Source organism: Ascaphus truei, chromosome 4 (genome assembly GCF_040206685.1).
Source record: "Ascaphus truei isolate aAscTru1 chromosome 4, aAscTru1.hap1, whole genome shotgun sequence".
Lineage (NCBI taxonomy): Eukaryota > Metazoa > Chordata > Amphibia > Anura > Ascaphidae > Ascaphus > Ascaphus truei.
In genome coordinates this window covers 319,761,999-319,899,251 of record NC_134486.1, presented here as the reverse complement: position 1 = coordinate 319,899,251, position 137,253 = coordinate 319,761,999, and the positions used below count along the sequence as shown (strand labels likewise).

Here is a 137,253-nt window from a genome sequence, read left to right as displayed (position 1 = left end):
TGGGCGGGGAAGAGAGAGATGGGGCGGGGAAGAGAGAGATGGGGCGGGGAAGAGAGAGAAGGGGCGGGGAAGAGAGAGAAGGGGCGGGGAAGAGAGAGAAGGGGCGGGGAAGAGAGAGAAAGGGCGGGGAAGAGAGAGAAAGGGCGGGGAAGAGAGAGATGGAGGGGGAGAGAGAGAGCAAAGGGGGGCGGGGGAGAGAGAGCAAAGGGGGGGCGGGGGAGAGAGAGCAAAGGGGGGGCGGGGGAGAGAGAGCAAAGGGGGGGCGGGGGAGAGAGAGCAAAGCGTGGGATGGGATTGAGAGAGCAAAGGGTGGATGAGGGTGGGGGGAATAGAGCGCGCAGAGAGAGCAAGGGAATTGTGTCAGGCATCTCCCCGACACACGACTGAAGGATCGCCTAGGGTGCCAAATACCCCTGCACCAGCACTGACTGTTAACAATGACAGTTTGAGAAAGGACACTGACTATGAACAATGACACGGAGTTTGAAGCAGGGGAGTCTGGTTCAATTCCCGGTATCAGCTCCAAGTGACCTTGCACAAGTCACTTTATCTCCCTGTGCCGCAGGCACCAAAAAAAAATGTAATTTAATCTTATCTGGGCAAAGACTGTGTCTGTAAAAAGTCCTATGTGCTGCGTATCGTACGCTATAATGTCATTATGAAGCGCTGAGTCCCATTGGGAGTAATGCGCTATATATATATATATATGAAATAAAGTTATTACTATTTGTAACACTTGTCCAAGACCAATCGCTACTGGAAATTTGATTTATAAATTTATTGAAGCACTTTGCAATATAAAATTTAAATATATAAACAAGAAATCAGAAAACAAATATTACAGTAAAATGACCAAAAAAAAGGAGTCGTTACCAAAAGCTTTTACAAATAAGTGAAAAAGAATTAAAAAAAAAAAAAAGAACATAAAACAATACCGGAAGTAATATCGCAGGAGGAACCAATTGCCATTAAAGTGCAAGACCCTTGTATAAGAGTCACAGACCAACCTTGCTGAAGAAATATCACAACATCCGTCCCATAAAGCGCCTGCCGTGTGTGACGCCGAGCAAGTCCCTTTACCTCTGTGGACTCAATTACAAATAGAGGAACTGTATGTACTGTATCAAAATCCCCAACTGCAGAAGAAGGAAAAACCTTCCCATTCTAGATTGTAGCTCTCATGAGCAGGGCCCTCTCATTACCTCTATGTCTCTTTGCATGTTTGTCCTCACTTGTATGTAACTGTTTATGTTATATACTTGCCTGTGCACCCCATTGTACTGCGCTGCGGAATATGTTGGCGCTTCACAAATAAACTATAATAATAATGATAACCAGTGGAATTTTCTGGCGCCGTTTTCTTGTGTTGGTTTTGCAGCTGCGAGAGTCTGATAAATGACTCCCAGAGATAGTAGTCTTAACAGATACATCATCTAGCATTATATTATGAACAACACAGCATGCACTTGGTTGAAAGCTATTATACAAAATTAGAGTCGCTTCCAACCAGCTCATTAAAATGCATTTATGTTGTGTAAAAAAAAAATGGAAATAATAATAAAGAATATACCTTGACTCTTCTCTCTCGATCTTCCACCTTGCTTTCTATAAGATCAAGTTTCTTGGTCAGCTCTTCCCGCTCAGCAAGATGTCTGTTCTCAGACAGCTGCTTCAGCTTCTTTAATGTGACATTCGCCTTGTACAGCTCGTCCTCTGCGTCCTTCAGTCTCTTCTCTGTGTTTCGCTCCCTCTCCTGGGATTTCCGTAGGTGCTCCCTCAGCGTTCGGATCTCGTTGTTGTGCCGGGAAATGAGCTGGGAGATTTCGTTCTCTGTGTCTTCGAACTTGTTCAGGGCCTTCTCCTGCCTGAATTGCAGCCTCTTCAAGATCTTATTCTCTTTCTGGAACTCGTCCAATTTGATCTGGAGCTCTGTCAGTTCGTTCCTGAGCTCGTTGATTTTCAGTAGCCGAGCAGAGAGGACTCTTTTGGTGACGAGATCTATGTCCTTTGGAGACGACTCCTTGTTAAGACTCTGGGAGCGAAATCCCCAACGCGGTCCCTTTTTACTTGATGGAAACTTGGACCCCACTTTTCTTACTCCTAAAAAATAAAAATAGGAAAATGCTAGTCACAAACTCCTTGTTTTGAACACATACTACCCTATTTTTCAGATTGCCAATGCAATGACCATATATATCTCACTGTATTGATATATCGGGTTCACTGCATCCTTAACGGATGTGCTTGAATAGTTTAATTTTAACACAAAAGGTTGCTCATAGACATGGTAAAATTCAACTGACTCAGACTGCGGTCTAATAAGGCTAAACCTGTGTGTGTCCTCTTTCCCCCTCCCCATTTATCTATTTGGTGACGCACAGCTTCAGCAATGTCAGGCCCAGGGTTACCGTGTTTAAAATCACCAGAATACATTTGATGCTGTTAAAAGTTGATCAATTCTGGTGTCAGCAAGTAGTAGGATCAGAGCCCCACTACAAGAAGTGGATGGAATACTCATTTTCCCTACCACCTTTGTTCTATGCAAGTTTTTGTAGTGGAGACAAGAATTTGCCTTTCTGGTTTGCAGATAAACTGCATGACATACTGTAACTGGAAACCTGTGGGATACTGCAGTGGGGCTGAACAATATACTGCCATGATTGCAACGGGGTAATAATAAAAAACGAAAAATGTCGAATTTATTAATCACATTTTCTGTTGGCCGTGAAACCCCCCCACCCCCACCCCTGCATGTCCCCCTTCATAAGTCCCTCACCTGAGGATTGCTGTAGCACTCCTTTCCTAGAGCATCACTTTACCTTCTATTTGCCCCCTTCCTGTTAATTCATTCCGCGCCACATGTCAGATCTTCATGTAAAGAGGGTAGTAAGGGTGTCTCATTTCTTTATGTTAAAATGTAATTCATTGAAACAATGTCAAATGTGAACAATATCTTCAAGAAATCGTATTTTTAATGTACGATAAAGATTTTTTTTTTTATGAATTGACCCCTTCAGCACTTGAGGGGCCTGCAACATATTGGATAAAGTTAATTATGTCTTCTACAGTTTTTACTATAGAGTGTTTTTTTTATGCCTACTATTTAATAAATGTTAAATCATTACATGCATACTCCATACCCCGGTTTAAGGACACTCACTTTAAGTACACTCGCGAGGAATGACATATCGTCACGTAACGGCAGCTTGCGCATGCACCTGTCAGCATGTCCTGAACAGCAATACCGGCTCCCTACCTGTACCAAAGCTGTGCGCAAGCGGGGAGACTATAGAGCCTGTTACAAATGCGTTATTTACATCAGTTATGCACGTATAGGACGATTGCAGTGCAGTATATGCACTGATAAGTGGAAAAAAAGGTAGCGCTTCACTTTAAGTACATTTTCGCTTTACATACATGCTCTGGGCACATTGCGTACGTTAATGCGGGGTATGCCTGTAATTATAGTTTTTAATTGCCCTAAAGTTCCCCTGCAGCATTTTGAGAATGCAAGGAAGATGTGAGGACCCTTTTAAGGGAGTTACTTAAAAAGACGACGTGGACTCCACCATGTGGTATATAGGCCACAGACACCTCATGTATACCAAATGTTAGTTTTCACCCAAGCGGCTGCCAGACCTATTTCTAAAGAAAATCCAATTCCTTATTTAAAACATAAACCCTGTGTAACTACCAGACCCAAAAGTTCTTCAGGTCTACTCTCCCCTATAGATATTACTAATATCTCAATCGTCTCAGAGGAGCGCCCCTTTCATTGTGAAAGTATGTACGTTCTTCTTATAGAAGAATACAAATGATCATCTCCCACGAAAACAACACGACACTGCCGTTGTATGTTTGTGGACTACATTACAAAACCCGCACACACCTCTGTTTAACCTAATAACGTGATTATTAACAGGTGACAATCAGGGTGAGTATGGAGTATTTTGGGAATTCATAGTTTTTTCCTGTGCATTTTCATTTCATGTTTTCAGATGACATCATGGAGGCCTGTAAATTACCTAGCTAAACCTTAAACAAAAATAATAATCCTTGATGCAATACTTTAGCCCTTGGCTGCTGATGACTCCTACAACACAAAATACTGCACATCTAACAGAGATAACATAGTGCTTTAAGAAATCATGGACATGCGCGTACTATTCCCCAAGTAATTAATACCACATAGGAAAAACAGGTTTGGTTTATAGTGAAAAGTAGAAAATGGTAAAACCCGAATATTAGTGTATCAAAATCTTCCGTGGACTGATGCTCTAAAGATTCTTGAATTGGCTGTGTTTTTGTTATGTATTTAAACAAAAAAAATATTTCCTCGGTCAGGATGAGATCTAGAGATCTTATATTGTGGGTATTGATCTCTTTAATAAGTGTAACTTTGTGTAGTACTCCGGAATATAGGTGAAATTATGGCGGCCTGGGGCTAAAGAACTACCTCAGCAATCTGGAGGTGATCTCCGATGTAATATGTCCCAATATCCCAACCTTCAAATCGACTCCTACTTAGTTTGTTAGAAAGCATGTAACCCATAGTTTACCGTGCTGGGAAGAACTCTGTTGGTGTGCTCAAGCCAAATCGATATGAAATCAACAATACAAGGAGAATGGCGATGCACAGCAGAAACAAGTATTCCGGCCTGGATTGCAGGCGAATATAAAACGTGGTTTTATTGGTACATTGCAAATACAACGTGCAGTGCAATGCGCAAAACGCGTTACAAAAGAGGGTCAAAAACAATATGTGCCATGCACCAATAAAACCAAGTTTTATATCTGCCTGCAATCCATCCTGGAATCCTTTTTTCTGCTGTGCATGCCATTTTCCTTGTATTGTGATCTATAGTGACTAACTTCTGGACTTACACTGCACGCATTCATTCCAAGGTCAAAACATTTAACATGTATGTTTATGTTTTGTGCACAAAACATAAGTATTTTTAAAAAGGAACAGGTTTCCCAATGTATCAAGTACAGAAACGGTCATAATTAGGTGCATTGAAAGCTCTAGAAATCACTGCAACATATTAGGAAATAAATCAAGTGACATATCAACCTCGGTTTTGTACTGGCGTGATGGACCTCATTTTATGGACAGTCTTCTTGGCATGAGGAGATCTAGACTTGGAACTGGGTGTTGGTGAGCGGTCAGACCCATACGTTGTGTTGTCATCATCGTCAGAAAAATACGAGTCACTATTCTTATCGACATCTGAGCTTCTGTCATTGTCAGGATTATGCCTGCTCCTTGTTCTTCCTCTGTCTTCCATAGCCACATCTCGGTCTTCCTTTATCCTGCTGCTTGTGTCCTTCTTGGTAGTATAGGTCTGTGTGCTGGTAGATTCTCGCGGGGATTGAGGACTCCTTCCAGTCTGTTTGTTGCCCTCGTCATACTGAGAATATGGGCTCCTGGTGTTCATCTCAGTGCTCTATGCATTTCTATAGAAAACAAAATGGAGACATAGGCAACAAGAATTATTTCTAATAGAAAATCTACAACGTATGTGTTTGTGTGAGAGCTGAAACAGGTCAAGAAACTGGGCTGAATGGGAGTATACGGCAGTCTTGTAGAATGGTTGAAGCGCTGAGGGAGTACAAGACATTGGTGGAAACACCGGCAGAGGAAGCAGAAAGTGGAACGTGGGGTTCTTATTAAAAGAGTGAGAAGGAATTTAGGGAGCAATTCTATACCCACCGAACTGACTCGTTTGGGTTGTTTTCATACGAATATTATCATTTATCTGACCATGACATACTTGAAAACAAGAGGTAACTCTCAATGTAGTACTTCCTGGTAAAACATTTTATAAATAAATAAATTATTTATTTAAGTCAGAAAATGTCCCAAACAGCTGCTTAGATGTATTCCCACTGTAAGAAATCCAATTCAACGATAATTATATTGTAATGTGTGAATCCAGTTATCAAGACAAAATGTCAAAATATGCAGCATGTGTGTCTGATGGTTCTTTCTATATATTACATATGTTGCATATTCTTAATTGGTATAATATATATTGGGATATATTCAGTCACATTGGAAAGGTTATACGATTGTTTTAAGTTGCCTGAACAGCCTTGTTTAGGTTGACACTGAGTGATTATTGACAACTGTAGGTCCTAGCCGAGAGAAGAGATATATGGCTGTTGAGATATTTGGGGGAAGGACAGCTAGAGACAGACAGTTGCCATTGACAACTGATGATACACTGAGGTAATCATTTCTGACCAGAAGCTTGAGTTCCTTATATGTTCACATCAGTGATATAACAATGTATGTAAATACCATACTAGGACATAATACTTAAAGTTAAGATGGCTGACTGTGTAGTTTTATCTGGATAAATAGATAGCAGTTAAGCTGAGATAGAAGTACATCTTGATACCACCATGATGCAGCAAGAAAGGGACAAGGAGAGAGGCAGGAGGAAGGAGCAGCACATCTTAATATCACCACGATTTAGCAACAGGCGGAGAGGCACAGAATGATCGATTTCACCATGGAGCGAGAGAGAGAAGGGTTAAAAACCAAGATGGAGGAAACAGAAGTTTTATCATGATATTAAGATCCACTCAGAAACAGAAAGAAAGCTAGGCAACCATTTTTAAGAGAACCATCATTTATTTGGAATGTCAACTGCCATTTTGTACTATGTTTAGTTAAGAAATTATCTTCAAAATAAATGTTTGTTTTTGTGATGAACAAGAATTACTGAGTCTGCTATGCCGGTGTAATTATGAAAAAGACGTAAAAGGACATTAAAACACCCATTTAGAGAGTGTTTAGATCAGGAGTGGCCAACGCCTGTCCTCAAGGGCCACCAAACAGGTCAGGTTTTAAGGATATCCCTGCTTCACCACAAGTGGCTAAGTTGCTTATTGAGCCACCTGTGCTGAAGCAGTGATATCCTTAAAACCTGACCTGTTGTTGGCCCTTAAAGCAGCAGTCCAAGCTGCAGTTTTTTTACCCCTTTAAGATGTGCATCAATACAATCCACACTATGATAAGTAATTAGCTAAGTTGCCAATCAATCCGTTCCTGTGATCGATCAGTGAAGATTTGGCTTGGGGGTTCACTAAATGACTGCAGAGGAGCATTCTGCAGTCAGTGTGACTTTGTAAATGGTTGCTATAGAAACAAAAAAGGCTTCTTACATTAAAAATGTAATACAGAGTTGTTTAAAAATAAATGCTACAAGTATTTTCTCACAGTACAGAACTGATTTATATATAAAAAAAAAAATACACATGTAGGATATTGCTTGAACTGCAGCTTTATGTAACTGTATTTGTAACCATGTACTATTTGTCTTAACTCTGTGCCCAGGACATACTTGAAAACGAGAGGTAACTCTCAATGTATTACTTCCTGGTAAAATATTTTATAAATAAATAAATGTAAATGACTGGAGTTGGCCACCACTGGTTTAGATGAATGACAGCAGGTGACAAAGCATTTAGGGGGACAGTGCTAAGATTTATTTTATGTTTGGGGGGTGAGGAGGGAGAGAAGACAGCTATCTTAAGAAAAAAAGGCATTTGTCTCCCAATTACTGTATGTCTCACTTACAGTACTCAGTCCTTTTCACGCTAGAGTACATCACTCATTATAGCATTAATATCATTAATCAAGATGGGTTAAACACAACAATGCATAATATAATGTAGGTTTTAGCGCTCCTTTGAACAGCTTGGGCTCTAACTTCTCCGTTTGGTTCTAAATAAAGGTGCATTTGACCTCTACTTTTGTTATTTATTTCTTCACGAAACCACACAGTAAGGGGTCTTGTCCCAGCTATAGTTTTTATGCACTGCTTACTGATATTTAATTGGGGTTTATTCCTACAAAATGAGGCAAAAACTGAAATAGCATCTTCCAATTTGTTATTTCACTAGGAAATGCTCAGCATTCATATTTCTATGTCTCTTTCAAGTCTGCATTGCAAGCAGCTCTGTGCGGCCCGTAGGCCTTTTTTAAACAAACTGCTTTGGGGGGGGATACCAATAAAGATGCTAATCTGCTTTAAGCAGCATCCCATTGAACACACTTTCAAGACAGGTCATATTATGGGGAAGTGCTCATTTTATTCCTAAAAAGCTGACACTATGTATGGGTGAACTAGAGATTTTTCTAACAAAGAACCCACCAAAATCAGACAGCTAAAGAAAATGGCTTATTTGCGTATACAGCACACAAGCAGCACACATCTAGGAGCAAGAGGATTACTGTAATATAGGAGACTTTCATTAGCTAAGTGTGATGCCAAACACTAAGCAAAAAGTGGGATATTCCCAGCTTGTGTACACAACATGCGTCAATCCCACCACATTCACAAGCACTTGTGGTTTTCTCATACAAAAACATGCCAATTTGTGTGAATGAAATTAACACACAGAAATGAGTACAGCGGCTATAACCTTATACCCAAATTATTTTAGTCACCTTAACCCTGGTGAAGCTCTACTGACAATCTTTGCGGATAAAAGAAAACTAACTCCAGTAGCCCCTCTTTATTAGGGATATATATGGTTTAGGTCGTTCAAGAGGAAGTGATCTCAGATTCATATGTACCCTGAACCACTGAATACAGAATTATAACTCCCTTTCTTCACCGAGGATAACAAGACCTTTATTTTTTTCCTGATCCCCCAAATCTCCATCACTTCGACTACATTAAAACATTAGTGAAAATAAATTACAGCATTGTTGCCCAATATCCAAATATCCTTGGGTGTAATAGGAAAACTCGAGCTTCAGTGCATAAGGCTCCATTCAAACCCCTGATTTAACTGATGCTGGATTCTGAGGCACCTTCCCTCACAAGAATGACACACACAACTCCATAGGAGTGACACCAACCAGGCGACTGTCACACAAGTGGACCCGCAGATGTCCACGTAGTCCACACACATACCCTCAACCGCCGCTCCACTCTGGAACCTCCCTGGAGTGCTTGTCCTCAGAACCTTAGCCGAGTTCTAGAATCCCCTCGCAGTGCAGTGTTTGTCTTCAGAACCATAGCCAGGTTCTAGAACCCCCCGCAGTTTTTCCTCAGAACCTGGGCCAGGTTCTAGAACCCCCCGGGGATTCCTCGGGCCGCAGGTCCTACTTGACCCCTTTGCGTTGTTACGCTTTGATCTGTTTGTGCCATTGCTTGCTGCCTGCGATCTATTTACAAGCAGCTCCAGGGTAACGGTGCGAGGAGGGGCCTGTCTCTAACACCACCCCAGCACATGACCTGCGCCAGGCAGCACAGTAAGCGCAGGCCGCATTGGAGGGGAGCTGAGGCCGGTGTCATGTGCTCTCGCGTTGTTTCGTTCGCTTGCACGTTGCCTGGTTACACTAAATTATACCCGCACTTTCTCTGCAAATGAAAATGATATTGGTCTGAATGCAACTGGTAGATTTGGTGCAGGGTGGGAGGCTGCACTTTGGGACCCTGCTCTCAGCATCGTGGGCAATGTAAATGCGCAATAATAGAAGGGCGAAAACAATGGTGCAGGCTGTTTATTAAACGTGTAAAGGCATGAATGTAGCACCCACAAATCCATAGGCGTGTAACTGAGTCATAAACAGTGTCCCCACCTCAGGTCTGGTCACCTACCCCACTGCAGTGCCTGCGGAAGGCCCATACCATGTGTTTCACAGACTGCTATACAGCAGTAGAGTTTGGGTGGGAGTGTGAGAGGCAGAGAGCATACCCTCCAGTACCTATTTAGCAGATACTGCACCTATTTTTCATGGCCTGTACCCATTAAACCCTATTGTACCTTCCTATCTCTGTGGCTATGAGAGCTCTGCTGCCTTTCTTCCATTGGTTGAAGCTTGGAGCCTTCAGCTAATTTCAGCTTGATGATTGGGTTGACAAATGATCAGCAGGTTATAGGGATTTTCTCATTGTTATGGAAGACCAGACAATTTAGGCTTAGCTCAAACAGAAGGCGATGCGAGGTGCGCGCGCACATCCGTCGCAAATTTGGGTTGTGCGGTGGGAGTTTTCAAACTGAAAACTCCACCGGCGGCAAAGTGCAGCGTTATCGCTGCGATATTTTGCCGGCACAACCCAAATTGTCATTTGGGGCTACAGTCGCGTGACGCGAGCTGGTTCAGCCAATAGAGGCAAACCAGCTCCGTGACGCGTTTGTTACACGCCCCCCAAACGCCGTAACCTGCCTCCTGCAGTTTGCGCACAGATTGTTGTGCTGCAGGAGCGCGCGGCGGGGGCGTGAACGCTAGCAAGCTGCCGTAGCAGCTTGTCTGAGCAAGCCTTTACACAGGGATGACAGCACAAGGCAGAGTGAGGGGTTAAATAAACAGGGAACATCACAAGCAACAAATCCAGTGTACAACACTTAAAATAGCTAGATTTGGCAGTTACAGGGTTAACTGGGGACTCCTAACTCACTAGGTGCTTGGTGTGACATAAGCCTGGTTGTTTCCCGCAAATCAAGCCTCTGCAGCTATAAAATCCTCTGATCACTTCTGGGAAGCCTGTTAGCAGTGTGTTACAATAATACTGACGGGAGAGGATAAGGACATGCATTAAAGTTTTAGCAGTAGTGTGACAGAGGAAAGAGTGGATCTTGCAATATTACGGAGGAAGAAGCAACAAGTTTTAGACATGCCGTGAATGTGATTGAAGAAGGAAAGGGAAATGTCAAATGTGACTCCTAGATAACATGCTTTGGTGACCAGATAGATGGTTGAACTATTTACAGTGATGGAAAAAGGGGATATTGGACCAGGTTTAGAGGGAGCTCAGTTTTGTCCATATTAAGTTTAAGGTGGCTTAGTGCCCTCCACGAGGATATAGCCAGGAGTCAATCAGATGCAGTAGTGAAGAAAGGCATACAACATGCAGAAAGGAAACAACATGCAGAAACTCTGTTTTTTCCCCAACACCATCTTAAACACTGCAATTTAAAAAAAAAATGTTTTCAGTTGCCTAGTACAATAAACAGAACATTTCAGGATTCCACATGCTCCCCTCCTCACCAGCTTCTCCCTCCTCACCTTCTTTCCCCCACATGCTCCTCTCACCACCTCTCCACATGCTCCCCTCTTCATCAGCTTCTCCCCACATGCTCCCCTCTTTACCTGCTTCTCTCCCACATGCTCCCCTGTTCACCAGCTTCTCCCCAACATGATCCCCTCCTCATCTGCTTCTTTCCCCCACCTCCTTCCTCTTTTACACCGCCCTCTGTTTTTACTTACACACCCCTCCATTTTTAATCTCTTACCCTTCCCCCTGCATTTTTACACATCCCCTCTCAATTCTCAGTTTCTACTTTTATACCCCCCCTCCATTGGGGGAGAGGGGGGGGGGAGCAGGTAAGATGGAACAGTGATGGAGAGGTAGAAAGAGTCTGGATTCACTGAGATAGTCACTAAGTAAGACAAACACATTGAAGTATATAGTGACAAAAAGACACAGACACATAGGTACTTTCACAGAGTATATGCACTATACACCTACTGAGATAATGGTGATAAGGGTAGATAGTGATAATGGCAAAAGAAAATACAGAGAATGAGACATGGACAGAAATACAAATAAAGAGACAGTGTGCCAAAGACCTTGCAAAAGACAGACAGAGAAGTGAAAAATACACAAATTGGGAAGCACTGAGACAAAGAAACTCAGGCTGGAAAGCAGAAGGATACATACAGCATCAGGGATACAGACAGAAGAATGAACACACAGTTTCTACTGTATATGCTATATACATTTGTTTTCATTCCCCTAGTATTTCCCCTGGATTATTTGTCAAAAGACCCAACTCCCGTTTTAGTGAGATGATCTGATTTGCTGTGTGGTCCATTCTGAGCTTTCTAGCCAAAATAGTGTCTGGCTTATTACCTTCTCAAAAAAACCCTGGCCAATCCACCTCAGTGATTTTTCATACCTGTTCTATAAGATTTAATTGTAGTTCTTCCTTCAATTATTTATTTGATCGCTGAGGGGATGAGTAGGGGACTTTTTGTTCTGCTCGAGTAGTTCCAGCTACGATTTAAGGCACTGCACATTTTGGTATTTGAGTTTCTTTCTCCGTGTGGTACTTCTGATGAAGATTCCCCTTATGCATACCTTATGTGTTGCCCATATTGACCTTAATAGTATATCGGGAGATGTGTTAACGCAATCAAAAAGCTCTAATTCGTTGGATACTTGTAGAACAATATCCGGGTTAGTTAAAAGCATATTATTAAGTCTCCATGAGTGCATAAGCAGTGGGCCCTACCACTCTTTTATACAAATTTCAATTGAACCATGGTCCGACCATTTTATGGGATGGATTTTAGCAAAAATAACAAATGGGAAGGTTTGGCATGATTTTAATAGATAGTCAATACAGAGCAGGAACTATGAGTACTAGAGTAGAATGAGTAGTCGTTCAGGCCCAAGTATAGGCATCTCCAAGTATCTACTACTGAATGTTGTTTTGAGTAGGGAGTTAAGGAAATTTGCCGCTGATTACTCTTTGGGGGGCCTAAGAAAGCTAGAGTGTTTTCCTGCTCTGTCTAATAAATAGTTTAGTGCTATGTTTAGATCTTCGCCAATAACTGATGTTCCTTTGTGTAGTTTTTCTAGATCAGAGAAGAATGAGGCAAAGAAGTCCTTGATTGGGCTGTTGAGGGGCATAAAGACTCACCAGCTTTACTGAGGATTTACAAATCGTGCCTACAAGAATTACAAAATGTCAATTTTTGTCAAATTTTTAAGCACTTATTGATGTATTTTAGATGTAGCAGGGCATACCTCCTTGCCTCTGGAGGAGCAGATGTAGTCCCAAGACATTGTTACTGGCTTAGTGTGGCGGCCATCTTATGAATGGCATGTCCTTTAAGACTGAATATATGCTGTGTGACATAGGATGGAGTCAGTGCTGTGAGGACCAGGGATCAAGAAGGTTGTCCTGGAAGCCATATTAGGTCTCCCAGGCGTAGGCCAGTTTTCCCATTAGGTCCCAGATAGGCCCTAAGTCATCTACAGCTTGTGGATTGTAGGGTGGCCTATAGCTAGGGCAACTCACTATGTAGAGATCCGGTCGTGACCCAAGAAGCAGGGATTGGATCAGCGGAGATCGCTTTCGCTCTTCTGGGACCACGTGTTGCTGTGGCCTGGTGTGATGAGTTAGGGGAGTGTGGTCGGAGGCCCTGCATCGCGGGACAAGGAGTCTGTCTTTGACAGAGTCAGACCACCGTTTCCCGAGCTACGTAAAGGTACCCAACAGTATGACAGTACTGATCAAGGAGTAACACTACTCCCAAAGTTTTCAGGAATATTACGGGTGCCTAAGCGGAGGGGATAAGAGTTAGCACGGTTATCTCCAAGGCTGGAGACAGTGGCACGCAGCACTATGTGCCACAATAGTGCTCCTCATGTTATTACTGTTATGTTGTATAAGTTATACCTAAGGATGTGTTCCTGTTGGCAAAATATATGAATATTTACGCTGTTGCTTGCGAGTGCTTATTTACTAACTGTAGTTCCTGTGAGGGATTATCCCTGCCCCTAGCCGGGCCCTTTCAGGTGGAGGCTCTGCCAAACTCATACCCCAATCTTTCACTCAGCGGAGGCTCAGGATCCAAATAGTTTCTGGTGACAGGTGAGCACTAAGAACATCTTTTACCGTTGATATCACAATCAGCGGGATCAGGGTGCTACATAGATATGATTGGATGCTGGAATGGGTTTCTTGAAGTAATTAAATATCTGCCTGCAAGTTCTTGTAATCAGTGAAAGCTACCTTCCTCTTCTTGGGGAAGTTAAACCCTCTCACATCGTGTGAGATAACGGTGATTCCCATGTTAGCCAGATTATATCATAATGGTGAGAGCAAACAGTAAAGTGTGGTAAAGATACAGAAATACCACATGGGCCACAAACAGATGCATATTTACACTTAGAAAGCTGAAATAAAGAGTAACAACGAAGTCTGCTAGCTTTAGGGTTGGGGTGTGAGGGGGGGATATCATTAGGGTTCCTAACTTTGAGGAGAAAATGCTTCGGAGAATTTGACTGGGATGATACGACATCTGAGCCCAGCGGCAAGGAGTCTGAGCAGGGCTGTCGGATGGGCTTGCGCAAGGGGGGAATGCACCATGCAGTGCTACCATTATGAGGGAAGGGCACCATGCCCACAGCGGGCTGGGTACATTGTGGGTTAAGTTAACAGGGTAGGTTCCAGAATCACCATACATATCAAATGGCAAGAAACTACACAACTCTGCCCTGTATTTCAAAAGAAGGGCTTTATATGAAGAGGTGGGCACTTATAGGAGATGCCAAAAGTAATAGCATAGAGGGCCTGTGACAGGGTGAATGAATGTCACCAGCTCTATGCCTGGCAGACGTATGTGTAGGTCTGCAGTGCAGCAGTGAGGAGGTTAACTTTCAGCTGGGAAGCTCCTGACAATTAGTTTGATCCCAGCTGCATAATCAAGGTGTGTTAAAACCCCCCAGGCTGCGCACACATGAGGGCTGGCTGGTCAAGAGATAGGACTGAAACGTGGAAGTAGATTACTGCTATAAGGTCTGTCTTTCAAATGCCTTTTTGATGAACTGTCTGGGTTTTCGTATGCTGAAAAGAAGCTTTTGTTTTGTATGCTGAAAAGAAGCTGTTTTGTTTTTTTGTATGATGAAAAGAAGCTGTTTTGTTTTTGTGTGCTGTATTTTTAAGGCTCAATAAATAAGCCTTATCCAGAAACCCCACGTGTGGTTGCATGTACCCTGCAACATATAGTGTGAGTGGGATTTTGAGAGGCCCCTGCAGTTGAAGGGCCAAACACACAAAAAAACAAACAAAAAAAAAATGGAAGAATTTTTAAAAGCGTTTCTGTGCGAGCAGGCCCAACAACAGGCAGAGAGAGATGAAAGACTATTGCAGCAGCAAATCCAGCAGCAGGAAGCACAGGATGAGCGGATGGCCAGGTTACAGACTCAATCCCAGGGGTCTGCCAGGTCAGAACTTGCGAACAAACCTCCGGTCCTCCTGAGGAAAATGGCTCCGAACGAGGATCCAGAGGCTTTTCTACTGACGTTTGAAAGAGTTGCCGAAGCCCAGGGCTGGTCTGCAGATCGCTGGGCAACCGCTTTGACCCCGCTCCTCATAGGAGAAGCCCAGGCGTCATATCAGGGCCTCCCAGTGGACCAGGCAATGGATTACAAACAAGTAAAAGCCGCCATAGTGGATCGCTTAGGTCTGACTCCAGAGACCTACCGGCAGCAGTTCCGGAGCCTGAAGTACACCGCTAAGATGAGACCCCGGGTCCTCGCTCAGCGGTTATTGAACTTGTGTACTCGCTGGATACAACCCGAGGAGCGCACTAAGGAGGCAATTCTTGAGCAAGTTGTTTTGGAACAATTCCTACAGGTAATACCCCTGTGACAGGGTAAATAAAAGCCACCAGCTATATGCCTGGCAGACATATGTTTAGCCTGCAATGCAGCAGTGACTAGGTTAACTTCAGCTGGGAACCTCAGGACAATTAGTTGGATCCCAGCTGTCTAATCAAGGTGTGTTAAAAACCCCAGGCTGTAGACACATGGGGACTGGCTGTTGAGGATAGAGGAGTAAGCTACTGAAGAGATTACTGATGCAAGATCTGTTAGCAAAGTACATGGTTTATGAACTGTCTGTCTCCTGCATAGAAAAGAGTAGCTGCCTTATTTTTTACACTGTCTGCTAAAGAGAAACTGTTTTGTTTTGTCTGCTGAAGAAAAAGCCATTTTTCTTTTGTTTGCTGATGAAAAGCTATTTTTGTTTTGTGTGCTGTATATCTTTTAAGGCTAAATAAATAAGCCCTGTCAAGAAACCCGCGTGTGTAGTTGCATGTAGCCTGCAACAACCCCCTTCCGCACGCTCTTGGGTAAAACGCCATGCTGCTGAAACCCTAGCTTTGGCGGTCCGACTTGTTGAGAACTTCCTTGGGCCGAGGAGCAGTCGAGTGTCCTGGTCCCGACGGATCCGACTCCACCGGCACTTGCGGATGCCCAAAGAGGGAGGTCCGACCAACGGGGAACCTACAGCCCATCCATACGCAACCGCCAAGTCCCACGGAAGGAGCAGTCATTCCAGCAAGGGAGGGGTTCAAATGCTGGTCCCCGCCGAGACCCTCATCTACTTCCTGATGTCGGCTCGTCGTCAAATGAGAGGAACTTCAGAGGATGTCGCACACAGGACCCATTGGAGGCCTGGTCTCCAGTATCCGGTCCCGGTATCCACGGCACCCTCCGGCAAGGGAACCCTCTCCATGTTCGGCCTGCGGAGAACAAGGCCACCGTCATGTGGACTGTCCACAGATGGAATGCTCCTTCAGCAGGACAGTCGCCTCGGCCTTCCTCAGAGAAAGTGGCAAGCCCTGGCTACTTCCAGTCCAGATTGGTGGTAAAACCGTCCAGGCCCTTATAGATTCAGGCTCTGGAAAAACGCTGGTCTTCCGGGAACTGTTACCGCCTGACATGCTTTCCTTTGACTCACCATAGAGTACAGAGTGTATACACAGCGATGTAAAATGGTATCCGACGGCCAAAATCCTGCTGTAGGTGAAAGGTCAGGAGGCCAGGATCGAAGTAGGAGTCGCTCCTTGGCTCCCTGCCCCCGTTTTGCTCGGCCGTGACTGGCCTTTCTTTTCAAACCTAATGGCTCCAGTCTCTCAGGAGGAGCCTCATTCTCTGACTCAGGAGAAACCTGGTAAACTGTTCCCCTTTTCGGCAGACCTGTTCTCCAGTAGAAACCGGGTTCCAAAGACTCAGAGGCAAAGACGCTGTGACAAACAGGACTGGTTGCAGAAATCTGGGACTCAAGGTGGCCATACAAATAGGCATAAGTCACAAGTCATGACTGGGGATGGCCAGAAAGAGGGAGAGATAGGCCCTGGGGATTTACCAGAGCTATGTCTCCCTGATTTTCGTCAGAGACAGAGGGAAGACCCAGTCCTGGCCAAACAATATGATAAAGTGGTAAAGATTGATGACCAGATATTGAATGCACAAGGGGTAATGGTGTTCCCTCATTTTGAATTGTCGAATGATATCCTGTATAGGGTGAACAAGCAGGCACAAACAGGGGAGGTCACCAGACAAATATTGTTTCCCAAGGCGTTTGTTAAAACTATCTTCACCCTAGCCCATACTGTCCCTTGGGGTGGTCACCTGGGTAGAGATAAAACCTTGGACCGTATTTCGTCCCGCTTCTATTGGCCAGGGATGCATAGTGCCATTGCTAAGTTATGTGCGGCATGTCCTGAGTGCCAGCTAACTAGTCCGAAGGGACAAAAAACAGCCCTCTTGGTTCCTCTACCCTTGGTGTCTGTTCCCTTTGAGAGGATTGGTGTAGACTTGGTAGGACCGCTGGAGCCTTCTGCGAAAGGACAAGTTTATTCTCGTAATAGTCGACTATGCAACAAGATATCCTGAGGCGTTCCCCCTGAGGACAGCAACGGCGAAGCAAGTAGCCAACAAATTGTTGGAGCTGTTCTCACGGGTTGGACTTACCCAGGTTATTTTGACAGACCAAGGTACAAATTTTATGGCTAAACTGATGCAGGATGTTTTAAAATTACTAGAGGTCAAGTCTGTTCGGACATCGGTCTACCATCCACAGACTGACGGATTGGTGGAAAGATTTAACCGAACTCTAAAAGTTATGCTGAGAAAATTTGTAGATTTAGAGAAGAGAGCCTGTAATGAACATCTCCCTTTTCTGCTGTTCGCAGTGCGGGAAGTTCCCCAGTCCTCCACGGGCTTCTCTCCATTTGAATTATTGTATGGCCGCTAGCCCCGGGGAATCCTAGACCTCCTAAAGGAGTCCTGGGAGGAACAGCGGTCCCCTTCAAAGAATACCCTGCAATATGTACTAGACCTTAGGAAGTGCCTAGATATGATCGGCCATTTTGCTAGGGAGAATCTTAGATCAGCCCAGGATAGTCAGGAGAGACATTACAATCACAATGCTCGCACGAGTGTTTCACCTGGGAGACCAGGTGATATTATTACCCAGTTGTGAGAGTAAACTCCTAGCCAAATGTCAGGGCCCATTTGAAGTACTCCGCCACACGGGTGATGTGGATTACGAGATCGCTCATCCAGGGTCCAGGAAGGGTAAACAAATTTACCATGTGAACTTGCTGAAACCCTGGAAGGTGCAGCGGTCTCTATTCATCCACCCGGTGGAGGAGGAAACGGACCTGGGTCCTCAGCCCCCACGGGAGAACATCTTAGGTGACGATAAAATCCCAATGGGTAGACAATTGTCCTCTGAACAAAAAGGGGACTTGTTAGAAATAATCACACAATTCAATTATGTTTTTTCTGATTTACCAGGGCAAACTAATTTAGTTTCCCATGTGATAGAGACAGCACCTGGGGTAAAAGTACGTTCTCGTCCTTACAGGTTGCCTGAAAGCCGTAATGCCCTAGTAGAGAGGGAGGTACAAGAAATTTTACATTTAGGCGTGATTGAGGAATCATGCAGTGAGTGGTGTAATTATGGTCCTTAAACCCGATGGGAAGGTAAGATTTTGTGTGGACCTCCGAAAGGTCAACGCGGTATCCAAGTTTGACGCATATCTGATGCCAAGGGTGGACGAGTTAATTGACGCCCTTGGTAACGTGGAATATATATCCACGCTGGACTTAACAAAGGATACTGGCAAATACCTTTTAGAGGAAAAGTCCAAGTGCAAAACAGCCTTTGCCACTCCCATGGGTTTATACCAGTTTGTGACAATGCCATTTGGACTGCATGGAGCCCCAGCCACATTTCAGAGGCTCATGGATAAAGTAATGAGACCTCATAGGGCTTATGCCGCGGCCTACCTAGATGACATTGTCATTTATAGTAAACACTGGCCGGCCCATCTAAATAGGCTGAAAGCGGTCCTCAAGTTGCTAAGAGCAGCAGGGCTCACAGCCAACCCTAAGAAATGTGCCATAGGTAAGGCGGAAACCAAGTACCTGGGGTATGCAGTGGGTGGTGGAAAAGTAAGGCCACTAGCCAATAAGGTAGATGCCCTGAAAGAAGTTCCGACCCCCCAAACAAAAACGCAGGTACGCTCCCTGTTGGGTTTAGCAGGGTACTATCGGAGGTTCATCCCCAACTACTCGGAAGTTGCAGCCCCACTAACAAACCTCACAAAAAAGTGTGCCCCTACACAAGTGGTATGGTCAAGGGAGTGCCAGAGAGCCTTGGAGGACATAAAAAGGTGTCTATCAGAGTGTCCCTATCCTTTTCCTGAGTAGGAAATTTTTCCCAAGGGAAAAAAACTACTCAGTAATTGAGGAGTGTCTCGCAGTAAAGTGGGCAATCGAGGCCTTGAGGCACTACATGGCGGGAGTCCATTTTACATTGGTAACAGACCATGCTCCATTAAAATGGTTAAATACTATGAAAGACTCGAATGCTAGGTTGACCAGGTGGTATATGGCCCTCCAACTCTTCTCGTTTGAGATTCAACACAGGCCTGGAAAAGAAAATGCCAATGCTGATTTCTTTTCTAGAGAAGGGGTGGATGGTCGGGCTTCAGCCGTGCGTTGCCCCAGCCACACACTAACAGGGGAGGAATGTGACAGGGTGAATGAACGTCACCAGCTCTATGCCTGGCAGACGTATGTGTAGGTATGCAGTGCAGCAGTGAGGAGGTTAACTTTCAGCTGGGAAGCTCCTGACAATTAGTTTGATCCCAGCTGCATAATCAAGGTGTGTTAAAAAAACCCAGGCTGCACACACATGAGAGCTGGCTGGTCAAGAGATAGGACTGAAACGCTGAAGTAGATTACTGCTATAAGGTCTGTCTTCCAAATGCCTTTTTGATGAACTGTCTGGGTTTTTGTATGCTGAAAAGAAGCTTTTGTTTTGTATACTGAAAAGAAGCTGTTTTGTTTTTTTGTATGCTGAAAAGAAGCTGTTTTGTTTTTGTGTGCTGTATTTTTAAGGCTCAATAAATAAGCCTTATCCAGAAACCCCACGTGTGGTTGCATGTACCCTGCAACAGGGCCCTTGGGGTATTTTTTTTTAAACTCTTGGTGTGATAACAAAGCAGGCAATATAACTTACGTGCTTCTTATGGGCCAAAAATCACTGCCAGAAACATATATACCATTGTACAACTATAGCGGTGAAATGGGTCAAACATGCATTCATAATATTATAGCACAACTAGAAGTTAAAAAAAACACATTAAACAACTTAAATTCTAGGCACAAGTTCGCATGGACCCCATGGATAATTCATGTCCATGGTCTGAGGCCTATGCCAGGGGCCCTTGAGTCAGATCCACTATTTCACTGCTCAGATCAGACTTAAGCCTCCTGAGGGACTCTGTTGGCAGAAAGCCTTGGGAAATCCCAGCAGCCTTGGGCACTTCTAGCCTTGTGATGAGTGGGGCTGGTTAAACCATCTAGCCGGCCTGACCCGTGGAACCCAGCAGGTCCAGGTCAGTTGCAGTTTCAAGGAGCCAGGGAAATGGATAAAAAATTCTTGGAGAAAACATTGTTTCCGAAGTGCTCTCCAGACTTGGTTTCCAGATTATTTCAAGGGTGGCTGTTGTTCTCGACCTCCCCCCCTTATCTGGTCCTCTGCATGGTGAGTCCTGGTTTAGGCCTACGTCTCTCACAAGATCCTCCAACTCTGACAGACTCCTGGCTGTTAGAAACTTGACTATCCCCCATCGATATTTTACTTAGTTAGTACGGAGTTGGGAAGTGATACGTTTTAGCTCCCTTCTACAGGTCAGCATGATGGGAGAAAGGTCTGGGTAAATCTCGAGGGACGAACCCTCAAATACAATGAGATCAGACAGCCTAGCCACTTTTAGGAAATCTTTTTTAACCTTGTAGTACACTCTGGAACATAGCTTTATGTTAGTGTAAATGGCATTGTCATGGAACAGGTATACCCCTGTCTACACTTCTGTTTCACCTCCCCTTTTTCCTCGCAGTCCTGCTTGTCAGCCTTTTTGTGCCAGCTGTATGTGTTTGGCTCTGCACACAAATACAGTGCCATTTCCCCTCACCCAGCAGCTTGCTGTATTAAAGATGCAACATTATTGACACATGTTGTAGCTCCCCCAGACACTCCTGTGAGTTGTCATGGCAGCCCCAGCCTTTCTCTCAAATGGGCTAGTCTGCTTTCTCCCCCTCTGCTCTGCCCACAGATGGTCTGTCCCCAGACTATCTTACTACCCAGCAGACATTGCTTTTTCCTTTCCACCATTTTCTCTGGACTCGTGAGTACCTGGCTGTAACCCCTGTAATAGTGCTGCAGGATTATCTTTTCATCTCCCTTTACTACTAAGCACACACAGAGATACCTACACCTCTACACAAGAAACTGTATTTACCTACTTTCTCCAAAATAAAGTAAGAAAAGAAACAGACCTTGTCGTGCTTGGAAAAGAGGGCGAGTTGACACTATCTGAGCTAAGTCATCACCACGTGACCCTCTGGCTTCCAGAATAGGCATTCAAGTGATTCGGAATCCATGTAGCCTGTTTGTATCCATTTTGTTTCCCCAGACTCTATTCAGACTGAACTGATTGTGGGATGTTAGAAAGAAAAACAGATTTAAGGGAAATAATTATTTTGTAGAAAACTTAAAACAAGTGAATTGTTTGTGACACTTAGCAGAACATGAGTTGGTACATAACATCTCATGTATCCAAGATTATAAGATAAGAATATAAGCTGTACGCCCAGTCTTTTGTTTTTGTTCTATTATTTTTGTTATTAAACTCAGCTCTCGGCTTCCTAATCTTATTACTGCTTAATTGTAATAGGTTAATTTAGTAGCTAGGAATTACTATATGAATCATATTTGAGAATTGATGCGTCAGAACAGAAGAGAAAAATATATAGCAAAGCCTGCTCTACATTGCTAGCCCGTCCTTTCCTATACTAACTGAACCTGGCTATTGTAAACTGTCCCAAGAATAAATGATATTTGGAACTACAAAGAAACCTGTGTCGAACCATAATTATTGGAAAAAATAACCTGTATTTTCACAGACTAGATAAATGTTTATTTTCAGTTCGCATAGAGGTCTCAGTGTTCTGCCAATTTGCGTGTAGGGACAGTGCCTGAAAAGGAGGCAGAGTCTGACTCACCCTCATTAAATGGCCACTATGTTCTCGCAGCTCGCAGGTCCCTCCTCTCCCATGGAAGTCGGCAGCCTCTAGAGTAGGCTGGGATTTCTTCGCTTTTGGCATGTCTGAGGCGCCCTTGGAGTTCTTCTTCCTTATGATGTATTTTGTACCAAGATTTTGGGCATCTGGAACCATTTTATTATGTTATGATACCCGTCTGAGTGTGGAGCTCTCTTCCTATGCTTCCTCTCTTGATTGCATCGCGTGTGTGCTCCCCAGTGTCACATATTCCATGTCAGTAGGTCAATAACTAGATTGCAGTAATGGCTCACTAAATAAATATACATATATATATGTATATATATATATATATATATATATATATATTATCATAGCCTTCATGCCTTCCATATTCCTATAGAAGTAAAAAATATATACTTATTTTGGGAAGAGTAAACAAAAGGATGGGAAGCACTGCCTTAGTTTAATCATTAAATTGCTAGTGAAATTGACTATGCTTAGAACAATATTACCAGGGCACAAGTAATTCCTAGTTATGTGTTCATTGCTTTAAATTACTGTCTCAGTTGCATTCTGTAGCTGTTACTATATTAGTGTTTTTGAGTTGTACATTGAGAAAATCAACTTCAGATAATAAAATATTGCACTAGATGGAGATTTTGAACCAATGTCAAGTTTAAAAAAGCAGACGAAGAAAATGTGCTGCAAAATCTCACTGCAAACCACAGAATAAATTTGAAGGCTGTTTGGGGATTTATAGTTGGATATAATACTATGGAATGGACATACAAAATGTCTTCAGAGCTCTGCACATTATAATTGTATTTAAAAAAAAAAAAACTTATGGTGGTCCATTCAGAGGCTTCAAACCTTCGGGAAAAAAATCTACACTTTCTTAGAGTCAATAATATGCTACTATAACTTTAATACAGACAATGTTGGAATTCCCCCATTCAAGTCATTGGGGATTTCCGATTGGCTGCCTCAGGGTATATAAGGCATTTGTTGTAATTCCAAACTCAAGTTGAGTTGTGACTTCATTAAAGGTGCAGTTTCCCCCAAATATGACCTATTTTAAAAGTGAGCTCCATATGTTGCCCTTTAATTTTTTTTAAACGTTTTAGTCAAACAGACCGAAAATCTGCAGTAGTGTTTTATGATGTTTATTATTATTAATAATAATAATAATAAATAATAATAATACTCATTTGATAACTTAATTTCATATAGCGCTTTTCTCCCAAATGGGACTCAAAGTGCTTAACAATTAATATATAGTATACATGTATACAATATAGTGTATACATGTATTTGTCATTATAACACTATGCCCAGGACATACTTGAAAACGAGAGGTAACTCTCAATGTATCGCTTCCTGGTAAAACATTTTTTATAAATAAATAGTGAGCGGTACACAGCACATAGGAATTTTTACTTACATAGTCCCTGCCCAGGTGAGTTTACAATCTATTATTTTGGTGCTTGAGGTACCCATGATTCAAACCGTGTATCATTGTTTACAGTCAGTGTCTTTACTCAATGAGCCACTCCCTCTCATTTACACAGGTGAGAGTAGATTTGCAGCTTTACTAACTTCAGGTTTTTTGTTTGTTTTGTTTTTAAATCCATTAAAAAAATTAGACAGAAAAAACCTAGGTGTGGGAAAACAGACACCCTATTGTACAATAGTGTAATCAAATCTGATTTCTTTTAATTTTCCCCACCCCTTTTTTCAACAGATGGGAAGCAGTGGTTCCCTGGAGCTGAAACTTGCTATTTTCAGCTGGGGGGACCCAATAGTTCCAGAGGTACTTGCCACTGAAGCTATCACTGGTACTGTGCGCCCTCCAGGGGACACAAAGGTTCTCCCACGTTACCCTGGACAATAGACAATGGTCGCGGGTTCCTGCCTGATGCAAGGGATTTAAATACAAGGAAGTACCGGTGGCACTTTTCTTGTTAAGGCCACGGGCATGGTCAGCGCTTAGACGCTGAGCCGCGCTCACGCTTGTCAGTGAGCCCCTGCAGCCGCAATGAGACCGGCTTTAGCAGGCGTGCGGAAGCGTAGCCGGCAATCAAATTTTACATTACGCGAGCAGGGCCGGTCACGTGAGCGGTTTGCCAAATGAGGGCGAACCAGTTCCGTGACGTCACTGGCCCGCCCATAGACACGCCCCCGGATGGCGCGTGTAGTAAGGCCAGGGAAAGCATCCGCTTTCCCTCAGCCTCCGCACGCCTCAGCACGGGCTTAGTGTCTATGAACTCAGCCTAGGTATCTCGGGAACCAGAAGGTCCACCGAACTTAAATTCCCATCCATTAAAAAGGAGGAGAAACTGCTCTTCTAAACCAATATTGCAAAGAATATGATGCATTCGACTCAAACTCTTACACTCAGTGCTACTTCGGTGGCACAAAATTGTTTTCTTTGTAAATAATCCCCCTTTTCTTAGCCTTTTTCCTCAAGGCAATGGAGCAACTCTCACCTCCTGAGAAACACTGATACAAAAATATGTTATTTTCAAAATAGTAATTGGCACTTCTCATTTTTTTTTTAGATTTCTTTACACCCCCACTCCCCCAGCCACTGGCAAAGCCATTAAAAGTAAGCCTATGATTAAGAGAACATTGCTAACACAAAAAGTCCCAATCGTTCCAAGGTTCGATCTGTGCTTGGAATCTTGCAGGTAGGCGTGCTCCGTTACCTAGTTTCCTGATGCAAGCATTTAACATACCAGGATATTAATTTGTTCTTTGCAATTAGCACTTTGACCCTAATTTTGAAAATATTTTCAGCATATCCTAGAACAGATTATGAAACAACTGTCCAGAATAGTAGAGAATGTGCTACATGTTGCATTGTTTTCACTTTATTGCAACTCATTATTGTTGAATGGGGCTGGGGCATTTCATGCAGCTGTTTCCCCTCTACTGCAATTGGTGCAAATTATAAAGATTCTCTTCTGAAACAGAAATGCCAGTCAGTCCCCCTAATTGGTTTGGAGAGGAGCAGATAATGCATTATATTCATGTGAATGGATGTTAATATATTGTTAACCACATGCTACATAGTTTCTCACCATAATAAGTGAGGGCTAGTGCAAGGAAAGTAAACGTCAGCGATATAACACATTTGTTTGTGGACAAACAGAATAATAATTATTTTAAACTTTTTAAAGTGAGTATATTATAAGCACTGTCACCTCGCTATGCGAATATACCATCCTCACACTGATGAGATGCAAAACATATAAACAGCTGTCTGTGATAAGGTTTTCTGACCATACACTTCTTTCCCCCAAGCTGTGCTGAAAAGCTGTGTAATACAGCAGGCATAAGTTTATTGGGATCCATATTAAAATGGAAAGAAAGCAAAAAGTGATGCATTGTGAGTGCTCATTTGCATGTCATTACCCAGAATTCCTGGCTGCAGTGGAAGCACTGTTTGCCAAAATATAATGGGGAAAGACAGGGTTGCAGACCTGTCTGAGAACTTTTTTTTATTTACTGGACACTGTGGTAAAGGGTTTTGGTCACTTTTTTTTTATTTACAACTTTCTTTGTATCTTGTAAATCCACAATTTTAGTGTTTGTCCCTTCATTGTTTTGAAGTGGCGATGTACTCGGCTTAACAATTTAAAGCAGTAACCCCATTCCAACAAATGTAATTTTACACCTAACTTTATCTGAACACGGGTCACCTAAAGCAGCGGTGCGCAAACTGGGGGCGGGAGATTCTTCTGGGAGGGGGCACGGGCGGTTGCAGAGGCCCCCGCGCTCTTCCCCCAGGCATTTAATTTGATGCCGGGGGATCGCATGAGGGCCCCTGCAACACTCCACTTACCTTGTTTCAGCCGGTTGTGTGACGTGTCGCCATGGCAACGCGGCGTCAAATGATGTCATGTGACATCACGTCACATGACCCTACAGCATCATTTGATGCTTCATGAGATGTGATGGGGGGGCGTGACAGAAGAGGGAGCAGGTAGGGGGGGGGGCGCAGGCGCGGGAAGTTTGCACACCGCTGGCCTAAAGCACGACAGCCAAAGTCTTGCCACCGAAGACGACCGTAGCTAAGGAGATAGTAGTTTCCATGTATCCATATTTGCATGGTGAAAATACAGCTTGAGACAATGAATAAGGAAAGTATCGCATTTCACATCACAACATCAGTGTTGCGGCAATATTCCACTCCCAGGTTAGTGGGGCAGTACCTACTCCCCCTAGGTAACAGCAAGTCCCAAACACAGCTCAAATACTGGCAGAAAATGGGTTCAAAAGGGCTCTAGTCTCTTCTTTACAAAATATCTTATAAACCCTGCAATTTAATATTTAAGCATTAAGACTGCATTACAGATTGTCAATGATGCTGCTGCTGCTGCTGCAAGGTTTAATTTCTTCAAAAACAAAAATTAACAAGAAAATGCTATCAACTGCAGTTTTTCCCCCATGTATTTTTACAGACTGGAATTTTAGCACATTTGCAATTCACATGCATTATTTTATGAATGGGTAATACTGTATATAAATAGGCACAGACGCGCGTACACACACAGGCAGATTCGCATTAGTTTTAAATGGGTGTGTGTGACCATGCAATCCTGTACCGTAATAACACGAGTCTCCAGGGGGTGGCGCTGACGCATCACTACACCTTGCAGGGCTGCAAGTGACAACACTGAATCATGCAAGATCTCAATAAAATGTAGCAAACAGACCCTGTGACATAGTCTCAGTTCTCTGCTGCTGAGACCGCCACTAACTAAAGGGGTCACTTTCATTGAAACAATCAGCCCCCGTTGCTGCTCTGTGAAGACTAAACTCCAAGCCCCAGAGTCCTTTGCCCCCAGCTCCTCCTCCCTGGCTGTGTCTGGGCGGTGCTCTGCTGGCTGGGGGAGGCAGGTTGCTGCTTGGACTTTGGGTATCGCTCTGGGTACTGCTGGCAGTCTCTGCATTGTATCCCGGGCAGTAGAGTCACAGGTCTAACCACTGATCTTCTTAGTGACATCCGCACACTCACGCAGAGGCAGAACCGCATCCTGTAATCTGGGGTTGTCCCAGAGGTAAAAGATAAGCAGGATCCCACCAAGCAGCTGTCACACCTGCTGCAGGAGGAGCAGAGAGCAGGATCTCCTGTCTTTGCCTGGCTGGCAGAGAGTGTGAGGATGGTCATCAGGGTCTTTGTAGCATCTTCATCCAGCTCTGTGACAGTAAGTACCGCAATGTATTTCATCATCTGCTTTTAAGTACAGTCACTCAGATGATTGTATTATATATTTGCATTGGGTTATCGCTGCCATTATCCACTTGGAACCGAAATGTGGAACAAATATTAATACTCTCTTTGCAAGAGTTTTTTTGTGGTTTTGTTAGCATAATATTTGTTTTGATAATATTTGTTTGGATTGGGGGACCTTTCCTTAACCTGTTGTGGATGCTTATCCTCATCAGATCTGTGAGATCAGCGTGTTGCTGATTTGCCTGTTTTATATAGATACCATCACCATTTGATCTGTAAGTGCAGGGCTGGGATCATGCCATCTTCACACTTTATTCATATCAAGCTTTGTGGCAGGAGGTGTCAGCCTTTTCCAGTGGTGCAGATGTGTGGACAATCAGTGCTCAGGTTTGTGGTGGTTGTAGCTCTGTGAACACTCCCCACTGTAATGCTTGTTTTAAATGTTTTGAGCACCAAGGCGTTGTCTTATCACTAGAAACACTCTGACAGGTTGAATAAAAGGCCAGTCATGGTGGGCCTATGGGAAACATTACATGCATAATTACTTTTATTTAAATGTATCTGTATGCTTCTATTGTACATGGTTGATACTGTATAGAAATAAATAACTGATGTAGAAAGCTCCAGTTTTTAGAAAACTGTAAACAGCTATTGCCACTACATGGGCATTAAGCAAGATTTTGCATAACAGTTGCCACTTTCTGTTAAAACGCCGCGATCAAACAATTTATTAAAGAAGGTCCAGAAATTATATTGCATTTTTGTTCGTGTTTTAATAAATGCAAAGTTTGCATATCTTGATGCTGATGGCAGCAGACGTCCCAGGGAAAGCCTGATATAATTTCCATATTCTAAGAAGTTGTAAAAACGTACACTTGTCACAACTGACATTTTTTAAATGTCAAATATAGTATCTAAACTCTTGAGTGTTTATTGCCTTTGTGTGGCAATGGGAACACTGTTAAGAAGTCCTAAACGTATGAGACAAATTATGCCTTGTCTGAAGCAATTTTATGTCTGCATTACTGGTTATTACTCATTGGTAATAGGAACACATTTGGCCAAATCTTCAGCCTGCTTGAAAGATCATTGTGTCTTCAGCCTCATTCACCTGTGGCTGATTTGGCACCAGGCTAACACATTTTTAACAGGGTTATCTTTAATTATTGTAGCAGCAAAAATGTTGCTTGCTTGTAGCAGCAAAAATGTTGTGCAGTTTAGAGGTGGTGTTAATTCAAAAGTCAGTCATATTGTGCCTCATGGTGAAGGGATTAATTTGACAGGGCGTGCTCCATGTTGACACATACAAATTATAGGAGGAGGGGATTAGGAAGTATCTACCTGAAATACTCAGATAAGAGCAGGCATTCAGATTAAACATTAATTACATATGCACCAGGCCCAGGGAGTGTCTTGTTTACTTTGGCTAATTAACATTTTTCTTTTAATCTTCTCTGAACACTGTAGGCCCATACAGCAAGGAGACACAAAGTTGTGCAATCGGCAGCTCATCCGATATTTCATAGCCATTCACTCACACTCACATTCACTCAAAAAGGCAACCAGGGTTGTACATCAATCTTCCTACTACAGAACAGGGACACAAAAATAGAAGATTTGTCAACAAAAAAGAATCCTGAATCCTATGCTGTTTTTAAAATTGACAAAGCATATGTAAAAAATAATTAGATAGTTAATCCAAAACGATAACTTTGGGGTTCTCCGCATTTTTCCCCCTTTAGTTTTCACCAGCAATGGATAGGGAGGCACCTTGAATACAGAGCAGAAATATTTGGCAGTGGCGGGGTAAAAGGTAGAGTCCGGTTCCATATTGACAAGCACGGACTCAGCCCTTCCTAGCTATGTATCTACATTCACATGAGACTTTACCCCAGACATACTTCTCCTGGTGTTGCTGAGCTAGACAGGCACCTATAGACACGCCCATGTTTAGTTTGTGCAACAGTGGACCGCAGCAGTGTTTTTTTAAAAAGCAGGATTTAGTCTAAACAGGCCTCCTCGCTGCTCTTGACCACATGCACATTGTTTGTTGCATGATCTCTATGCAAACATTTGGAAGCTGTTGAGTTGCTTTTCCTAGTGGTATGTAAACAAAAGAGATGAGGTCACAGAAGAATGTTTCTAGGCAGAATAATCTGTGTATATGATACAAAAATGACACTGCATTGCTTTTCTTTTCTTACATCTCCAGAAAATCTCAATATTTTCTTTGCAACACCTTGCTTGATGTGGGAGGGATAACCCATCTGTTCCCCATTCTGAAATCTTTTTCTTTTAATCCTTTTAAGGAAACAGCTGTCATCAAATAGGCGAAGTAAAAATATAGCAGTGCAGGCACCGGGGCTTTACAACGAATGGCTTATCCAACGCTATGCAGTACATACATATGTTCATTTTTACGCCAAAACGGCTTATCCAACGCTCTTACAACGCTTTGCAAAGTTGTTTATGTTTATAATATATGTTTATAATATATATATATATATATATATATATATATATATATATATATATATATATATATATATATATATATATATATATATATATATATTCCAATGCACAGCCAGCACACCATATGCAAGTAAATAAGTTTTGGTGCTTATCCCATAAAGCAATAACAGACCATACGATACCGTTTGCAACACGACATCAAGGGACAGCACGCAGGTAAGTAAATCATGAATTTTCTATATTTGATAGAAGACACAAAAACCAACGTTTCGGTCCCCCAGTGGGACCTTTCGCAAGGTGGTGCACAAATATAGAAAATTCATGATTTACTTACCTGCGTGCTGTCCCTTGATGTTGTGTTGCAACCGGTATCGTATGGTCTATATATATATATATATATATATATATATATATATTATATATTAAATATTATTATATTATATATTATATATTATATATTATTATATTTTATATTATTATATTTTATATTATTATATTTTATATTATTATATTTTATATTATTATATTTTATATTATTATATTTTATATTATATATATATATATTACAGTATATTCACTATATAATTTGTGTGTGCTGCGTATCTTATTGCCTGCATAAAATATTTTGTGTATTTTTAGCATTAAAAATGCCTTCAGGAACGGAACCTTTCATTTAAACAGTGTTCCCGTGGGAAAACGTGTTTCGCTTTAAGACGTTTCGCTATCCAACGCCATTTTGAGTAACACATTTTGTCGGATAACCGAGGACTGCCTGTATTGTATTAGTTTTAAGGATCTATTAGGAAATAAAAATCGAATATTTTTAAGGCTTCTTCAATTCCGTGTCTCTCTGCCAGAGGCAAGAAGAGGACAAGTGCAGTTGAATACTAGAAATTGTACAACAGGCATTACAGGCCGGACAGAGAGCGTTGTTAGACAATATCACCTGCTTCACATTGCTGGAAAAAGGAAGTTAGATCCAAAATAATACACATTTTTGCCCTCCATCACAGGCGACGCATGAATAAAAAATAGTTTGAGACCTTGTGAGTTTTAATATATTATTAGAGGCTTGCTGTGTGTCTTGGTAACATGCAAAAAATAACATCTATTTTGGTGAATAACAACAATCTTGAATAAAATAAACCTGGGGCACTAAATGACCCACTTGCTAAAATAATCAATATATTTATCCAGCCGACATTCCATATGTTCTGGTGCCATGAGGGCTGTGTTTACACTTAAACTGCAACGCATTGATTTGTCTCTCAAACACTGAACTTGTTGGCTTTAAGTCCCAATGCCCAGAGCAATATCCAGCACTGTCTCGTATTTGGATCCATAAATGTAATTGTTAATTGCAGTAACTGGTCTTTATTTTGGATGACATCAAAAGAAACATGTCTGAAGGTTATTAGACCAGGGTAAGGCAGTGGTAGGCAACAAGACATTTCCCTAATCCCTCAAATGAGACGCATATTACATATATTGGTGCACAGGGGGTGGGCACCTGTCACTCCAGTCAGCTGCCTAACGCCGGTGTGCTGATTTAAATGCTGTCCCTCTCTTCTTACCCTGGAAACTAGTGATAAGCAGAGGAGAGGAGCGACCCAGTATTCATCAGCGCACTGTCATTAAGCAGCTAAGGGAGTGGGGAGAACCGACGATTCACGGCAGCAACATCTCCACTCCCTCTGCACTGGGGATAAAATGCTGCGGGTGTGGTCAGTGGTTGGTGGGCGCTGTTGAAGCCCCGAGGGTATCATGCAGCTCCCGGGCTATCTATTGCCCACCAATGGCGTAACTGCTTTATGGTTTAGCACTACAGAGATGTCTGCTTGTCACTCTGGGAATTGAACAAAATGACTGCCATTTGTTCCATAAGTAGTAATGTTTTCAGTCAATGTGTATAATACAAATGCTAAGCAGAACATCTTTCAAAAATACTTTGCATTTCTGAACCTCTCTGGGGAAAAAACAACCTTTTGTGGGGATGGTACGGTACCTACAATGTGGTTCTCTTTACTACAGTGCTGCAAAGGAAAGCCCTATTGATGGCATTAGCATTAGCATTTTTAGATCCAATTTATCCATGTAAATAACCACATCCCTAAGCATATTTATTAATATCGCACTCTCTAGTTCCTAGAAAATATAATTTGGTAGCAAGGTGTTCCATGCATTTTCATTCGGACCTATTGGTTTAATGCCTACATCGCTATGATGGTCATCTAACTCACCCATGCCTTTCCTTTTCCAGACAGGAGGATGGGTTTGTAGGTCCTGCTCAACATATTGTGACATCTAACAAAATGCTACAAGAAGTGAAACTCCATCAAAAATAAAAATAACGGTTTTTTTTCCGCTTAGTTTTTTATTTATGGAGGGGCCGCTTTTTTATGACCACCAAGCTCATCATTGACACCTCTACTTTATGGTGCTGGGATAGGCGACGCTTTTAATGTAGCCCCATAAAGAGGAAGTATAATGATGTTGGTCTTATAGAGATTCAGCGGCTTCCATGCTTCACATGAAACATGGATTCTCTGTAAATCTATACCTGCTGTTGCACAGTTTTAATGTATGCAATCAAAATGTGACATTGTAAGAATTACGATGTCTGTTTTGGAGCTGGATCTGTAGAATTCTTCTCGGAAGTACAGATATAGCAAGGTGATAAGATTGTGAGCTCGCAGCTTCCAGCTTGGAGTCCTCTGGAATATATATGCCAGGGATGGTGAATTCCAATCCTCAAAGGCTACTAACAGGTCAGATTTTAAGGATATCCCTGCTTCAGCACAGATGGTTCAGTCGTAGAGTGAGCAACTGATAGAGATATCCCTGCTTCAGCATAGGTGGCTCAAATACCTGGCCTTTTGGGGGGCCCTTGAGGACTGGAGTTGGCCCTCCCTGATGTATGCAATTTATTCGATGTTGGTCATGAATGCACAAAGTCCGGTGACCTTGGACAAATCACATTATCTGCCTTCCCAAGGAAGTGCTGAAAGTGATAATTACAATGAATGTATCTTTCCTGGTACAGATGTATCAAAATCATTACATTATACATCTTACTTTTCCCCCGTGCACATAAAAGTACTCTTGCTATTGAACAATCTCTCTGCCGTCCTTCATGGAGAAACTGATACGGGACTGGAGGAGTTGAAGGTAATGCAGAAGGTCTTGATTAAACATATATAACATTATTTCTGTTCCTCCTTGTAAATCCTAAACCAAATAATGCATAAGTAGCGGCATGTATTTTACTAGATACATATGTTTTTCTCTGGGGAGGGGGGAGGGAGAGGAGGAGAAAAGCTACAGTATGTAGTAAGGACAGTGATCTTAGACTACGTTCCCAGTCACTGCGTAACGCACGCGTTGGAGCGCCTGGTGGTGCGTGCACCAGTGTGAGCTGCGACCTGTGGTGAAGAACAGGAGCTCGCGATGGGGTGGCGGTCATGACATCGCGCGACTGGTTCGCCCTCATTGGCTGAACCATTGCCTTGATGTGGCCAATGCTCGTCCGCCGCGCCAAAAGACAAAACTTTTGCATTGCACCTTGTGCGCCCACGCCTACTGGGGCATGCCCCTTAGAAGGCTGTACCTTGTGTGCGGCGTGCGCGCGGCCACCGGGGACGGAGCCTTAGGCTATGGCCCGAGTCCTCCCTGCTGCACGTGCGCATGGCGGCGCATGCAGAGACTACAGCTGCGATCGGCGGTCTGTAGGGGAGCGCAGGGTGCGGGGCTTAGACGGGGGCGCGGCCATGATGGTGCATATCTGCCCTGCCATTGGCTGTGCACCAACCACGTCGCGGGAAGACAACATTCTTGTCTTCCCTGCCAGCGTACGCGTCACAGCGCTGTCCGTGCTTACACGCAAACAGCTACTGGGCCCTGCCCCATAGAGGGCTGTGTTGTGGTGTGTGGCGCACTCCGCCGTGACCGGAAAATGGTTTCAGCACCACACGACAGTGTCTATTTAATAATGGTAAGGGCTAGCTCATTAAACACATCATCAGTCTGGAACAAATCAGACAGTTCCTTGTTTCCTTGTACATTACATCGGCAGGCAAACCTATCTTTGTAGATATTTTCCGCTGAAGTCCATAAAGATGTTTGTTATTCTCACAAAACCCCAAACAGAATTATATCACAGTGTAATTCTGTATGTTTCAGTGGAAAGGTGAAATCCTGCCTTAAATGTTTTATTTTAGAAAGCTAAACAGTATGACAACATTGGTCAAATTCTTAACATATCTTATCAGGAAACAGAAAAAGCCTCCTTATTTTGCCCAAAATGTAGATATGTACAATGAAATATTAGTATATACAAATCTATATTTGTGCTATAGCGTTAATTCACATCCTCTCTATGTTCAACTCTCATTTTGTCATTCTAAATTCTACCTAGCCATGTCTTTGGAGCCACTTGGTGTAAACTGGTCTGCTGGAGACATAGCAGTTAAGATAATGTATTGTATATTCTTATTTATATAACACCCGACGTGCGCAGCACTTGCAGAGACAATTTACAAAATCCAGTGCGGGAAAGAATAAAACAAACTGGCAGAGATGCAGCATATGTAAAAGTAAACATCGGAAGAGAAGTATAAGCTCCTAAGATAATACTCCCTGCAAAACGTGATTTAACCCTTTGGGGGCCATGATGTAGTGACTGTCACAGGCTTTCTGCTAATTTTTTAGAGAAGGTCATAGGAGATGTCGTTTAGCGCTGAACGCGCTCTGGCCGGAAGCGTTTGATCACTCTGAGGAAGGGTCACGTGATTGCGGTCGGCACTCTGATGACGCAGCCCCCCCCCCCCTCGGCACTCAAAGGGTTTCTCAAACCAAGGAAATGAAAGTCCCTATATTACCTATTTTAGTATTGCATTTAGCACTATTTAGGTTCAGAACCTTATTTGTATTGTATTGTATGTCTTTTTATATAGCGCCATTAATGTACATAGCGCTTCACAGTAGTAATACATGTGGTAATCGAATAAATAACAGATAATATAAATAACAGATCATGGGAATAAGTGCTTTAGACAAACATAACATTAAAGAAGAGGAGTCCCTGCCCCGAGGAGCTTACAGTCTAATTGGTAGGTAGGGAGAACGTACAGAGACAGTAGGAGGGAGTTCTGGTAAGTGCGTCTGCAGGGGGCCAAGCTTTATGTATCATGTGTTCAGAATATCCACAGTGCTATTCATATGCTTCTTTAAGCAAGTGTGTCTTAAGGTGGGTCTTAAAGGTGGATAGAGAGGGTGCTAGTCGGGTACTGAGGGGAAGGGCATTCCAGAGGTGTGGGGCAGTCAGTGAAAAAGGTTTAAGGCGGGAGAGGGCTTTAGATAAAAAGGGGGTAGAAAGAAGACATCCTTGAGCAGAACGCAAGAGTCGGGATGGTGCATAGCGAGAAATTAGGGCTGAGATGTAAGGAGGGGCTATTGAGTCTTGACAATTGGCTAGCAAAGACATAGACAATTAACACTATATATGGCTTCCTCCAGGCAAAGTAATAGCTATTTTTAACCCCTAAATAGTAACACGAGGGAGATTTATTTAAGGTTCAATACCGGTTATTGCAGTTCACAATGGGATTGGGGTGCAATAAACCATATTGTGCCTTAAATGAACTCCATTATATGTATCATTTTATTACTATTTTTCCAAACTGCCAATAAAGGAACATGAGGAAGCACAAATGCAGGCAGAGAAGATGATATCAGGTCATTCTAGAGCACTTTGTATGGGACGGAAAACAACGTGAAAATGATTGAAACCTAATATTGCAATGTGACAGCAGACATGGGGGCCTATGCAGAGAGCAGCGAATTTTCGAAATTCGCCATTTTTTGGAGATAATCGCGCAGAAAACAGCAGAAAATGGAGATTTCCGAAAAACGCGCCAATTTTTCTTTTCTATTTGTAAAACTCGCCTCGCGGCTGGCGAGAACCGCAATCTCGCCAGTTTAAAAAATATCCGTATGCAGAGAGGCGCGAACGGCATCTAGCGGCTGTTCGCGCCAATAAAATGGCGCGATTGTCTCCGTTTTGCCTCGCCAAAAAAAACTGCCGCTCGCGGCCATTGCAAAGGGAAAAAAAAAGGCGCGAATTTGTTTTAACACATTTCTGAAGCGCGCATCTCGCCAATTTAAACTCGCCACACGCATCCATGTTAAACATAGCAGAATTCGCACTTTTCTGCATATGGAGATTAAAACTCTCCAAAAAAGCTACTTTTTAATAAATTCGCCAATTTTAAAATTCGCTGCTCTCTGCATAGGCCCCATGGTCTCTTTGGCTATCCAGGATCTGCGTTTAGTATTTTAAAGCAGCAATACTACACCCCCTCCTGCTCCCTGCTTTTCTTCTTTTTTTGTATATGTAAAGCCTGTGGCAATGTATAATTGTACATTCTTACCTAAGCTTGTGCTCCTGTTTATAAATATGTAACAATCCTGATTGTGTGACTAACATAATGGCTGCTTCGGTGTAACAAGCAGCTAAACTGTATCCTTATAATACAAAGGTAAAATTATCTATTGTTCTAGTTTGCAGCTCAAACTGCTGGGAATATTGGCAACAAATAATCACAAACAGGAAAGTGTTACAAAGATCTGGCACTGCTTGGGTGGTGGGCTAAAACCTGCTATAGAAATCAAAAGATGGCATTAAGAGTTTAATAATAAAAATAGAAAAAAAAACAGTTATCTAAGGTTGCGGCCACGCTGGCGCTGACCGCGCTCATTCTTGAGAGCGGTGACGTCACCAGCTCACCAAGCATGAGCGCTGGGTGTCGGCGCTATTTCGCAAGCGCGCGCGGGGGGCATTGCAGGTAAGTTGAGCGCGGTTGAAAGTCTCTCTTTTGTTTACGCAAGCGCCAAGCGTGGGTGAGCGTCCGTGCGCGGGGACGGGACAATTGAACGTGCCAAAACTAACCTCAGCAAGCACCGCGCGGTCAGCACGCTCAGCACTAGCGCGGCCGCAGCCTAATACTACAAAACTGATTTATTAAAAAAACATATATACGATTTCATGTTTTGCTGCTTTAAGTAAACCCATAGGGCTCTTTGTGCTTGTGCCAAGCAGGTTTGTATTTCTTTATTTTATTTGCTGTTACCACCTCTGCGAGGAAGATGTGCAATGAATCCACTAAATCTTTTGGTGAACAACAACATCCTTACACTTCTGCTTCTTCCTCCACCTAACGTCTTAAAGTAGCTTGAATCATTGTTTTGCCGTTTCTGGAAAGTGTGTGTGTGTGTGTGTATATATATATGTATGTGTATATATATATATAGCAACTGTAAATATTACTGTATGTTCATTTGCATGTCTTAGACAGGTCTGCAACCCTGTCTTTCCCCATTGTCACCCAGCATACAGCGCTTCCACTGCAGCAAGGGATTCTGGGAAATGACATGCAAATGAGCACTCAGTGCCACCTTTTGTCTCAAGCTCGTATTACACAAGCCAATCCTCAAGCCACTGCATGCTGTTTTAAACACAGCTTTTAAACAGAGGCTGGGATGAGATGCAAAGCCATTAGACCTACTCACATACATGTTTCAACCTTGATGGGTATCATCAGTGTGAGGCTGGCCTTAATGGCTTGCAGGTTTGAGACTAGACTAGGTAATCACCACTGTCATTAAGGTTATGGTGGGTAAAAAAAAGTGACAAAAACCCTCCACAGTAAAGCATAAAGCAACTGTAAATATTACTGTATGTTCATTTGCATGTCTTAGACAGGTCTGCAACCCTGTCTTTCCCCATTGTCACCCAGCATACAGCGCTGTATGCTGGGTGACAATGGGGAAAGACAGGGTTGCAGACCTGTCTAAGACATGCAAATGAACATACAGTAATATTTACAGTTGCTTTATGCTTTACTGTGGAGGGTTTTTGTCACTTTTTTTACCCACCATAACCTTAATGACAGTATATATATATATATATATATATATATATATATATATATATATATATATATATATATATATATATATATATATATATATATATATATATATATATATATAATCTCACACACACACACGATTGTGTGAGATATATATATATATATATATCTCACACACACACACACACACACACACACGATTGTGTGAGTTATTGTATGAGCAAGAGTCCATTTTTCTGCTTCTATTTTTGTCAACACTGAAGCAAATTGTTTTTATACCTTAAGTGGGAGACGCCCTGCAATTTGTCTTGAAGAAAGGCATATGGTTCTTGGCAATTAAACACTATAATTGTTCTTCAGGTATTGATGACCATGTTTCTAAAAGGCTAATTATTCTTCACTGCAGTGTAATGGGCCTTTAGGGCTTTTATGTATCCATTAGATGGCTTCCTCTAGCACTCTCTCTCTCAGATTTGTCCAGCTTCCATTTCTCCTTTATATGTTGAGGTATACTCCATTATTTTGAAAAAACAGAAAGTGAATCCCTGCGCTTCTCCCATTGGGATAGCAATAAATGGGGAAATATACTGTACATAGTGAAACCAAATCTGTAAGACATAGGAGACTTTTGGTTACATCCTTTGATCAAATAATGCCAAGCCTGCTAACCAACGTCAAGGTAAGTCTCAATAGCAGGTCCCTATGCTAAATGCATACAAATGTTCTATGAAATATACCCTGAAGGAGTTAATATATTAAGCATAAGCTTATGTAACTTAGTGCAGTTGAAAACTGGTATATACCAGTGAAGCTACTTACCTGTAAGCAAGTAAAGTGAATTTACAGGGACCTTACTGGGAGATTATATACCTTGAAAAAGGAGGGACTGGCCTCAAAGAAGCTGCTCAATAAGCAGTTGCAGGTGAATTGGATAAATACATTATTCACACCCTAATAGTGGTGCCCTCAAGAAGCGTGCTGCTAAGGATTTCATTCGGCCCAACAGAAAATGTTAAACAAATTATATATTCACCGCGCTTTTCCGTGTGAAGAAGCATGCTGCTGGTGAAAGGATTGGCCATACATATGTGAAAAAACAGAAAATTTGTTTTACATACTCATTATTTTACTATAAATTGTTTAAATAGACATTTTCTTTCAGGGATAGAAATTGGCTTTAAATATTTGAAGCTGTTGCTAGTAAAATTACTTAACAAACTTCAGCACAAATATAAAATCTCTAACAAAACTTTTGAATCCTTTTTTTTTTTTTCCCCTCCTTGGTAAATACAATTTTTATGGAATCTGCAACCACAGGTAAATGAATCTCATTTATAACAGAGGGAGCTTTATATTAATAAAAATCATTTACTAGGCATATGCGTTATGTTTGTGTAAGGGCCCAACTCTTATTAATGGGTGCAGTTTTTTATTTATACAACTTTAGCTCTTTCAAATATTTTTTTTCACAATTATTTTGCACTCATGATAAGGTAACCTGAAGCTAGGGAGGTTTCAGTTCCTTAAGTTTTCACTGGTGAAGGCCCAGTTTGAACCTCAACGTCGGCTGTACCACCCATCATGAAGCCGCACTACACAGTCACAGCTTCAATGTGAATCGTGTTCCTGGCGCCAAGTGCCGGACTTTCGCCGTCTGAGACCTTAAGCTATGCCAAGTTTAAGAGCCCCAAAAATTAGAAATAGATTTATTCTAACTGAAGGGACCATTGAAAATATAAACCTGAAACTGAAATGAATGATAGTATATATATATATATATATATATATATATATATATTTATATATATATATTTAACGACACAGAGCTAAAATGAACAGTGTTTGCACATCCCATTAATTTTAATATACCATGTAAAACCAACCAGAAACCTATTGTGTAGTGAGTAATAATCACTGCCCTCTAGATGTCAAAGTAAATGTACAGGTTATTGTTGTACAGTGTTGTTTGCTGGGTTTACTCATGTATTTTCATTTTAAATATTTAATTTCTCTGAAACTGTTCAAGCAAATTGTCTGAAAATTTAGTACACGTTGCAAAACAATACATTGAAAGTTTTGCATCAAGAATGTGGTTGTTGAGATGTACCATTTAATTTGTTTGTATCACTGGAAAAAAAACAACGAAAACATTATTCCAAGATGGAGGCTGCACCGATTTGGTTGAAACTTCTCGCAGGTGTAGGTTAGGATGGCAGGAAAGTACACTCAAAATGTTGTCAGAATCAGTCAAGGCGTTTGGCATGTGGAGAAGGAACACACCCACTGTCCTCAAAGTGTAGTTGATGTCTTTGCTTCCTCTCTCATCCAATTATAGTATGTTGGTTGTTAGAAGGGAAGAAAAAAAAGAATGGCTGATTTTTACGGGTGTAGTTTCACCTACTCCTGAACGAGCTGAACCACGTTCATTGTAGCTCCTGGGATCCCCTGTTTCCTGCACTACTTCTGAAGGCGCCCCTGGTACCACTTCTGCAGGCTAAAGAAAATGGAGATTTAAGAAATGGGAAGTAGCCACCAGCTTACCTACAGCAGTACAGATCCTGTGAACCAGGGGTTCCGTGGCTGAAATGTAACCCTTTTCCACCCTGGTGTACCCCTGCTTAACCATTAAGTGACTCTAGGAAGGAATGCTCCTATAAAGTAGTAGACACTAAAAACGAAGCACTTGCAAGTTAAACGTATGTAATATAACCGCCCTTTATGTACTGTGTCATACAATGATCATGCAATCCCCATGGGTGTCATGTATTAAGTGGAGCAATTTGCTCAAATACGGAGCCAATATTTTGATCTGCATCAGGTTTCACCACTGATTTATATCTATATATTTATCTCTCTGAGAAACCCCAAATATTGCCACATAATGTAACAAGGAGTGCCAGTGGGCGTGGCTAAATGTAGACAACAAACAAAGACGCCCAAAGCTACTTACAATGTGACAAAAATGCACAGTGCAATACCTATATATTCTATCGAAAAAGAGTAATTTAATTTAACCCTTTGGCAAAAGCGTCTTAAGCCTGCTGTCACTTTCAAGACATGACCGTTAGCAGGTCCTAACAGTTACAATAAGTACACAGGTAAATCAGCATTTTACCTGTTAGGACCTGCTAACGGTCATGTCTTGAAAGTGACAGCAGGCTTAAGACGCTTTTGCCAAAGGGTTAAATTAAATTACCCTTTTTCGATAGAATATATAGGTATTGCACTGTGTATTTTTGTCACATTGGAAGTAGCTTTGGCCATCTTTGTCCCATCTATCCCATCCTCGTTAATCTTACATTTGGTGCAAATCTCTTTAAAAGAACAGATTAACAGTACCTCAGACCTGCAGATTTATTTGACGCAGAGAAGGGAAAACTGCTCTTGTTTTTATAGGAGCAGCATTTGATATTGCTCTTCACAATATTGAGCTATCTCCTCCCCTAATTGATATAACTACTCCCCAAAACACTCACAGGTGCAAGGGGAGCAAAGCACCTAGATACATTAACAAAAAGTGACGCAGAGTCAAAATGGGGCTATTTGCACTTGGTTTTGGAGCAATGCTTCAGTTGACATCGCCCAAACTGCAAAACTATTACGTGGTCGAGTTGGATGATGTCACCAAATAGAGTCTGCAGTGATGGCAGAGATTTGCATAGTAACTTCTTTAGGGGATTGAGATGCGATGACATCCACTTTCTCTGCTGACGTGAGCTTATTGTGCTTTGTGTGATACTTTGGGGAATGCCCAGCAGCAAAAACAAATACATTGTATATATAAGTCCACACACAGAGGGTCCTTTTTTGCTCGTTCCGATGTTTTTGATTTTGTTTAATAAAGTGCTTGATTCCCCTGTTGAGATGCCGAATAGTGTCACCTGTAACCCAATTTCAGGAGCAGGCCATTATAGGACCAAAGTGAACTAATAGCAGTGGCATGTTTAAAAGGTATGTTATCTATGCCTTTAGATGAAAATGGACCAATATATGTATTTCTAAATTATTTTGTGAATATTTTAATCATTACCAAAGGCTTCAAAGGTTTCTGTGATTTTCACACAATCTCTTGTAATAAGACTGTTTAACTGTATATTCTAGGGCCAACAATCATTAATCCAAAATATATTCATGAATTTTTTGTGAATGGGTTGAAATGAAAAATATTAATTTTTAATACAAGATTTTCTTTTTAAGGGTGAAATCTTTCTAAAACAATTGCATGAATAAAAAGTTTTTTGTTTGTTTGTTTTGCCTGCTACATTAGACTTCTTCTTTTAAAGCTTTGTATATACACAAGTTCCTAATAAAGTCAGGCATTCTAGAATGGTTTGTTAATACTATTACAGAATGTTGGCCTTTTTGGGTATGCAGCACTATCCACAGAATTGTGCAGGTACAAGGAGTCGTCCTGGGAGAGAAGATAGGCTGCGCTTATAGTGCCAGCGACGCAACGTCGCGGCAAAACAAATGTATTGCTGCCGTCGCGTACGCTTATAGTAAGCGCGGAGCGACGTTGGCGGCGGAAATTTCTGAAGCCGGTCAAAGACCTGGTCGCCCGCGACGTCACCGGAAAGCGAATTATAACTTTTGCTAGTGGCGACGGCGATGGGTGACGTCATCCGTCATGTCGCCGTCGCGCACTATAAGCGCGGCCATAGGCAGGTGTTCAGATGTGTGTAAATATTTTCTGTATACAGTGTAAGTAAGATGTAAAATTGTATATTTTAATTCAAGTTTGTTGCTTTTGTATTGATATGTTTGTAAATATGTTTTGTTTTTTATAAATAAAAAAATACCTTACTCTGTAGAGCTTAAAATCGAATTTTTGAATCTTGAGTCGGGAAGGTAAAGGACTTGCCCAGGGTCAGTGACCACTGGCACTGAGATTCAAACCGGGATCACCCACTTCAAAGGCAGTTCTGACCGCATAACTACTCCTTCACCCAAAATTGCTTCAGGCACATTGTAAAAATTAAGAGTGTAGGCTACAGGGCCAAATGTTCTGTTAAAGCAGCAGAACACTGACATGTTTGAAGCAGGGGGTATCCGGAGCTGACCCATGTTAATTTCAGCTTTGGAGACCCCCTGCTTCCCGAGATAATTGCCTCTGTAGGGGGAGCTGGTAGCAGCTCCGCAGGTTTAAATGTCCCTGGTCATGCTGGCCAATAGGAAGCCGCAAGGGATGATGTCACAGCTTCCTATTGGCACACGTGATTCGGGACATTTAAGCCTCTATTTTGATAGCTCCACATAGCCCAGCCGGAGCTGCTACCGGCACCCCATATGGTGGTAATTATCTTGGGAAGCAGGGGTTCCCCGGAGCTGAAATGTACATGGTTCTACTCTGGAGACCCTCTGCTTCAATCGTGTGTGTGTGTGTATGTGTATATATATGTATGTATGTGTGTGTGTGTGTGTGTGTGTGTGTGTGTGTGTGTGTGTGTGTGATGTTTAAAGCAGGATTGGTGCTTCAACTTGCAATATGTACAGTATGCTAGGGAAAAGATAGTGCATGTTCTCTCACAATATGTTGGCATACTCAAGCCATGTAATATATGTTCATGAGCTCACAGATTGGAATTCTTGCAGTTTAATGATGTTCATTATGGTTGACAGGGTCACGTCTGAGTTCATTACCCATATGGTTTCTAACAATCTATATGAACTGTGTTCTGTATTTGTACATTACTGCCTAACCAGAAGTACACCCACTGCCGATTCAGCATCACAAGAGCCTGCAATGATCTAATAACCTAATGGCAAAAAAATCCTGAATGACTGGTTTTGAAGTTTCAGTGGCTTGTGTTAGTGAAGCACATTGGTTAACTTCCTGATAGAATTAAAGTGAGGAAGAAACCTTGTCATCTTACAGAAACCAATATCATATCTCGACACTGTACAATTGTAGTAGGTATTGTAGTAGGTATACTGGTTCTTGAGTAAAAGTTATAAAAATTATAATTTTTACAGCTAAAATGACATCATAATGGAAAGATAAGCCAATCCTTCATAGACCTATCTATATGTAAACACTTTTTTTTTTGCAATCTCAAATCTCTTCTTTGGACTTCAAAAGGTTTGTGAACTTTTGTGTAACGTTGAAAACTTTTAAAGGGAACCATTGTTACACTTTAAAAGCTTTTCTCTAAACTGCATCTATGAAAAGTGCTCTCATGCTTTGTTGACGCATGAAAAAATGTTCACTGCCTGCAAAAGAATGAATGTCTGACAACTTTCCACTCTGTTTGGTTAATCCTTTTAGTGATAAAGTGACATTTAAAGTATTGTTGAGGAATGCTTTCAAACTTTTTGAAGTCTTCAAAAATATTATTTTCGAGAATGTGGAGGATAATACACAGGCTGGGAAATAACTGAGCTATTAATTCTATTTAAGATATTTCTCTAGTCAAATCATTCTTATCTCAAAACAGTCATAGTAAGGTATCTTGAAGTTATTGTTAAGTCTGTGCACCCACTTGGCTCTTGAAAGTGGGCGAGGCTGAGGAGGAACAGGCTTGATTAGAAAGAAGCAAAGCTTTATGTTCTCCTATTGTGGTCCTTTTATTTTACTTTTGTGGAATCAAGGTCATAACTGCACATGGTTTTATTAGGTTGCTGGCATGTTATAAATACCTCATGCAAAGTGTCACAGCAAGACTTGCTTTAAGATTTTCTGCTCTGGCTAGAATATACGCTGCTTTAACTGACCGTGTTATTTTAAAGAACTGGATGTCTCACAAACTTGTCCTTATTTTATTATTGGGCTTATATTGTACTCCAGTAGTTTATGATGTTTACTGCGTCCTGGCTGCAGATCAGATCTTAAAGTCAGATGCAGGGCGTCCTGCACTTCCAGAAATGTTGCTGCCTGCTCCCAGAAACACATTACTGTACTATACTTTTGGGTCTCATAGTGTGTGGTCATCTGACTTTAAGTGTTGTCAGGGCTGTTCTTTACTTGGACATTAGTGATATTATTAACCCTTGTTTATTAATACTAGTGTTGTTTAGAATCAGTCTGTGTTAAGTTTGCTACCTTGTGGCTGAAACATTGCTAATAGATATTGTTGCACATATTACAGGATTTCTTCAGCTTTTTCATTTGGATAAATTTGCTACATTGTGGCTGAAACATTACTAGTACAGTAGATAGTTGCACACACTGCAGGTTTATCTCTGCTTTGTCATTTGCTTTTTTCAAGGGAGTTCTTGCTCTATAGGGTAAGGGAAGTACCAGGATCATTTTGGTCTCTGGGAACGGGCCAGAAGAAGGAGCTAGGAGCCCCAAAACTTTACATTGTCCCCCTTATGCCCCTGTTCTATCCCCCTCCCCCTTGTTTTCCTTCCCTTCCTTCCATTCCTTTCCTTCCATTCCTTCCATTCCTTCCTTCCTTCCTTCCTTCCTTCCTTCCTTTTTTGCCTATTACACACAGTATGTTATCTGGATACCATTTGTGGTTTGACTGTATAGACTAGAATAGCATAATTGTTCATTGCATATTGTTTGACAGATCTGTATTTACTTTTGATAGTAACATTTATTGTTATGCATACCATCTAGTGTCTTTTTCCACATATTTTTCTATTTGAGTGCTGGGGAACACTTTCTTTGTTTCTTATTGTTTATATAGAAGGAATCAGGGTCCCTCTATTGTTCCCGTGCACCACACTAACATTTATTAAGTAATTATTTCTATTGAGGTGCTGTTAATATCATATACTTTATTTTCTTATTTGGAGTAACAATTCACATTTTGGAACAAGCTCTCGAGTTATACACTTTTTCGACTGGTCAAGCAAAAGCAATACTGATTTTATAAAGTTTGTGTGAGTTTAACATGGGTGTAAAAACCAAAATAATCTAATAAAGATGAGAGAGAATCATATAGTAAGGCACATATAGAGGGACACATGTATGGTACTGTATATAATCAGACTACAAAAATAGTGACTAAGCGGTCAGCAATTTATTTCTCCAATGTTTCGATCATTGAGTAAGGTCTACTGCGTTGGACTGAAGCAATGGAGAAATAAATTGTTGACCTCTTCTGCACTATTTTTGGAGTGCTACTCTCTATATTTTCATCGTATTGGATTCAGTTTTGGCATTTCATCACCTGCAAGTATTCTTATTTTTGAGTGCACGTATATTAAATATTATAATTGCTTGGGAATTATAACAGGAACACATACATAAAAGGGTCTGTGAGAAATGTAGGGAAGCGAGCATCAAGGTGCAGTGGGGAGGGGGGAGAGGAGGATAAAGTGTCAGAGTATCAGAGAGCCAGGGAGACAAATGACCTACAGAAATATCAGTGTGTTAGAAATGACAGAGAAGTACCAAGTGATGTTTTTATGTTAGTGTCAAAGAGCATTATTATTTTGAGTCCAAGTATTTTTTTTTGTTCTTGCATGCTTTTAAAGAACAGCAAAGATAGTCTAAAAGATAGCCTGAGAAACCTCCACATAGAGATAGGGCACTCGAGGTCCCATTTAACGATGGTTGGATAAGGTGACGTGACACTACTTGGCCGGAGAATAGCGTCCTCCGGTAGTCTCCACGTGCTGGGCGTCTGAAGATGACGCCACCTTATCCAACCTTGGTTAAATGGGACTTTATCATACTGGTCTCACCGCGGTGAAGTATACCCTTACATGAAGTTCTTTGCGGGATGTTTTTTGCGGTATTTAATGTATCTCTTTGCTGTAGCTAGTCTTTATCTGTTCACCCTGAGCAATGTTGCACGTTATATTTTCTAGCCCGGCTCACTGCTTTGGTCCCTATACTTACTATTAAGGTTTGACTGTGTGACTGCTTCCGTTCCTCACTCGGTTATATATATTTATGTGCAATATTATCATACTTGTACGAGGGTACACTTTACATTTATCTTGAGGGGTCCTTCGGGATTCCCCTCATGCGGAATGGTCTCTCCACCATTTGTCTGCATATATTTATTATTCATTCTGATTTTGTGCAGGGTGCTTGGCCTGTAGATGTGTTTATTTGTTTTTAACCCCCTTTTTCTGTATTGAGTTGTGTATTAATAAATTGCATTTTTGATATATCTTTATTTACCTTTTTTGTGCCCTATTTCTATGTGGAAGTTTCTCAGTCTATCTTTTAGACTCTCTCTTTGCTGTACTATTTGTCCTGCTCCCCTAGGTGCACGCCATCCTTTGATAGTATTTTGGCTGGGTACTAGTATTTTTAGGATGGTGCAGTCTCTATCTACTCTGTTTGAAATGCTTTTAAAGAATCTTCGTCACAGAGCAGGAGGCATATGCCGCTCAAGTGATAGTGGCGGAGCTATGTGGGGTTGGAGCCCTTCAGTACACTGCCCGAGCGTTGCCATTCCTGCCTTGACTCTCTTCAATATCTTCACTCAATCTGGCAAATATATTGGGATGGTTAGCTCAGAATGGCTCAGCCTCTTCCTCTGCTAACTGTTATCCTGGTCCTCAGTCACAGCTCCACCCTCTGCACCAATAGTCCCTAGGGTTGCCAGGTAGCTTCTCCAAAAATACAGGACACAATAGTGAAAGGTGCGACGTGCTCTAGACACACACACCTCACTTCTCTACGCTCCATGCTATTTCCTCCTCTCCTTGGCCCCACCCCCAGGCTCCTGACACCACCTCCCAATTTGGCTGCATTTCCTAGCAGCCAATCAGGATGGTGGAAGCTGCCCAGCCCCCTAGCAACAGCCCTGCTCTCTCCATGGTCAGGGAAATCCTGCAGACCCCAAAAACGGTCAGGTCACTATGTCCAGAGAGGTAATACCGGACACACACATGTTCAGTATTACATCTATTTTTTTACTGGACAGTGTATCCAAATACAGGACAGTCCCGATCAATACTAGAAACTCAGCCCCAGCCAGGGCCTGCTCAGTAAGCAACTAAACTCCTTTCAAACTTGTCAATGTCCCTCCAATATTGCAAGTTACCTCTTCAGATCAGCAATCTGAGACACCAAAGAGACCATTTGCACACACTTTCCACAGAGGTATGCTCCGTGGAACAGCTGCTCCAAATGCACATGTGGCAAGATCATGGGCGTCCACAGAAATGTTTTCAGGGGGGGCATAATTTTAACTAGACAGAGAGAGAGAGTGGGTGTGGGGGTGTGTGGGTGACGGGGTGGGTGACTGACACTTGGGTGGGTGGGTGACTGACTGACTCGTGTGTGACTGACACTTGGATGGGTGACTGACTGACTGTGGGTTGGTGTCTGTATTCATTCACAGACAGACAGACACAAACACACAGACTCTCCCTCTCAGTCTCTCTCTCTCAGTCTCTCCCTCTCAGACTCTCCCTCTCAGACTCTCCCTCTCAGTATCTCTCTCTCAGTCTCTCCCTCTCAGTCTCTCCCTCTCAGACTCTCCCTCTCAGTCTCTCCCTCTCAGTCTCTCCCTCTCAGACTCTCCCTCTCAGACTCTCCCTCTCAGTATCTCTCTCTCAGTCTCTCCCTCTCAGACTCTCCCTCTCAGACTCTCCCTCTCAGTATCTCTCTCTCAGTCTCTCCCTCTCAGTCTCTCCCTCTCAGACTCTCCCTCTCAGACTCTCCCTCTCAGACTCTCCCTCTCAGTCTCTCCCTCTCAGTCTCTCCCTCTCAGTCTCTCAGACTCTCCCTCTCAGACTCTCCCTCTCAGACTCTCCCTCTCAGACTCTCCCTCTCAGACTCTCCCTCTCAGACTCTCCCTCTCAGACTCTCCCTCTCAGACTCTCCCTCTCAGACTCTCCCTCTCAGACTCTCCCTCTCAGACTCTCCCTCTCAGTCTCTCCCTCTCAGTCTCTCCCTCTCAGTCTCTCCCTCTCAGTCTCTCAGACTCTCCCTCTCTGTCTCTCCCTCTCAGTCTCTCAGACTCTCCCTCTCAGTCTCTCCCTCTCAGTCTCTCAGACTCTCCCTCTCAGTCTCTCCCTCTCAGTCTCTCAGACTCTCCCTCTCAGTCTCTCCCTCTCAGTCTCTCAGACTCTCCCTCTCAGTCTCTCCCTCTCAGTCTCTCAGACTCTCCCTCTCAGTCTCTCAGACTCTCCCTCTCAGTCTCTCAGACTCTCACTCTCTCAGACTCTCCCTCTCTCAGACTCCCCCTCTCTCAGATTCTCCCTCTCAGTCTCTCCCTCTCAGTCTCTCCCTCTCAGTCTCTCCCTCTCAGTCTCTCCCTCTCAGTCTCTCCCTCTCAGTCTCTCCCTCTCAGTCTCTCAGTCTCTCCCTCTCAGTCTCTCCCTCTCAGTCTCTCCCTCTCAGTCTCTCCCTCTCAGTCTCTCCCTCTCAGTCTCTCCCTCTCAGTCTCTCAGTCTCTCCCTCTCAGTCTCTCCCTCTCAGTCTCTCCCTCTCAGTCTCTCAGTCTCAGTCCCTCAGTCTCTCCCTCTCAGTCTCTCCCTCTCAGTCCCTCAGTCTCTCCCTCTCAGTCTCTCCCTCTCAGTCTCAGTCTCTCAGTCTCAGTCCCTCAGTCTCTCCCTCTCAGTCTCTCCCTCTCAGTTTCTCCCTCTCAGTCTCTCAGACTCTCCCTCTCAGTCTCTCAGACTCTCTCTCTCAGACTCTCCCTCTCACTCTCTCAGACTCTCCCTCTCACTCTCTCAGACTCTCCCTCTCACTCTCTCAGACTCTCCCTCTCACTCTCTCAGACTCTCACTCTCTCAGACTCTCCCTCTCACTCTCTCAGACTCTCCCTCTCTCAGACTCTCCCTCTCTCAAGGGTGACCAGACAGCCCCATACACACACACACACACACACACACACACACACACACACACACACACACACACACACACACACACACACACACACACCAGACACACACACCAGACACACACACCAGACACACACACCAGACACACACACACACACACCAGACACACACACACACACACCAGACAGACACCAGACAGACACCAGACAGCCACACACACACACCAGACAGCCACACACAGCCACACACCACACACACACCAGACAGCCACACACAGCCACACACCACACACACACCAGACAGCCACACACAGCCACACACCACACACACACCAGACAGCCACACACAGCCACACACCACACACACACCAGACAGCCACACACACACACCAGACAGACACACACACACAGCCTCAGACACACACAGCCTCAGACACACCCACACACCCACACACAGCCTCAGACACACACACATACACACACAGCCTCAGACACACACACATACACACACACACACACACACACACACACACACACACACACACACACACACACACACACACACACACCCTCAGACACACACACACACACACACACACACGGTACGGGGGGTGTTACATACATTAGCTTGGGGCGCGCCCCCTTGGGGGGGCGCACGATTATGTAGTGGGGGCACGAGCAGCTTGCAGGGAAACCTGGGGGCGCTCCGTGCTGCTGCTTCTATGTCTGTGTCTTGCAGAGGGGGCGGGGCCAGAAGATCCGTGCTGCTGCTTCTATGTCTGTGTCTTGCAGAGGGGGCGGGGCCAGAAGATCCGTGCTGCTGCTTCTATGTCTGTGTCTTGCAGAGGGGGCGGGGCCAGAAGATCCGTGCTGCTGCTTCTATGTCTGTGTCTTGCAGAGGGGGCGGGGCCAGAAGATCCGTGCTGCTGCTTCTATGTCTGTGTCTTGCAGAGGGGGCGGGGCCAGAAGATCCGTGCTGCTGCTTCTATGTCTGTCTTGCAGAGGGGGCGGGGCCAGAAGATCCGTGCTGCTGCTTCTATGTCTGTGTCTTGCAGAGGGGGCGGGGCTTCTCTCTGCACACAGACAAGCCCTCCTTCTCTTCCTGTCTGCTTCCCGTTTTCAGCAGCATGGGGGGTTGGGGGATTGGAGCATGTCGCCCCCCCAGGTGAAATTGTGGACTGATTAAGTGTGTGTTGGTGGTGTTGGTGGTGGTGGTGGTGGTGGGGGGGGGAGTGATTGAGTGTGTGTGGGGGGATTGAGTGTGTGTGTGGGGGGTGGGGGGGATTGAGTGTGTGTGTGTGTGGGAAGTGTGTGTGTGTGGGGGGATTGTGGGGGGGGGGATTGTGTGTGTGTGTGGGGGGGGGGATTGAGTGTGGGGATTGTGTGATTGTGTGGGGGGGGGATTGTGTGTGTGTGTGTGTGTGGGGGGGGGGGGGGGATTGTGTGTGTGTGTGTGTGTGTGTGTGGGGGGGGATTGAGTCCCCCCCTCCCTGCCCTTTGCCCCCCCCTCCCTGCCCTTTCCCCCCCCCTCCCTGCCCGTTGCCCCCCCTCCCTGCCCTTTGCCCCCCCTGCCCTTTGCCCCCCCCTCCCTGCCCTTTGCCACCCCCCCCTTCCACTCCATGCCCCCTGCCCTTCCACGCCCGGGCAACGCCGGGTATATCAGCTAATATATATATATATATATGTGTGTGTGTACTGTATAAACACAGACTGCAGTATGTATGTAAGTACTGTATGCAGTGTTATAAACCTCACATTTTGTTCTCTCAGGTACAGGGGAGTGAGTTTGGGCGAAGGGGGTTGGTGGTTTGTGGATGTCATTTAATTGTGTATACAGTATGCTGAGTAGTCTAAAGAGGTTCAAGTACGGTAGGCATCATGGAAGGAGACACTGCGGAGGCTATACACAGCTTGATACATGAACCGTAAATCCAAAAAAGTGAAGCACAAACAATGCAATAAAAAAAATCTAAAGTATATGTTTACACTCAGACTTCAGTACTGAATATATATCTTTATACGTACAGTATGTACTGGATACACAGATTGCAGTACGTTTTCATATAATAAAAAATAATTTGTTTTATAAAGTGTTCACTGGTTTAATTGTTTTAAGACGTTTTTACTATTTAGCAGTACATTTAATACACTTACAGTAGAACTGGACATGAAGTACTAAGGTTTTCAAGCCTTTGTCAGCATGTACCATGCAGTACAGTGAGTGTCACTTATTCGGTCCTTCAGTACTGTTGTGAGAAATAAAAACCAGTGTAAAATTCTCTCGTAATTTGTTTCACTTCACAAATGAATTGTTATCTTGTTTCGAAGGCTAATCCTTTCTTGGTGATAATGCACGTGCGTGCGAGGTATGCAGTGTTACAAACCTTACATTCGGATCTCTTAAAGAACGGGAAGGGAGTTTGGCTGGCTGGTGATGGGGGTTTGTGGATGTCATCATTAATTGAATCATCATTAATCATTAATTGATAAAGTAAAGCGCACTGAATTTTTCCCTTTACTAGAGTCAACTGAATCCCTGAAGTATTCATAGTTGGCAATGAGAGAGCCATATATTTGTGATACAGTGGCTTTCTTATCTGCTGCATCATTAATTGCTGATTAGAAAAATTAGACTACAATCTGGTTTCCCTACAGCAATTGACATTGCACTCTTTCTCGGCTCACGAAAAACTCAGGAGTGAGTGACCAGAAAGTCTAACTAAGTTGAAAACATTGAACTTTTACGTTTTGCAACAAAATATTAAAACAACCACATTTTGATAAGGTCTTGAATGGTCAAGGCCCTTAAACAATGAGGAATTGTAATGAATTGCAGTATATTGCTGGATCAGTCTTGCACCTGCTTGAGACTTACAGTACTCTACATAGACTAACTAACTTAACACATTCACTGTGCCATCTGGTAGATAGGCGATGAATTTCAAACAAACAAATCAGAAATCTGGCTGGCATATCCTGTTTAATTCTGGGGTGGATAGCAACACGAAGGGCTGCCTACAGTTGTCTCCAACTAAACACTATGTATATTGATTACATCTCCAAAACAAAACGATTGATGTCCGGACTTCAGTTAAGAAAAACTGAACATACAGACAGGCTATATCTGTAAGTGGGATTGAAGCTTCAGTTCTGGAGGCATCTGTCTGTCTTTTATACGGATGTCTGGAGTTTTCCAATCTTCAGTGTCAATATTATACAAAAAAGCAGTTTTAAGCGTCCTCACCATGGCCATTTATGGATTATCATTGAAAATCATCTGGTTGTTGTTTCCAAATGAGAGACAACCCGGACATGTTAAGTGGAAAAAAAACACCCACTTCCACTGACCGTTTTGAGGGAATTGGTCACTTTAGTTAATTTATAATTTGCTAGAATTTTTCTTCTACAGTACCTACATTTTGTGAGTAGTACTTTTGTAGTTACTTTTTATGTCTTGAATTGTTATTTTTAGTATTTCTTTCCAATATTTTACCTTGTTTGCATGACAATGTACTGTATGAGCTTTGTATACTTGATTAATGTTGTAACTGCTTTATGAACAAATAGCCTATGTATTTAAAGGAGCAATCCTTTTCTAGGCCCAATGTGTACTAATTGCATTGACCTGTTAAGTGGTTATTTTTCCAAAATCTTACACATGAGTATTTTTCTTTTAATAATTTTCAATGTTAACACAAGTTAATCATAACACACCGTTTACTAAAGCAAATACCTTGATGTTAACTCCTGTAACCCATAGACCCCCACCCTATCGCAGATCGGGCCCCCTAAGGTGTTCTGTGGTCTGGCTACATGTCTTAGTGTGGTGCATACCTGCTGGCAACAGGAGGGACTGAGTCTCCCACGGTGACATGGGGGAACCACAGGACAGGTTACTGAGGTGGATGCCTTCGTTCTTCTTCAATGGTGCAGAGCCTCCATCTGTAGTAAGCCTCTGGGATACAGGGTGGAATCCCTACCACAGAAATCCCCTCCCAGGGATGAGAGATTCCAGTCTCAGACAATAGATCCTTTTTAACAGCAAACACTTTATTCAGTCTCCAGCAGCAGCAGCAGCTGCAGACAGGTACAATCAATATACAGCCCACTAGCTGTTCTCCGTTAGGATGGTCCCTGCCTCCACTCTGGACCCAGGGCCATCCAGAGTGGGGCTAGCTCTTCCCTTTCCCCCTGTAAGAGGTATTTGGTCCACTTATAGCTCACTATCAGCTCCACTCATCAGGAACCTAACTAACTCACTCTCTGACTCACTTACACTGTCCAGACAGCCCACTAAATAGGAAGTGACACTGCTCTTTGTAGCTTCCAGTAGGCACTGCCCCTGTGCCTCTTGATTGGACACAGGGTCAAGCGACCTACCTTCACTTACTCAGCACAGTGTCAGAAGTGAGGAAAACCCATGATAACTCCTGGCAACCTGCCCTTAGCAGGGATTACACACAGGAGGAGGATAGAAATATAGCCCCTAATCTTACCAGGGCTACATAAGTGATATGCAAATTAGTTAATTATAGCCTAAAATATAATATTCCTTCCATATTCACTAATCTTCGTTAAGGTTAATGGCAGGAAATAATGAGAAAGGGACCCACTGTAAGGAATCCGCTCCTCGGTTTACTGTTTGCCTTACCTTGCAGACGTGTGCAGTCCTGGAACACTTCCCCTGATATTTACTGCAGCCTGGATTCACTCACCAAAGCAATACTGCCACACGCCCCTTCTGCCATTGGTTCTCTGACCTTTAAGTACTGCTTTCCCACAATGCTCCCTGCCGAGCATAGTCCTTCCTGGATGTCTCTGTGTTCTGCCATAAGCCTTGTCTTGTCTGTCTCCTTGGTTCCTGAGACCGGCTGCTAGTGTCACGCAGCGGTCTGTTCCTGTGCTGAAGCGGAGTACTCTCCTTGTTGTCTTCAGCCCCCTGGTTCCTGTGACCGGCTGCTAGTCTCATGCAGCGGTCAGTTTCTGTTTCCTGTGCTGAAGCTAAGTACTCTCCTTGTTACTTCAGCTCCTTGTTTCCTGTGACCGGCTGCTATATTCACGCAGCGGTCTGTTCCTGTCGCCTGTGCTGAAGCGGAGGTTTCCCCTGCGTCTTCAGCCTCCTGGTTTCCTGCACTGAAGCGGAGGTTTCCCTGTGTATCTTCGGCTTCCTGGTTCCTGGGGCCTACTCTTTCCCTAATCTAGAGAGGCCATGTCCTGGTTCCTGCGCTGAAACGGAGGATTCCCAAGCCCACTCAGGACTCTTGCGCTGAAGCACTGGTTTACCAGTGCAGCTAGGCGGTGTGCTACTCTGGTCTGTCTACCACCTCCTGAGACCAGTACCATGGGCCATGGTCGCCGCACGCGCAGAAGCCACTCCCGCGCTCCTAAGCTGAAGCGGGGCTCTCCTGACTACCTGTTGCCGAACGCCTGCTTGAACAACGTTTACCCTGATGTCTCCAGTCCTGACCCTGGCGTGTCCACCGACGATGCTGTCTTCTCCTATCCTGATCCTGCTACGTACGACTACGAACTGCGCAATCCGGATCCGCCTGCGCGGTCTAAGGTCGGTGCTTTTACAACCCCACCTCAGCCACGCGGTCCGACCCAGGTTTGTGGCGAGCACAGCCGTGACAGTATGCTCGGCCCCACAAACTCGGACCGCCCTGTGGTGAGGGTTGGTAAGTTTCTGTCTGAAATCCTGTCCCGGCCTGTAGACCAGTCCCAGTTTGAAAACCAGTATCTGTGCGAAATACTACCCCTGATTGAAGAACAGATTATGTATGAAGGTTTAACCCCGTTGCAAAGACAATGCCGTAACGATCTCATTATTAAGGCTTACTGCCTCAAGGACTTAAAACGGTCTCTGGCCGCTTGTGTTTGCTCCCCTGGTTCCCCTTTAACCTGGGATAATGTGAATCCTATCAAACTTGCCAACGCCCAAGATATACTCTTTGCCTTGGCCTTATCATTGGACATTCCCGTAGTACAACAGGACCCTCTCTTCATGTTGGTTCATGCTCAAGACACACTCCGTGTACTTTCCCAGACTTTGGACATTTGCATAAAGAAACAGGACCCTCTCCTCGCCAGCTACGCTGCCGCTTGGCAGTCCCCCTGTACTGACAGTCCTGTCGCTAAACCTGGGGACGTATCTCCCTCTCCAGGAAATGACCAAACTGACCCACTATCACTGCCCCCTAACGTAGAAGCTGCCACAGTCCCTAGCCCTGATTGTACACCCGGGTACTCTGACACCAATGATACATCTACGTTAACCCCTGCTGATCAGTCCTGTGAGGTTCCCCTGGAAAATACGTACACTGGCGACACACTTTATTCGAGCTCGGCTAGTCCCACGAATTCGGGTATACCCGGGTGTATTGAGGTTTGTGACTGTTTTCTGCCCGAGTGCATTGAGGTATTTCCAGGAAGGGATTGAAGCATTTTATTCCCGCTGGCTGCAATACTGCACAGTGTATATATATATACTGCATTACAATTCATGAATTTATGCCATCTGGTAGACACGCGAAGCATTGCAGCCTATTAAATCCTAATCATTATCATTTAACAGATCAGCCGCCCATCAGCCAGGCATGAACCCAGGCTGGGAAGGCAAACGCAACGGGGCTTGTCAGAGGTGAGGAGCGGCGCATTCCAGGTATCTGCCAGGTACATACTGGGTATTTGCTCGAATAAAGTGTGTCGGTGCAGTATATTTCTCTAGCCAACACTAAGGCTCTAGTATCCGAGAACAAGTCCCTTTGTCCCTCTATTCCTAACTCTGAATCTCCCTTTTCAGCCCTAGAAGTTTTTCCTGCTTTAACCCCTGCTAGGCAGTTCTGTATGCCTTCCCTGTCAGAGAACGAATCCCTCCTACCTCCACGTACTCAGTTTGAATTTCTAAGTTCTGTTCCCAGGGTCATTCCTGTATTAACCCCTGTGGGGCAGCTCTCTAAGTCCCCTTTGGTAACCCCCTGTTCTCCGCCAGCCATGGTCACGTCCCTAGCTCCAGAGGAAAAATCCCTTGTCTCACCTATTACAGAGGAAAAACTCTCTATGTTCTACTCTCTGGTACTGTCTGCATTAACTCCTGTAAATTCTTGCTGCCTCCAAGCTAATGCCTTCGTTCTAGCCTCAGAGAATGTGTCCCCAAGTCCTACAGCAGAGGTTGCATTAAATGACTTCCCCAAGGTTGCTGAATCCTTAGTTAGTTTTTGCTATAAAACCCCTGCTTCAGCTCAAGTCTCAGCTGCTGCGCCCCCTGAAACTTCGGCTAAAGTTCTGTTTCCAGTTAAATGTATTCAGTTACCAAGTTTTTCCCTAAGCTTGGTCGCAGAGTTCCCATTCCCGGGTACTTCGCTGAACCAGTCTGTCACCCAGAGAGCGATGATCCCTGCTTCAGCACATAGTCCCCACGTTGTGGAATCTGCAGTCATTTCTGGTTTCCCAGACACTCCTTAGCAAATACCCACTTCAGAGACCAGTACAGTTATGATTACCCACCGTGTACTGTCTGTGTTCTCCCCTTCTAAAAGCTTAGGGTTAAAACCGTACAGTGTTCAGTATGCCCCTCCTGGGGTTCATGTGGTGTTCCCAGGAGGGTTTGCTGACACACTGTTTTCACTCAAAAGTGACGCTTTTTCATATGTGCTAGCTAGAAGCCTGCACACAGTTTCCCCTCTCTCTGAAATTTGCCTTGCTGGCCCTGATACTCGGAGAGGTAAAAACCTCCCTTCAGATTCAGAATCTCTTTCTATAGAGGTCGTCCTTGCTGTTAGTTCCCATTATTTCTCTGCCCATGCAAACCCTCCAGGGATCAGCATATCTGTTGTTACCCCCTTAGTACAGTCTGAGACCACCCTGCATATATTACAAGTCCTGGTGTTTAAATCTGAGCTATTTAGTTTTACTGCCCTTGCTAAACTTCAGTCCCTCAGCACTGCAGCTAAATGTGCTCCAGCAACCGTTGGGTTACTCGGGGTAAAAATTAAAATTAAAGGGTACTTTCTCACACATGTCCAGCAAACATAGAACCTCAGTGATTGATTGATTCTAAGTCACTTATCACTATATCTGATTTTCTCACTAGTAAAACCCTGACACCCTCACCACTGGCTAGGAGTCCTGTTATCAGAATTTTTGCACTAGTAAAAACACCTAAATCTGTTTTTGTCATGACAAGCACCCCTGTTGTTAGGGCCCTTGCAGTTTTGGATAAGACTCCTTTTACTTCAAAGGTTTCTGCTATTGTGAGTTTCCACGGTTCCAACTTACCGCTTATTGTCTCTTTAACTCCCATCATTACTCTCCCATTACCAGTCACTGATTCCCAGGCACCAGCTCCTGACGCTAGTTCTCCTATCGGTACCCCTGCTTTGCGAGATGTTTCTGTTATGGATTCCGAGCCTCCAGCTCCGGAGTCAATTCCTTTACTCGCTGCTGTTTTTGTAGTCTCTCAGGTCCCTGTCACTGAACTACAGACTTCAGCTTCTGAGGTTAGCTCCCCTCCCTCCGCTACCTTTGCTCTGCCTGATTCTCAAGTTTCTGATATTAAAGTCCCAAAGCCTATTCCTACTCCCCAGACAATACTATCTCCCACTGAGGGTTCCCCAGTATTTGGGAGCTCCACTGCTGAGTGCTTCTCTGCCTCTGTGAAACCATGGTTTTCCCCCTCAGAACCTTCTGTTGCCCCTGTTATTTCCTTTGAGTTGGAAATACTCTGTACGTATCCCAAGATTTCGGTCTCTATGTCTGGTTTACTGCTTGCCCTGTCACCTTCCATACCAATACCGAGAAATGCTCCCACCCTCCCTATACCCTCGCTGACCACTACCTGGGAGACCTCTGGAGGAGAAGTCCCTCTCAAATTCCTACATGCAGAGGTCAGCCAAGACCCGAAGGTCGTCCTGGTATATTCGATCAACTATCAAGGCCGCTTATCCTAAATTCTGGTCCCATTACTATAAACTGGGTTCCCAGTGGGGGTTCTTCTGCCGTTTCTGCTCCGGAACCCTCTGGTTCTTCACAGCCTTGGATTCCCAAGCCATTTCGCGGGGCGAGCCATGTACCAATGATATCTCTACCACCACTCTCATATCCTAGAACAGTACTCACCAAGGAACTACTCGTTTACGGATCCCCTTTCCGCCTAAAAAACTTTAGGAACAACTCGATGTCCCTGAGACCCATGGATGGCCCTGTCTGGCCGCAGTTCTCTCCGGGGGGTGGGGGTACACAAAGGAGTGACCATGAGTCTCTGGACCATGACTCTAACACCAATCCTAGATGGTTCAGGAACAACTCCTGGTCCCCCAACTCTATGAGTGGTCTTGTTCGCCCGGAGGTCTCACGTGAAGGGGGAGGGGGGTACTGTAAAGAATCCGCTCCTCGGTTTACTGTTTGCCTTACCTTGCAGACGTGTGCAGTCCTGGAACACTTCCCCTGATATTTACTGCAGCCTGGATTCACTCACCAAAGCAATACTGCCACACGCCCCTTCTGCCATTGGTTCTCTGACCTTTAAGTACTGCTTTCCCACAATGCTCCCTGCCGAACATAGTCCTTCCTGGATGTCTCTGTGTTCTGCCATAAGCCTTGTCTTGTCTGTCTCCTTGGTTCCTGAGACCGGCTGCTAGTGTCACGCAGCGGTCTGTTCCTGTGCTGAAGCGGAGTACTCTCCTTGTTGTCTTCAGCTCCCTGGTTCCTGTGACCGGCTGCTAGTCTCATGCAGCGGTCAGTTTCTGTTTCCTGTGCTGAAGCTGAGTACTCTCCTTGTTACTTCAGCTCCTTGTTTCCTGTGACCGGCTGCTATATTCACGCAGCGGTCTGTTCCTGTCGCCTGTGCTGAAGCGGAGGTTTCCCCTGCGTCTTCAGCCTCCTGGTTTCCTGCAATGAAGCGGAGGTTTCCCTGTGTATCTTCGGCTTCCTGGTTCCTGGGGCCTACTCTTTCCCTAATCTAGAGAGGCCGTGTCCTGGTTCCTGCGCTGAAACGGAGGATTCCCCAGCCCGCTTAGGACTCTTGCGCTGAAGCACTGGTTTACCAGTGCAGCTAGGCGGTGTGCTACTCTGGTCTGTCTACCACCTCCTGAGACCAGTACCATGGGCATGGTCGCCGCACGCGCAGAAGCCACTCCCGCGCTCCTAAGCTGAAGCGGGGCTCTCCTGACTACCTGTTGCCGAACTCCTGCTTGAACAACGTTTACCCTGATGTCTCCAGTCCTGACCCTGGCGTGTCCACCGACGATGCTGTCTTCTCCTATCCTGATCCTGCTACGTACGACTACGAACTGCGCAATCCGGATCCACCTGCGCGGTCTAAGGTCGGTGCTTTTACAACCCCACCTCAGCCACGTGGTCCGACCCAGGTTTGTGGCGAGCACAGCCGTGACACCCACACCTGGAAAATATGCTAGTTTAAAGCATTTGACTATATTTTGCAGATTTATATTGGCATATTTCCCAGGTATCCACCCACATGGTGTATAGGTTAATCTATTTGGAGGTATGTAAGGCATTGGGTACGCTCCTAAAAATGCTCTCTCGTCAGTTCAGTGTCCGGATGGGATTAAAACCTAAACTTCAAGATATCCTAAAATTACATGATGTGAACTCTAGGCTATTAAGTTCAATTATGGCCTTTATTTCTATAGTGAATAATGGCTGTACCTGTTTTGGGTCCATCATGTTAAATGCCTTTATTTTACTAAGCTTCGTGAATCTAGGCCATGGTGAGCTGAAACTTGGGAGGGGTTTGATTTCCTCTGGCTACTCTCCGAGTGATGTCACTTTGTGTTCAGAAAATGCTTGTACAGCCAGCGTCATCCTCTGTATCCCCACCCTCCTTATCTTTATTGGCTCTCTGATAATGGCAAGGTAGGATAAGGGGAAAACACTTAATTGACAAACATTTCCCCATTCAGAGGTTCCAAGAAACTTGTAATCCATTTCCCCAAAAAAATGAAAGCAGACATATCTCCGCTATTGATATGGATAGTATAGTGGTGCCAATTAGACGGTTACATTCTTAAGGCTAAGGCCCCGCTCCCTCCGTCAGCGCTCCCGCACTGCAGACAGGCGGGGCGCTGACATACACAGACCGCGATATGCGGTTTGTAGGTAGCGGGAGGTGGGCGGGAGTGGGAGGCTTGAGCGGGAGGGGGGCGTGGCTTGAGCGGAGGGACCCGCTACTCTCCCACCCTCCCTCCACGGGCTCGGGCTGGAGCTGCTGATCACAAGCAACACACACACTCATACACACACGCAGGCACTCTCTCACTCACTCACACACACACACGCACGCACGCAGGCACGCACGCACGCACGCAGGCACTCATACACACACACACACAGACAGAGGCAGGCACTCCCGCACTCAGGCACACACATACACACACACATACACACACACAGACAGGCACTCACGCTGCTTTCCCTCCACACTCCTCCCCGCTCCCCGAAGCCTCTCCTCCTCCCGAAGCCTCCCTTCCTCCTTGGCTCACAGCCACACCACGTGACGCGTCAACGCTAGGGATCACAATTCTCTTGTATCCCGTAGCGGCTGACGTGTCACAGCGTGTAGCGAGCTGTGCATCCAGGGGGGACCGGGACCGGCTCGGGAGGATTCCCCTGCTGGTGGGGAAAGCCCGTGCAGCCGCCCGCGCCGCCGGGCGCAGCGGGTCCCAGCCCTAACAGAAGGTTGTTTTCCGGACACCTATGTGGGATTACACTTTTAAATAAATGTGTACTTTACAATATTTAGCCAGAATGGCCTAGTTCTGCAGGTCTGAGTTAAGCCAGGGCTTCCAATCCTGTGGAATGTCTCCCTGGCCACATCCTCTGTCATGCTCCAGAACCCAGAAGAATTCCTTTCAAGTTATATTAAAAGGAGGTTTTTGTGTTTATGTCCACTATCAACAAACATTCCCCCCCCCCCCCACCCTCCCTTTTCCCAATTTCCTAAAACCAGCCGTTTGCCTCGGATAACCTCACTTCTCGATAAACACATAAAAGCCAGGCATGGCCAGTAGCCTGACCTGCCATTAAAACAAGCCCTTGTCTTTTTAAGACAACTTGCACTAAAATTAAGTTTATTAAAATAGTGAATTTGTCATGGCCTTATGACCCCTGAATACCCCCTAAGAAGGGAGTGCTCTAGTCTGGACTAAAAGTATCTTTTCTGAGAAACATAATTAGATGAACATTTCACAAATAATAAACGGTGCCAGGCAACACTCTATACTAAACAAGACAAATCTGTGTGTGGGATAATAACATATGAGACACACACACTATTTTTTATGAGAGGTGCAAAAGCTAAAAGGAATGTCCTATAGCCAGTAGGACCACATGTGGTTACGAGACAGAAAACACAAAAATATCCTCTTAGTACAGAACACCACATAAGTAAGTCAAAACAGAGGAAGAGGAGCAATGTAGGAGGATATATATATTATTTTTCCCTTTTGCATATCTCTCGTAAACAAAACTTATTTTTGCAACAACTTTTTAATTTGCAACAAAAACGAGCAAGCAAGCTAATTTTGTTTTTTATAGAACTACTTGTAGAGCGCACAAGTATTTAAGTGAAGGGGCTCATCAATCCTGTTATAGCTACAAGGAAGTGGCATATAAACATGAATCAAATTAGAGCAGGGGGTGGGCAACTCCAGTCTTCAAGGGCCACCAACAGGTCGGATTTTCAAGTATCCCTTACAATCCGACCTGGTGGTGGCCCTTGAGGACTGGAGTTGCCCATTCCTGTACTAGAGGTGTACTTACTCCCCCTCCATGCCTATCTGTGTGACGGTGGTGATAGATGCATGTGAGGGGAGATGAAGGTACGCAACGGCGAGCCACCAGAATTAAGTAGAGGAGCAGCCGGTAGAGGAGTTGGGACTTGCATGGAGGCAGAGCAGGACAGCCGGGGAGGAGCTCGCTGTAGCAGCATGAACACCGGAAGTAAGAAAGACTTCCGGGTCAGTCCGCAGGGGCGCACTCCTTCCCGGCTGTCCTGCTCTGCCTCCTTGCAACTGCTAACTTCTCAGCAGGTTGCTCCTCTGCTTTATTCTGGTAACCCGCCGCCGCATACCATCATCTCCCCCCACCTGCCTCTATCTGCGGTAGAAGAGAGACATGGTCAGCAGGGCCACCGACAGGGGGGGAGAGTCGACCCCCAAGAGCGCGGGCCCCAGGGCTTTACCCGGGCTATAGCTACGCCCCTGGTTACGACCCTTTTAGGATGGCTACCTCTGAGAAATGATTTATAACTCGCTGCTGATGAACAAATCCCAGTGTAAATCTGACCAAACCTTTAAATAACAATTGAGAAGATGTTCCATGGCCGAGTGCTTTAATTTGAATCTATATCCAATACTTGATGCTGAGTTTTGCTGCGTCTTTGAATTCTCTTTTGCAGAGTCTCGGGTCTTGATTCCCATTTGTATGTACAGCATTTACCAAGGCGCCATATCTGTGTTTAGAGGCGTCAGCATGAAAAAGATTATGGGTTAAGAGAAAGGTCAGACCGTGGTTTTGTTGACTATAAGAAACTAGATGAGATTGACTGACTGGGCTTCTCTGTGTCAAAGACAGAAGTACCATGATTCTTATGCAAAATGATTAATCCAGTTATAATGCACAGTTGGCTCATAGTAAGATGACCTGTTCTGAAATTTATACCACACAAAGGTGTGTTTAATTATGGTTTTTGTTTCCTTTGCATGTTTACACAACTCCTTTTACTGAACCCCGTCCGCACCCGTGACAGTGAATGTGTTTTAATGTGTAACAATGTCTGCATTGTTTTCAAATAATAAGAAAAGGATATTAAAGCAATAAGTCCCCCAGAAACCTATCTGAATTTAATTCAAGTGATTTAGTATTTTACCCCCTAAGCACGCCCTGCTTTTTAAATTGAAAATGTTTATGTTTATAGTGTTCAAAATCATGATTAATCTCCCTTTTCTGTGGTTACCATAGTAACATTTAGACAGCAATGGGCTCTAGGAAGGTCTCCATTTTAACATCCCGGACACTTATAATTATTATAAGATGGTAAATAATAAATAGTCTTGTTATTACTTATTTAATATTTAAAACCTGTATGTCCCTTGAAGGAACCATCAGATTTTAAAAATGACACCTGTATTGGTCAGGGTAATAGGAGGCCTCTTAAAGCAGCACTACAAGTTGCAGTTTGTGTGTTTTTTTTAGTTATACTGCAGGATTGAAGCAGGGTGTCTCCGTAGCTGAACTGTGTTAATTTCAGCTGCAGGGTCGCCCTGCTTCACGAGATACTTACCTCCATAGGGGGGTTTGGTATCTCCTTCATGTTCAATAGGAAGCTGCAAAGGATGACATCACGACTTCCTACGCAGGAGATTGAAATCCGCCATTATGTTAGCCCCAACAAGCCCCGTCGGCGATACCGGCACACTCTACAGAGGTATGTATCTCGGGAAGCACGAGATCGCCAAAGATGAAATTAACGCGATTCAGCTCCGGGGACCTCCTGCTTCAATCCTATAACTAAACAATAACAGAAACTGCAACTTGTAGTGCTGCTTTAAAAGGAAGTACACATGCTCATCGCTTACTGCTGCTTTAATGGTTGCCTGTTAAGATAAAAGCCCTTTGCTGCCAAACAGTTAAGTAAGGGGTTGTTATTACTACAATACTTGGCATCACTATGCACAGCAGTGTTTTCTTTGAACAATTTAGAAATAGAGGTAATGTAATGGCCTTATTCTATATTGTGCGATCCGATGCACCCATAAAAAGCCCCATTGACCGGATCAGCGCTATTTCTACATAATAAGGCCCTACGATTATTAAACTCTTCTCTGACATGGATCTGCAGGCTTCACAATGTGCTGTGTTTACTTTCGCAGATAAAGAAGAGGCAGCAGGATGTGGTGCAATTTCTGGAAGCCAACAGGATTGAGTTTGAAGAAGTGGATATTACCATGTTAGAGGAGCAGAGACAGTGGATGTATAAAAACATTCCCAAGGACAAGCAGCCCGCACAAGGCAATCCTCTGCCTCCACAGATATTTAATTGTGACCTATATTGTGGGGTAAGAGTTACTGTAATCCCACACTATGTTTATTTTGCATCTTAAAGCAGCGATTTTTGTTGATGTTGCGATATATATATATATATATATATATATATATATATATATATATACAGTGTTCGACAAACCTATACATTTGCTCGCCCCAGGCGAGTAGATTTAACCCCCGGGCGAGTAAATATTGGCCCAAGCAGCACACGTTTGGTACTAGGTGGCGAGTAGATTTTTTTGTGTGGCGAGTAGATCTTTTGGTGATTTGTCAACCACTATATATATATATATATATATATATATATATATATATATATATATATATATATATATATATACATACACAGAAAACAAGAAGAAAAAACAGGCGCACTCCTAGTGTGATAAAGTATAAAACAGTATTTATGGGATTGTAAAATATAAAAAGCGCACTCACAAACAGAGTAAAAATAATAGCATTTATGAGATATACTCAATCGCCTTGAAGCTGTGAAGGGAATGTATCAACCTGTCCCGTTGGTGCCACCTTTGGTGTATCCGTTTGTTCAGCAAGGTGCACTGGAGCCACCGCAGCCAGATGATGTAATAATCAGCAACACGGTCAGAGACTCCCTCCAGATACACCTCCCACAGCTCTCACTGCTCACCAGCAGGCAACTGCAAAACCGAAAGCGACAGCAGTCCCAAGCAAAATAGCAACAGCTCAAGGTACTCTCTCCGTTCGTGCAGTAATGTCAGCCACAAACTCGCCTCTTTGGGAAACGCCCTACGTGTTTCGTCACTAAGGACTTCGTCGGTTTTGCAGTTGCCTGCTGGTGAGCAGTGAGAGCTGGGGGAGGTGTATCTGGAGGGAGTCTCTGACCGTGTTGCTGATTATTACATCATCTGGCTGCGGTGGCTCCAGTGCACCTTGCTGAACCAACGGATACACCAGAGGTGGCACCAACGGGACAGGCTGATACATTCCCTTCACAGCTTCAAGGCGATTGAGTATATCTCATAAATGCTATTATTTTTACTCTGTTTGTGAGTGCGCTTTTTATATTTTACAATCCCATAAATACTGTTTTATACTTTATCACACTAGGAGTGCGCCTGTTTTTTTTTCTTGTTTTCTGCAGATAACCTTGGGATTTGGTGATCCTTTTATACGGGCAGCAAAACTCCAGTGGACCAAGTACATTTTTTTGAAATTTCAACTGACATCTGGTTTTTATTTTATTTTTTATGTTTTATATTTTTTATTTTTGCTATAGATTTCAGTTGTTTTTGTCACAAATTCGCCCTTTTGGGGATTATTTGGTCAATAGCTTTGTTAACGCTATCAGATTTACACAGCTGATTTATCCTCATCAAGCTTCCTAAGGCGCTACTCCAATTTGTTATATATATATATATATATATATATATATATATATATATATATAAAACAAATTGGAGTAGCGCCTTAGGAAGCTTGATGAGGATAAATCAGCTGTGTAAATCAGATAGCGTTAACAAGGCTATATATATATATATATATATATATATATATTACACACACACACAACAAAAGACAGGGGTGCTCAATGCTACATCCAATTGACAAAACATATAAAGTAATAGGTATAAAGTTTAAATACTTCAATAATAATAATATTTAGTTAAACCCTTTGGCCAAAGCATCATAAGCCTGCATACCACGTCAAGGTATAACCAGAATTAATGCAGGTCCTACACTACACTGTGAACCCTTCCTTTTACCTCTGTATGAGGGGAAAGAACCATAATGGGTCCTGTTATTTGCAGCAAAGTGAAAAGATCTCCCAAGTTAAAAAGTTGAAAAGTGGTGAGCTCTGGGGGGAGGTGCCACCTACCTCCATTACAACTGTTACCAGAAATCTGTGAATTGACTGTTTAACCCGGTTCGTTTAATGTAACCATGTATTTTTATAACTCTGTGCCCAGGACATACTTGAAAACGAGAGGTAACTCTCAATGTATTACTTCCTGGTAAATCATTTTTATAAATAAATAAAACTTGTCCTGACTGTCCCCCCCTGTTGGCGGCCCTGGCCACCGGCACCGCCTACAGAGGTAAGTATTTTCGGACGCAGGGGGTCCCCTGGGCTGAAATTAACAGGGCTCAGCTCTGGACAACCCCTGCTTCAATGCGGTGTATGTGTGTGTGTGTGTGTGTATATATACACTTTTCAGATCTGCAGTATATTGCTCATGTTTATCTGCTGTAGAGATCGGCGAATGTGTCAAAGGGCGGCCTGTAAAATGTTGCACAAACTTTTCTATTGTTTCGCAAACCGAAAAAAGTTTGAACGTTTCTGTCTGTATCTGTTCTCTCTCCCCTCCCACACCCATCGCAACAGTTTCTCATGTGGTATGTGGTTAGGACTAGTGTTCATTTATTTTTTATTTGTTTAACTATGTTGCAATTGAGCTCTGCGTGCTCAGTGAGCTCTTTAATGCAGCAGTTCTCCTGACTTGTTGTTTATTTCATTATTTATTTTTTTTACTACTATTTTTTTAATAGGGTGGTGCTGAAACACATTAATTTCAGCTTTCGAGACACCCTAGTTCCCAAGACACATAGCTGTAAATGTAGCTCCCATACCATCCCCTGCAGGGGAAACAATATGGTTTAAATTCTCCTGCATTAAAAGGGCCAATAGGAAGCTGCCAGGTCATCCGTTGCGGCTTCCAGTTGACCCATGTGACGTGGGGGATTTAAACAACCAGGAAGTACCGGCACTAGCATTTCCAGTAGGTGCATCTGGAACTATGGGGTCCCTGGAGCTTAAATGAATGTGATACCCTGCGTTGCCATCCATGTAAAAAAAGAAACATGTGAGGACTGGGGGGGAAGAACTGCTGCTTTTAAGTACATTACCAACCTTATTTTTATTTTGGTAACGGATTTTGACTACATTTCAATTTGTATTTGAAAAGGCCAGCAGCGTGTAGTCGAGTGATCGCATGGCAACTCGTTCGCTCCACTCCACCAGGAAGCAAGGAGCTGTTTCACGTGTAGGCTACAAATGGTGTCATCGGGGAAGCTGTCCAATCTTATTCTTCTCAGATTAGGTTCTTTGTAGTCTACTAATGTCCCTAGGGCTGCGCTTATAGTGCCAGCGACAGCGACGTCGTGTCAAAACAAATGCATTGTCGCCGGCGCTTATAGTGGAAGCGACGGCGACGGAGCGACAGCGCTACTAAAATTGTGGTAGTCAGTGGAATTTGATTTTTGGAGAGACGGTCTCCACATGTGACGGGCTACAAGCCAATCGGGGAGCTTCTCCGCCCGTCTACCTTCCCCTTTGCTGACGTCACTGGCCTTGCTGCCAGCGATGTCTCCAGTATCTGAAATACAACTTTCGCGACGGCGATGGGTTATATCATCGGTTGCGTCTCCGGCTGTACTGTATAAGCGCAGCCTAAGTAAGAGATACTTGGCAGCCATGTTCATTTAGGTTGTGGGCTCCCTTTTTAGGAACAAAATGTAAAGTTTAAAAAAATAATATCATTGAGCAGGAGTAAACTAGGGAGGTGGAAACATACAAAATCGGAGATAGGCCTTGCCCTGCACTCCTGTTTTTCCTATGTTCGGTTTCTTGTAAGATTATTTTGAGATGCGGGAATTCTCCGTGGCGGGATTCCCCAACCGCCACCATATAATCACAGGAGAAATAGCCGCACTCTTCTTTCAAGAGATCCTTAGATCATTTATTGAAAATGTGTGAGACAAAAGACAGCACAATATTTTGTGGACCAGTGTTAACCCTTAATACACCCGAAGAAGGTTTAACACCGTTCCCCGTGACATTGTTTCATTTATCTCTTTCTCTAGGTGAAAACAGACACCCGATTGTATGCGCAGTATGGTGAACTACACAATACATATTGCTTTTGTTGGGTGCTCATATCTAACTGAGGGACATTTAATAAATGTTCATATTTCTTCCAAATAGACAAGCGCTAGGGGAATATAAAATGAAGCATGTGCTCTATTAAAACGTACCTGATGTATTGGACGGCACCACTGAAACTTCAGAATGTAGCAGGGTTACTCCAGGGGGTCATTATGGTAAAATATTTGTCCTGCTTAGGTCTAAAAATCAATCTTCCGCAGAGGAGAATGGAGCAGTGTATACTAGATTATTTCTTTAGATTATTATTTTTTTAGATGTGACAATGGTCGGAGTTTTTTTTTTAACGTTTTATTCTTAATCTGCTCTTGTGGTTCAGCAGCTCTAGCAGTGAAGGGGTTAAGCTGAAATGCTTGTGGGGTGGAGGGAAAAATGCCTCTGCTTCATTCTTCTGAAGCCCGTTCCACATTACCTTGTTGTAATTGTTCCAGCACAAACTCTTGCCAGGGTTGTCACGTTGATTTTGTATGCTGTGTTCCCCGTTCTGCTGTCTGATCCGACAGCACGATCCTCCTCGCTCGTGTTTCCGGGATGTTAACCTTGTGAGTGCTGGAAGGGCTGCTACACTAGTGCCACGGTTCCTCGGGCACCACACGGTCACGTGACCACTTTTGAAAGTGGTCACATGACTGCGGCTCCCCTTGAATTGGAAGAGGCGTCCTCTACCATTTCCCTATATTGCAGATGGTGTGCCCAGTGCCGGACTTCCACCTTCGGAGGCCATAAGCTATGTTAAGTTTAAGAGGCCCCAAAAATTGGAAATAAGATGTATTATTCTGACTGAAGAGATCATTGAAAATATAACCTGAAACTGAAATGAATGAAAGCATTATCCTAGCATTGTATACAAAGATGACGGCGTAAAGCTAAAATGAACAGTGTTTGCACATCCAATTAATTTTAATATTAAAACATTTTCTTTCGGGAGTTTTTGAGAGCAAAGTCATTGTATGTATGGATGTATATCTTTATAACGCGCCATTAATGTACATAGCGCTTCACATCAGTAATACACGTGACATAATCATATAAATAACAAATAATGCAAATAACATATAATGGGAAGATTTGATGTCTTGAAATGATAAGCTACATAGTTGGTCACTTTCGATGCACCAGATGCTAGGGGTCATATGTGAATGAAAATGTCCATATTTATAGAGCAGGGGTACGCAAGCTGTGAGTTGCCATGGCGACACGTGGCCAGAAGTCGCCGGAGACTAGGTAAGGAAGTCAGAGGCCTTGCACGCTCCCCCGGCCTTTCATTGAAATGTTGTGGGGAAGAGCGCGGGGCCTCTGCAAGTGCCGCCCCCCTCCTCAGAAAATGTTGCATCCCCACATTGCGCACCCCTGTTACAGAGAATCTTCTTCCCCCCTCCATATCTTCTTTATTTAAAACTTGAAATGCATACATAGTCTTTGTGTTTCTGAGGCCCCTCATATGGTCAGGCTGTAAGCTGCAGCTTAGTTAGGGTATGTGCAAGTCCGGCACTGTCTGCGCTCCGTGGGAACACAGAAAGCGATCTAAGCTGAAAAGAACCCCTTGATCATGACTTGCCACTACGTCACAGGGCCCCATCACTGCCAGACCCCATGATAACCCAGTGACTACGTCCTGGGGCCCGGAAAGGGTTAAAACAGCCATCCGTGCTGATCACCATTTACATTTTAAGATTTGATGCTTTGTTCAGGAGAACGCTTTAAATATAAAGTGTCCTGGATGTTAAAATGAAGCTTTCCTAGCAGTGGCGTAGCTAGAAATGTGCGGGCCCCCGGGCAAAAAAATTTTCAGGGCCCCATTAAAATTAATACGGAGTGTAATTTATTTTCTCCCTCCCCCCATCTTCTCCCTGATCCTCTCTCTCATCTCCTCCCCATCCCTCATCATCTCTCCCCCTTCTCATCATCTCTCCCCCTCCTACCAATACATAATAAAATACACCCCCTCCCCAATACATAATAAAAAATATACACCCCCTCCCCAATGCATAATAAAAACACCCCCCTCCCCAATACATAATACAAATACACCCCCCGTCCCCAATACAAAATAAAAATACACCCCCCTCCCCAATGCATAATAAAAACACACCCCCTCCCAAATACATAATACAAATATACCCCCCCCTCCCCAATACAAAATAATAATATACCCCCCTCCCCAATACATAATAAATGCCCCCCCCTCCCCAATACATAATACCCCAATACATAATAAATACACTCGCCCTCCCCACTACATAAATATACTCCCTCCCCAATACATAAATACACCCACCCTCCCCAATACATAATAAATACACCCCCCTCCCCAATACATAATAAATACCCAAACTTACCTTGGTCTTAGGCCGGGACCCGATGGTGGCTGGCGGGCGGTCACACAATGCAGTTGCCGCCGGGACCCGGCTCTCCCCTGCTGCAGGCTTCTCTCCCTCACACTCTGTGAGCTTCCGACGTCAATGCGTTCCAGCGTAGGACAGAGTGTGAGGGAGAGAAACCTGCAGCAGGGGAGAGCTGGGCCCGGCGGCAACTGCCTTGTGCGGCCGCCGGCCCACCAGCTACCACCGGGTTCTTGCCTGTCCCCCCGTCGGCCGCAGCATACCAGGGGGAGAGCGGGCCCCCCATGAGTGCTGGCCCCCAGGCTTTGCCTGGGCTATAGCTACGCCCCTGTTTCCCAGAACCCTTTGCAGTCCAATTATTACCATGGTAACCTCAGAAACTAGAGATTGAGAAAATCATTTTCGACCATTTATTTTGCACTAGAATAAAAAAAATAAAAAATAAAAAAAATTAAGAGCAGGACATGCTCTTATTACTAATATTAGTTGAGTTAAACTCATATAAGCTTGTGGGGGTGGCTGCTTTAAAGACATTAGAAGCAGTAGTGGGTGACAGCAGCATTTATTTTAGAAGCTGTCTAATGATTATTGGGACTAGAGCAATCCTATCTCTACAGGTGCAAACACATTACACAGCTGGAAACGAGCAGTCCTAGTTCTAGTTATGCGGCATGTTTATTGTTAGGAAGTTGTTCCAAAGAAGCCGTTTTGCTTTAAACATAAACGTGTTTTTACCTGATGCTCTTTAACCCAGTTTTTTATGTAGCCCTGTTTCCCCCTGAACACAGGAACTACTGATGCTGCCTTTCTACCCGTTGGCTCAAAGGAGCCTAAGCCTCGGCCACAGAGAGCCTGGGGTGATACACTTACGAATCTGGTGCAGCGCCTCCACCTGGGAGGGATCTCAACAGTGTGGGAGAAGCCCCTCACAGGACACAATCACAGTGATCACACACTTAGCATAAAAGAGAAAGGGTCTTTACTGGAACATAGATATATATATATATATATATATATATATATATATATATATATATATATATATATATATATATATATATATATATATAAATAAAGCAGTCAGCACTCTAATGTAAAGCAAAAGGCAGTTGCTAGTCCCATAGGAATCCACATATCATACGAACCAGCCCAAAGACCAGTAAAGAGACAGCAACCAACGAGGTGTAATCCAAAATAATCTGTATTGAAATGAACAGATACACGAAAGCCAACGTTTCGGTCTCTCAGGGAGACCTTCCTCAGGCCCTGAGGAAGGTCTCCCTGAGAGACCGAAACGTTGGCTTTCGTGTATCTGTTCATTTCAATACAGATTATTTTGGATTACACCTCGTTGGTTGCTGTCTCTTTACTGGTCTTTGGGCTGGTTCGTATGATATATATATATATATATATATATATATATCTTATCACTCTATAAACATCAAGAGGCAATTACCCACGCCCCATATAAATCGTACCCCACACTGTGTCCAATGTACAACCATTCCCACCCTTGTCCTGTGGTCAACGCTGCCACTATGTGTGAGTACTCAGTTGGTGCACTTATTTAACGATACCTGCCCAGTGCTCCGGCACTTGGGCCCGTAGAGATCTTCACAAAGGATCCGCCAATCCATGATCTCCTCAGCGACGTCCTGAACTCTGATGGGCTGTCGTCCCTTAGGGTGGTCCCACCCTGAAGACAGTCTCTCTTGCGACGAAGTAGGCCCTGTCCCAGGCCTCTCTCTAGGGTCTACAGCGTACGCTGTGTCCCTCTATCTTACTGCAGTACTAAGGATGTCAGGGTCCCAATCCTAGGGCGTGTCCCTAAAGCAGCTACAAGCTATACTTTGAGTCAGGGCCTATCTGGGGCCTAGGGAGTTCTGGCCTAGTGCAGAGGCTAATTGCCTCTCTGCACCTACCTCCTTCCCCAATCCTGTCCTGGCTCTGACTCACTAACGTGGTCCCAATGTCTGATGACTGCATCCTCTCAGCCGAGATTCTAGCCAACCCATTCGCTCCCTGGTGGTCGTCCCTAAGGCTCATGGGACATGTGGTCCCTGCCAAGAGCCTTCCCTGATTCGCTGAGCTTCGCGTGCTTGGTACTGCGCATGTGTGAGCTATCTGGGGACCGCCGCAACTCCCGCGCTCACCGCACATGCGCGAGAACTCCGAGCAACATGGCTGCGCCCTGTAGCAGCTACTGACGGGAGCCCCCAGCGACGGGGCCGCCCCCGCAGTTCCCTGGCACACAACGGGGGTCCCTGCTCTGACCGGAGGTAAGGGGGGGGGGGACCGGAGGACCTGGCTACATATATATGTTATTTTTTGTTAGTTGTGGGCACTGCAGATCTTGTCGAAGATCTAGACGTTTGTAACTAATTCCAGTGGGAATTGTTCTATATCATACTCTGATAATTAAACATGATTAAATTTTCCTCAGAATATGATGACTGTACATTTGTATAACAATGAACAAACTTGAATATAACTGATTTAGTAAATGATGAAAGCTAAAGGGAGCACTTCTTGTCATCTAGAAAGCATCACAGGTCACAGAAACACATTTTAAATGCAAATCATGGCTTCTTTATAAACAAACGTTTTGCAACCTCTTTCTACACTGTTAAAGTAATAGCTGGTTTTGCAATTAATAGAAAATGAGCCATCGTACACATCCAGGCTATATCACCGCACATGCCCTGACAGTGGAAAGACAGAAACAGACACCTCACAACCCTGACTGAATCATTCAGACAGATGGAATACAAGCCAAGAACTACGGCCACAACAATCACAACTGCAATCCAAGCCCCATGAGAACACCTGCTCCAATACAAGAAAAAAAACAAGCACACGCCTACCACTGGTGGCTATATACTGTACTACCCTGCCCTAGAGGGAATGCAAAACATAATTAAAGATCTGCAACCCAGGCTGACAGTGGATGAAACAATAAAAGACATCTTCCCCAAACTTCCCATCCTTGTGTAGCACCTTTACCTCCACCCTACTGTATGTGAGATTTGGTCGCTACCTATTTGTTTCCTGGTGCAGCGCATACCTGTTCATAATCCAGGAGGCTCTTGAGTTGCTCCGTAATAGTGTGGGGAGAATCAGGACAGGCTTTCAGGGTTCTTTATTCTCTGTTGGCAGCGCCTCCAGTCATCAAGGATCCTGAGATGGCAGGATGGTCCATGCTGACACTTTTCTGTAGCTCAGACAGTAATTCACACTTATGGATGGTTCAACTTAAGTTTATTGCTTGGTCCCAGACATCACAGCATATCCATTCTCCTGAAGGTCACTTTAAGGCTTGAGGCCCATCTAAGGTCCCTTCTGGTGCTCATCCTGTATCCTATGGAATACAGGGTAGTTGTTGTCCACTCCACAGGGGGAGGGAAGAGACACACTCACTTCTATGAGAGTGCCAGTATATACCCTGGGGTTGGGCTTGTAACACTGCCCCATAACAGGGCAGGTCTGATACTGATATTCACATATAGTTAAAATATACGAATATAATAATCAAAAGCAAAAATGTATCATATGGTGCAAATAAACCCCTAGGCAATGGTTCCCCCAACAGGCCGCCCAATTGCAAAATCAATTAAGGGAAGAATATCTCTACAATGAAAGTGCACCCACAGTGATCTTGCAAAAATGTCAAAAACAACACAAGTACCCAAATGTATCTACAAAAAAGGTGTGTGACTCCTTGTGAGGAATCCTACATTTGTGGAATGTATACACCTGTTATGAAGAGAAGATCTCTTTTTAAAAAATAATGTGTGCGGTAGGATTGACCTAACCTTAGTGATAACCGGGGGTCTTGCAACATTACAGATTCATTAAACAAGTACTGTGCTGTGACCGTATGAAACTCCATTTTTAGAAAGGAATAACATTGAAGTGACGTGGGCCTAGGTCACAAGAAGCTGATCTTATGATATTATGAGTCATGCCTGATACTCATGCTTCAGAGACAGTATTTGGATGGTTCTCTTTGCTTCACAGCATATGCTGCGGCCCCGCTGCCTGCGAGGCTGGTGGCGCGTGCAGCCGAATTCCCCGGTCTGCAGAGAGCTACAGGGGTGGCGTGACGGGGGTGTGGCCATGACGTCACCCGGCAGGTTCGCCCTCATTGGCTGAACCGCCGGGGGGCGTGGCTTAGAGACTCCTGATCTCAATTTTCTTGAGAGCAGGAGTTTGTCAGCGCAGCGCGGCGGCCCCCTCTCACAGCGGGCCCGGCCCCATTGTGGGGGGCTCTTGTCCCTGCAGCGTCCGCCACAGCAGGCGCTGCAGTAGCCAGCGGGGATCTGGCCTAAGGTGAAAGCTTTCTTTACACCTGCAGCATACCATAAACATGTTTTTTTTTTTTTTTTTTTTTTTAAAGATTCTTATATCTGATGCAGACCTTTTGTAAGTAAAGAGGTTACTGCCATCTCAGACCCGGCGCATTTCATTGACACGTTCCTGGATCATATACTCTCAGACGGTGTGTGAGAACAACTCATCATACTATTGCCCTAGGTAAATGCTCCCCTAACTACTGCAAAACCATTCCCCAAATAACAAACCCGAAGCAAGTGGGGCAATATTGACGCAATGCATACGGATTCATTGATGTTAAGGGAGGCAATTTTAAAATACCACAATGAGCATTATTTTTGGAGCAATATTGCAGTTTTCCATGCTTCAAACATGTCGCCTTATGTCATTACAAGGGAGGTCTCACGTAGTTGCCAATAAACCCCAACTTTGATGTCTTTTTAAAAAAAATGTCAGCTGGTGGCACCTTTAAAAATATTCAATCACTCTCATAGTAAAATCTTCACTAGTTTGCTTCTTGGTTAAACATTGATTGGGTTCTATTTTCTTTGGGTCCATTAAATTCTAATTGTATCTGGTGTCTGCTGTTCTTTCCTTTTATCTGTTTGCCTGCAGCATCTGTTTGGCAGCACTTTCAACTTTTGAGCATTATAGTCGGCTAAGAGGTTAAAATGAGATATCACAGTTTGCGTACAATGACCAAGAATGCCTTGTCCACACTGGAGCCAGTTCCAGTAACCCTGTCTGCATAAAGCCCGCTCTCTCTCTTTGTATCTCATCCCCAAATATTAAAAGCAGGTTTAGTTTTCGGTGCCATGGAAATGCTTTGTTTATGGATAAGGCTTGTGAAAATAATGATGCCCTGATTCACTGTTTCTCTTGTAAACTAATCTGATCTTTCCATAGGGGTACTGAAATATGCACTGGGCACACTGTGCAGAGGCAGGAAATAGACACAGCTGACTCATCTGTCCTCAGCAAAATAGTCCCAGGAAATAATGCTCGTTGGGCTCGTCTTAGTTTGCGGCCATTAATTCAGTTGACCAACTCCTCATCATGTTGCATGGATTTATGTTCCGGTCATGACCAAAGACCGCTTTATCTTTCCAATGGGTTCGATGAATCTTTAAGCCTATTAACCTTTAAAGTGCAGAGGTCCAGTGGCGCTCCTGGCGTGATCATGTGATGCCACTGGTGCCCGGATGCCAGATATGGAAGCGGAAGTGGGCTACACATCTGTTTCGATCAGGCTGGCCACTCTCCGAGCCCTTTGCCCCTGGAAAAGGAGCATGTGCCAATGGTGTACCTGGTATGTCATAAAGGTATTTGGCGTTCCAGAGACCATGCCGTACCAGGTACATCAAAGTGGCTTTTACCTCTTGGGTTTGTATTTACTAGTTAGGAAGCAGGGGGCCTTCGGAGTGGAACTGCATTGATTTCAGCTCTGGGGACCTCCTGAACCCCGAGATACTTGCGTCGGAAGGTGATGCCGTTGGGCACAGAAAATTTAAGTATCTGGAGAGCAGGGGGTCCCCGCAGCTGAAATGAACACGGTTCTGCTCCAGAGACGACCTGCTTCCCATTTAGGGGGAAATAACATATTTTTTTTTTTTTTTTTAAAGACTAAGCTCTTTTAAGCCCGTAATCCATTACGAATCATTAAACATGACTTGGCACCGATGTATAAAGTCAGACATGAGGCAATAGTTACATTATTCATGGAACTATAAAAAGTTATATGGGACTACAAAAATGAGATGGCCCGACACACAGTATATAAAATCCGCAATGTAAAATGTTATTAACAAAAGTTGCCTTTTCCCTTGAGGTCAGTGGGACTTTCTGTGATATTCCCCTAAATGGCACGATCACAGTTACATTAATAACCCCCAAGGCCCAAAGTATTATTTTTATGTATTTTTTGTATTTGCTCCTGAAGATAAGTGCACATATGAGAGTTTCAAAATGTAAGGCGTGGGTCTATTGTTAATGTGTGAAAAACAATAGCTTAAGAAAATGAATACATTTGATAAACCTGTTGGATTAGTGAGAATTGAATAATGCTGTTTGTGAACCGGGTTTTTTGTTGTTGTTTGTTTTAACTTTGCCAAAGGGCTGAGCAACACAGGCCCCACTGGTATGGAAAGAGAGTATGGAAAGAGTTAATATAAAGCTTTCATTAACTCCTTGGCTGCCAGAGGCTTTGCAATGTGTTACTTGTGTTTGCAGCCACGGGGTTCAGGTGTGTCATTATGTGTAATATAAACTTGTTTCTTTCCAGATGTTAGTCATTTTGAATGTAATTGTAATTTCTTCAACTTTCTGTGGCACAATGGGGCTGGATTAGCATTGCGGCTGCTAAACGTCAGTCTGAATCGTATACTTATAATAACTTGGCCCCCTCAATCCTTAACTAATGTACCAATATTCAGCTTCAACTTTTGCATTAGATCCTAGACATACAATCTTCTCAAAATCATGCTCTACGTTTGGCTTTTCCAACCGCAAATGTGGACTAACCAACGAATTGGAGGCACACGTATAGGTGGTATGGCTGGATACATGTAATTGTATACATATGAGACCTAAACTACACTGCATTACCAAAACTCTTCTGTAATTACAAGCTTCCCAATAAACCTAAAATATTCTGGGCAAATAGTAACCTTTGTAATTATAGTTCACAAAAGAATGGCATTTATTGTGACCTACTGTATAGCATGCAGCTAAACTATTTCCTCTGCACAAAAGACCTCTCCTGTACTCCTAATGTACAAACTGAATGGTGAAAACGAGTTATCAAAACATATGTAGAGTTGTCAGCTTGATGTCCAAAAATCCTTTTTTTTCTGCAATATTGATGTCTGCAGTGTAATGTATTAAATGGATCACATGCAATTGCTTATTTTTTTTTTTAAATATATTTTTTTATTTAATGGAAAAACATGGTATTATTTCATTAGACAACAATAGTATGGTACAATGAACAATCGGTATTAAATCAACTATTACTGCTAACGTTGCACTTTTTGAATAAAGGTTGAAGGATTGGGAGAAAAACGAACAAACAATTTAAAAGTAGAATAATTAATAAAAAGTATACTGGATGTGATTTGGTTCGTGTTCACAATGTTTGGCTCAGCGGTTATCTTTGGCAGGCAGGGTTTTAACTAGGGTGTTTTGGGCTTTGTTCTTTGCAATACTCTCATGCATCGATCATTATTTATTTATTTATAAAATGTTTTACCAGGAAGTAATAAATTGAGTTACCTCTCGTTTTCAAGTATGTCCTGGGCATAGAGTTATGATGACAAAGAATACATGGTTACAATACATAGTTACATAAATCAACAGGGTATACATTATATACAAGACATTGCATGCACAGTTAAAGAAAATATATATTATAGGCGTATGTAACAGTTACAGATCAGATTAAAATGTGAGACAGCCTTAGTTTTGAAAGAACTTAAACTGGTGGCGGCTGTGAGAGTCTCCGGTAGGTTGTTCCCGTTTTGGGGTGCCCGGTAAGAGAAGGAGGAGCGGCCAGCTTCTTTGTTGAGCCTTGGGACCGCAAACAGTCTTTTGGAGTCAGATCTCAGATGATAAGTGTTGCATTCTCTGAGTTGTTGGGGTATGCAGATAGAGGGTGATCTCCCTTATTTACAGTAGCTCAAAGTAGAAAGTGAGGCACAGAAAAAAAAAATGTAGGGTGGAATTGATACAAACACGCGTGTAACTTACTTTGTGTAACATGCCTTATGATTATCAATAGTGCAACATGTTTCGTACTGGGAAACAGACTGGACTGATAACAGGTTGCTGAGCAGCAGTAACACAAGTGCAGCACTGATAACATTTGTACATTTCTGTGAGTGCTCTCCCTATACTTTGCCTGTATACTTATTCACTTTCCTACACACCAATCCTTAGTAATGGTTCTGTTTTCTATTTTTTTTTCTCTACAGGATTATGACTGCTTTTTTGAATCCAAGGAAAGCAATACAGTCTTCTCCTTCTTGAGGCTGAAACCAAGGCCGGCAACAAAGGTACTGCTGCCTGTCCTCTTCCGAACGGCAAAACTCCAGCACGAATGCAATTAACCCCTTTGTTTCCAGGGGCGCCAGCAAGCATTGCCGTCCACTCTGGCAATGTAGAAGTGAAATGGTATCACAAAATTGATTCATGTTGTGCTCATATTTGTGCAGTTTCTGTATTTTATAATCCATGGTCAAAAAGTGTCAGAATTGGGATCTGGCTTCCTAAATCCTTTCTTTCTTTTCTTTTGGTAAACTGTTTGTACATCCGCTGTGTAAGAAATTATGGTTTGACGGCCGTTTCTCATTGATTTAAAATGTACCTGCAGGAAGGTGAGTTTGATACAGAGACGGTTCTCAAAGTAAATTTGGTTAAATAGCACAGCACAGCACATAAATTAGGAGAATAATACAGTGTGAGGAGAGCAAACACCTAGTCAAGAAAAATTATCTCTCCTTAAGCACTGGTAGGAAACGGTATCCCTATTCCATTCCTTCATCGTTCTCCCGCGTGCATGTTCAATTTTCCCCTGCCCCAGCTGTATCTTCTTGTTGGCACGTTCCTGTGATCTGCTTTCTGTGGCTTAGTATAGGGGGTGGATGGTCTTTGATGTGTTTAGCAGATTTAGGTTAGGCAAGGTAATAGTGTGGCAACAGTTTTTATCTTCAGGAAGGCCACTTGTCCATAGACATTGCACAATTCTTGCCTGCTGCTGTATTTGCCTGTACTGTATCTTGATAATATATTTTGCTGATCTTCAAACTAACCTTATTCTGCATTTAAACTTTAACCCATCCCTTGCTGGTTCATGCTTACACAGTCTCTTATGGTGGTCTGTTTTGAGGGTCTTACAGTCCAAAGTCCAACAGTACCTCAACTCATGTTATTTAATTATGTTTTATTACACATAATCATACATTAACATGTGTTTGTGTACAACTGTACGTGTGTGTGTATTTCTGCATATAGTGGATCCGAGGTCTTTGAATGATATATTGACGTGTTATTAGTAATATTACGTGTGCATCCTACATGCTCTCATATGATGCTCTCACTTTTCACAGGTGGCATAACTGTAGAAAAATTCCCAGGAGACGGACAGAAAATAAGCACAGGACGGACGCTTGTTATTCAGCCAAACCCATCACCAAATACACTCTGTGATCGGAGCCAATCTTCTGTATTCTCATTGCCAATAAGAGTCTTTCTCTGAAAGTTTATGGACTGCACCAACAATAAGGTTTTAGCGCAGCAGCTGTCCGATGGCTCACTTTCCAAGCAGTTAATTGCAAATGGTTTCCACCGCCCTTGTTTCGTAGTAATGCTTTTCCTTAGAAATGTCAGTGGAGTCCAATACCCTGCTACTTCTTCGACCATTTCTCTACTTTCTTTGACATCCTACAGTAACTTTTATTGGTCATAGTTAGTTTAGGGTGTCATGCTACCTAAAGTGTAAGTGCAGCTGCATTGTATGTAAATGCAGTAACCCATCATAATAAAAACATGACCGCATATGTGTATAAAGAAAGGCATGACTCGTTAATTCAATCAATTTGGGATTGCTGTGTGTCTGTCACACTTTTCCTATTTGCATAGTGGGATTTTGTGTGATCAGTGGGGAAGTGTTAGGATGCTGCTCCCGGAAAAGCAGATGTAATTGTTAAATCATGAACCTACATACGCATCTACTGCTAGGTTTTATGCTGCCAGTTCGATGGACACGTTTGATACGCCTTTAAAGTCTATTTTCTACTTTGTATATCAAATGTAACTCTCTTGTTAAATGTACGAGGTAAAATATCTGAAACATGATGGTATCATTGTAATAAATCTATCTGCATATTTCAGATGTCTTTTTGCTGTATGTAGCTTTTCAAACCCGGCAACATACTTTGCAAAATTGTAATGCACAACATTTTCATTGCATTGAAGAGATTTTCTTTTCGCCTTATAATTACAGGTTGCATGCAATTAGGCAGCAAAAGAATTACTTCATATGAGAGAAAACGACCTCATGTCATGTTTGTTTATGAACCTTCTGTCCCTGAATTTAAATGGCAGAATATAATAAAGATTCACTCTCTGGCTTGAAGGAAAGCTAGCAGGACATTATTAGGTTGTATAGGGAGAGTTATTAGAAGCAAGAATAGATGAGTGATGATTACTCTTTAGAGTAATGCCACTATATAGAACATTGGGGAGACTTCACCTGTATTCAGTGCTGGAGACCAGATCTCCAGGAGGACATAAAACATTAGAGCGTGTGCAATGGAGGGCTTGGTCTAAATCATAACCTCTGCCGAGACATACTTTTAGTATATACAACTTTGAGAAGGAACGCTTTATACATATGGACTTTAAAGGTTTGTGAAAGTCTCATTTTGGAAACAAGTTTAGTAGGATGCTAATACAGTGAAAACACCCACAAGTTGTGTATAAAAAATGTAACACACTAACCCACCAGGATCAAAAAAACTTGTGTGACAAAGTAACACAGATTCAATGGGTATATATATATAATATCACGTGAATCTATATATATATATATATATATATATATATATATATATATATTTATATATATATATATATATATATATATATATATATATATATGAAATACAGTAGCGCACCTTGTGAGACAGAGTAATATAAAATGTGAAATATGATTAAACTAATGTAACCCTGCTTCCCCCCTTCCCCCAGACTCTACGGTGGTGTCTAGGGTGCATGAGGGCAGATTACATGCGGTTGGTGCATACCTGTGAGGAACAGGAGGGCCTGAGCTTCCCGCGATGGTATTGGGGAGCCAGGACCGGGCTTCTGGGATGGTAGCCTCCATGATCTCTTAGTGGTGCAGCGCCTCCATCTTCTATACTCAGAGAAATATGGGACAGGACCTGTATAGAAGAACCCCTTGGGTCCCAGGGTAATAGCTTCCAATTCACACACAGTCTTTGGTAACAAAGGATAGTCTCTTTTATTGACAGATCAGCAATCTCCCAACGGTAGTGGCTTCCAGTAGCCGCAACAACAACAGCAAATACTTGTTATTACGCCGCTCTCCTTCCACACAGATAATTCCTCCTCTCCTTCCCTCCAAGTCTCTCCTCCGACAGGATGGTCTGGGCTAGGGCTTCAATACCCCATGGCCCACCCCCGAGGTTATCCTCGCGGTGGGGCTTGGATTCTCCCCATCACCCCAGGCAGTGGGGTGAGGGCATTGGTCCACCAGGTCTATAACTCTATCAGCTCTACTAAAGGAGGCTGAATCTCTCCTCTCTCTGCTCCTGCACTCTGAGCAGGGGAGACCGTGTCTCCTCCCACTCCTCGGACCGATCCGCAGGACTCTTCGACTCACGGCATAATTAACCGGCAACTCCAGACTCTCGGCATAAACTAACACTACTCACCGGAGTTGGCTGCTAAATATAGAGCTAGCCCCACCTCTCGTGATGTCAGCAGAACCTCCCCTCTTGCTCACGCCTGCAGCAGAGTCCAGGCCTGCATCTACCACTCAGGGCAGGGCTATGAAGGGGGAAAACCCATGATGATTACTGGTGCCTGATCTTAACAGGACTTACCACAGTAGAAGGGAGATAGGTATAGCCTGTGCTGTTTACAGGGGGCTACACTCTCCCTATGGTGGAATCCAATGGTCCCCACTTGGACCTATTTTTAGCAGACCCATCCTGCGGCGAACCACCTGGGAAACAGCACACATAACATTGTCATAATACATGGCATAATGAGGTAGTTCAATACAAGTACACCCGGGTACTCCCAACATGGAGAACCCTACATATAGTGCTTTGGATCAGGCTTTCTTACCCGCCGTCCATTATGATCCGTGACTGTCACAGCGAACGACTGAATCGCCCCATGCTCAGGCCTGTATGTAACACCGTGCATGTAGATACACCTACCGATGCTCCATATGCGTACTAGCTCACTAATCTTATCCTCATTGTGATACCCTCCCTGACCGAACTTGGTCCGAAGGTATTCCTGGACTGCCTCCCTGAGCCAACTGTCTCGGTTCTCTTCAATTTCTCTCATGATGGGCTCAGGCACATAGGGATACTCATACCCGTGTGACTGCCGGTATCTAGCGACTATGGCTCGGTCAGCTCAACTTAGTTTGGTGAGTTTGCGGTGCCCTGCCCTGCTCGGCAGTACCCAAAATACTGGCTCCTCTGGAGCTACCTCATCGTACAAGATACTGGGGCCTCGAGGTACATTCAGTTTCTGTTCTATCTCTCTACACTGGTGATCTAACTCATCCTCCACCTCCCACGGAGTGAAAGAACCAGCCGGCCACCAATGGTCTACTACATCATTCTTAATGAATAAGAACCGTGTACGGTCCATCCCTTCGTGGTATCCGGTGAACAAAGGCGCCCACCATTTGTCGCGGTGTTCGTACTCTGCGGAATGACTAGTGTGTTCTACATCAGACTCTACCTGTGATGATACACCGGACGTACCCTCATCAGTAGATCGCGAGCAATCTCTCCTTCCCTTGGCATTATAACACGTAGTGGGGCTCATTTTGTGCACCACTTTGCTGGTAGACCCAGCCTCTACTGGAGTATGAGACCCACAGGCCCTCCCTTTAGCTGCAGGAGAAAACGGCACAGTGTTAGGCACAGGTACAACACTCGAATACGGTATCTCCCCATCAGACCCTTCATCACTCAACTCCCAATCCCACAAGTCATTGGCGTATTTGCGGGATTTACATAACTTATCCCTGGTAGGTCCCGGTGGCACCACTCGTGACGGGGCAGGGGCAGTGGCCGGGGCTGGGGGAACGTCCAGGGCATTGTCCAGCAAGCGGGTGATACCACGCAAAATGCACCTTTTCTTAGAGGCACTCCCTGCCATACTTCTGGCTTCCCGGGAGGGGCCTTGACTCTGTAGGGTAGCCAGGGCAATGGCTGAGTCTATGCTTCGAGAGGAGAACACTCCTCCAGGCCTTCTCTTTCTGGTGGAACCGGAAACTACGTCATCAGGATCGCCTGCAGAATCTCCATCGCACCGGAAGTGCGTCGAGGACCTGCGGGGGCGGTGGCGGAGCATCCGGTACACGGTCGAACAAGTAGGCCTCAAGCCTCTCTTTCTCGTTCGCCGGGATTGCAGTCTGCGCCTGGTGGAAGTAAGAGGGTGGTGGAGTCTCCTTATCGCTCCGCTGCTTTTTGATGACATCGGGCTCCTCTAGGATCGTCTCGGTCTCCGTCTCCGCCGCACTGGGAGTCACCACTGCGGTGGGACTCTTACGGGCCTCCGGCCGCACCAGCGCTCGCCATCGGATGGTTTCCGGACTTGTCTGCTCTCTCTTGATGCCTTTGGGGTGGTTCGCCGGTAGGCGCATCGCCACCGATGTCACGCCAATCTCTTCCTCTGAGGAAATCACGATCGGTTCCTCCGCTGGGGAGTCACCTGGTTCTTCGACGATACAACCAGTGGGTATAGGTACAAAGTGGTCTCGCTCTGGTACCTCCACTGCGGTCGCGCTCTTCTCTGTTGCCAGCTCGCTCAGTTCAATAGTGAGCTGAGCCTTGGTTCCTCCCGATTTGGTATAACGGGGACCCGGGCAGTCTTTTCTTTACCTTCCACCACCTCCGTCAATGTTCCCGGAGAGGCACCCCGCGAGGTTCCGAACAAAGGCCACGGCTAATTCGGCCAAAGGTAAAACGCGCCACATTGAGGGCATCGGGCCCTGGTGCTTGGTACCCTGCCCGGTATCCCGCAGTGGACACACAAACACTGAATGTATTCGTGCTCAGCTACCTCCACTACCAATAGGCCTCCTGGTAATTGGTAGATGGAAGTACTCATCTCAGACATGGTTCGCTCAGGGTTGGAACAGCTCAGTGTTTCAGCTCCTTGCTCCTCGAATGCCAGGCAAAAGTGAAGCTCTTCACTCAGGCTTTTGGTCCCTCCCTTCGCTGGGGAGGACTCTCATGATTGGCTCTCCTTGTGCCCCCTCCCTCTGGTGGAATCCAGAGGTGGGATCTTTTCTTCTTCAGCGTGACGTGGCCTGGCTTTCTGACCATTCATGACACAGGTGGGTGGGCTTTCGGCTTTCGCGCCGCTCCGCTCCCCTTGCAAACAATCCGGGTTTGGCGCCAAATTATTACACATGTCCCGCCACATTTTCCTAATAGTCTCTGTGCACAACGCACGTGCTTGCTCCAGGCTTGGCGGGAACAGCCATTTTAGATCACTGTTCCTGCTCCGCGGAGCACATGTGGGGATGGACGCCATCTTGGATGAGTCCTCCAAACGCCCATGTGCCCTATCCTCAGTGTCTAACGGGTATCTCGTACCTAAACACTGACTGACTGCCAACTGTGTGCTCTGCATTCTGTTTCTCACTAACTTGAGGTGGCTTGTACCCCAGGCTCAGCGGAACTCCTCTCCTCCATGCACTGTACTCGATGTCTACCATGCAAGTGTTCTGTGGTGCGTGTGTGCATGTGATAGCTATGGTACCTCTTTTCTAGGGACGGCGTCTCCTGCTTTTGGCCACTCATATCGCGGGCCCTGGGCCATGGTCCCTGTACTGGTTAACAGGCTGACCCCCCCAGTTGCCTCACGCTACCTGCCTCAAGGGACTCGGTCAGCTCTAACTATTCACCCTTCCTACGCCACCTCCTATGGGCGCCCATCCTTCTCCAACACTTGCACGGAGAGTGCATCTCGCTCTGCCCGTTCCGCCTTGCTATAAGCCGGTCCTGTTCTGACATATATCTCAGCAGCGCCTCCAAATGTAACCCTGCTTCCCCCCTTCCCCCAGACTCTACGGTGGTCTAGGGTGCAGGAGGGCAGATTACATGCGGTGTGGTGCATACCTGTGAGGAACAGGAGGGCCTGAGCTTCCCGCGATGGTATTGGGGAGCCAGGACTGAGCTTGTGGGGTGGTAGCCTCCATGATCTCTTAGCGGTGCAGCGCCTCCATCTTCTATACTCCCAGGAATATGGGACAGGACCTGTACAGAAGAACCCCTTGGGTCGCAGGGTAATAGCTTCCAATTCACACACAGTCTTTCTCCCCATCACCCCAGGCAGTGGGGTGAGGGCATTGGTCCACCAGGTCTATAACTCCATCAGCTCTACTAAAGGAGGCTGAATCTCTCCTCTCTCTGCTCCTGCACTCTGCGCAGGGGAGACCGCGTCTCCTCCCACTTCTCGGACCGATCCGCAGGACTCTTCGACTCACGGCATAATTAACCGGCAACTCCAGACTCTCGGCATAAACTAACACTACTCACCGGAGTTGGCTGCTAAATATAGAGCTAGCCCCACCTCTCGTGATGTCAGCAGAACCTCCCCTCTTGCTCACGCCTGCAGCAGAGTCCAGGCCTGCATCTACCACTCAGGGCAGGACTATGAAGGGGGAAAACCCATGATGATTACTGGTGCCTGATCTTAACAGGACTTACCACAGTAGAAGGGAGATAGGTATAGCCTGTGCTGTTTACAGGGGGCTACACTAATAATATAAATAAATATAGAAAAAATATTGTTCTAAAAAATAATTCGTGATAACATGCATAACAAACAAAAAAGAAGACGAAACATGTGCAGAAAGTTCAACCCTTAGTGCAAGTCCAGAAAATTTCAAATTAGGAACAAGATGATTTCCAGGGATCCACGGCTGCTCTCAGAAGGAATAACTAATTCCAACAGAAATCTATAGAAACTGAAGAACAGAGAGCGCACGTCCCATAGTGTAAAAAGTACATTTAATGTTAAAAAGAGGACAAGGGGATTAAGGACACTCACAAAAGTAAAAGAAAATCAAGCAGTTTGTGATATAATCACCACCAACAGGGCAACATCGTCCTGGATCACACCAACGGATCGATATCCAATCCGGTACACTTCCAGCAGCTCTAGATGGATAAGAACGCCGTGTCTCTGCTTGTAGTGCGATTTCCAAGTGTATCAGCCTCAGATCAGCTCCATGCGCTCTCCGGCCGTAAAGTGCGCACTTGCGTGATGACGTAATGTTGCGGTGACGTACCCTGACGCGTTTCGTCACTACGGTGACTTTTTCAAAGGGAATAATAACATGGTGGAGGACTCGATCTTTATAAGCACACCCACAGAGAGGGGAGTGGTCAAAGGAGTAACCAGAGGCCAATCGCCAGTGCCTATACATCAAGGCTAAGACACTGGAGAGTAGCCAATGAGAACGCCCGTAACCGTCCCAATTATTGCAAAACAATACATTACATAGTATAATATAATCGTAGGCATATTGGCCACAGATAAAACAAGATAATTTAAATCATACTGAATATAAACAAACTAGTTAATAAAAATAATTGCAACACACAATAATAATATAATATAAAACCTTACATATGTGTGTGCGTGTGGACACACATAATCATGTCTCACACGCACACACACACAAACAAATACGAACGATGAAGGACCCAAAAAATAAATTCTCTATACAATTATATTTATAATCAAATAATATAATAAAATAAAATAATAAAAACATGTCCATATGCATACATATAATCATACACATATACACACAACCCAGGTCACCCATCATTCCATAGACATAAAAGTACAGATACATTTTATTAAGTATAAAGTGAAAAATATACATGTGTAGTCATGTATGTAAAGGAGAAATGATCAAATCAATAAAACCACATAGTGAAACATACAAAATACTTGAACTAATATAACAATAATACATAATCTTACACCCCAAAAAAGAAAAAGAATAAAGGGGTGTTTGTTACCAACATTAATTCAGTGTTATTGACTTGATCATTGGTGTAAACTTCAAGGCTAAAACTATATAACATTCCTTATTATGTATATTAATATTAGGCTCAGAGTAAGAGAAGGGGGAATGGGAAAGGCAATGGGAGAGGAGGGGAAGGGTAAAGAAGGGGGGAAAAAGGGGGGGGGGAGAAGGGAAGGGGGGAGAATGGGGGGGAATAAGGGGGAGGGGGGAAGGAAACAGGCGAGGGGAAAGAGGGCTAACTAAATGTACACAGATGGAGGGGGGAGCAGAGGCAATGAAACCAGAGCTAAGGATTACACCAAAGTACTGGTGTCCAAACATTCATTGAGTCCACCAGGGGTTAGAGTACCCAACTGGTGGATCCAATAAGTCTCCCTATGGCACAACATTTTATATCTATCCCCCCCTTGAGCAGAGGGAGGAATGTGCTCAATACCCATAACTACATGTAGATTACGGTGAATCTCTCCTCTGTTAGTCCAATGTTAAGGACAGAACATCCCCTGCTTCAGCACGCTCTCGCGTCTGTCCTTCCTGGGATTAACAACCCAGGCAGTTCCAGCAGGCTCCGTGACCACTATCCAGTGAGCCTAGGGGACTGTGCCAGCTTCCACAGCTCGTGAGAACTCTTCTCTTTCCCCCTTCTCTGGGAACAGTAGTCTCTCTGTGTGTAGTCACTTCCTGAGTTTTAAAACTCCATGAGCAATCAGGAGTTCAGCCTGCTCAATTATTTTGCAGCAGCTGCTGGCTTCTCTTGGGGAAATAACTCTCTGTACGCTGGAAAGTTCCATAGCGACCCTATTCCAGCCCCTAGAGACAGTGATTGTATCACAAAAAACAAACAAACATATATATATATCGACAAATAACCCAAAAATCTACTCGCCACTTGGCCCCGTCCCCATTACACCCTTAGCCCCAGCCCTGCTTTTTAAAAAATAAATGGAATAAATTTCCAGTAACAACAACATTGGTTTTTGACATAACTGTTTATTTATTGTATTGTATATATACAGGGTAAATAAGATATCCAGAGTGTGGGTGACAGAGAGAGAGGGGGGGTGACAGAGAGAGAGAGTGACAGAGAGAGACAGGGAGAGGGTGACTGTGTGGGTGGGTATATTCACACGCACACACTCACAGACACACACACTCTCACACACACCACACTCACAGACACACACAGGAGACAAGGGATGTCGCACATGACAGGTACTGAGGGTTTGATCTCCCCAGGGGCCCCGCTGTAATTACCTGCCCGGGGGTCTCCTCTCTTCCCTTGTCCTCGGCTGCAGCACTTCCACCGCGCTATCAACGCTACTGGCAGCACTGCTCACCCCCTCAGGACACCGCAGCTTAGCACTTCCACCTGGGTCGCCATAATGTGACGTGCTCCCTCCTCACCACGAGTGCCGCGCTCCCCCCTCCCCCACCACGAGTGCCACGCTACCAACGCTCTGGCTGCCATGACTGCTCAGAGAGGCTGGGGAGGAGGAAAGGGCTGGTCAGAGAGGCTGGGGAGGAGGAAAGGGCTGGTCAGAGAGGCTGGTGAGGAGGAAAGGGCTGGTCAGAGAGGCTGGGGAGGAGGTAAAGCACTGCTCAGGGAGCCGGAGGCGGGGTAATATCCCGCAGCAACATGAGCCCGCCTCCGGCTTTCCCCCCCCCCCTCTTTCAGTGCGAGTAGGGAAAATTAAACAGCAGCACGTGCGCTGCTTGGGCCAATCGCTAAGAAGCAATTTCGGGTCGCCCCTAGCAACCGGGGAGACTGGGTTTGTCGAACACTGATATATAGTGATACAATCACTGTCTCTAGGGGCTGGAATAGGGCAGCTATGGAACTTTCCAGCGTACAGAGAGTTAATTCCCCATGAATATATAAAGCACATCCGAACACACATTCACAATGTGAAACAACATTAAAAGCCTAGAGGTTTATACTCTATTCAGAGTCACAGCGATCTCACTGACGCTTGTCCCTCCGTGACTGGAAACCGGATACGCATCATCACTTTTGATTTCGGAGTCCACAGCGTCACTACGGGTTCTCGGTACTCCGATAGGGAGATGCAGGAACAGTGCGACTGCGCAGCAGCGTGGCAAAGTCCTTCCAAGCGGGAAGAGGATTGGGCAATAACTGTACACGGTTTACTTAGATTCATCAGGAGTTTCCAGTCACAGAGGGACAAGCGGGGTGAGATCGCTGCGACTCTGAATAGAGTACTGTAAAAAGCTCTAAACACAGGCTTTTAATGTTGTTTCACATTGTGAATGTGCGTTCGGATGTGCTTTATTTTTAAATATATATATATATATATATTTTTTAAACTGTCTGTACTATATTTTGCTCTCTTTCCTTTGAGATATTTACCTTCTGCTGATAACAAGACCCATTGAAAACCAACTAAGAAACACATGACTGAAAATTTAAATTGTCAGTAACAAGTATATTCTATATACCCATCGAATCTGGGTTACTTTGTCACACAGGTTTAAACAAGGATATTGGGAAGTTTGTGGTAGGTCTGTTCAACTATTTGTCACCTTGACAATCACAGTAAGACACTAACATTTTTGTACTGGTTTACATACAGTATTATACCTATCAAGTGCTCAACATATGATGCTCTGTTTTGCCAAACCACCCAAAAATGACCTACACTCTCACAAAGGGGTCTTGCCAAAATCTCCTGGCTGACAGTGTAGGGTGAAAAACGGCACCAGATTTATTTTTGGGAAAATGACATAGAAAACTGTGAGATTTTCAGTTGCTTTATTTAGTGCAAACCTTCTGCTACAGTTTCGCAGCCAGCAAATTTGATATGTTTGTAGTGTTTTCAGTTTTAATCAATGCTCATGTACTTGCTCAATCCTAGACATGGGAATGAGTGAAGTGCTCCAGAGGGAAAAAAAAGATATTATATGAGACGACACGGAAAATCTACGAGAACAGTTCTGGGACTGGAGCCCTAGGGAAACCCTGGTGAGTGGTGGTCAATTTTGGAATATGGTCATGCAAAGGAGACCTATACAATTTTAGCCTATTACCACAAATAAAATAAAACTATTTCCTTTCTGTAGTTTTTTTTTTTTTTTTTTTCTTCCAATGCTATGTTTTAAAAACTTCTACTACAGTAGGAACACCCGTGAGCCTAAAATGAAGCACATTAATATAAAAACTAAAGCAAATGTTCAGGGCAATAGCACCTTTGGGGCAGTCGACGCCTCCAGCTGAGGCATTATTGTCCATGTATGACATAAGGGGATTATTACTTAAGTAACACTCAACTAATATTTGAACCCCAAACTAGACATAAAATTCTTATAGAACTATTTGAGCTTAATTATTTTTCTCTTAAACATTGTATTCGGTGCCATATTGGTTTTTTTTTTTCTGTAACTTAAAATGTTATTGATTTTCAAGACAAAGCATAATACACAATCCTTCCATTGTTTCAATTAACATCCAAATTAAATCATCACACACTAAGAACATAAATCCGTGGGGGGGGGGGGGGGGGGTGGGGGGGGAGAGGGAGAATGTGGCTCCTTCCCTTGTGTTGCATATCCCTGTAAATTGATTGTACTTCCTGTTCTCACTCCCTGTGTGGCCCGACCTACGGTCACCTCCTGAACCCACCCAGCCTGTGCTATAGTATTTTACCATCCATCAGCCGAAAACACACTTCTGACTATCACAGCAGGATTGTGCTACCGTTCACTCTTGGGATGTCTGTCTGAGCCAGCCATGGTAGCCAGACTTTTTGGAATTTGACGCCAGAATCATTAACTAAACTTGTTAATTTCTCCATCTGGCAATACCAAATTCTATTCTGAATTTTAGGAATCGTTGAAACTTCTTTTTGTTTCCACAATGCTGCAATCTCGCACCTTGTTGCCGTTGCAAAATGAGCAACCAATGTACTCTCTACCCTGGCTAGATCTGGTGTTGGTCTATTTAGTAGGGACAGCCACGGGGTCCAATGGAATTGTGAGGTTCAAAATCCTCTGAAGCCAATCCTTAATTTCCTCCCGCAAGGGGGTGATCCGAGGGCAAGACCACAGCATATGCACCAGATCAGCCGATTCTCCACATTGTTTCGGACACAATGGGGAGTATCCTGGGACAAATCTGGATAATTTAAGTGGAGTGAGATACCATCTCATTAACACTTTGTGTATTCACTTTGTATATACACTTTGTGTATTACCCTTAACGTGGTACAGATTGAGCTTTTGGCTGCCGATAAAAAAATCTCATCCCAGTCTTCATCTTCCAGCACCTCACTCAGGTCTGATTCCCATTGGGACATATAACTAAGCATTTGGGCATGTTTGGGACCCGAACAGGTTACCTCCTTATACGTTTGCAATGTAAGTCCACTTGAATCCGTTTCTAATAAACAGAGCTTTTCGAAGTTTGTCAATGGGGGACAGGAAGAATATTTGTTATAAAATGCTCTGATCTGGAGGTATCTAAAGAATCCCAAATGGGGGATATTTTTTTCAGATCTAATTTGCTCAAATGTTTTGATACATCTGTTCACCTCCTGATCTCTAAGTCTTGGGAATCCCTTCTGTTTCCAAATGGCAAATTCTGTACTATTCAGGCCCGGAGCAAACTCCGGATTACCCATAGATGGGCCATTAATTAATTTCTGGTTGTCAGGGAGCATTTAACTTTAGAGGCCTCCAGGATTGTCCAAGAGTTGGCCATCAAGGATAGCGGTTCTTTGGTGGTTCTAAACACCGATTTGGCAACCAAATCAGGTTTAACTCTAAGGGAGAGCAGATATCTTTCTCTAATTCCACCCACCTCTTCCAGTTGGGAGCTATCCGCCATTGAGAAATTTGACATAATTGTGCCGCTTTGTAATAGGACAACAAGCAAGATATCGCCAGCCCCGCCCACCCCCAGCCAATGTAGGTCTCTAGGATGTTCTCTTTTACTCTCTTTTTTTATGTCCCCAAATGAACTTAGAGATCAGAGACTGAAGTGAGAGTATGTCCTTCAGTCTCATTGACACCGGGATGGTCTGGAATAAGTAAAGAATTGAACAAAGTAGATTCATTTTAACACAATAGATCTTGCCAATCCATGAAATATTGTAAGTAGACCATACTCTGATGTCTTCTCTCAAAGTCTGCAAAACTTTGGGGAAATTAGACATTAAAGGGTTTTATAATTGTTTGTGATATGTATTCTCAAATATTTAATATAATTTTGTTGCCATTTAAAATTAGTTTCTCCAAATCTTTTGTTAAATTTATGTTTAGGGCTTCTGGTTTTGGTTAATTTTAAAGCCTGAAATTCTGTTGAACTTCTCCAAGAGGTCGAATAGGTTGGGCAGGGAGATGAGAGGTCTAGATACAGTCAAGAAAACATTGTCTGCATTTAGATCTACTTTATGAATCTGCTGGTTAATTTGTATTCCCGATATATCCGGGTTGTTCCGAATTTGTGCTGCCAGGGGTTCCATTCTTAGGGCAAACAGCAATGGTAAGAGTGGGCATCCCTGTCGCGTACCGCTTTTAATTTTGAAGGGCTCCGAAAGGAAACCCTGATGTATCATTTTTGCTGCTGGGCTGGAATACAGTGCCAGGATTGCTTTCAAAATTCTACCCCCGAAACCAAACGCCCCGAGTGTGGCCTCTTGATTTGGCCAGTCTATCCTGTCGAAGGCTTTTTCTGCGTCTATACTCCACACCATAACCTGTGTCTTTTTTGTATTGACTATCTCTATCAGATCAATAATTCGTCTAGTATACCAGCTGATGGCCTGTCTTTAATAAAACCGACTTGATCTGGGTGTATTAGTCTAGGCAGGATACAACTTAAACGGTTGGCCAACATTTTAGCATAGATTTTAATGTCTGAATTTATCAGGTTTATTGGTCTGTAAATTTTACAGTTCAATGGATCTTTCCTTTGTTTGTATATTAGGGATATCGACGTCTGAAGCATCTGATTCGGGAATGACGCACCTGCCAGCACTGCATTAAACATCCGGAGAAGATAGGGGGCCAAGAGTGTACTACATTTCTTATAGTACAGCAGGGCCACTCTTCTCGGCGCTTCGCTTCTCGGCGATCCGCTGATACGGCGGCACCGAGAAGGGGGCCGCCATGTCGGTTTGTAAATCGCGCATGCGCAGAACTGGCCGGTGCGCCCGGCGTGCATGCGCAGACCACAGGTTGCACGCGCATACCATAGGTTGCACATGCGCAGAACGGCAAAAATGCCGGTTTGCGCATGCGCAGAAGTGAAAATCGCCGGATCCGTTTTCCGGCGATTTTCACTTTACGGCGGGCCTCTGGAACAGAACCCACCGTATACCCAGGGCCCTGCCGTATAAATTAGAAAACTCACATGGGCCTGGCACCATAGATGGTTTCAGGTGTTTGATAACCTGTAACAACTCTTCCATTATAAAATCTTTTGTTAATCTGATGTCTTTATCCCCGATTTTAGTCTGATGGCCTGAATGTTATAATTTGGCTGCCTGTTCCAAATTTTGTTTGCTAGCAAGGTATCTTGAGGCTTATTTGCTTTCTCGTAAAATTTCCTCTTGGACCAACTTGGCAAATTCTCAGCCTGGGAGGTCAGGTAACACAAAAAAAAGTGCTTAGGCGCTACGTGCAATAAAATAAAATACTAACAATAATAACACAATGTGTACAGGGCAGCCAGGAACACTAGCAGAACAACACCAGAGAGAACACAAAGAACATATACAGACCAGTGCCCAAAAAGAATCCAAAGTCCCTAATAGAGTCCAAACAGATGGAAGGGAAGATAATCCAAATGCTCCAATCACTGTAAGATCTCCAATCCGGGGGTCCGTGACATAGGGACCGAAACAAAGAAAAATAATAGTGTAATACGTAATGTTAAAATGGGACAAACAACATGAAACACTTAACAGAAGACAAACATAAAACAATCAAGCTGAAAGAAAAATAACTATTTAATAAAACAAACGGAGCCTGCTGCAGCGGGTCATCAAGGGGTTAAAACCCAAAACCCTACTTACAGCAGGACTGGAATAACAAGCATGTGTAACCAAGTGGGGCAGACGCCTGCAGCAGTGGGGGTCCTCACGGGCTCCCTGATGTGTAGTATCTTTCTTTCTAGCTTCAAAACACTCTCCAAGATGGACGCCGAGTAAGGGAACTCCACACTCTCCTGCTTGCCAGCACTGCAGCTTCAATGATGCTGCTTCCTGCTTCACTTGGCTGACACTTCTCACAACCAGTGTTACTCCAAGGCACCGTGACCTTTTACCCTACGCGTTTCGTGACTGATGTCACTTCCTCAGGGGATGGTTCAGTGAAGGTGAAGTCCCATTATATACACTTCACTTATCACTGATTGGATAGAAATATCTAATACCAATTAAGTTTAAAACTTCAGCTCTAGACAATACAACACAGACTAAGACTACCAAATACACACATACAGACCTACAAACATATTAAAAATGAAAATGAATTCACATCAAAGACTGCATAGATAGCAGTAACAAAATATTAATGCAATAATAATAATAATCCTAATATAATAATCTATAAATATATAAATAATAAAATAATTAATTATATTAAAATAACAAACTCATAATTATAATCATTCCTACAATTAAACATAAAAATGATAGTAACAATCATACAGAAAAAAGGAAACCAGGGGAATATAATGTAATTAAAAGTGCAACACTATACACTATATTAAGAGACCCTATATTATTTGATAAGAAAGACCCCTAGGTCAAAGTCTAGATTTAATCCATTTGGAGAGAGGGTTTTAAACTCATAAATCCAGAAAGCTTCACGTCTGCTAATCTGGTTGAGTTTATCACCCCCCCCCCCCTCCAATTGGTAGCAGCAATTTCAATTGCTTGACAGCAAAGACCAGTCGGGTCCTTGTTGTGGCAATTAAAAAAATGGTTTGACACACTGTGGGTTATTAGACCCTTTTTAATATTGTACACATGCTCGTATATCCTTCTTTGGAAGGACCTACCTGTGCGTCCCACATACTGTAAGCCACAGGGACAGGTCAGCAAATAGATTACATAAGCTGTATGGCAATTAATAAATGATTTTATTTGATACATTTTCAAAGTGACATTGGACTTGAACATAGTACCTGGTTTACCATACTTACATGCTGTGCATCTTGTACATGTGCAAAAGCCATTAACTGCATGAGACGAATGAGACTTCTTTTTAGACAGTGGGCAACTAGGTGCTACTAAAGATTTGAGGTTGGTGGCTTTAGTGAAAATTATACTCGGTGTGGGAGTCAATACCTGTGCCAGAGTGTTATCTCTCTAAAGAATAGGCCAATACTTCTTAAACACATGTCTAATACATGGTGCCATCTGATTATATTGTGTGACAAATGTAATATTGTCATCCCCCTTGGATCTGGATTTTTTCCGATACTCCAGTAATGTGGATCTATCAATAGAATCCACCTGGCCCATAACTTGATTTAATTGCTCTACCGGATATTTCCTTTGGATGAATTTCTGTTTCAATTCTTCTGCCTGACTCACAAAGGTCCGGGAGTCGGAGCAGTTACGTTTCAGGCGAACGAACTGTCCCTTAGGAATATTCCTGATCCACTGGGGATTGTGATGGCTATCGCCATTAGATAGTTATTGGCCTGGACAGGTTTAAAGAATGTCTTTGTCTGAATTTTGTTATCTACAATGTACAGTATAGATTCAGATCTAAAAAATCGATCTGTTGCTCATCAAACTGACACATGAATTTTAAATTCCTGTCATTATTATTTAAATATTTGATGAACTCATCCAACAATTGCAGACCCCCAGACCAAATAAACACCACATCATCAATGTAGCGACGCCATAGTACCAAATTTGCTCCCAGTGGGCAGTTGTTCCAAATGTAATCTTCCTCCCATGTACTCATGAAGAGGTTGGCGTAACTGGGCGCAAATTTCGTACCCATGGCAGTCCCACATGTCTGTAAATAAAATTGTGAATTGAAACAAAAATAATTGAGTAAGAATGTGTAATATACTGTCTAACAGAAAACATTTCAAACCTGGTGTGATATCAGTGTTCGTGCCCAGTACCCGAGAGATGGCCTGGCAGCCCTGGTCGTGTCGGATGATGGTGTACTAAGAAGTGACATCAGCTGTCACCCACACAAACCCTGGTCGCCATTCCACCTCTCGCAGTATCTGTAAAACATGCATAGTGTCACGTAAAAAAGATTTCGTTGTGCACACAAAAGGTTGAAGGTGAAAATCAATAAATTGTGATAAATTAGATGTGAGTGATTTAATCCCTGAAATAATTGGTCTACCCGGTGGGTGGGTGAGGTGCTTATGAATTTTAGGGATAAAATAAAAAAGTGGAGTGCGTGGAAATGCAATTCTCAAGAAGTCAAATTCGTCCGCAGTAATGGCTAGTTCAGTGAGCCCTTTATTTAGAAGAGCCAACATATCCTGCTTGAACTGACTCAAGGAATCACGAGATAAAGGAAGGTAGGTATCAGTATCACCTAAGATTCGTAGGGACTCTTTAAGTCAGCAGGTTTAATAACTATGTTCTCATTTGCCTCTAGGAGGGCCAATGCTTCCTTTTCCAATTTGCTCAAATTGTCATGTCGGATTTTAAATCTCCGACTAGACTCTTCTAGATCCTTTGTGAGCATCTCAACAAATGTATTTACTAAGTGTCCCTGTGCAAACTTTGGATAAAAGGTTGATGGTTTTTTTAAAAACGTGGTGTTTGTAGCAACAGGTGTAGCACATGGTGTGGCCCCATCAATTGGTGCACAGATCTGCGTTGTCACGGCATCTCTCACAAAGTATTTCTTGCGTGTCAGTTTCCTCGCAAATCTGTGGACATCAATATACAAATTAAAACTGTTGGGGCCACACACAGGAGCAAAAGTTAGGCCCTTACCAAGGACTTTCCTTTCAACATTGGTCAACTTATGTGTACTAATATTATATTATTATTATTGCATTAATATTTTGTTACTGGTATCTATGCAGTCTTTGATGTGAATTCATCTTCATTTTTAATATGTTTGTAGGTCTGTATGTGTGTATTTGGTAGTCTTAGTCTGTGTTGTATTGTCTAGAGCTGAAGTTTTAAACTTAATTGGTATTAGATATTTCTATCCAATCAGTGATAAGTGAAGTGTATATAATGGGACTTCACCTTCACTGAACCATCCCCTGAGGAAGTGACATCAGTCACGAAACGCGTAGGGTAAAAGGTCACGGTGCCTTGGAGTAACACTGGTTGTGAGAAGTGTCAGCCAAGTGAAGCAGGAAGCAGCATCATTGAAGCTGCAGTGCTGGCAAGCAGGAGAGTGTGGAGTTCCCTTACTCGGCGTCCATCTTAGAGAGTGTTTTGAAGCTAGAGGGAAAGATACTACACATCAGGGAGCCCGTGAGGACCCCCACTGCTGCAGGCGTCTGCCCCACTTGGTTACACATGCTTGTTATTCCAGTCCTGCTGTAAGTAGGGTTTTGGGTTTTAACCCCTTGATGACCCGCTACAGCAGGGTCCGTTTGTTTTATTAAATAGTTATTTTTCTTTCAGTTTGATTGTTTTATGTTTGTCTTCTGGTAGGTCAGGAGCATACTTAATTCAATTCTAATATCTGTCAGTTCCTTCCGTCCTGTTTATGCCCGTCGGACAACCCCTCAAATTTGGATTGGAGTATGGTTATCTTTTTATTTCTGTCCCTGTGGCTATGCTAATCAGTGAGCCTTTGAGGCTTGCCTTGTGAGCTTCCCATAATGTTGTTTGGGAATCAACGCTGTCCTTATTTAATCTAAAAAATTGTCCAGTCTCATTGCTGACTGTTTGGAACAGGTCAGGTATTTTAATGATTGACTCATTTAGTTTCCAGTTTGCTCCAGGTCTGTCCAGATTAGTCTCAGCGCACCTTAGCTCAATTGGTGCATGATCTCACCATGAATTATCATAGATCCCAGCATGGGAGATCTTCGGGACCAGTCTGCTCAATATAAGGAAGTAATCAATTCTGCTATAACTGGTGTGGGGGTGAGAGAAGAATGTATAGTCTCTTGTATTGAGATGTTGTTCCCTCCAGATGTCTACAAACTGATTTTCCTTCAGGCCTTTGAGGAGTGTCGCTGGACTCTCTTTTCTCTTGTCTCCGGGTTGGCCCGATCTATCTACTCTTGTATTTCATGGGTGGAAATGTGTTTAAAACAGGTGTACAAGGTCGGGGGACAAAGATACCAGTTGTCCTCCCATTTTACCCGCAAACCGTGTCTGGTCTGTGGGTATGCATCCGCATGTTCTCCCCCTTATATATTCCTTTTAAAATATTGTATTTTCAGCCTGCAATGTGTAACAGTTGTTTTCCCGAACCCAGGTTAGAGTAAAAAATATGTACTTTTAAAATGTGTATCCAGTTCTATATAGACATTCCTGGTATTCCGATAAGTAAAACACACAAAAGGGTGATCAGATGGTCACCCAAGCCACTTAATAAGTGCACACCATGAGTGCAATTATTAGGTGGCTTGGGTGACCATCTGGTCACCCCTTTTGTGTGTTTTTCTGTATCCATTTGTCCTATGCACCAGATATTTCATTGTCTGTTTGGTGAGCGTAGTGTCTCTGTGTGTCTGTATTCCGATAAGTAGCCAGGATGTCTGCATAGAGATGAGGGATCAAAGAGGAGAAGGGAAGTCGAGAGGTGGCAGAACGTTTGGTGAGCAGGAAGGGGAGGAGTACCTGGTCTGGAGATAAAGGCTCACCGCGGGGGAGACTCTTTGTTCGCCCAGACTTGTGGAGCCTACCCAGCGGGAGGTATAGGGCTGGCAAAGGGAATCCATTGCTAGTAGGCATGATTCCCATTTGCCAATTCAAATTTTCTGCTTGCCGCATCCTGAGTGTCCTCGATACACTCCCTCCTCTGACGCATACAGCCAGATGAACCCCCAGCTCTGATTGGCTGGTACAGCTACGATCTGTTCTCTGATTGGTCGCCAGCCCCTTCTCCATGTTGAACATAGAACAGCGAGGACTATGTAAGGGGACTGGCCGATATGAGAGCCAGACGATCTTGAGCTTGGTCCAGTGAAGCACTGGCGGGCTTTTCAAAAGTGTTTTACTCCGAATTACAAAGCACTCAGCACGGAGTTGCTGGAGAAGCCTAGCTTAGCTGCGGACAAGTTCTCAGATTGTGGTCAAGTTCCCGCTTTTGCCTTGCTCGTGGTTAGCGGGTATAGCCAGGTACCTTTCCCGAAAAGGATAACATGGAGTTCTTGGAGCAGACAGGGTAAGCCTTCTGAAGCAGGCGCCTTGCACCTAATTGAGGCTAGAGACTCCCCCTAGTTAAGTGTGTATTTCTTGTATTTAGTGTGTCTGCTGGTCTCACCAGAATAAACCTCATTTTATTCCACTACCTTGATCCTGGAAGCAAAGGTGTTAAAGTACTAGTCTCCCGTGACAGCCACCAACAGGTCAGGTTTTAAGGATATCCCTGCTTCAGCACAGGTGGCTCAAAGACCTGTGCTAAACCAGGGATATCACTGAAACCTGACCTGTTGGTGGCCCTTGAGGACTGGAGTTGCCCAACAGTGTCATAAGTGGTTAGTTCCTAATCTCTCAGCTGCGAAGCAAGATTTATGAAAAGTTGTCCCATATGCAATTGGGAAATGCTTTCTGCAAGTTTCTGATTAGTATAAAGATCTAGTACAGACTAATTAGCAGGAATCATTGTTGTAAAGTTTCTAATATAATAAGCCAGTTGTGAGTCAGATGAACACCAAACGTAGATGACTGGATTGTATGTTCTATCTGGGAAATTAGGAAGCCATCTACATATTCTTGTGAATCAATATTTCAGATGCTTTTAACAGCTTGCAGTACTGACTTGATTGATTTGAGCTGATTATCCATTTGTTTGTATATAAATGAGAAACTACATGTTTTTACCCTATATTTGACATTTATTCCCAGGTAAAATATGATTAAATTGTAGAATTGGGATTGTACAGAATATTTTTAACTGGAGATGTAAAGTAATAATATTTATATAGACCATAGAATCTATTTTAAAAAGGGCTCCGTCCTTTTCTGTTCTTATACTGTGACTACTTATACTGAGACTACAGAGGTAGTCTCTCCTAACACAACAGTAATGCAATAGAAGTGATATGCTTAATAGATACATTTAGATGACTAAATGTATTTCTTCTAATCTTTAAATGTTGGGGTTAGTAACCCAATACTTTTTCATAATCTTTACAAAATGTTAATCCGCACTTATTTTCTTGGTTGTTTTAATAGAAAGTAAATATGCTGCAATCATAAGCTAAGTGGAGTAAGGCTTATGGCTTATGAGGCATGGCTTTTATCGACACTAAAGAAAGGAACTCATTGCCTGGTGATCTATTAGATGTAGTCATTATTTTAATGTGGTTCCATTCTGGGGACTTGTTCGGTGGAGTATGCTTGTTCTAATCGATTGTCAGTCACTGCCCAGTGCTTCCTCCTTCACTGGGCCACGGGTTGTTACTTCAATGAGCACATACAACATGCTTTGTGTATAAAAAAATAAATAAAGCAATGTCATCAGATAATTCTACAACTGAAAAAAGCTTCTAGTTCTTTGAACGTTTATATTTTGGGGAGAATTTTACTACAGTTGTGCTCCAGTATACACATTTCTGTAGTTTTGCACTAGATTCCTTAAAAAAAACAAAGGATTTATCATGAAAAGGGTGTAAATGCACCTCTTATTTCCTTGCCTATAAAAACAATTAAACCGTGAAGCCTTTTAAAATGCAACAGTAAATGAGCAAAATAAGATGTTAGAGTATTAATTACAGATAAAAGGAACAAATGTAGATTATGTAAAAAGCATAAATAATTAAAATATCTTCTGTGAGACAATGAAATTATGAAGATGTGCTTTTGTGACAAATACTCTTAAGAGTTTCTAAGAGACATCTGAATGTTCATGCATTCACACAGTACTTTATTGAAGAAAAACAATTTTAAACTTGCCTAACAGGTATGTAGCTGTATTACAGGTTTTACTGCCACTTGAGTTTTATAGCAGCTAGTGAATTCTCTGTACTCCTACCACCTATGTTCTCACGCCATCATAAGATCTTCGAATAGTGCGGCCTGGATATTTGCAGTTTATTAATATGATATATTTAGAGCACTCCAATACAGTATATTCCACAGCGTGCTGCAATCGGGATCTGAAGACACAAACTGACAGTAACATACACGGGTAGATTAGGTGAGAAGGATCGTGCTCCAAAGATCTTGCAATCTAAAAGGAAGGTAGATTAAAACATAAGGTATAATGAAGGGGTGAGCTTGGAGTGCTGCTTGTTTCTCTGAAGCGAGCAGTTGGGACACTCTTCTTTCTAGCAGACGTTCAGTTTAAAGAAGAGACAAGAGGAAGAAAACTGAAGCTATCGAGGATGCTGTGAAGGTTTCCATGAAGAAGCGAGTTCTAAGGTCACCTTTAAGCATATGAAATGTTGGGTAGACTGATGTTGCAGGGAAGGTAATGCCATAAGTATGGGGTGACCCCTGGGGAGGAGGTGGTGGTGATTATGAGTGAGGAGATCATGGGCAGAATGGGGGGGAGAGGGTAGGAGTTTTTAGAAAGGAGTTCTGAGATGTATGTATGGGTCAGGGTAGTAGAACCCTTTATATATGAGGACTATAATAAGTGTCATTCGGTTATGGCTGACTGAGAATTAAGGTAACCTGCAATTCATAATTACACAGAATCATACTTGTAGGACAGGTCACATATCTTGGGTTAAGGGGTTCCTCTTACCAGTTCTAAAAATGGAAAGGGTCATTAGTAACCAACTCTCCATATTTACGAGGGAGACTTCCTGGTAATTCTCGAACAATTGCATAATTTTTCTAGTTTCTACCTCCTAGAAAGACATTTTCCAAATCCAATGCAAGTCAATGGAAGATGAAGGAATCAGCTGCATGTTCCTAACAAATCTCTGGGAAAAGTTTTTTCCATATGATGGTTATTGCGGTTCCTCTCAGGACCAAAGTGAATTAATGGCAGCGATGCTTAATCCTTTGAGCACCATTATGGCCATTTCTGAAGCTCGATAGTTAACATTAACCGCTCATCCTTTTTTCTTTTGTTTATTTACTTTAGATGAAATGACAAGGTGCATGAGGATTGGTAATGGAGGCACAGAATATCAAAGAAGATACAGAAGAATCCTCCTAAATTGCACTCTATGTATTCAATATTTATTTTTAGAACAAACTTTGTCCGAGCAAGACGAGTGTGCTAGTATGGCCATCTATTGGCCTACGTATCAGTAAACTCAGTTAAAACAAAACAATAAAATGTTATCACGTCAAAAATATATATGTTGTGATTCAGTGAATTATTTACAGTGTGAATTGTTTAAAATCCTTATAAGGGTTGGAGTGGACTGGAGACTCTATATTTGTAATTTAAGGACTTGTAATCACATTAGTATGTGTGTCTGTACTTTGTTAAGTCCACTCCGACATCTCAGTATAGTATAGGTAAAATAGATAAGTAGAGAATATTTAGGCACAGATTACTATGGGTGAATTTCCCTATGTTGCAATGTATGTATGTCTATACATTCTCTCTGTTCTCCCTTTATTGCATAGTTATGATACAACTATTGTAACATTTAGCATATTGGTCATAACATTGTTTCTTTTCCCTTATTGTGTATCACGAAGTACACAGCTGGTATGTAAGTGACTCATTCAACAAACATTTAATTTTGTTTCCAGTAGTAGCCAGTGGTAGTGATCGTAATCTCTCAGATATCGGAGTGGTCGTAATGTTATGACACAATGATAATATATGCAGTGTGTCCCTGTTACAAGATGTATCCTTGGTGTATCTTTACCATAGTTAGCATGAAGGAGACAGTAATGTGTCTTATACTCTAAAGTTGTATCCATGTGTAATGGATAGCACATGCAATTTAATAAGTACATACACAGCAGTGCTGCCTAGAATAGCGCATTCCAAATAATTTTTTGCTTATGACGATAATCCAAATAAAAGTAACATTTGGGGTAATTGTAATATATCCTAAGCAAACACGTGTGGTCTCGGCGGACCTTAATTCACAGCAGGTCAACATAGTAATGGTGCAACATACATGGCGGACCAAACAAAAAACAATAGCCATTGGTATGATATTGTCTTAATAGACAGTAATGGTAACGGTATTTTCGTGAGCCAAGGAGAAGGGTAAAATAGTCTAACACCCATATACTGGCCGTATTCTGTGGAGCTGAGATGTCGCCTCCTATGACGTCAGACTCGACGTACAATATGACGCGTGTCGCCATGCTTCTTCAGATGGGAGTCTTTTGTGTTCTGCTTTTAAGTTGTGTTGTACTGTTTTATATACAGTATGTTAATGTTATAAAAATGTGGATTATAAAGAAAGAATTTACAAACAAAACTATTGTCCTTCATTTATCAACTATTATTCTAAAATATCTGTCAAATAAAATGTTGACAGGATACCAAGCGAACTTTAGTACTATATATATATACGGGGGAAGGACTAGCACAGATAACATTCCAAGAGACACTGTTTTTAAGTATACCTTTTGCTTGCTTCATTCATTGTAACATCGCCGGAAGAAGAGATCAGTGTATCTCGAAAGCTCGCACAAATAAAAGCATTTAGTTAGCCACAGAACGGTATCATCTATTTATTTTTTGATTATTTAAGCTCGGCTAACACGGTACTGATACCTCTACATGTACTGTATGTATACATATATATATATATATATATATATATATATATATATATAACATACAGAACACCTACAAGCTCAAATTGAACCCCCAAAATACCCACAACATATATATAAGTTTCACAGAGGAGTGCTACTGAGCATGGCAATATATATTTAAAACCAGAGACATAACATAAAACACAGACAAAGCTCAGTGCACATCCAGAAAAACTTATATATGGTACAGTGCCTAAATATACATGTATAAATAACTAATAAATAAAATGGTCTTTTAGTTTAACATTTTGGCCAAATTGTTGTAAGCCCTTGTTATTTATTTGCAATATTTACTGCATTTACATGAGAAGTTTGAAAAGAACTTATTATTCTGACTGCATTGTAAATATATATATATATATTATATATATATACAGTGTTCGACAAACCTATACATTTGCTCGCCCCGGGCGAGTGGATTTAACCCCCGGGCGAGTAAATATTGGCCCAAGCAGCACACGTTTGTACTAGGTGGCGAGTAGATTTTTTTGTGTGGCGAGTAGATTTTTTGGTGATTTGTCAACCACTGTATGTATATATATATATATATATATATATATATATATATATATATATATTAAAAAAGAACCTATTTTAATAATACACATATAAGAACTGTGTGAGCCACATAGATTGCCTGTTTTTTCAAGTAGTCACCCCCTATGGGATAGTCAAGGTTTGTTTCCCCTAACAAACTTCCCCTAACTAAAGGAAGTGTCTTTTAGTATGCACAAACTATTTATTTACTTTGCCTTATCCACTCCCCTGCGATGCTGCTTTATGCAGTTGTCCTGACTCTAAGGAATACACTATTAATAGCTCTATAATCAAGTTGCTCAGTTGCATTTTTGGCCCTTGGCATCAGTAGACCACAACCAATGAACACTAGTCCACATGATGCAATCTGCCCCTTGCTCGGAAGGATTTCAGACACATTCAATTGAATGAGCAAGAGGGAAATAGCCTCATATCATAGTGAATAGGAAACTAGGAGAACTGCCACCAACTATTATTATTGTTTATTTGTAAAGCACCAACATATTCCGGAGCGCGGTACAGATACCGGTATATAAACAGTTACATAACTACAAATATTTACTACAATTAAGGTCAAAACTCCAGTGTAACGGATGCTCGCCACAAATAGGACAGAACCACGAGACTGAGGTGGGGATTTAGAGTGCACCAACCCACAGCCATGAGACTGCGTCCGATGTGCAAGTCCGTAGTCATGTAGCCGGGTCTGGATAGGAGAAGTAGGATTAGTGTTGATACTCGTCATGGTCAAGGGTTGGAGATGTAGAAAGGTCGTTGTGCTTAGTTGAAGTCGAGGTATGGAGAAGGTGGGAGTCCAGGTATGAAGCCAAGGTCATGGATAAAAAAGTGGGAGTCCAGGTATGAAGCCGAGGTCATGGATAAAAGTTGGGAGTCCAGTACAAAGCCAAAGTCAAGGATTCTAGGAGACAATGTATGTATGTATGTATGTCTTTATTTGTATAGCGCCATAAAATGTACATAGCGCTTCACAGTAGTAATACATGTCATATAAATAACAAATATAAATAACAGATCATGGGAATAAGTGCTTCAGACATACTGAAAAAGTAACATTAAGGAAGGAGTCCCTGCTCCAAGGAGCTTACAATCTAGGCAGAAGAGAGAAAAAGTTCCTCCTTGAATGCACTCGGACAGGCTAGTGATAGATGATAATGAGTGTATTTAAAAACCTTTTAATCACAGGAGAAGGTTAAAATGAATTGTATAGAGGGGCATGGTATATATGATATAATCCAAGGCCAGCCCCTGATAGGCAAACCAACAGAGTCGTCCTCAATCGTGAGGAAATATAGGTATAACAACACCTTAATGTGGGACTATGTCGCTTAGATAATCCCCTTTACTATAATACCAGATCTAAGGGCCCATAAACCATACGGAGATCCTTTTGTCAATAATTCAATGAACCTAAAATGATACAGGTCACTGAAGCTAAGTCTGGAGGGTAATTATCTTACAACGAATGGACAGATGGTGTATATCTGGGTGATGTCCCTAGTCCACTAAAGCGGTGTGTACCATAAATAAACAAAACATGGTGAAAACAATAACAACACAACAAAGATGATAATCAAAAGAAGAAAACTCAACCACCATGTGCATGTAGTAGTGAGATGCGTAGCTGAATAGTGTATGAACTCTGCAAAGGGCAAGCACAAAGTGTGCTAACGGAGACGCCCTGAGGCACGGTTCAAAGACCATAGGAAAAAACCTGGCGCTTACCTTAAGCTTAATATATGAGGTGTGCTTACAATGTGGCAGTAAGTTAGACCACGGCTCTATGACAGATGCTTTGAGCCAGCATGGAGTTCCCCTCTGCTGCAACCCCAGGGAAGGGTTAATCCGGAACCCTTTTAAAGATATAGAGACATACAAGCAATGGGGGAGCGTGGGATTAGAAAAACATTTGACAATAAAAAACAATAAAATACAATAAAATTAATGTGGTTACAACAATATTGCTGGGGGTTGGTGAAAATATTAAATACACTTACACGGCCATGTGCAAGCGGACACGGTAATGTGGTTTCTTTAAGCAATTCCAGTCACTCCCAACAACAGGTAATGGTGGTTTAGAGGGTTTTGAAATAAATATATAAATATATCTGTACTCACACGGCCATGTGTGAGTCCTTGCAGGAAATTGGTAACTTTGGGGTTAAATTAACCCATCTGCATCTCCCCCAGTGTAGACTCTTCTTTGTTTGCAACCAACGTGGGATTCTAACTCCAGTCTTGAGCATCAGATGGGGACTCTCCCCAGTGGTGGTAGTAGGGGGGGGAGTAGGTAGAGAAAGTGAGGCACGTTGTCAGTGGGGTTTAAAACACATTTATTAGTTTTAAAAGCAATTGGTACAACAAGACTCACATACATACATAGTGGTTGGACCCCTGGCCTCCTCGTGCAGTCCAGGATACAGTTTAAGCAGCCGTTATTGCCAATCACGAGTCCGTGATGCAGGAGGAAAAAAAACCAAAACTTTTTCTCCTTATCTGCAATGGCTGCCTGGTTGATCCGGCTACGGGAGCCACGTTGGGCCAAATTCAGCAGGAACTTTAGAGCTACGCGTTTCGTCGAATCATCGACTTCCTCAGGCTCATCGTTGGTGGAGGGAGACGGCAGCATAATATCAGGGGAGGGATGTTCCGGTCTCGAGGCAGCAGCTACAGTCGCGGAGGCGCCATCTTTGGTGTGGTGACGTCACCACGCTCGTAGTCACCTGATGCACGTTTCGCGCGGGATCGCGCTTTCTCAAAGGTATGTGCACGCTCATAATGTGCACCTTAAGTAGCTAATGGTTGCCACAGCGACCATTGGGGGCGTGTCTCCCCTTGGTCGCTTGCTTGCCTGAACTGCTGCACTGTCTGTTTCGCAGCCGGCTTTATTGAGTGAATCGTATCATGACTTGCATGTATCTGGGGGTATTGTTGACCCTATTAATAGACCAGAGTGCAGTATCATCGTCCATATGCACCCCAGGGTATATAAATGCCATGTGTGTCATATGGATACTGCGGATGCAGATAAACCAAAGCCCCAATAAAATTGTGCCATATTTTCCTAGTGGTTCTCCTTAAAGTGGCAGTATCACATAGATGCAGTAGCTATATCCTTACCCCAACAGAGTAATAGAAAGTCCAGTACCCCTGACTATGACACTTTGTGACAGAATTAGTACACGGGGTAAAATAAAGGGAGGGAAGGGAAGGAGATAGGTGATTCTCCTTAAATAGACTATGTCACATAAATACAATAGCTACACGTTTGCCACCGTAGAGGGTTGTTGGGGATCCAGTACCCCTAGTTAAGACACATTGTGATGACTTGGGATATGTGGTATGTGGTAGAGGGGAAGAAAGAAAAGGAGGTAGGTACCCCACTTCCATCTGCCGTGGCAAAGCAATATCTGCCCGCTGATGGTTATAATTGAGGTCATGGGTATCTTAAGGAGGGTGGGTATTAGCAGAAGGGGAAGCGAGAGGTCAGAGTGCGTACAGAGAAACCGTCCGCCTCAGGAGGCAAAAAAATAATAATATATACGTATATATATATATACATATATATAGATATAGGTGAGGCAGGATATTATCACTGGATGATATTTAACACACTCATTAGTGTGTATGGGATAGGGTAGGCAGGTCACAGGGACATCATATAAACGGGGAAAAGAGAAATTCCTCGTTTAGTCCTCTAGGGACTAGAGTGCCCAGAGTGTAAATCCAACGAGATTCCCGTCGTAGAATCTCGTTGTCCCAGTCCCCTCCTCTGCTGTGATTGGATACAGCTTCAATCCCCACAAATTGAATAACTGAGGATAGTCCTTGATGTTGATTGTGGACGTGGTTAGCAACAGGGGTGTCCCGATGGTTGCGGATATCCCCTAGATGCTCAAGTATTCTGTGCCTCAGTTTCTTTTTGTTTTTCCAATATATTTTTTCTTGCAGACACAGACAATCTGATAGACCACGCCCACAGTTCTACAATTAATAAACTGGCGGATGTTGAAGATACGTGTGTCATTCCAGTTATTAAAGGTCTTTGTAGAGAGACAGGAGGTGCATGCAGTGCATTTGTGACATTTATAATAATTTATATAAGATCAAAGTCTAAATTTACTCCGGGTCTTGAGACATGTAATAATGTTGCTACATTTATTGGTCTAGTTACGTCAGATATTGAAAACCTCCAACCAAGGCCCTCCCTTAGTAACCTCAGTAATCAGGAGAGATTATCTCTGCGGGAATTAAAACAGAATACCGCAATCACGATTAAACCCTCAGATAAAGGGGGGAACATCGTGGTACTAAACACCACGGATTATGTGAGAGAGAATTTGCGCTTACTATCCGACCGCGATTGTTATGCTATCTTGAAATCAGACCCCACCAACAATTATCTGAGTGACCTGAAGCTTATTTTGGATTCAGGCATTCACACTAAGTCACTATCTAAACAAGAAAGTATGGCGCTCCTGAATAAGCACCCAAGGATGGCCACTTTCTATTCCCTCCCTAAGATTCACAAAAACTTAACAGCACCGCCTGGACGCCCCATTGTCTCAGGTATTTCAAATCTTACTGAGCAGTGTAGTGTCTATGTCGACAAGGTGCTTCGTCCATTTGTGGTTACATTGCCTTCATACCTAAGGGACACCAAGGATGCCCTCAATAAACTAAAGGGGTTCAATATCAAGGAAGACACGTTGCTTGTCAGCCTGGATGTCGAATCTCTGTATACTTCAATTATACATGAGAGGGGCATCCAGGCTGTAGAATATTATCTGAAGAAAAGGACAACTGAATTTAGTAATCATAACACACTAGTCCTTGACCTTCTAAGGTTTATTTTGACACATAACGTGTTCACCTTTGATGGCAAACTATATCATCAACTTCGTGGGACCGCCATGGGGACCACCTGCGCCCCCACCTACGCCAATCTTTATCTGGGCTGGTGGGAGGCGGAGGTGGTTTTCCAGGAACGCTATCGTCGGTATACCTCACACATACTGTTGTGGATCAGATATATCGACGATATCTTTGTCCTATGGCAGGGCACTAGAACGCACCTTGACACGTTCATTGGCGAGCTGAACACCAACCCCCTGAACCTCAGATTAACAGTGGAAGTTGAGGGGGTGAGCCTTACATTCCTCGACCTTACAATCTCAAAAACCACTCATGGGACACTGGCAACGTCCCTCCATAGGAAGTCCACGGCTACGAACAGCCTCCTCAGAGCAGATAGCCATCACCCGAAACATCTGCTAAGGGGGATACCTACTGGCCAGTTTCTACGCCTGAGGAGGAACTGTTCCTCTAACGAGGACTTTGAAACTCAATCATCAGCCATGAAACAAAGATTCATGGAAAGGGGATATAGCAATAGGGTCATTAAGAGAGCGTATCAACGAGCTAGGCACACTGACAGGAATACATTGCTGGATGACAAAGCCACATCACCTATTGAAAAACAAGTGATACGTTTCATTGGTACGTTCAACAACCAATGGCCAGAAATTACCAACATTATGAACACACACTGGCACGTATTACGTGAGGATGTGGATCTGAGAGAGGTCCTGAACGAGAGGGCGACCATTGTAAGCAGGAGAGCCAGTAGTCTACGTGATCTGTTGGTACATAGCCACTATCAGAGACCATCTACAGGGACGTGGCTTGCCAACAGATCAAATGGCTTTTATAAATGTCACAAATGCACTGCATGCACCTCCTGTCTCTCTACAAAGACCTTTAATAACTGGAATGACACACGTATCTTCAACATCCGCCAGTTTATTAATTGTAGAACTGTGGGCGTGGTCTATCAGATTGTCTGTGTCTGCAAGAAAAAATATATTGGAAAAACAAAAAGAAACTGAGGCACAGAATACTTGAGCATCTAGGGGATATCCGCAACCATCGGGACACCCCTGTTGCTAACCACGTCCACAATCAACATCAAGGACTATCCTCAGTTATTCAATTTGTGGGGATTGAAGCTGTATCCAATCACAGCAGAGGAGGGGACTGGGACAACGAGATTCTACGACGGGAATCTCGTTGGATTTACACTCTGGGCACTCTAGTCCCTAGAGGACTAAACGAGGAATTTCTCTTTTCCCCGTTTATATGATGTCCCTGTGACCTGCCTACCCTATCCCATACACACTAATGAGTGTGTTAAATATCATCCAGTGATAATATCCTGCCTCACCTATATCTATATATATGTATATATATATATATACGTATATATTATTATTTTTTTGCCTCCTGAGGCGGACGGTTTCTCTGTACGCACTCTGACCTCTCGCTTCCCCTTCTGCTAATACCCACCCTCCTTAAGATACCCATGACCTCAATTATAACCATCAGCGGGCAGATATTGCTTTGCCACGGCAGATGGAAGTGGGGTACCTACCTCCTTTTCTTTCTTCCCCTCTACCACATACCACATATCCCAAGTCATCACAATGTGTCTTAACTAGGGGTACTGGATCCCCAACAACCCTCTACGGTGGCAAACGTGTAGCTATTGTATTTATGTGACATAGTCTATTTAAGGAGAATCACCTATCTCCTTCCCTTCCCTCCCTTTATTTTACCCCGTGTACTAATTCTGTCACAAAGTGTCATAGTCAGGGGTACTGGACTTTCTATTACTCTGTTGGGGTAAGGATATAGCTACTGCATCTATGTGATACTGCCACTTTAAGGAGAACCACTAGGAAAATATGGCACAATTTTATTGGGGCTTTGGTTTATCTGCATCCGCAGTATCCATATGACACACATGGCATTTATATACCCTGGGGTGCATATGGACGATGATACTGCACTCTGGTCTATTAATAGGGTCAACAATACCCCCAGATACATGCAAGTCATGATACGATTCACTCAATAAAGCCGGCTGCGAAACAGACAGTGCAGCAGTTCAGGCAAGCAAGCGACCAAGGGGAGACACGCCCCCAATGGTCGCTGTGGCAACCATTAGCTACTTAAGGTGCACATTATGAGCGTGCACATACCTTTGAGAAAGCGCGATCCCGCGCGAAACGTGCGTCAGGTGACTACGAGCGTGGTGACGTCACCACACCAAAGATGGCGCCTCCGCGACTGTAGCTGCTGCCTCGAGACCGGAACATCCCTCCCCTGATATTATGCTGCCGTCTCCCTCCACCAACGATGGTGTAACGGCTTCTGAATGCACCCAAGAGCTAAGTAGCATGTTTATTAGGACATAGGACACTCTTTTGTCCTGACATGTTTTCTGTGCATTGTTATGTTTGCTATGTCTCCATACTGCCATAGCTACCATTCAGGCTACCAGCATAATATATGCATATAAGAGGGGTGGAATCAGGGGTACTGTACACTGACCAATATCAGCCCTAACTGTGTATACATTGTATTTACCAGTTTAGAGGGAGACTATAAATGATTTATGAGTCAGTGTGTTCCTTACCCTATGTACCTATCAGCCATTTATAACTATTGGGCCTGATTAGTGTTAACTACCGGACTCCAGAGAGGCTATTTGTGATTTTGATCTCTGCATTAAACATCAATGAGTACATAGAGGCTATAACTGGATACGGTCTTTGAACCGTGCCTCAGGGCGTCTCCGTTAGCACACTTTGTGCTTGCCCTTTGCAGAGTTCATACACTATTCAGCTACGCATCTCACTACTACATGCACATGGTGGTTGAGTTTTCTTCTTTTGATTATCATCTTTGTTGTGTTGTTATTGTTTTCACCATGTTTTGTTTATTTATGGTACACACCGCTTTAGTGGACTAGGGACATCACCCAGATATACACCATCTGTCCATTCGTTGTAAGATAATTACCCTCCAGACTTAGCTTCAGTGACCTGTATCATTTTAGGTTCATTGAATTATTGACAAAAGGATCTCCGTATGGTTTATGGGCCCTTAGATCTGGTATTATAGTAAAGGGGATTATCTAAGCGACATAGTCCCACATTAAGGTGTTGTTATACCTATATTTCCGCACGATTGTGGACGACTCTGTTGGTTTGCCTATCAGGGGCTGGCCTTGGATTATATCATATATACCATGCCCCTCTATACAATTCATTTTAACCTTCTCCTGTGATTAAAAGGTTTTTAAATACACTCATTATCATCTATCACTAGCCTGTCCGAGTGCATTCAAGGAGGAACTTTTTCTCTCTTCTGCCTTAATTATACCCTTTCCTCTTTTGCACCGGTACCCGGCTTAACATATTATTCCTCATTTACTTTATACCTGCTGATGCGGGAGCATCCCTCACCCCTCCCTTTTCCCCCCTTCCCCCATTCCTAGATTATCTGAGTTTACAATCTAATTGGTAGGTAGGGAGAACGTACAGAGACAGTAGGAGGGAATACTAGTAAGTGCGTCTGCAGGGGGCCAAGCTTTGTGTCATGTGTCCAAGATTATCCAGTGCTACACATATGCTTCTTTAAGCAGATGTGTCTTAAGGTGGGTCTTAAAGGTGGATAGCGAGGGGGCTAGTCGGGTATTGAGGGGAAGGGCATTCCAGAGGTGTGGGGCAGAAAGTGAGAAAGGTTTAAGGCAGGAGAGAGCTTTAGATACAAAGGGGGTAGAAAGAAGACATCCTTGAGAAGAACGCAAGAGTCGTGATGGTGCATAGCGAGAAATTAGGGCTGAGATGTAATGAGGGGCAGAAGAATGTAAAGCTTTAAAAGTGAGCAGTAGAATTGAGTGTGAGATACGCGATTTAATCGGAAGCCAGGAGAGGGATTTCAGCAGGGGAGACGCTGAGACAGATTTAGGAAAGAGTAGAGTGATTCTGGCAGCAGTGTTTAGGATAGATTGTAGGGGAGACAGGTGAGAGGTAGGAAGGCCGGACAGCAGGAGGTTGCAGTAATCGAGACGTGAGAGAATGAGGGCCTGAGTCAGAGTTTTAGCAGTTGAGTAACAGAGGAAGACAAGACAAGGTAAGCAGAATTGCACAAGGCAAAGCAGGACACGGCAAGCGGGGTGTTTGTGGGTAGCACTTCATCTCGGGTATAGATTACTACGCTCAGCTGATTTGGAGAAGGGATCGTGAGCATACTGTATAATAGACAATCAGATGAATGGTACAAGGCTAAATGGATTCATTGCTTCTTGATTGATGAGCCAATCCAGAATGAGTTGCACGACTGTAGAGGCTAATTACCATCAGACCACTGGATAGTCATGGGGCGGAGTAAACACTGCAGGTGAATTGGATGAAGTAGTTATCCTGCTGTCAGTGTCAACTCGTGGTTGAGTCCTTTGCCTGACAACACATGGACGATGCCTGTGCACAATCCTGTCAGCGCAAGGTGCGTCACGAGACACGTCACGGAGGCGAGGCCTAAAACCAATCCTCACATCCAGCAGTCACAGTTTTGTTTTGTGAGAAACTTAAGTCATTACTTTCCTTACAGATATTTGTAACCATTGTTTTTGGCAAACTGGTATAGGCAGCTTGGTTTAGCAAATGAACCATCACAGAATAGGTAAAGATGTAGCAGAACTTAGTCTCTGGAGATAGCGTTACTACAACTTTGCTGTGGGGGATCCCGGCTTACGGTTCTGACCCCCAACAGTGATAATCATCCCGCGCCAGGGCTTGACTGTAGCTTGCGCCGGTGCCGGAGACACTTAATCGTGCTATATTTATATTCGGCCTAAATTGAGCCAGATACTGAATGAATTTCAGTATGAAATAAGTGTTTTTCATAATTGCATGTCATAAAGCATATACCAAATCTACTATGTTCTAATACTGCAGTATCATTGTTTTAGTACTGAAATATACTGTATAATCCATCAAAGTACCTGCTATAGTGCTGTCACGGTAACTTATGACAAGATATAATATACACCAAATAACTGGGTTGAATTGAACGAGGCTTAGATATAATATAGTATATTTATTCCTTAGATAGGTGAACACAGCAATATAGTACAATTAACAGACAAGAAGGTAACACTTACTTAGGGGGTTGGAATGAAGAAGTATCAAATAGCAATTCTCCAGCAATCAGGTATCAATCAAGATGTAATCAGAAGACAAAGACTGTAGGGTTGACAACAGTTTATATATCTTTGCAACCCTATTCTTACTATTGAGTGCAGACCATTGGTGAACAATTATCTGAATCCAATTGCTAACGTGGGAACACAGTTTAACCCATGCCCCCCAGCTAGTTGGCACATGCATCCTGGGACCATGAGGGTCTCATTTCTGTAGCCCCACACCCAAATCAGGGGCGCCGGGCAGTCTACCAGATGGGGTATCTGCCAGGATACTCTTTGTTTGTAAGTGTGAGTTATAACACCCACAAACCACTTCAGCTTCATGCTTCTCCGCCCTCATGTAAACAGTTAGAGTGGCTGAGTCTTTGATCAGGGGTCTGCTTCCTAGACATTTGGTCGCTCTCCTGACCATTTGCATTCCTTAGTAGGCAGGAATCTTTGCGGGCATTTGTCCCCGCTTTGGAAATACAGTATGATTGTTAATACACAAACATGTTAAAATAACAATTTCTGGTAGGTCCAGCGGGTCCAAACTACCCAGTCCTTAATGCTGGAAGTGGGACACTATAGTGTCCAAGTTTCAGCCCGCCACGACCTTCAGAACCGGAGATATGCAAATACCACATAAACCGTTTCTTCGTTTATCACAAAATTCTCCGCTGTAAAATAAATCTCGGTTTTTCACTCATTCACCATTGAAAACAACGGGCTCCGCCGCCATAGGCTTTCAATGGTGAAGCTCCGCCATTGGCATCTATGGGAGTCTGCCGCCATTGACTTTCAACGGGGCATCACCGCCGTTGAAGCCTATGGGGCTTCTCCGCCATAGCCGGTCAATGGGGAACGGCCGCCATTGAAGTCTATGGGAAAAACTCACGAACCTTTATGGTGGTCCATACTCCGTCGGGTTGGTCGGAGAGGGTCGGGAATGGATCTGCGGTCATGCCGGAGCAGTGACTGCAGGCACCCCAAACCCCGGCCCTCTGAACCCTCCAGAACCGGAGATGGGCTTATGGTTTACCTTATTTCGGACTTCTGCCGCCGCCATTGAAACCTATGGCGCGACCCGGTCAGCCAGCACGACCCTTTCCGGGGGTCCTGCATTTTTGGACCCGGTGGTGGTCAAGTGAGGGGAGGCCTAGGAGCTAGGGGCAAAAAGAATTTTATTCCCAGGTGCCCTAGAACCTAAGATTCCCACGCCACTTGTCATTGAACTTGAACTAACAGTGATGAAAGCTCTTTTCAAGACATTGTTTCCTCTTTGCGGTTTTGCGGTTTGGACGGCTGCCAACCTGTTCCTGGAGATCGCCGTCGAGGAATCTCCATTGAAGTCAATGGGCCCATTGACTTACAATGGGAAACCGCCGCTCCTCCTCTCGGATGCCATCTGCTGGTCGTTGAAGGAAACAGGTCCAAAACCGCTCTCCGCCATTGAAATGAATGGAGCTTCAATGGCGGCCTATGGGACTCTGCAAAATGGTGCCTGAAAAGGCGGGAACATTAAACAAAGGGCTATAATCACTATTCAACTATTAACCCTTGTCCTCCCGGATGGATCCCAGTGTGTGTGTGGTGCAGACACTGGTATGATGATGGTACATTATAACAGGGGAACATACATTTTTCATGTTATAGCAAGATAAACTACAGTTCTGGACCGCAGTCCAGTTAACCCCTTGCCTCCCTGGTGAGGTCAGGGGGTGGCCATATGGGGTGCAACCCCTTTAATCCTGGGCCAATCCCCCTCTCCCTCTACAGGTGCATCACTAGACATATAACCAATCAGCAAAAGCTTAGGTTTCAAATGGTATATTCATTTTGATCCAGCGTTTGTTAAGCCCCATAGCCTTGTTTCATCTTGATCTAAATAAGAAATACTGGCTTTTTTCAATAACGTACTATTAAAACAACTAGAACTGCATGAGATTTTCTCCCATATATGTTGTGTGTTAGTCATGCATAAAATGAATATACTACAAAAAGCCTCAGTGGGAGTTGCAATGACTGCCTTACTTTAATCGGGTAACATTCCACGAGTCAGCTTTTTGTGCCACTGTAACTCTGACTCCCTCTAATGCCTTGTAACCCAGCTTAGCACATTTCTAGCATTCCTCGCAATTACTGTAGTCATCCAAAAACCTGTTGTGTGGCCTGTATAATTTACCTAGCATGGTTACAGCAAATTCTATTTAAGAAGTGAAAACTAAAGAAAGACGTATTTACAATTCCTACTCAGCACCCCAAACTCACCTCAGCAAACTTGATACTCTCTACAATTCAATATTCCGTTTTGTTCTCCAATGCAACTACAACACACATCACTGCGAAATGCTCAAAGAACTAGATTGGTCATCACTTGAGTCTAGGCGCAAAGTTCACCTTTCCTGTCTTGCCTTCAAATACTTTCTTGGCAAGCTACCTATCTATCTGAACAAGCTCCTCACCCCTACCACATGCAGCACTTATCATCTGAGATCTGACTCCAAAAGACTGTTCATGGTCCCAAGGTTCAACAAAGTATCCGGCCGCTCCTCCTTCTCTTACCGTCCTCCTCACAACAGGAACAATCTACCGGAGACTCTCACAGCCGCCACCAGTCTAAGTTCTTTCAAAACTAAAGCTGTCTCACATTTTAATCTGGTTTGTAACTGTTACATACACCTTTAATATATATTATCTCTAACTGTGCATGCAATGTCTTGTATATAATGTATACCCTGTTCACTTAATGTAACTATGTATTTGTAACCATGTATTTGTCATCATAACTCTATGCCCAGGACATACTTGAAAATTTGATAAATAAAAATAAAGAAAAGTGTGCAAACTATTGCAGGGCAATTAAAGTTGATCATCACTTCCAGTGGCCACTACATTAGTACATGTGTACGTCACTTGGGCGAGTCTGCCCTGCTTAGGAAGATCCCTAATGCTTAGCTGGAAAATAGATCGATTTTATGTCCTGATAAAAAGAAAACAAACTTTAATTCCAGTGTATAAGATGTTGAACTAAGATCTCCCGCCTCACGTCATGGTTTTCCATTTCCATTTCTGATTCGGACACAGGTTGCCAACTTTCCAGAATTTGTAGGTAATCTCCAGCTGGTTTGGAGCTGTATAATGTGCCCAATATGGGGAACTCTTGCTTTTCTGTGCTGTTGACTGAGTTCAGTACAGGCTCTTATGGACTGGAGATGCACTAAAGGACATATGAGAAGAAAAAGTGAGATAAATGTAGATATTTCACCTGTTCACTACCACGAGGGGCCTTATTCTACAATATATTGTCACCAGTGGTAGTTTAAACCCATTGAAAGCAGCAATACTACATTCGCCCTTTTTTCTTGTATGTATAAAGCAGGCCCCGTCAAACTCAGAATTGCTTGGGAGACGATTCTTAAGTCCGACTGTAAGACTCAGGCCGCATTGGATTTTTGTTTTATGAACAGTCACTATAACCCACGCGTACCATTTTTTTGTTGCATTTTCCTTATTCAAAATACTTCAAAATGTCAGTGGTATTTCTCTATGCCGCATCCCTTCTCTCTCTCAGCCATCACTTTGCTCTCTTCCACATCCCTTCTCCCTCTCTTCCCCATCCCTTCTCTCTCTTCCAAATCCCTTCTCTCCCTCTCCATCTCTCTTCCTCACCCACCTCTCTCTTACTCTCTCCTCAGCATACACACACAATACCCCATACCCCACAACACACACACACAATACTTCCCCTTCCCCACAATACACACTGAAACACACAATAGCTCCACCTCCCCCACAAAAGCCCAACACTGGCTCCACCCCTTACCTTGGGGGAGCATCTGGCAAGTTGCTGGCAGTCTGCCTCCACCACGACTGGTGTGTGGCGCCGCCGCCTCCTTCTCGCCACCGTTGGAAAAAAGTCGCGCCATGCACCAGTGGAGGAGGCGGCCTGGCAGCAACTTCCAGAGCTTGCCAGGCCCCCACGGTTACTGGGACACTTCTGTCTCAGTTCTCCCCAATCAGCGCACTTGCTGCTTGGTGATGCCTTGTGGGCCGCTGTGATGTAAAGCCCCTGCAAGAAAGCATGTGCAAGAAAACGAAAAAGCTTTACCAATCCGCACTTATAATATATAATTCAATTGTGCAAATTTGAGAAAACTATAAGAATGTCCATGATTACTGTAGATGTAGCAAACACCTAACGGTCTTCAAAAACCATATTTAGAATATGGAGTGGAAATTGTATTGGCGCCGACTAGAGATATAAATGTGAATAAACCAGTGTAAACATACAATAAACACAAAAGTGAATAATGAAAAAAAGGGACGAAATACAATAGTACAAATGTGTAAAAAACTAGTTAAGTGCATGATGTTGGCCACTCACAAACCGGTTCTTCTGGAATAAAATACAGCAAGGAGAACTGAAAGCAGCTCTGATGGTATTGTTGTAGCGATGTTCCTCATGAAAACGAGACAAATTACATCTACATACTGTAGCATAATACTGTTACCTGCAGTGTAGAAACTGACATCAAATGGGGAAAGGAAATACTCGCACTTTCCTAAAAAAACAAAGCGCCAGGGCATACGCGTGACGTCAATGCAGGTGTACGCAGGCTAGGGAACCTACGTGCAGCCAGCTGAGAAAATTACCGAAAATCCCGATTGGGATCCAGGAGCACAAGGGTTAAGACACCTTGCTCGGGCCCTGGCTGGGAGTAAATGGCTTCCTTATAAAGGCCAGGAACAGTTGCAGCTGATTACAACCTCCATCCAGGTTGAGGGTGGAACGAAGCCACTTCAGTCATCTTGGGTGAGGGCATGGCGTTCAGGGATGTGTTGGTGCCGAAGGGGAACAGCCTCGACAGCGGACCTTGACACCAAAATATTGCCGTACAAATCATTATCATGCCTGGCATTATTCTCCAGATATCCTGGCAGCCTATGATTCATTACTTTTAAAGCTGCAGTTCAGTCAATATCCTGCATGTGTGTTTTTTTTAATAAATCAGTTCTGTAGTAAGAAAAAATACTTTTAGCATTTTCTGATTTAAAAAACAACAACTTTTAAAGACCAATTTTCTTGTATTCTATTTTAACAGCCATTTGCTAAGGCACTGCCCCTTCATGTCCTGTCACAAGCCCTGGCACACCCCTTTGTCAGCCCTGCCCTCCCTCTAGCATGTCAGTGCAGGATTGCTCATGAATATTCATGAGCTTAAACTGACAGACAAGCAGAATATAAACAGATCCCTTCACTAATTATGTCACCAAATTTCGACCTATCAATACATGGAGAACGAATTGACCTGCAGCTATACAGTTCTTTAGGTAATTAGAGATTGCACACATAAAACTATTGAAATAAAAAAATTAATTAAAAAAAAAAAGACTGAACTGCAGCTTTAAGGATCTCCCTTCCTCCTGCTATTCCATTGCCCTTCCCTCAACTCTTACCACTCACTGTATTCCTTTTGATACCATGAAGACTGTACAGCCCTTTACAGTTTGTGTTCTATTGTTTCTATTGGCCAATCATGGTTGAAATATTTTATTTTAATCTTTTAAGATCTCTTCCGTGTTCACAAAGCTCCCTATCTCCTAATAGTGGAGGCCCTCCATTAAATAATCTCATCAAGGCAGCATCTCAAAAGCTTCCCTCTAATTTATAAACCAATTACCCACTCTTCCTAGTAAGTTTACAGTACTCTTCTCAATTAAACTAGATTGGAAATTGGAACTGGGCATGAGCTCAAACATCATCTGAGAATGTATTTAAATAATAGACTTTGACATATTTAGCATATGCACATGTACATAACTAGAAAGGGAAGATCTTTCATGGTGACGGTCATATTAGGGATTCGGTGTGTTTGTTTTCATTTATATGGAATGATACTCAAGGTTTTATCCTTTTTTATTCATCAATGCAGGTTTTAACAAACACTGTAATATTTCTCAGAGTTTATGCTCTATGTTGTCATTATAATGTCAACATCCCGTTTCCATATGGGTAAATACTTTTGGTTGATATAAATAAAAATTTCTGAAGGTTTTGTTAAGTGCATGATGAGCTTTGTGTACGTCGCTACCCAACTAATCAGCGCAGCTACATCGGCATAAATAGATGTCAGTGGATGAAAAAAGTGCTAAACACAAGATAAAGAATGAATATTACATGTGATAACATAAGCTTTCCCTGTTTCACAATTCCCTATTGAATCTTCTTCATTACAATTCCTCCAGTTGTTGTTATTTATGTCGCTCACTCTCAAGAAAAAGCGCACCCAGAAAGAAGAAAGGAGAGGCAAGAGAACAAGAACAAAATATAGTTTAATACTGTTATGGACTTAATCATTCATGAAAAAATCCCTGTCAATGCACTCATATTTAATTAGTATATATGTAACAGGGTATGTCCCAGAGTACCTATCTTTCCCTTGTTATATCTGTTATGGAAGTCCTGTTAGCTACAGGCAGTAACAGGTTAAGATCTGTGGGCTCTTGACCCCCCCCCCTTATGCCCCTCTTGTGTGTGATGGAAGTAAGGTGGTGACTCATGGCCTGTGTAAGCCTATCCGGGATAGGTACAGTCCATGAGCCCACCCCTTCCAGAGTCTGCTTCCTTCTCCAGTGAAGAGAGGAAGAAAGAGCTGTGAGTCTCTCCCATGGCGGGGATGAGTGTGCTCACCCTCAGTCTCTGGACTAAGGGAACATCGGGCTCAGCCACCAAGGCCTGTAAGACCAAGGTCTGCACCATCTGGAAGTCTGGGACTTCCAAGACCTTGCACCACTGTAGGGAGAACTGCAGTGGCTGCTACTATGCCTGTCAATAAAGACCCTTGTTCACTATACACTCCTGTCTGAGTATCAGTCCTTGGGCAGGAGGGAGAAGAATGCAGTAGTGGTGGCTGATTTCTCTACACCCTGGGACCCACTACGGCTGGAGGCGCTGACACCAGAGAAAGAACTACAGAGAACAAGAATCCAAGCCTGTCCTGGTCTCCACAATACCGCAGACAGCTCAGTATCTCCTGCTCCAAACAGGTATTGCACCACATACACGTAGCATAGGCTGTGCAATCTCCCAATCTCCCAGGGTGGGGGTGGGGGGGGGGATGTTAACAGTGCTGCAATTGGAGATGTCCCAAAAGGGAATGTGAAGGCGATGCACTGTGTTCCAAAAACCGGAAACGGAGGCTGGGTCGCTAAAAAAACTTTACTTTATTGAATCCACTGCATCATATTGACAGACAGGAATGTTGAGAGGAACCTCTGACGCGTTTCGCGCATGCGTGCGTTTTGTCAGAAGAACCTGACTTTCTGCCTATGCCTCTTTTTCTTCTGACTCTAGCAAAAATGTAATATTTAAAAAATAATTGAAAAAACATTCGTGAACACCATCGCGACACTTTCACACTTTTCCAATGATGTCTAATACAGTAGATATGAATCACTACTGCTTTGTTTTGCACTCTTACAATGCACTACTTTTTATATCAATCTATGATCATCTGGATGTCTCAATCACTAAAAACCATGGTGCTCTATTCTATGATAAATCTGGTGCCGTTTTTGTCTTAGCATTGCATCGGTTTTGTACAAAGAAAACACTAATGGTGCAATCCACTGTAGCCGGACAGAAAACTGACTTCTGTAAAGAATTTAATAGTCTAATGGTTTTCCCTAAATGAAATCTAACCATGCTTATACCACTGGTATGGCCGTTTTGATTTTTTGGGATGTGAATTACTTGCATTTCTTAAGGGCCTCTGAATGGGGACGTTTTTTTTTTTTTTAAATTTACCCTTACCCCACCCATATTAGAGAGCCAATAAAGATACAAGGAGGGTGAGGAGGCTATGGATATGCAAGCAATTGATGACCATAAAGTGACACAAAAAGGAGTAGCCAGAGGAAATTAAACACCTCCTAAGTCTCAACTCATTACGTCCCCCTTGTGTATACATAATAGCTTAACAATATTATAAAATACTCCCAGGTGTCAGACTTAGGTAAAGAATGCACCAATCCCCCGTAAAACATGTCACTGCCATTAGTTTACTTTAGTCATAGGAGAGATTGCACCTTTAATACATGGCCCCAAGAAATCAATGCATCTGCCGTTTAATACTGTATGTTCCTGACACAATCATGTGTCTTTTATTAGGTTGGGTTTCAGTTGGATTGTTTCTGTTTCCCATGCAAAAGTCCAAAGGCTTTGAAACCAGCAATTCTGCCACTTGACCTCTTCTGCTGTATTCTACTTGGCTCTCATTGTTCCCATAACAGCAATGTAATACCTGCTTCCTATTTTCTTGGAGCATATTTAGTGGGAAAATAAGGTCTGGGCATCTACTTATTATTCCAAATGTGCATAGTACAGTACTTCTAAATAATAGCAGAGCATGGCTAAAAAACAAAGTGCATCAAACTAATTGCCAAACAAGAATGTGACAGGCAAAATGTGTATGTTTTGTCTCCAAATTAATCATGTCAACTGATATTTAGAGTTCTATTCTGCAATGTCACCCTTCTCTGTGCTTGAAGCAATGGACTTGGGAGCTCTTCCTACATTAGAAAGAAGTTGAGCTTCTTCACTGTAAGTGGTTTGCACTGCATTGCAAAGGGAAGGGTGTATAATTACAACATAGGCAGCACGGAGATCTTTATTTTTGTATTTATTTATTTTTAAAGGAATTAAAATGAAGGGTTATACTTGTTTTATCTTCTATAAAATATCAGTTTCCATAATTTAATGTTTTCAAATTAGACCAGGAAGCACTTAATTGAGGCATGTCCCAATGAATTGCTTCTTCTCTCACCTCCGCATGCTGAGTGACTGATTTATTCCGCAATCTAACATCCACATGAATAATTACACTAAAATGTGGTGGGTGTTTATAATCAAGAGAAGGAAAACCACATCAAGATTTATTCCAACCATTAAGAATGATTGACTGAAAAAACCCCTCCTATTATTCAGATAGTCTTTAAAAGCTCAAACAACCGACTGCAGTCTCCTAAAGCACTTTAGAGTCCAATAAATTACATTGGTGTCTTCTTGCAATGGTGCTCATCTCAAAACAGGAAGCGGACCCGCAAGGTTGAGGTAGCATATACAATAGGATCACCGACCTGAACCGAGAGACAGTCCTGAATGAGGATAGCGAGGCTGGGGTCTAGGCATGTGGCAGAGAATCAGTCAGGGCCACAGGGTCTATGTGGTCAAGGCTGGATGCAGGCACACAGGATCAAAGCTGGAGCCTGACAGGCACCAAAAGGAAGCCATGCTCTGGCAACTTCCTGGATGAAGTCCGGCTTATCTATAGCCAAGATGGCCACTGTATCCTCAGTGTGGGCAGAAGTGGAAAGTCTCAAGCACTGAAATCGGCACATGCATTCGACCTTGGACGCAGAGCACGCTGAAGCCTCACAGTTCTCATACTACTTCTATGATAACTTAACTTCTTCACTGGACTCTCTGGCATTCACTTTAGTGTCTGCTCTCCTAAAAAAAGTTCAAAAAGCAGAAAACACTCTGAAATATCTTTAATATAGTGTTCATATAATTTTAATGTCCCATTTGACTTAATGGCATTCATAGTTTAATCAATAGGCATTTTTTCCCGTGAGAGAAAATGCCTGCTGTTTTGTACGCTCCTGAAAAATCTGAACAGAAGCGCTATATATATATATATATATATATATATATATATATATATATATATATATATATATGTTATTTTAGTTTGTAGCATTCCTTTACAGAAATCATGAAAATGCTGCATTTTCCGTAGTGTTCACAGTGTTCTTACACGCCTATCTTCTAGAGATACTGTCATAGCAGGTACGTTCAACTTAAGACGCAACATGGCTATCAGGATGTATGGAACCCTCAGAGGTAACATGAAACCCCACAAAAGACAGGAGACTGAAATAAGTCAAACTGATAGAGTTTAATGTTACAATTAAGTAAATAAGACAGGGAAAACAAAATGGAGTCAGCAAATATGCAGAGCTACACCAAAAACCTATAGTAGCTATGGGAACAAACAAAAAAACAGTGGGCAATAAGTGCTAAGGGAAATAACAAGATAAACTACATTTTGCTGCAAGGACAGCTGTGCTACATGGAAAAGCAATGGTAGCAAGGGGCAAAGTAGTGCAAAGGGAAAAACAAGAAGATACCTTCAGAACTAGATCTGTAGAACTAGAAGCCAGATGAAAGAGAGCAGGGAAAGATGCAGCACTAGGAAACAGAGAAAAAATAATACAAACCAGCGCCCACAACAAACGATATTGTCCAATGAGTCCAAAGGGGGAAAAGTCCAGTGGGTCCAAATCAATGTAGAAATTCCAATTAGTAGGTCTGTGACAACAGAGCCGGATGCAATGAGCGTGGAAGACCAAACAGGGACAGATGTCAGGTGCAGAGCAAGTCCTCCGTGAACACTCCGGTGTGTGGAACGATGCCTCAAACTCCCTCCGATATCCACGGGATTGCCAGATTGGATGCGGGGATGTGGAGCTACACCGCCGAGTGAAAGGGGACCTCTTTCGCGATGACATTACTTCCTGTGAGGGTGGTCTAAAACGCATCACGGAACCAGCTTACTCCAAAGGCGCCATGACCTCTGACCCTACGTGTTTTGTGATAACGTCACTTCCTCAGGGGCTGTTCCTGACCTCTGACCCTACGCGTTTCGTGATAACATCACTTCTTCAGGGGATTTGCTCTGCACCTGACATCTGTCCCTGTTTGGTCTTCCACGCTCATTGTATCCGGCCCTGTTGTCACGGACCTACTGATTGGAATTTCTACATTGATTTGGACCCACTGGACTTTTCCCCCTTTGGACTCATTGGACAATATTATTTGTTGTGGGCGCTGGTTTGTATTTGTTTTTCTGTGCTCCATCTGGTGTTGTTCACACCAGTTTTCCTGGCTGCCCTGCCACATTCTTTACTCTTTGCATATTGCTGCATATTGTTTATAGTCTTTATAGGGATCAGCGCTTTTAAGCACATTTCTTTTTGCGTTGACTAGGAAACAGAGAATAAACAGACAGCTGCTCTGTAAACAAAAAGTTGACAAGCAAAGAACTAGCAGACTGGGTGGGGTTTTATACCCAAACGAAGATTGCTGATGGCCTCAGGAACCATTCAAGTTCCTACCGGCCCTGGGGCTGAATTTAATTCCTCTGCACCCCTACAGGTCTATGAGGAGTACCGCAGGAGGGAATTATGACAATGGCCTAACAAGTGTTTTGGTGCACACACAATCTGCTGAACCTCATGTTACAGAGGCAGTTTTGACATTTTGTTAAACTCATTTCAGACCACCAGCAGGATTACCAAGGCATGGGTGGGGCTATTACAGATGATGATACTATAATGTACCACTTGGACACGCTCTACGGAAGGCTGAAACAAATTGGTGATGTCGTAGTGAAGCTACAGGAGGCAACCATGTCCAATCTTTTGAAGTGTTCTGATACATTTTTAATTTCAGATATGTGTGTGTATTGTATAGCACTGTATTGTGATCTTCAGCAAGGATGCAAATGTGAAGGTACAGTATTGTGTAGACAACAGGGCAACTACTTTTCATTATGTCCAAACCTAGAGCTCAATCATTTTTTAGAGAACACATTAACCAATTATCACATTACGATCACTTTTGTAGGCATCTATTCAATATATTGTGAAGCCATCTTCCCCTTCTTACTCCATAAGACACCTTCCATGCTGGAACACACCTTGCAGACCATTTATTGGAAGGACCATATTTACCAAGATGTGCTGGAAGGTGTTTTATAGAGTAAAAATTGCCCTTAATCCCCACCCAAATTAATGGAGTTTAAATCTTCTTGGGCAAGGGTAAACCTTCACATCACATCGTATAGCAAGTACATAAGTACACTGCTAGTGAAATATGGCAGATGTGTAATACTTTGTAACCTCAGAGGCAAATGGCCACAAAATGTGTCAAGGATAACTAGTTGTACAATTCTGTTGCCGTATGTTAGTTTGATTACAAAAATAATTAATCAAAATTTAAGCTTTTACCTGTTTGTTGCTATAATTTTGTTGACAAAGATCTTGTTATAGATTATATGTACTGTAGGCACATTTGCTGTGAGTTCTCAGTCAGAATTGTAGGGTTTGAGCCCCAGCAAATTCTATATACAATATTAGTTTTCTGGTTGTTTTTTTCTCTAAACGGAAGAAAAAGTTGTGCCCACGTGGTAAACGAGACAATGTATTTATGTATTATGTGTTTTATTTTTAAATGTGTTAAATGTGTTATCTGGTAAAATGCATTGTCAATCATTTTTGCAAAACAAAGCGAGACATGTTTCAATTCAAAGTTATTACTATTATACAATTTACAGTGATAAAGCACAGAAAGATTTGTCTTTATATGTTCCTGATGCTGAAACCCTGTGTAAAAGACTGAATCTGGGCTTGTAGAATTGATATAAGTTAGTATGTTTGAATGTAAAAAGTTTTTTTTTTTCTTCCCTCTCAACTCTGTGCTATTAATTGACCAAATGGAACAACCTGATTGATTGGGGAGGGGGAGGGTCATGTGAATGCTTTTATCTGTATAATACCAACACCTTTCCTGCATCTTTGCAGGAACTGCATTAGGCATTAGGCAGTGAGGCATGTAAAGTGAGCTTTTTAAGTGATAAATACAGTTAGACTACAGTTTGACTAGAGGTGACTGGGGACTGGATCTACTGCACACTCTTTTACTCAAGACAACAAACGGTAAGCTATTCAGATCACACTATGATCCCATGCTTGCTAACCTGCCTATTTCAACCCCCCACCCCTTTACAACTTACTCACTGCAGTCTCTCCCAAAACTGACTGCACAATACACTGAAACCGTGAACTGACTCTAGCATTGCAATACAGCTAAACATTTGGCTAAACATTTGACAAGGAACAGGCACACACCTGCTGTTTAGTCTGCACACACTCACTCTGCTCACAACAGCTCCTTGCAGCACTGCCTACCTCTGGCATCATGAACCTGCTATGTATTTTAATTTTTTTCTTTCTCCTGGTCTCATGGAGATGTTACTCCCTCTATCCACTACAAACTCCTCCATCCTGGCCCACACCCAACATCACCATACACCCTGGACTACTCAAAAGCCTTGCACTATCTACTGAATGTTGGTGGAGAACTCTAAAAACCAGCACTCCAACCACTGCTCACTCTAATGGAAAACACCACAAATCTACAACTTGCAAACAACTACCCAAATTTCTACTCATACTATTACTCTCTTTAGCAGGTGATATTGAACCTAACCCAGGTCCTCCCATTTCAGCTCTGTCCCATGCCCCTGAGAATTCCACCTTTAAATTCCAAAAAGGGCTATCTGTCGCCCATTAAACATCCGGAGCCTGCTGCCCAAACTGGATGAACTAAGGGCATGGTGCCTTATGCATAAACCCAAATCCATCGTTTTTACAGAAACATGGCTATCCCCTAAAACCCCTGATGCAAATATCGCCATTCAGGGATACTCCATTTTTAGGAGAGATAGGTCAAAGAGAGGAGGAGGGGTGTTATTTTATATTGCAGACACCTTACAATTTACACTGTTAAATTGCCCACCAAGTCCACCCTCTTTTGAAACTCTAGTTTGCAAAATCTGCCTCCCCTTTTCTAAGCCCATCTTGCTTGCTTGCATCTACCGCCCCCCTAAAGCCCCTCTACAATCCTTGACTGATATCACCCAATTTCTTGGCTCCATTTCCTCTCTGAATGAGAAGAGTGAGCTGCTAGTTCTTGGGGATTTCAACTTCAATTGGTTTGACCCTAAAAACCACAAAATCCAGATACAACTCAAGTCACTTAACCTATCGCAACTCATTTCCCAACCCACACGGATAAACCTGAAATCGCATAACCATTCCTTGCTAGACTGGATTCTCTCCTCAAACCCCAGCAGAATCCAATCCTCTGGCATCCTTCCTGATATTTTCAGTGACCATGCAATAGTGTACTGTGTAAGGAAAATTAAACCGCCCCATTCAAGCCCTAAAGTTCTCCTCACTAGAACATTTAAAAACTTTAACCCACAACAGTTTCTGGATGACCTTACCAACTGCCCATGGCACAGAATCGATTTAATTCCCGACCCCGATTCTGCGCTCGACTATTTCCAATCCGAGTTCTTAAAACTCTGCGATACCCATGCTCCACTACGCAAAATAAGGGTACGGGGGGCCCACCTTCAATGGGTTACACCTGACGTTATAGCACTCTACCAGTTCAGGGATGCCTTGTGGAAAAGCTACAAAGTAACTGGCACTACCAAGGATCTCAATCACTACAGATGCATGCGGAACATGTGCACAAGGCAAACAAGGCATGCAAAAGCACAATATTACGCTGACAATCTCCACCAAAATACATCAAACCCAGCTAACTTTTGGAAGGTTATCAACAATATATTCCAGCCTCCCAACCATCAACAACCAAGTAATATCACTAAGGGGGATATTACTCTGACAAACCCCACTGACATTGCAAATGCATTCAATGATTACTTTGTGGGGTGTACCACTAACTTATTAGCGAAAAGCAGCACAAACCCCAAACATGAATCTCATCCTGGGAGTATCCCTACAGTCCCACCCCCTCCCAACACTGCCCACAATTTTCAATTTAGCCCAGTATCTGAAGAGGAGATTATACAAGCGCTCCTCAAACTAAAACTAAGCAGCCAATGTGGACCCGACTTACTACAATCTAGGTTCCTACGACTTGGTGCCCCAGCCATTGCCAAACCAATTGCGTCCATAGTCAACTCTATCCTGTCTGCAGGCCATATCCCTAAGACCTGGAAAACTGCCAGAGTTGTCCCAATCTTCAAAAGTGGGGACAAAAACACTGTCTCAAACTACAGGCCAATCTCACTTCTTCCAATTCTATCCAAAGTAATGGAAAAATGTGTCCACTCCCAATTAAGCGATTTCTACACCAAGACAAATTTCCCTAGCCAATTCCAGTCTGGGTTTCGTCCCAAACACTCCACCGTAACTACCCTGCTAAAAGTTTGCAATGAAATCCAGTGTGGAATGGAACGGGGACAACTCACTGGTGCAGTATTCATAGATTTTGCAAAGGCTTTTGACACAGTTGATCATGTTATCCTGCTTAACTAACTCCAGAGCTCTGGAATAGGGAAACATGCTTTAAACTGGTTTCAGTCCTACCTATCAGGAAGATCCCAACATGTGTCCATCTCAGGCTCTAACTCCAACCCCCTGTATATCACCTGTGGTGTCCCGCAAGGCTCTGTTCTGGGGCCCCTACTCTTCTCAGTGTTCATTAATGATCTTCCCACAGCTTGTAAGGAAGCCTCAATACACATGTATACAGATGACACAATCCTATATGCACACAACCATAGCCTCTCTGACCTTCAACACATACTTCAGTCTGACTTTTTGAGACTCGAAAACTGGATTTCCCAAAACATACTGTTTTTAAACACTGACAAGACTGTAACAATGGTATTTGGGACCAAGACTAAATTTGTCGATTCCAGTGACTGAGCTCCTGATTAGAACCAATGCTAACACCACCCTAACACCTGTCACTAGTTTTAAATACCTGGGCTTATGGTTTGACTCCCACTTAACATTCGGGATGCACATTGATACCCTGACAACCAAGACCTATGCCAAACTAGGGGTACTTTACAGGAACAAATCCTCCCTAAGTCTCCTGATCAGAAAGCGTATTGCACAGCAGAAGCTAATGCCAATTATTGACTATGGAGACATAGTATATGGCTCGGCTCCTCAAACCCACCTTAGCAAACTTGACACCCTCTACAATTCAATTTGTCGTTTTGTTCTCCAATGCAACTATAACACACATCACTGCGAAATGCTCAAAGAACTAGATTGGTCATCACTAGAGTCTAGGCGCAAAGTTCACTTTTCCTGTCTCACCCTTAAATACTTTCTGGGCAAGCTACCCAGCTATCTGAACAAGCTCCTCACCCCTACCACATACAGCACCTATCACCTGAGATCAGACTCCAAAAGACTATTCATGGTCCCAAGGCTCAACAAAGTATCCGGACGTTCCTCCTTCTCCTTCCGTGCACCCCAAAACTGGAACAACCTACCAGAGACTCTCATATCCACCACCATCTTAAGTTCTTTCAAATCTAAGGCTGTCTCACACTTTAATCTGGTCTGTAACTGTTTCATACGCTCATAATATATATTTTCTTTAACTGTGCACGCAATGTCTCTGTATATAATGTATACCTTGTTCATTTATGTAACTGTACTTGTAACCATGTACTATTTGTTTTACTCTGTGCCCAGGACATACTTGAAAACGAGAGGTAACTCTCAATGTTATTTCCTGGTAAAATATTTTATAAATAAATAATAAATTATATGGATGCTTTAGTTTCAATTGGCCTATACCATATATGTTATAGTTCAAACGATTGGCCAAGCACACAGAGGGCCTGAGAAAATCTGCTCGGGAAGACCACATCCTTGAGGATGATAGTAAATCTGGAAGTGTCTGTGACATCACTGTGCATGGAGAACCCCAGGAAACAGGTGGGAATAGAAATAGAACTGTACATGTTTTCATTAAAAAGAGGTTTATGCAGCAGGCCCCTTTGTGAATGAAAGGGCTAAAGAGAAATGTAATGCCTTCCAACTTCAATATAATAACTCTTACCAACTTCTATTATAATTTCTGTATCTCACTTGCATAAACTGCACAACCTGAAAATAAAGATCTACCAATTATTTTCTATCCTGTGGACTGCATATTGATCAAGTCATCATGATCCAGGCATCATTTTGCTGGGTACCAGCAGTACATTCCACAGCCTGATCCCCACGAGTGATACAGCCACCTTTATGCCTAAGGTAGACTTGATGCCATTGTATAAGAAACATTTGTTATAAAATAAAGTTGTCATTATGGATCTTTCTTTAATGTGATGCTTGCCCCCTCCTGCTCACCAATTAAGTCACAAATCTTATCACAGTTAATCCTGTGCTGGAGGATATATACATTTCTAAATGTGAAGCAAGTGAATTGCAGATCGTGCATGTTAATGAAACCATTTCTGATATCAGCATATTTTTTCATTTCCATAATATCATTTTTTTTAATAACGGCTTTCCGTTTGCTTAATGTATGGGTTACCTGGCTGTACATCATGTGAAAGGGGGAAATGGTGGATTCTTGTACATTTTGTATTAGTTATTGGCTGCCTGTCGGCTTTTGACAGACTAAATACATTTTACATCAAAGTTGATATCATCATGCTGTATAATGTGATGCCAAAATTACCAAGGCAGTTTTCTCTCTCAAATTCAATACAAGATATGAATCTACATTGTGGAGTGTATTTGTCATTTAGCCTTCGGCAATGTGACACTTTTGTTTGTGTAAAATGTAAACGTTCTTTAAGATTTATGCCAGTTGTGCCCTGGTCATGTCGTTGATGCACAAATGGGGGGACTGAAGAACAAAAAGACAACATCTTATCTTTAAGACATTTGTACAGAAGTCTTTATTATATTAAACCTTTCAATGCTTTATATACTGTAGTCAAACCCCAACATCATTTTCTGACTCAAGCATAGCAAAAGCACTGCAGTTTAGCTGAACATATGGAAGCATATTCAACATTACTCTTTCATTATTCATTGTTCCATTCTCTAATGTCGCAGGATTCTGTATAGCTCCCTGGAGGGATCTACAGGGAGTCGCCATTTAAATCTACACAGAAGGAGTTACATTACCCACCATCTCTCAATATGTGTCACCGCAATGTCATATAAACTATCAGCTATTTTATCTCTCACAAACATGCTACGTACTTACTGGAAAGTTTTATATCTTCGAGAGAAGATAACGCACTGCATTTTTTATTATAATAATAGTTTTTTCTTGTTTAGTGCTGACTGGGTACACAGCACTGTACATATCATCTTGGCTTAAATTACAATTTATTTTGGTGCTGGAGATACAGTACAGGGAAATAAAGTGACTTGGTTAAGGTCACAAGGAGCTGGCACCGACTGGCATTTGAACCAGGCTCCCCTGCTTCAAAGTTAGTGCCATTGTTATCAGAGTCATCACCTTTATTCACTGAGCCACTCTTTGAGCCTTATTATTAGTTTAACTTTAGATATAACTGGTCTTGTAGAATTTCAATGTCTTTGTGTATAGAACTATATTGTACTGTACTGTGTTCTTCACATGGACAGGATAGTATGGTAGAACAGTCAAAACATGCTCTGAGATTTACTTCAGCATATATCTCAGATCTTTATTATAATGGTTTTTGTCTTTAGACGCCAAGAATGAACTCACCCCATACCAAGCTCAACCTTTCAAACAAAGTATAAACTCAGGACCAGGACCATTGCAGACTCTAGATGAAGAAGATGAGGCTCAGGTACTGATTCTGTCTATCCTAATTCCAAACCTTCTGCTTCTGATTCCTGCATTTGAACTACGCTGGGAAGGAGGATATCATCTATCCCACACTGTACATCTCAGCACTTAACAATTGCTGTGATGCCACCTTTATTTTTTATATTTGCTGTGACCTCACTTCTTTTCAAAATATGCACTTCCTTCCACCAGCCTCATCATGTCTTAACTCTATTCATATATCTCCATCTCTCCTTCCTTCACCACTTCTCAGTTCACATGAACTCCTTTCTTACCTGCGCCCTCTGACAAGCCACAGCTATACCCCCTTCACTAAAACACACCCCTACAAATCATCCTCACACATTCTCTTTCTATCCATGCTTCTCCTCCTCGCTTCTGGGGATATCTCTCCTAATCCTAGTCCCTGCCTTATTTCTACTTGCTCTCATCCTCGCCTTCCACATGCAACTTCTACTCCTTCTGGTGTTAACCCCTCCAACCTCATACCCATCCCCTGCCATCCTCCCTCCTCTCTCCCTTTCTCCTGTGCCCTTTGGAATGCTCGCTCCCTTTCTAACAAGTGCCTCTCTGTGCATGACTTCTTTCTCTCTCACTCTCTGCTCCTATTTGCTATAACTGAGACCTGGCTCACTCAGACTGACTCTGCTCTGGAAGCTGCCCTCTCTTATGGTGGCCTTTCCTTCTCCTACACTCCGAGCCCTGATGGCAGGGGTGGAGGCGTGGGGCTCCTGCTCTCCTTTCTCTGCCGCTACCGGACCGTTCCTATTCCTCCCTCTCTTGCTTTTCACTCCTTTGAGGTTCACACAGTCCAGATCTTCTCTCCTCTCCCTGTCCATGTGGCGGTCATCTATCGCCCACCTTCCTCTACTCATCCCCCTTCTGCCTTTCTCTCTCACTTTGAATCCTGGCTCTCTTTCTTTCTCTCCTCAGACTCCCCTGTTCTTCTCCTTGGGGACTTCAACTGCCACATTGATGACCCCTCTCTCCCTTGGGCTTCCCGCTTTCTCTCTCTAAACTCTTCTTTTGGCCTTCAACAGTTGACTGCAGCCAGTAACCACAAGGATGGCCACAACCTAGACCTGGTTTTCACTAATAACTTCTCTCTCTCCGATTTCTCCATTTCCCCTTTTCCTCTCTCTGACCATCACCTCATCTCATTTTCTCTCTCTCGCTTCTCTCCATCTCCATCTCCATCTCGCCCTCGTTTTTGCAGAAACCTGCGCTCTATTAACCTACCAGCTCTTGATTCCACTTTACGCTCCTCCCTCTCCTCTCTCAGTTCTGCTTCAGACCCTGACAACCTGGTCAGGAACAACAACTCTGCCTTATCTTCCTCTCTTGATCTTCATGCCCCGCTTTCTCTCTGTCGTCCTCGCCCTTCTAACCCCAGACCCTGGCTAAACTCCCACACATGCATGCTGCGTTCCTCCACTCGTTCCTCTGAATGCCTCTGGAGGAAATCTCATACGCTCGCAGACTTCATTCACTACAAATTTATGCTGTCCTGTTTCAACTCTGCCCTCTCTCAGGCTAAACAAACCTACTTTTCATCACTAATCAACACACACAAGTCTAACACACGCCGACTCTTTTCTGTCTTTGACTCTCTACTCAGACCACCCTCGGCTGCCTCCTCTTCTTCCTCCATCTCACCTCAGGACTTTGCTGACTTTTTTAAGGAAAAGGTGGAATCCATACGTCAGAACATCCCATTTGTTGCCTCCTCCCATCCCTGTAACGTACGTGCTCACCACAAACCTGGACCGGACTGCGGGACTGAGGTGGGGATAGATATACACTGACCTTAGACCACGAAGCCTGATCCAGGTTGCGAATTCCATGGTCAAACAAAGCTGGGTCAGGATAGGAGAAGGCAGGATAATCCATGGACAAGCCGGGTCAGGATAGGAGGAGGCTGGGTAAACGATATCCATGCTGGGGTTCAGCAACAGGACGCTTGAGCGAAGGTGCTCCAACGTAGAAAGGAACAGGAACGGGGGATCCAGTGCTACAGCACAAAACAGCACCCTCTAGCCGGGTATAGCTGATAGCAGTGGGAGCCACTGGAAGCAGGAGATTGCAGCAGTTAACAGGAACAACAATGCAGGCCTCTGCAAGGAGAATATGCAGCAGATAACAGGAACACCGATGCAGGCCTCTGCAGGACTGGAAGCAGGGAACAGGTACTGCAGACAGGACAAGAAACACTGAGGCTTCAGTGTAACCGCGGCCGCGCGGCGGAGTCTGCCAGTAAGTGAGAACAATGACAAGAAGGCCAGGCAGGCCAAACACAGGCTGTGGCAAACACAGTTACTAGAGAAAGTCTATGTTCAGCAATTTCCTGGTGGGCGGGGCAGGAGTTAAATAGAACAGACAGCCAATGAGACAGAGCTGCATAGGAGGCAGCATGAAGCAGGCTGCAGTCTAATTGCAGAAGCAGGTGATTCTTGATTGCAGGTTCAAGGGGGAGTTTCCTAGAAGCTGCAAGGTTCTGTAAGGACAAGGTTTCAGCGAAACCCAGGAGCGGATTCCTTACAATCCCACACTGCTTCCCAACTCTCCTCCTGCCTTTCTTGACTCTTTTTCCGCTATCTCAGAGGAGGATGTGTCACTGCTGATCTCCTCTTCTCCCTCTACCACTTTCCCTCTTGATCCCATTCCCTCCCATCTCCTAAAACCTCTTGCTCCTTCTATAATCCCTATGCTCACACAGATCTTTAACTCTTCTCTCTACTCTGGTACCTTTCCATCCTCCTTCAAGCATGCAACCGTTATACTACTACTCAAAAACAGCAAGATTGACCCTACTTGTCCTTCTAACTATCGACCTGTCTTCCTCCTGCCTTTTGCCTCCAAACTCCTTGAACGTCTTGTATTCTCTCGATTGCTACACTTTCTCAACACCTATTCTCTTCTAGACCCTCTACAATCTGGCTTCCGCACTGCTCACTCTACTGAAACAGCCCTCACTAAAATAACTGACAACCTCCATGCTGCCAAAGACAGAGGACATTACACTCTGCTCATATTACTCGACCTCTCTGCAGCATTCGACACCGTGGACCACCCTCTTCTCCTTCACATTCTCCATACTCTTGGTATTCAGAATAAAGCTCTATCCTGGATCTCCTCTTACCTCTCCATCGTACTTTCAGTGTCTCTTTTGCTAACACCTCCTCCACCTCTATTGATCTCTCTGTGGGGGTACCCCAGGGCTCTGTCCTGGGACCCCTTCTCTTTTTTCTTTACACACTTTCTCTAGGTGACATAATCCCATCTCTTGGGTTTAAATATCACCTCTATGTTGAAGACACACAAATTTACCTTTCAACCCCTGACCTTACACCTGCTAAACAGACCAAAGTTTCTGAATGCCTCTCTGGAATATCA

The 137,253-nt window shown here is 43.4% G+C and overlaps 2 protein-coding genes across 3 annotated transcripts in view; one reads left to right on the top strand and one right to left on the bottom strand.

Annotated features, from left to right (window-relative positions):
- The window catches only part of LCA5 (lebercilin LCA5), a 15,122-nt gene extending 5,818 nt beyond the window's left edge, over positions 1-9,304 (bottom strand). The window contains exons 1-3 of the mRNA XM_075595041.1: positions 8,934-9,304; positions 5,075-5,457; positions 1,571-2,100 (exon numbers count right to left, since the gene is read on the bottom strand). Coding sequence (XP_075451156.1) covers positions 1,571-2,100; positions 5,075-5,438 — 894 coding nt within the window. The 5' untranslated portion in view covers positions 5,439-5,457; positions 8,934-9,304. The remainder of the gene's footprint in view (positions 1-1,570; positions 2,101-5,074; positions 5,458-8,933) is intronic.
- A 17,607-nt stretch (positions 9,305-26,911) lies between these two features.
- SH3BGRL2 (SH3 domain binding glutamate rich protein like 2) lies at positions 26,912-81,016 on the top strand. Of its 2 annotated transcripts, none has more exons than XM_075597965.1 (4): positions 26,912-27,337; positions 64,363-64,548; positions 79,102-79,182; positions 80,236-81,016. In XM_075597965.1, the coding sequence occupies exons 1-4, from the start codon at positions 27,293-27,295 to the stop codon at positions 80,242-80,244; spliced, it is 321 nt and encodes a 106-aa protein (XP_075454080.1). In that variant the 5' UTR covers positions 26,912-27,292; the 3' UTR covers positions 80,245-81,016. The 2 variants fall into 2 exon arrangements, with proteins under 2 accessions (XP_075454080.1, XP_075454081.1); XM_075597966.1 differs by lacking the exon at positions 26,912-27,337 and adding an exon at positions 50,607-50,636.
- Positions 81,017-137,253: the final 56,237 nt, after the last annotated feature.

What these genes read in the sequence shown, in the direction of transcription:
- SH3BGRL2 (XM_075597965.1), top strand. Translation starts at nt 27,293, where the DNA reads ATGGTCATCAGGGTCTTTGTAGCATCTTCATCCAGCTCTGTGACA. An exon ending in CTTCATCCAGCTCTGTGACA is followed by an intron (nt 27,338 to 64,362) that starts GTAAGTACCGCA and finishes TTACTTTCGCAG; the next exon opens with ATAAAGAAGAGGCAGCAGGA. An exon ending in ATTGTGACCTATATTGTGGG is followed by an intron (nt 64,549 to 79,101) that starts GTAAGAGTTACT and finishes TTTTCTCTACAG; the next exon opens with GATTATGACTGCTTTTTTGA.